The sequence below is a fragment of the Bidens hawaiensis genome, unplaced genomic scaffold (genome assembly GCF_021521415.1).
Source record: "Bidens hawaiensis isolate Kalapana, Puna unplaced genomic scaffold, B.hawaiensis_p1.1 tig00007372_1, whole genome shotgun sequence".
NCBI lineage: Eukaryota > Viridiplantae > Streptophyta > Magnoliopsida > Asterales > Asteraceae > Bidens > Bidens hawaiensis.
Window position 1 is genome coordinate 1,043,475 of NW_027491509.1, and position 144,179 is coordinate 1,187,653.

The 144,179-nt window shown below is 36.1% G+C and overlaps 7 protein-coding genes and 4 pseudogenes across 12 annotated transcripts; 4 read left to right on the top strand and 7 right to left on the bottom strand.

The window, feature by feature from the left end:
* The first annotated feature begins 12,389 nt into the window (after positions 1-12,389).
* Positions 12,390-23,570, top strand: LOC143634991 (RNA polymerase II C-terminal domain phosphatase-like 1; annotated as a pseudogene). Its single transcript, XR_013153973.1, has 15 exons — positions 12,390-12,809; positions 18,768-19,241; positions 19,328-19,538; positions 19,618-19,775; positions 19,890-19,960; positions 20,050-20,236; positions 20,987-21,485; positions 21,846-21,961; positions 22,046-22,099; positions 22,191-22,287; positions 22,776-22,870; positions 22,935-23,021; positions 23,112-23,177; positions 23,287-23,361; positions 23,462-23,570. The product of XR_013153973.1 is annotated as an RNA polymerase II C-terminal domain phosphatase-like 1 (transcript).
* Positions 23,571-29,785: 6,215 nt separating this feature from the next.
* LOC143635004 (cold-responsive protein kinase 1-like) lies at positions 29,786-33,908 on the bottom strand. Of its 2 annotated transcripts, XM_077102929.1 has the most exons (7): positions 33,852-33,908; positions 33,156-33,255; positions 32,921-33,033; positions 32,505-32,715; positions 31,129-31,366; positions 30,769-30,919; positions 29,786-30,374 (listed from the first exon to the last, which is right to left on the bottom strand). In XM_077102929.1, exons 2-7 carry the CDS (start codon positions 33,223-33,225, stop codon positions 30,066-30,068), a joined length of 1,092 nt encoding a protein of 363 aa, XP_076959044.1. In that variant the 5' UTR covers positions 33,226-33,255; positions 33,852-33,908; the 3' UTR covers positions 29,786-30,065. The 2 variants fall into 2 exon arrangements, with proteins under 2 accessions (XP_076959044.1, XP_076959043.1); XM_077102928.1 differs by lacking the exon at positions 33,852-33,908 and having other exon boundaries at positions 33,156-33,517.
* Positions 33,909-47,954: 14,046 nt separating this feature from the next.
* Positions 47,955-57,373, bottom strand: LOC143635014 (choline transporter protein 1-like). The gene is made up of 11 exons (XM_077102936.1): positions 57,029-57,373; positions 54,946-55,307; positions 53,642-53,787; positions 53,363-53,546; positions 52,661-52,734; positions 52,182-52,295; positions 51,589-51,945; positions 50,592-50,852; positions 50,027-50,254; positions 48,539-48,744; positions 47,955-48,165 (listed from the first exon to the last, which is right to left on the bottom strand). The coding sequence occupies exons 1-10, from the start codon at positions 57,238-57,240 to the stop codon at positions 48,553-48,555; spliced, it is 2,130 nt and encodes a 709-aa protein (XP_076959051.1). The 5' UTR covers positions 57,241-57,373; the 3' UTR covers positions 47,955-48,165; positions 48,539-48,552.
* A 1,259-nt stretch (positions 57,374-58,632) lies between these two features.
* On the bottom strand, positions 58,633-62,347 carry LOC143635015 (pentatricopeptide repeat-containing protein At4g21705, mitochondrial-like). Its single transcript, XM_077102937.1, has 2 exons — positions 62,084-62,347; positions 58,633-60,143 (listed from the first exon to the last, which is right to left on the bottom strand). Exons 1-2 carry the CDS (start codon positions 62,345-62,347, stop codon positions 58,944-58,946), a joined length of 1,464 nt encoding a protein of 487 aa, XP_076959052.1. The 3' UTR covers positions 58,633-58,943.
* Positions 62,348-63,849: 1,502 nt separating this feature from the next.
* On the top strand, positions 63,850-67,023 carry LOC143635005 (pentatricopeptide repeat-containing protein At2g20710, mitochondrial-like; annotated as a pseudogene). Its single transcript, XR_013153979.1, has 3 exons — positions 63,850-64,178; positions 65,216-66,075; positions 66,643-67,023. The product of XR_013153979.1 is annotated as a pentatricopeptide repeat-containing protein At2g20710, mitochondrial-like (transcript).
* A 64-nt stretch (positions 67,024-67,087) lies between these two features.
* Positions 67,088-70,362, bottom strand: LOC143635017 (lysine-specific demethylase JMJ26-like). The gene is made up of 8 exons (XM_077102938.1): positions 70,039-70,362; positions 69,065-69,949; positions 68,373-68,702; positions 68,024-68,299; positions 67,855-67,927; positions 67,704-67,789; positions 67,503-67,622; positions 67,088-67,403 (listed from the first exon to the last, which is right to left on the bottom strand). The coding sequence occupies exons 2-8, from the start codon at positions 69,899-69,901 to the stop codon at positions 67,332-67,334; spliced, it is 1,794 nt and encodes a 597-aa protein (XP_076959053.1). The 5' UTR covers positions 69,902-69,949; positions 70,039-70,362; the 3' UTR covers positions 67,088-67,331.
* Positions 70,363-74,110: 3,748 nt separating this feature from the next.
* On the bottom strand, positions 74,111-78,269 carry LOC143635016 (lysine-specific demethylase JMJ25-like; annotated as a pseudogene). The gene is made up of 11 exons (XR_013153981.1): positions 78,142-78,269; positions 77,955-78,051; positions 77,720-77,861; positions 77,162-77,225; positions 75,939-77,070; positions 75,461-75,865; positions 74,823-74,895; positions 74,662-74,747; positions 74,450-74,569; positions 74,298-74,365; positions 74,111-74,199 (listed from the first exon to the last, which is right to left on the bottom strand). The product of XR_013153981.1 is annotated as a lysine-specific demethylase JMJ25-like (transcript).
* A 6,999-nt stretch (positions 78,270-85,268) lies between these two features.
* Positions 85,269-90,412, bottom strand: LOC143635018 (protein TRANSPORT INHIBITOR RESPONSE 1-like). The gene is made up of 3 exons (XM_077102939.1): positions 89,940-90,412; positions 86,738-87,230; positions 85,269-86,144 (listed from the first exon to the last, which is right to left on the bottom strand). Exons 1-3 carry the CDS (start codon positions 90,401-90,403, stop codon positions 85,395-85,397), a joined length of 1,707 nt encoding a protein of 568 aa, XP_076959054.1. The 5' UTR covers positions 90,404-90,412; the 3' UTR covers positions 85,269-85,394.
* A 12,018-nt stretch (positions 90,413-102,430) lies between these two features.
* LOC143635006 (bifunctional riboflavin kinase/FMN phosphatase-like) lies at positions 102,431-104,601 on the bottom strand (annotated as a pseudogene). The gene is made up of 9 exons (XR_013153980.1): positions 104,341-104,601; positions 104,095-104,225; positions 103,940-104,009; positions 103,792-103,857; positions 103,545-103,699; positions 103,353-103,459; positions 103,030-103,181; positions 102,854-102,937; positions 102,431-102,590 (listed from the first exon to the last, which is right to left on the bottom strand). The product of XR_013153980.1 is annotated as a bifunctional riboflavin kinase/FMN phosphatase-like (transcript).
* A 2,887-nt stretch (positions 104,602-107,488) lies between these two features.
* LOC143634992 (uncharacterized) lies at positions 107,489-109,294 on the top strand. Its single transcript, XM_077102922.1, has one exon. It carries the CDS (start codon positions 107,489-107,491, stop codon positions 109,292-109,294), a length of 1,806 nt encoding a protein of 601 aa, XP_076959037.1.
* Positions 109,295-113,187: 3,893 nt separating this feature from the next.
* LOC143634993 (uncharacterized) lies at positions 113,188-113,799 on the top strand. Its single transcript, XM_077102923.1, has one exon. It carries the CDS (start codon positions 113,188-113,190, stop codon positions 113,797-113,799), a length of 612 nt encoding a protein of 203 aa, XP_076959038.1.
* The last annotated feature ends 30,380 nt before the right edge of the window (positions 113,800-144,179 follow it).

A 144,179-nucleotide genomic window follows, 5' to 3' on the forward strand; every position in this document is an offset into this window, starting at 1 on the left:
CTAATAGCAAAGCTATTAGTAGGGTCTGTGAGAGTGAGATGTAGGCAAACCATACATCTATCCAAAAGGATAAAGAGGTTGCTTCCAATGACACCTCAGCTCTAATCAAGACTTGTATAAAAAAGAATAGCATACAAATATATAATGGTCGTCTGTTGGCAGTGATGGTTTTAAAAAGCACATGATTGAAAGAATACCATAAACCCAAGATTCAAACTTTTGCATGGAACTCCCGTTTATTTCCTGCTTTGAAATTATCTGTACTTGTCCTACTTTTAATGTTTTCAGTTTATTTTTTGAATAAGCCATAACGACATCTGAGTTTGTTACTTTCTGTTGAGTTCATCAAGGTTCTATTCTAGTATTTAAAGAGATGTCATTTGTCATTGTAATTCATTAGTTTTCATCAATAAAAATCACGAGAGTTTCCTTGTCATTATCACTTGTGCTTTAGTTTCAGTGCTTAAATACCAACAAAATTGGTATCAGAGCACAGGTTTACTACTTCACTCATGGCTGTAAGTCTCTCTACCTCAAACATTACTGCCCTCGTTGTACCCGTGTTTAAAGGCAAAGAGTACGGGCATTGGATTCTCAAAATGAAGACTCAACTGTGCTCTTGCGAGTTATGGGAAGTTGTTTATCTTGGTACAACTGATACCGGTGATATATCTGATCAACTTCGAGAAGCAAAAAGGAAAGATGCTATGGCAATGGCTATCATTCAACGCGGGGTTCATGATCAATTATTCTCACGTATCCCTGTTGCAGACTCTGCAAAAGACACCTAGGATACTCTATGTATGGAGTTCCAAGGTGGCACGCAAGTTCAAGCCGTCAAACTTCAAAGTCTCAGACGTGACTATGAAAACTTTGCTATGAAAGAAGATGAGGCTATTGGGGACTACTTCTCTCGGATGAGTTCTAATGTCAGCCAGCAACGGTCATATGGAGAGGAAATATCATAACAAAAGGTGGTTGAAAAGGTACTTCGTAGTCTCGAATCTCTCGTTTGTGTACCAACATGGAGCGGCGACTGCCACGTGGCAGGCCTATATGTGTGACTCGACAGACCTATATCGCGGTACGCGATAGGTCTGTCCAGTGACCCATCGCGTACCGCGATGGGGTCCAAAATATTGCCTATAAATAGCGGCCATGGGATCTCACTCCAGGCATCCCAAACACAGCTCACACATCTCTCTAACATCTCTCTTGAATACCTCATAATTCGTGCCTCGTTTCCTCGATAAGCGTGTCTCGAATCTCTCGTTTGTGTACCAACGTTTCCTTAGAAGTTATGCCACCCTCCACCCACATATACCAAGAAGGTGTTGTTGAAATGGCAATGAATCTCGATAAACGTGTCGACGGGTACGGAAGTTTGGCGTAATCGTTTGACGATCGAGAAGTAAAGCGGCGTCGGAGTGCTGCTCAAGTCCCTAGGATTTCGGTACGCCATTAAGGTTAGGCGTAATATCGAATTCAATATAATTTAATATTATATTCAAGGCTTAAGCCTTAAGTCGAGGTTATACTCGATGCCTCGATAAAAGAAAATAAAACATAACAAAGAAATGAATAAAAGTATGATTGAAGAATATAGTGATAACATATATATGTGTGTAAGTATATATGATTATATTCTTTATTATGAAAATATTATTTAAAGAATAAAGAGTATTCTTAAATAATAAAAAGATTACGTTTCTTGGAGAAGAAGAAACGTCGTGTTTTCATATAAACTAAAGGTTTATAATTTACTTTTAAACAAGAGGTTTTCAAGTAAATAAGAATTGAACTAAAGGTTCAATCGAGGATTGAGATATTAGACTAAAGGTCTTAAGCCGGATCGTGTATCCGACTAACAAATATTTATACTCGTAACTATAGGTTCGAGATAAAGAAAGGGAAGGACCCTTGGACGGTGAGTGAAGCCGATCCTAAAGAGATAAGGTGAATACGCCCCCAAACTTTTAAAATTGTTTTCAAATGAGTCAAACTTGTTATATGAAATTGTTTACAAGGAACTTTGTGTTTCTAAAACCGTTATAACTATGAGTATGAACCTAGCCCTCAGGCTGTGGTATGCATATGTCTGGATCCTTACATAGGTGGTACTATGCGATGTATGGGCATGATCGCACCACCCTTGGTCGTAGGACGCTCTCCTGCAGGGAGTACGACCGTTGTGTATATTTACGGGTACTTAACTAAGTCAAACGCTGCGGTGTTTGTGAGGTGACCTAGTGTAGAGGCTCTAGTTGATAATGTGTTATTTGACTTTGTTATTCCTAAGCCATGTTGGGCCGAGGCAGGCGTAGTCTCGAGGGGTAATAAAGTAAAAGAAATTATTTTGCGTCAGCGTGTTCACCAGCATTCGTTGCTGACGTATTTTATTACATTTTGCAGGTGAACAAGATTAGCACTTGGAGTATCGAAGTGCTATTGATATATCCGATGGCTCGGATTTCTTTTGTAACTTAATATATAAACATGGTGGTTTGTAATTATTAAACACATAAATATTTTGTAACTTAAGCGGGTGTTATAATCCCGTCTTTTGAATATATATAAATATTACACTTTTAAATCCTTAAAGTTTTTAAGTCTTCCGCAAACTAACGCAACTCTGATTTAATTACAATCACGATACCAATTTATGGGTCATACTCCTAGGCCTTAGATGGGGGTGTGACATAAAATGAAACATAAATTAAAGATGTTAGGAAATATTTTTGTTGATTTGAACAGTGACTAGCTCGTTAAAACGAGAAGTTTGACGTTTACTCGGTTTTTACACGAAACTTGGTCTAAAATGAAAAATATTTAAAAGTACTTTTTTAAAGGTTACTAATACAAAATCATAAACAAACAAAAGAAAAGAAACAAATAAAAGAAAAAACAACAAAACAATAAAATAATGAAAAAAGACAACAAAAAGACAAAAAAAACACATTTTTTTAAAAGACTCCACTAATATGCGGCGAATCGCCCGATGTGTGGTGGATTGGGTGGGTGTTTTTAATTCTAATATGATATTTAATAGATTGGAAGAAAATTCTTTTTAGTTGGGATGTAATTAATGATGAATGATGTGATTCAGTAGTTTAATGTTAGATGATTACTAAAAAGTAAAAAGTAAGTGAAAACAATTTGACAAATGATGAAACCACACATGTTTTATGTAAGTGGAGTTATGATAAGAACTTTTACCGTGTAGTCATTTCATATTATCACGTACCTTAAAATAAAATATAGAACATTGGTGTTTGGATAGTACAACAGAGGAAAACATAACTACATGGCACATGAGAGTTGTGTGGGGAGAACTATAGTGGAGTAACTGAATCAATGTCTTCATCTTTCCATTACTAGGCATCTCATGATTCTCATCTATCCAACTAAGAGAGAATAAACAGGCAAGAGGTATAAATATACCACATACAAAAATAATGATTTACAGTTCACGTAAATGTTAATAGATATATTCTATACCCACTCAACACAAAAAAAAAAGTTAATATCTACAACTATAGAGATCGATCAACTATAGTTATAATGCCGGAGGTAATATGTGCTAATTTAATTGTAAAGTAGCCGCTAATGTCACATTGACTTGGGGCATGGCCGCATGGGCACATGCAATACCAGTGTTGGTAGTTAGTTTGTTATTAGTTAGTTTGTGATGCCTGTAACTTTTTGTATAAATACTTTGTATGTTCTCTCAAATTTTAATAATAAGAAATATCTTTCCTTCTTCTTTCTTTCTCTGATTTCATGGTATCAGAGTAGATTCCGGTCATCTGTTCGTTTCCATTTCATTAATTCCGTTCAAAATCAGTCAATCTCAATCGATTTCTCAAATTTCTTCAATCGATGTTCAATCCTTTCCATTTTTTCGTTTAAATTGATCAATTCTTCTCGATTAGTTCAATTCTTTGTTACAAATCGTTCAATTCAGTTTGTTTTTGACCTAATTTTTGTTTTTCCCTAATTTTGACCTAAAAAGCATGGCTTCTTCTGCAAGTACAGGACATATGCATGACGTGTGATATCCGCTTACATGATGCTAATTTGACTGTAAAGTTGGTGCCACATAAATTGTCAAGTAACAGGTCAATCCACTATAAATTAGATTTTGTGAATGATTTTTTGTTATTAAACTTGTATTCTTGAACTGAATCAAGAGGATTACATGATAACTGAACGTGTGTCTTTCTTCGGTTTATAATGTTTTAGCTTAGTGGTTAAAGTGTAATTGCCAATGCATGCTCATTTCAATTGAATAAGTGTATCGTGATTTTAGTCAAAATTTGAGTTTATATAACAAAACAACATTTGGAAAAATATGATTTACATATGAAATGTGCAAAAGGGTATGCTTGCTTTTTAGTTGGATATGAGTTTATGATCTTCGTCGACATAGTTACGTTATTTCCTATGGTTTTGTGAAGTTAAAAAGGTGATGTTATTCAGAAAAAAAATATAATACAAAGAAACACGTAAATATAAACTAAGAACTAGCTAATGGGTATGATGGTCAAGGGGGTGTTTGAAGATTGCTTATTTTCATCAACTTATAACTTATTAACTTTTTAAAAAGTTAATAAGTTGTTTGAAATTGTTTATGTTATGAGAAGATAAGTTAATAAGTTAAGATATCCTGACTTATTAACTTAAGCTATAGCATATTATCAAATGCTCCAAGCTTAGTACATATAATCATCAACATGAGGACCTTTAATAAATACTGTAAACATATCTTCTACTTGATCATTAGACTTGACAGACTCCATCACAGTGATCTCCTATAGGACGAAGTGTCAATCAATTTCAACGTGCTTTGTCATCTTATGGAGTATTTGGTTAGATGCAATATGCATGGCAACCTCATTATATACGAACTTTGCTGAAGAAATCTTACGAAATGTTATTTCTTTGAGAAGTTGTTTGATCCAAACACATTCACATGTTGCATTTGCTTTAGCAATTCCTCAATATTCTGCCTTTGTGCTTAACTGTGTTATCACATTTTGTTTCTTACTCTTCCAATAAACCAAATTTCCATCAAAGAAGACACCAAATCCTTTTATTGATCATCAACTAAAAAGACATTTATCATAATCTGCATCCGAATAAGATCGAACTTCTATGCGATCATGATTTTCGTATGATTAGTTAATCAGTTTTATCAAATGAACCAACTTACAAAAAATAATATACATGGCCGTCTCTGAGATTTGCAAAAAAATTTTGTTAACATTTAATTTGTTAAATGGACTTACTTAATTATGATTTGAGTTGTTCAAAAAAAAATTATGTTTCAATTAAAACTAAAATCCACAACCTTTTGGTTGATAATGATACACATTTTCTACTAAACCAAGCTGACGGTTGTGTAATTGAGTTTAAATAATAAAATTACATATATGTCTATATAAAAATATACTAGGCGGGTGCCCGCGCGATGCAGCGGGTGTTTGAACCTGTTAATCACGTACAAATATAAGTGTTTATGGTTCGGTTAAAAACTTGAAATCGTTCAAATCGGTCATTGGTTTGACTTCTTTTTTCTTTTTCTTTTTCTTTTTCTTTTTCTTTTTTTACTTTCGGTTTGTTGGTCGGTTTCAAAATTTTCAAAACGTAGTGAACGGTTGGTTCGCGGTTTATATCGGCAACCGGCCATATGAAACCAGAAAAGACTGTAAATTAACCTAATTGTAATATGATTCCTTTTGTAATCTTTATTGTTATTATTTCACGTCCTAGATTTTCAATTAATATTTACCATTTATGTAGTTAAAATTATCATTTTTTTATTTATAATCATCTCAAGTATCATATTATGTTGGTTTTTAGTTAAAATTGATGGTACATTTAAATTATTAATTATTTTAAACCAAATTTATTATTAAAGTTTAAACAGTGAAACTAAACTGGAACCAGGACGTTAGTAACGATTCGGTTTCAACTTTCAATGGTTGAGTTTGATTTTGGACGACAAAAAATCAGTATTAACGGCTGGACTCACAAATTTAACTTAAGAACCATCAAAACCGACACTGAACACCCCTACGTAACATATTAATTTATTTAAAATGAAAAAAAGTTACAACAATATCATATCCAAACTAAAGAGAATAAAATGCTCGTTTTTATGGTGCAATTTGTTTATAAAAATAATAACGTATGAAAAGACTATAGTCGTTTAAAAATCATGGGTGGGAAGTTAATTTACAAGTTAAATTAAAAACATAATATGGTTAAAGATGAGGGACCAAACTTGTAAGTTGAATAGATTGTGTTTAAAAGATATGTTTACCCTTACTAACACATGTACCTCATGTTTTAAGTGTTGTAAATTACTTAAAAATGGATGTATTAATTTGCCCTTATTTGATGCATTATATATAATATATAGATATAATTTTGTTTGAAAATATTAAGTCTAACAGGGTGTCGGGCCGAGAAGCGGTCGACAACTCTCCCCCTGATAATGTATAAAAGCATAATATAATACTACAAGGGTTAACAAATTAAACAAAATACAATAATATTTATCTATTTTACCTATATTATATATTTTCTCTTTCACTCATAACTACCCAAAAAGAGGACAATAATTAATTGTAAGGGGTGAATAAAAACAAAGATAGAAATTGATGGGGAAGGTTCATATACATTTTAATCTTAACATGAGAACGTAGAAAAAAAACCAATTTTTTAAAAAAATGAGAACATAAGAAACAATACCAATATACGTAAACAATGATTTATAATAACAAAGAAAAAACCTAAAAATTACAACAAAATAATCAAAATCAATAACAAAATAATAACAGCAAATACCAACAAATACTTATAACAGCAAAAGAGAAAATCTAATAATAACAACAAAATATAAATCAACAAATACTTATAACGTCTCATAATCGAAAATTAGCAAATACGAACAAAAAATAACAACAAACACCTATAAAAGTAAACCTAATAATAACAATAAATTGGTTCTCATTATTTTCATGTTAAGAATAAAATGTATTTGATCTTGTTTCAGAAATTGAGTACACATCCAAAAGAATACGGGTTTTCCTTTTAGAAAGACAAAAAAGAATATGGTATTACAATATATCTAGACTTTAGAGACAAGGTTTTAATGTAAAAAGAAAAAAAAAAGAAAACTTTCATATTTAGAAAAGAAGAAAATGTCATTCCAAATTTGACTACTCTTCCTTTTTTACATGGTTGGTTGTTTATTATAATAATAATATTAAATAATAATAATAATATTATTATTAATATTATTGTTATTATTATTGTTTAGGAGGCGTTTGGGATTGCTTATTTTCATCAACATTTTATCATTCAAAAGTGCAGGACAGTCAATTGGACACATGTCTAAAATACAATAAAACTTGTTAATAAAAAATACGCTACGTGATTTATTGTTTATTTTTTTATATAATTGAAATTAGCATGTTAAGCTGTATCATTTTTCTTTATTGGTACATGAAACTTAAAATCGTTTTATAATCATAGCATATAAAGTATTTGAACGAGTCATATTCATGTTTGATATTTTTGTTAAACACGTTTATAACCTGTTAAACATGATTAAACCCAAATTGACAGGCCTAAAATTTTGTTTGTATATGTTTTGTCTTCTTGTAACTTATATCTATATTTATTTAAAATTTGAAAAGGACAGCTAAGGCTAAGGCTGAGGGGTGTGGGGGGTGCGAGAGGGGGCGCGAGTGGGGGCGCCAGCCAATAATATTGTGACGTGTGGCAGAGAGAGAAACTTGATAAGATGGGTGTTGGTTGTGGTGCTCGCGCCCCGGGCCCTGGTGTGGAGGGGCGCGAGAGGGGGCGCGAGCGGTTTTTTTTTTATTTTTTTATAAATGTATTAAAAAAACGTATTATTAAAAAAACTCATAAATTATTTAAAAAAACACACATTAATTAAAAAACACATTAATATCTAAAAAAAAATTAAAGTACTAAAAAAAACATTATTCTTATTCTTCGGCTTGGTCTTCTTCGATCAACCTCTTCCGGATACGTTCCTTTTGTTTTTCCATCAGCATTTGGTCGACCGGATTTAGGTTACTGAAGTCTCTTGTAAGGAAGTCCAAATCTCTCATTCTTTTTTTTTTTCCTTTTTGTCATTAGAGACCACCTCCATGGTTTTGTTGAATTTATTGAGGGATTCAACAAGATCGGTGATGTTTACGGCTTCCCCCTCAGCCGGTTTTTTCCCCCTGGCGTCCCTTCCCAATGGCCGCCTCCTCGGCGGTGAAGACATTTCCTCCCCCGCAACGTTTAGGTCGAATCCAACCCGGCAATCCGACCCGGCGGAAGTGCTATACGCTCCAGACGAACTAGTTTTAGTCTGTTTCGGCCCTACTTCCGCATCAAGGTCCGGCGCCACCAGCTCAACCCACTTAGAACACCTTCTCAACCTCTCCCACACCTTTACATCGTCCCACGTCTTCACCGTCCCATACCTCCGCAGGCACTCCTGCTTCCACTCTTCGACAGTGAAATTATAAACCGCCAAATCGTCACTGCCACTTGGTCTCATACGACCGGCGTTCCTGCTGAACAGATTAGTAAACAAGCCGACAAATTTTCTGATTTCGGTCCACCGACCCGAAATCATATCGGCGTTCCGCTCTGTACTCCCAACGACCGAATAGAACGTCTCCCTAACCTTTGTCCAAAAGACCTTGCTCTTTTGGTAGTCCGCTGCAAAATGCATAAATAAATTTGTAAGTCATTTAACTTTTTTATTTAACTTTTTTATTAAAAATCATTTTTAAAAACGTTAAAACAATTACCGCAACGCCGATCCTCAGAAATGACTATCCAAGCCCGACACAGGGCTTCCTTCTCATCCGATGACCACGGAGTGGTTTTCCGTTTCGTCCTTCCAGTCGAAGCCGAACCCGACCCGTCCGTTGCAACTTGTTTTTTCCGGTGGACGCGTCTTCTTTGTCCCGCAGCTTCACCTTCTGGTTCTTGTGTCTCCGGAACAACAAAGTTAGGAGACGGTTGTATGTTGGATGGTTGAAAGCCGGATGATTGTTGCGACCCCGAATAAAACATCGGTTGGTCCGGTGCCGACCATAAATCGTCGTAACTGTAATCTGAATCTAGGTTTGGGTACCAATTTCCAGCCATGTTTTTAAAAAAAGGTTTCGAAGATGGGGTGATTTTGGGTTTTTTTTGAGGTTGTGGTAAGTATTTTATGTGATTTTGGGTGTGGTATGTGATATTGGGTTGATATTGGTTTATATAGAGAAAAAAAAAAAATTTTAATAAACTTAAAGAGCCAACGGCTCTATTTATTAAAGCCCCAACGGCTATGCACGCATTCCCAAGCCACTTTACGCCCATTTTCAGCTGTGATCCCCCTTGCGCCTGCCTTGGTCTGCGTGCTCGCGCCCCTCTCGCGCCCCTCTCGCGCCTCGGTGGTGTGGTGCTCGCGCCCCGGGGCGCGAGCGGAAGGGCTCACGCGCCCCCTCTCGCGCTCCACACCCCTCAGCCTAATCCCAAAACTAACGGCGTGTGTCACATCTTCTTATTCTTATATATTATATATATTATTATATATCTATTATTTATCTACATATTTAATAAACAGGTGGATTCTAATAATTTTTCACCAGAAGTCTTTGTTTGTACACGTGGAGTTTTCTCATTAATTCATTTTATTATTTAAAAAACCCAGATTTGACTCATCACTCTTCTACCACAATACAATAGTTTCAATCAAAATGTGAACACATCCTAAAAAAAAAATTTACAGTATCCGTTCAACAAGAGTCAACAATATCCATCATCATCTTCTGGTTTAAAGTGTCGTTATTTCCAACTATACTGCATCAGTAAGTACCTTTTAATTATTGCCAACAAATTTGTTTTGAAGCATTTATACTAATTCATTCTTTGCTTTTTAAGTAATATATTCTTAAAGATTTGTTTTTCTTCTGTATTGGAGTTTAAAACCTATGCGTATGCGTGAAGCTTAACAATGAAAGTGTTTGCAAGGTGATTTTTTTTATGTTATAGTGTTAAAAATATAAATCTGGTTTAACGCAGTTTGAGAACATATATAAATCACTTTTTTGCAACCAATATGACTAATATTTATTTTGCATTAGAGTATGTATAGCTTGAGGTATGATTTTTAATAAATTTTGATATTCTATTTTTTATTTAGGTATTATGTTAAAAAATTTATAGCTTAATTGTCAAAGTTTTCATTTATTATGAACTATGAAGACTACTAAATATGTCGCTAGAGCTACTGAGGTCACTGATCTGTTTCACGAACTATTTATTGTTGTGTTATTTTTTGTTAACTAAATATGAATTGTCAAAAGTTTTCATTTTTCTGTAATTTGGGTTATAATATAAGACCATTAAAAAAAACTTATTGTATACTCCGTATGTAATATTTTTATTCATAATATTAAAAGCATGTTACCTTTGCTGCTTTTTAATTGTTTATTGAATTAGATGATTTTTTATAACTGCTTTTTAACTGTCATTTTTTAAGGAATTAGTACTTTATGTTCTTTTTATGATATATAAGGTTTTGTGCATTAGAAATACACATCAGAAAACTTTCAATGCTTGGTTGCTCCACTATTGATGCCTTAACGCAAGTTTCGATTAGAGGCTGCTTTGGGCTGGGTTTTTCGGTTATAAATTAAGTTTAGGGAATGAGTACCTAAATATATCTATAACTTTGTTCTATAACTTTCAAAATATTGCCATGATAAAATATAATGCTTTATATTTCTATTTATATTACAGGTGAACGAACACGTTTAAACATTCTGCATCAGATTCAAAAAGGCGTGCTTCTTTTGATAAAGTAAATATCAACTTACAAGTTCACTGAGTAACAATACCAATGGTAATATTCTATACATTTCTCATAATATTTTACATAATACACAAATTTATGAGATTCATATCCTTTACTATTTTTATAGGTTTCTAATTCAGCTTGTATGATTTGTAGTTATTTACAATAAGGACAATGTACAAGCAACCACAACACCTATGGGGACTTTCGTGGTAAACTTTCTGTTTCATGAAATCACTCTTTTATAATGTCAACAGTCTCATTGTTTTCTAATGATATATTATATCTAGTCAAGTTTCATTTTTGCATCTTTTGAATGCTATATTATCTGAAGTCAACTTTGACTATTTTCGAGTCAAAATTGGTGTTGGATCATATTTGAATATTGGGAAAGTCAAAATAGAAAGTATAACATTAAGTCAATTATATTCAAGCGCGTTTCTCATTAACTTCAAAATTTATACTAAAAGAGGTGATTGGATGTGCGATTAATCAAAAAAGAGGGTGTTTGATAAAATTGTATTGTGATAAATGATTATCTGTCATTCATGGCAGCTTCTTTTTCAACATGGCCCCTGTCGACAGGCGAGCATGTTGTTTCAGTTAGCTAGCTTATGCCAATCTACAAGGTATACTCACCACTTTAACTCTTTAATGTTGTTTGTTTTTACATATATGCGCAATTATGAAAAAGGGTTATGCATGATATGTAGAAGGCGATATTTGACATTATTTATATTAAAGTTAAAGATTCTTATTATATGTGATGATTTGCAGGTGCTAGATGCATACTGGTTCATGCCTACTGAAAAGAGAAAATTATGATCTCTGATTTAAGTTTTAACATATCATGTTTTTATACTTATTATATCTAATTATTTTCACCCTTCCTTTTTTACCTTTTTGTTTCAACAGTTTGCCTATATTTATGGTTGTGCTGTTTTCTTTGATGTTTTATCCATCACTTTGCTGCAATTTGAACAACTTATCTTGAATAAGGGTTGGTTAGACAACAATGTTGCTAAGGAAAGTCACTAAAGGAAAAGAAACTTAAATGATGTATCTAAGAATCATATGAAAACAAAAAGAAGTGAGACTGGATTGATCATCATGTATGATGCTTTTTTGGAAATAATCTGTGTGGAAGATATATTTGCAAAACATAAAAGTTAGCCTAAAGGAACGAAGTGGTAACGGGAGACATCAATACCCATACGGATTTCAAAATGCCATTTTAGAAACTTTTAGAGATTTATGATAACTTTATCATGTAATTTTTTTTCCTGCAATTTGTAATTTATTTGACTTTATAATACATCTTTAGATTAATTCGTTAGAATCAAATTTTTAATTTTTAGCCCGTGTGTCAAACGGGTTACTAACCTAGTATATTATATAACCTGCCTTCAAAAGTACAATACCCATTAATCTAATCTAGGGTTTCTTGTTCATCCAATCGAGAATATTATCACTTCCCCCAAATTGATCTAAAATTACAGATCTTGAAAAACCCATCAAAATCAGTATAAATTTTGTATTTTTATACGTATATGACTTAATCCAAGAAGACCCAGGAGTCCGATTTCTGATCATAAATTTTGTATTATTATTATTATTGTTTTTAATCGAATTGAATTTCAAGAAAATGAATAAATCGGTGGTGATGGCTTTGTATGACGGAGAGAAAATGGTGGGTGAAGTAGAGGTTAATATAATTAGCCCTAATTTGAAACTCAAGGATAATAATAAAGTGAGGATATGTTATTATTCCACACCCAGTGAAAGATGCTCACCATTGGCAGTTGTATGCACAATTGCTGCTAAAGTTTGCTTGAAAATGGAGGAGTCAAACAACCACAAAGTCAAAGTCAAATCCAACAACTTGCAGTTGAGTCTTTTGCACCAGACATTACTTGGAGAAAACAAGGTACAAAAAAGAAAGAAAGACAATAAAATTGGAGAAATTAGTCTTAGCGCTGGTGCAGGCTTCACGCAGGCTAAGACGATATTTCCAAGGTCACCCAATTACTATTCTCACCAACTATAAACTTGCAAACGTTTTGGGCAAACCCGAACTGTCGGGACGCCTAGCCAAGTGGGCAATAGAATTGGGGGAATATGCAATAAAATACAAGCCACGACCAGCCATAAAAGGCCAGGTCTTGGCAGACTTTATTGCCGAGGTCCCCGCATCGCGAGAGAAGGAGTGCCAGGACGAGGCTCAGCCCTCTCCAGCACAAGACATCGACGAGGTCTGGCGACTTTACACTGATGGAGCGTCCAGCAGCGAGGGCTCAGGCGCAGGGTTAAAGCTGACCAACTCAACAGGCCAAGAGTACACTTATGCTATTCGGCTAGACTTCCCAAGCACGAATAATGAAGCTGAATATGAAGCATTTTTGGCCGGGTTAAGGATTGCGCGTAAGATGGGAGTGAAAAACTTGGAAGCCCATGTAGATTCCATGCTAGTCGCCAATCAGATTAACGGGACGTACACGGCAGTGAACGACACAATGGCCCTGTACCTCGCTCAAGCAAAAACCCTCATGCGCGATTTTAACAGTTGTAAAGTCATACACGTCAAGCGTAGCGAAAACAAGTCTGCGGACGCGTTAAGTAAGCTCGCATCACTGACTTTCACCCATCTGGGAAAAGATATCCTCATCGAACTCCTTGGCGCACCATCAGTCCCGCACAAAGAGGTATGTGTCATCCAAACCGGCACAGAAACATGGATGACACCAATAATAAATTACCTTGCGGCGGGTATACTGCCAGAGTCAAAAGCACAGGCGAGAAAACTACGCTGTAAAGCACTGAATTATCAACTCATCGATGACATACTTTACAGACGTAACTTTCTTGGCCCCCTCCTAAGATGCGTTGACGACCAAGATGCTAACTACCTCCTAAGGGAGGTACACGAAGGCATCTGCGGGATACATGCAGGTCCACGCGCAGTTGTAGCCAAACTGAACAACGCGGGATACTTTTGGCCGGGGATGCATACGGATGCGCTGGCATACATCAGAAGGTGCAGATCTTGTCAGCTCTACGCACCTAACACGCATCGCCCGAAGAATGATCTTGTTCCAGTCACCTCTTCATGGCCATTTCAGAAGTGGGCCATCGATGTGACAGGCCCATTCCCTACAGCAGCAGGAAACGTTCAATTCCTAGTGGTGGCCATCGATTACTTCACCAAGTGGATAGAGGCAAAACCCTTAGACCAAACGACGGCGAAACATATCAAAAAATTTATTTGGGAGTTTATCATTTGTCGTTTCGGGCTTCCACAAAACTTGGTGAGCGATAACGGCACCAACTTTGCTGACAAGAACCTACAACGGTGGCTTAAAGAACTTCAAATCACCCATACCTTTACCTCAGTGGCACACCCGCAGGGTAATGGTGAGGTGGAAAGAGCAAATAGGAGCATCGTTGATGGCATAAAGAGAAGGTTGCTGGAACACAGATTTGGCTGGGTGGACGAAGTTCCACATGTACTGTGGGCTCATAGAACAATGAAAAAGACAAGTACAGGAGAAACACCGTTCAGCCTCAATTATGGCACCGAAGCCATGGTTCCGGTCGAAATTGGTCTACCTTCACCAAGGGTCATGATGAAACCAGAGGACAACGATGCGGAGAGACGGTTAGACCTTATGCTGACCGAGGAGCGCAGAGACTTAGCTGCAGCGCGTGAAGAGAACTACAAACGACAAATGCAAAAGTACTACAACACGCGGGTGAAGCTATGCAACTTCAATGTAGGAGACTACATATTGCGTAACAACGAGGCTTCAAACCAAGAACGCCCAGGAAAACTGGCACCGGTCTGGGAAGGGCCGTACATTATCAAAGAAGTTCTGGGAAAGGGCGCATACCGGCTTGAAAGGCTCGATGGCACTCCCGTCCCACGAACATGGAACGGAGCTCAATTACGCAAATGTTACATGTAGATCAATTCCAAGTTTGTACCGGCCAAGAGCCGCTTTTAATGGAAATGATTCTCCTTAAAACATCGACGTTAATGGTTTTGCATTCATATATAAACTGTTCACACGGATATGTCGGTCTTCACCGCATACATAAGTGCAAAAGTCGTTGCATGGGGAAAGCGGTAAAACCCGCATAAACCCAACAATTGGTAAACCTTCACGCAGACTCGCTGCATGGGGAAAGCGGCAAAACCCGCATTAACCCAAAGAATAGAAAACCTTCACGCAGGTCAGTCATAGTTATATGTCGGTCACCCTACTGAATGAAAATGCAGGTTTTAACCGCATAAATCATGAAAGGTACCTAGATCTATTGACAACCACGTGATGAACGGTTAACCTATCTAGAATATGAGGAAAAGCGCTAGAATAAATTTAAATATGCATGCGCAAATCCCAAAGATTCGAAAAATAAGCGGGAAAAACCCCTTACCCTGGCTATCCAGTTGACCGTAAGACGGCTGCGGGTACAGTGTTAAGGCAAAACCCTTCACATACCTAGCACCCGCAGGGAACAGAGGCCAAGAAAACCCAATTATGAAGCCGGGTGCGGGTACAGTGTTAAGGCAAAACCCTTCACATACCTAGCACCCGCAGGGAACGGAAACCGGAAAAACCCAATTATGAAGCCGGGTGCGGGTACAGTGTTAAGGCAAAACCCTTCACATACCTAGCACCAGCAGGGAACGGAAACCGGAAAAAACCCGACTATAAAGCCGGGTGCGGGTACAGTGTTAAGGCAAAACCCTTCACATACCTAGCACCCACAGGGAAGTGAAGCCGAGAAAATCTTGGCATTCCACCCAACTACAAAACGGGCACAGGTACAGTGTTAAGGCAAAACCCTCCACATACCTAACACCCGTAAAAAGTCATACCTCGGCACCCAATTGTAAGTCGGGCGCGGGTACAGTGTTAAGGCAAAACCCTTCACATACCTAGCGCCCGCAGGGGATTAAACGCCAGGAACACCTCGGCAACCATAAGTCAGGTGCGGGTACAGTGTTAAGGCAAAACCCTTCACGCACCTAGCCCTGCAGGGATTTAACGCCAGGGATACCTTGGGAGTAAAGTAACTAATAAGACGAAGTGCGGGTACAGCGTCAAGGCAAAACCCTTCGCATACCGAGCACTCCATGGGAATTGAAACCAAGAAGGATCTTCTGGGCCATGCTTGCAGAAACGGGATTAACATCCCCGCATAGCGGGAACGTCAAGAACTAGATTGTTTGAAACTTCAGGATTGAATTGGTGGTTATAACATGATTGATCACTATGTTCAAAACCACCAAGACCTCATGGAGAATCTACACAAAAGGTTCTAAACGCTCCTGACTTGCGGGGAGGTTACAGACCTATCCGCATCATCCCAGAGATCAAGCAGAACATTGGGAAATTCTGCGTGACATTGGGAAACCCGTGGGTAAGACTTCCCGCGGAAAACCCATAAAACTAAACCCTTTTCAAAAACCCCTTGCTTGAGTCCAAAAGTTCACCTCACTTGATTAAACATTCATGAGCAGAACATTGGACTGGGGGGACTTGAAGAGGTAGGTCCCAGCAGAGGTGGTTAGGACCCGCAAGACTTCCTTAAAAGGAGACGTCTGCGCAGTTGAACACGCAAGACTCCTTAAACGGACGTCTGCGCAGTTGAACCCGCAGACTTCACCATAGGGACGTCTGCGCCGCGACCTACCAAACCCGCAGGACCCACCACGCTCAGAGTTGTGACGACCTCACATGCGGTACGCAAGCTGGTCCCGCAGGAAATGCCTCCCTATGGTTTCCAAGTATCCGCCTGTTCCCGCAGGTGCGGATACCCGCCATTAGGGACTGGCCACCCGCGCAGCATGGCTACACGCATAAGGCTCAGACTCGTAATAATTCAGTAGTCACCTGAAGAAGGAATGAGCAAAGCCGGGAACATTCCCGCATAAAGGCGGGAGGGGGAAAACTCCCGCCTAAATGAGCCAGTCCGTATAATAATGGAGGGTCTTTTGTGTGATACCTGACGAGGTATGGACAAAAGATCTGACCAACGATACGACAGCTCACTGACAGCAGCATGGCAGACAACACGCCACAGCACTGTGACCAATAGCCGCCGCCTACTCACCAACTCCTGCCATACCACGTGCCTAGCCTGTAGTTGGTGGAAAAGGAAAAGTGAACAGCACGCCTGGTCACTGTCAGCCGCTGCCTATCCACCAATTACCAGCAGAGCACGTGTGTAGGCCACAGTTGGCAGAGTAGTAGGCCGGCTAAACCTCCTTGGAAACCCACCTTCGGCTATAAAAGACATCAAATGGTATTATCATTTCATCATCTAATATCTTGTATAATTTACCTGATAACTGCTCTAGTATTAATAATATACTTTTATATTCAAAGAATAATATAGACTGATTCTCACGCCGGAGGGTGGTCACAAGGAGGAACCCCCCCCCCCTTTCTTAGTGACGAGCTCACGGTGTCTGTTTTGCAGGTTATCGGAAGAACCATCTTGCCGGAATTAACCCCTCGTGGGAAACGTCTATCTAACCCTCAGGTTACTCGTAATCTGTCGGGGTTCGACTGGTGTTTCTTCAGAACCCTAATAATAAGTTTTTAATTAATTTTGAGGACTTTGGTGATGGACAAAGATGAGACCTTTAATTGATTTTGAGGACTTTGTGTTTTAAAAAGTTTAATCAATCAAAGACTATGGTTCTTGAAATTGGATAAATGAAAGACTGGTTAGATCTAATAAATACAAACAAAAAACTGATTTTTTTTTATAAAACTTTTAGGGTTCTTGGAATTTAATTTTGGAATGTACAAATGAAGACCAGTTAGTTACATCTGGGAATTTGATTGATTGGATCTAAAAGATACAAACAAAAAACCTTTTTTTTTTTGGTTTTTGAGCGACGGATTCGGGTTGTAATTTGTGGTTCTTGAAATTTGATTTTGAGATATACAAATGAAGATCTGTTACATGCAGATCTGGGAATTTTCTTGATTTGATCTAAAAATTACAAACAAAAAAGTAGTTTTTTTTAAGTTTTGTGCGACGGATCCGAGTTATTTTGTGGTTCTTGAATTTTGATTTTGAAATATACAAATGAAGACCATTTACATGTGTAGATCTGGGAATTTTCTTGATTAGATCTACAAGATACAAACAAAAAACTATATTTTTTGGTGTTTGAGCACGGATTCGAGTTATAATTGTGGTTCTTGAAATTCAGTTTTGGAATATTCAAAATGAAAGCGAGTTACATGTGCAGATCTGGGAATTTTACTTAAATTAGATCTAAAAAGTACAGGGAAAAAAACACCATTTTTTAATGTTTTGGGGACCGATTCGACTTATAATTTGTGGTTCTTGAAATTCAGTTTTGAAATATACAAATGAAAACCAGTTACATGTGCAGATCTTTGAGTTTTACTTAATTAGATCTAAGAAATACAAAACAAAAAATCATTTTTTTTAGTTTCTAGCGACCGATTCGACTTGTAATTTGCAGATTTGCCTGAAATCTGGATGACTCTTCATGGACATGGAGTAATCTTGACACAAACAATTAAACAATAAATCATATAGAAAACCCTTAACTGTTTTACTGGAAACATTAATTGGTCTGTTTTGATTAACCGTTGAGATGTTAAAGCGAGCTGAACAAATGCATTCCAAAACAAGATAAATTATAGATATTCATATCTTAATAATGTCCGACAATATAAATACATATTCGCGTGTGATATTGATTATAGATAGTCATTTTTACTTGACGTGTGTGATCTTATTAGTTATTACTGCATAAACGTGCATCTTTTATGCGCTGTCTTGTTAATATTCAATGCAATTTCCATATTAATGTATTGTTGACTTTATGATGCAGACTGCTGTTGTTTCACTTGGCGGAGATGAGATGCACTTGGTAGCAATGTGTTCTAGAAGAAACGACACATCTCCATGTTTCTGGGGATTTATCGTTCCACCCGGGCTTTACGAATCGTGTCTAGTCATGTTAAACCTAAGGTGTCTTAGCATTGTGTTTGACCTGGATGAGACTCTCGTAGTAGCCGATACTTTGAGGTCATTTGAAGATAAACTTGAAGCCATACAGAGGAGATTAAACACTGAAAAGGACCCAGCACGTATTGCTGGTATGATTTCTGAGATAAAACGCTATCAAGACGATAGAAACATATTAAAACAATATGCGGAAAGCGATCAAGTTGTTGAAAACGGAAAGATAATCAAAGCAGAGTCCGAGGTTGTCCCCGCTTTATCAGACAAACATCAACGTCTTCTTCGTCCAATTATAAGATTGCAAGAGAAGAATATCATCCTTACCCGTATCAACCCAATGGTATACTGTTGTATAAAGTAACGATCTTGATCTTATTCTTGTATGTTTATATATTAATTTAATACATCTTTCTTGCATTTATCAAGATTCGTGACACAAGCGTGCTCGTGCGTATGAGACCCGCGTGGGAGGATCTTAGAAGCTACTTGTTTGCAAAAGGACGAAAGCGGTTTGAGGTTTATGTTTGTACAATGGCGGAACGAGAATATGCTTTGGAAATGTGGAGGCTTCTTGATCCAGATTCAAGTTTAATAACTGTAAAAGAGTTATCAAACCGTATCGTGTGTGTGAACTCTGGTTAGTTTGTGTTTCATATTTTACACTTATATTATGTAACTGTTATACACTTACACACGCATTTTATGGATATTAATAGCGTCGAAGAAATCACTCGTTAATGTTTTTCAAGATGGCAACTCTCATCCCAAAATGGCATTAGTTATTGATGACCGTTTGAAAGTGTGGGATGAAAGAGATCAACCGCGTGTTCACGCTGTTCCTGCTTTTGCACCGTATTATGCTCCCCAAGCTGAAGTACTTACTAACTAACTAACCATATTAATATTATTTTCTTAACTTAAAATGATATTATATTAATATGGGTATGGTTTTGATATTATATTAATATGGGTATGGTTTTGCTTCTAGGAAAACTGTGCTGTTCCTGTCCTTCGTGTTGCTAGAAATGTTGCTTGTAATGTCCGAGGTGGATTTTTCAGGTAAGAACATATACATTTGTTGCAAAGCGTTACATCTGTTTTTGTTAACTTAAAGATCATACTTGAACATATGATCTATCTTTGAACAGAGACTTTGATGAGGGACTTTTGCAACGAATCACTGAAGTCGCGTATGAAGATGAAATCAAAGATATATTGCCTCCCGATGTGAGCAACTATTTGGAATCCGAGGGTGATGCTTGTGGTTTAAATGGGAGTAAAGAGCCAGTCACTTTTGATGGAATTGCGGATGCTGAAGTAGAAAGAAGGTTAAAGGTAACGACTTTTATTTTCACAAGTAAAGAATTAATTGTTTGACACTTCATTTTGTAACTAAGGCTGCTAAGCGGGCCGTGTTTCACAGTTGAACCCCACATGGCACATGTATAAGCGGGCCGTGCTTCACATTTAAATGGTTTTGATTACATATAAATACTTTAAAATTATAAACTTACATCTTATTTTCTGAAGATGTTAAAGTAATATCATTGTGGCATAAAAAATACCCTCAGGGCGCGTTCGTTTCACATAATTCGTGGGAATCCAAAGGAATTGGAATTAAAATCCCATGACATGGCGTGTTCGTTTCGTTGGAATTGGAGTCTTAATTCCGTTTTGGTGTGTTCGGTTCAAAGAATTGGAATTCAATTCCTTCAAATTCCTCTAAATAAAGGAATTCCAAATCCTTCCAAAATGTGGAGGAATTCAAAGAAAATTCATTAGAACCAAGTTTGTATATTTCAAAACTGAATTTCAAGAACCACAAATTATACCGATCCTGTACAACCCTTCACCCGCACCCATGTCTATTGTACCGACAAATGGGATAACCATCAATCAGTTGCTATCCGTACTCGAACCGTTAACTCAAACATGGGCGGATCCAGCATACAAACGGGTGGTTCCCCGGAACCACCCGAGTTTCGAAATAATAGTGTACGGATATATAGAAGACGCGTAGGAACCACCTTATAAATTAAGAGGGAACCACCTAAAAAAAATTCCTGGATCCGCCACTGAACTCAAACAGCCCGTCAAGAACCAAGTTTGCACAGTTCACCTGCACGGGAAGAAGGTGAGCTGCCAGAATCTGAAGTTGACTCCGACACAAGACGCAGACTCCTCATTTTACAACACGGTATGGACATCAAACATCCAGTCACCACTGAACCACCACCACCACAGTTTCCTGTAAGACCGCCACCAATGCAAGTTCCGGCTGAGCCACGTGGTGGGTGGTTCCCGTTGGGTGAAGACACGGGCCCACAACGGTTTAACAGAATATCATCGTCTCATAATGAGTTTTCTGTACCTGCTAAACCTGTGCATGCTAACAAAAAACAAACTTTTCGTGTACCGCCGTTTGTTCCCGAGGAGGTAAGTTTTGTTTCTACTGATCTTATGTATGAAGCTAGTTTAGTAAGATATATGTGAATAATATACATATATGTATATTTTCAGGTCCATCAAAGAGATGATAGGTTGAGGTTAAGCCATTCTCCACCTGTTCACCCCTCGTTCCCATGTAAGCCCGATTAAGATCCATTTCTTGTATATCTGTTAAGTTTTTGCAATATATATACGTGAATTATATACGTACACACACACACACAAATATGGAATCCAAAAAAGTTTATGAGCTTCTAATAACCAATCATTTTTTTTATATATTTAATATTAATTAAGGGTAGTTTTGTCATTTGCTACATGTATTTTGTGATCACACGTATATGTAATCATAAAATTGCATATAATAAATGACAACTATAACATAACTGGTTGCTAAGAGTTCTTACAGATCTTAAATTATTTGTAATAAACGCATCAAGATTTGGAAATAAGTTATTACATTTCCTTTTTGTCTAATAATCGGATTATTTTGAAGGGGATGAAGCATCATTTGACTACAGGGATATGGTCAATGAAATGGGCGGAAATGATATGTTTGCTGAATCCCCTGCTGAATATCTACATTTTATTGCCTCCAAATGCGGAACCAAGGTATTATAATAATAGATCTTTATCTACCAAATGTGTCATTAAAATCTAAAGGTGGCAACTTTTATCCGTTTATGTATAATGTAGGTCGAGTTTAGGCCGTCTTTGGTCCCTAGCACCAAACTGCAGTTCTCTTTTGAGGTATTTGAATTTTTATAAAAAGTTATTTATTACTTATGTGACAATTTCCGAGTCACTAATTTTGGGCTAAACAATCGACCATCTATTACAGGTGTGGTTTGCTGGAGAGAAAATCGGCAATGCAACTGGGAGGACGCGAAGGGAAGCTCACCATCATGCTGCTGAGTCATCCCTTAAGAATTTGGCAGGTAAAAAAATATTTAACGGTGCCTGTAAACGAACTGAGCATTCGGTAAACTGTTTGGCGGGAAGTTCGCTTATTTATTAACGAACAAACATGAACACATGTCTTGTTTGCTCGTATATGTTCGTGAACGTTCATTCATTTGCATTCGTTCGTTTACCTTGTTCGTTTAATTGTTCGTATTCAATCGTTTGTTTGGTTAATGGTATACGAACAAGCACAAACATGATCTGCTCGTGAACCATTCATTTATACTATTAATGAACAAACATAAACGAATATGAGCACATTCATTTTCTTATGAACGAACACGAACAAGAAAACCCTTTCGTTTACTTGTTCGTATCCGAGTGTTTGTTCCGATAAACGAACATAAATATGCTTCGTTCGTGTTCATTCAATTTGTTTACTTTTATATTACATATATTCTATTTTTTGTGCAATTATTTTCTTTCAACCATATTCTAACCAATGTAGGCGATATTCGTGCAGATAAGTACTTATCATGCCTAAAATCAGGAGAAGTGGGAAAGTTTATAAGTGACGGGATTCCCAAACAAGGCTCAATAGCTGCACTTAGTGAGCTCGTAAGATCTCATTATAGCTTTAATAATATCAGCCACCGTGTTTTATAACATTTTACTATTTCAGTGCATGATGGAGGGTTTAGGTTTCACTTTTCAACCGCAGCCTCACGTTCCAACTAGTATGCGTGTGAACAATGAACTATATGCACAGGTACTACTGTTGTCACATATTGTGATTTATAAAACTTTTTTTTTCTATGTTATTTGCAATGTTTATCACGTGTTTTGGTTATGTTTTCAGGTTGAAATAGATGGGGAGGTGTGGGGTAAGGGAGCCGGGTTTACGTGGGATGAAGCTAAGATGCAGGTACATATATGTTTTTCTATATTATTATATATATAATATGGACGTGTTCAATGCATAACCAATTTTAAGCAACACTGATCAATTTTCATGTTTTTACTTTACACATCAGGCTGCAGAAACCGCTTTCCAAAATTTTGAAAGCAAAGATCGGGCAATACCCTAAAAAACGTCACCTTTCTTTCAGGTCCGTTACTATAGAAATATAAACGCAAATTATTTTAAATGGTTAGTTGGCATATTGAAGAGACATGTTTTAACACAATATTATTTTTAATTTTGATCAGATCATTTCAAGAAATGCCAACCAAACGCTTTCGACCAGAGGACCCGAGAGTTATGCAAAGAATGGCAGCGTCTGCAAGATACCCTTAAAACGCCTCTCTCGTTCCTTGACAATAGTCCTTCATTAAATGGATCTTTTATTACAAACTGGTTTACCATATGGTCGATTTTGTAAACACCCGCCTGTGAATGTAACCCTTCGAGGCAAAGATCGTTTGGTTGTTTTTGAACTTGGATACAAAGATGCAGAAAAGCATATTGTATATGACTTTGACTTGCACCATGGTCTCATTTTGGTCTGTGTTGGCCGCCAGGATGGTCGGAAAACCGCCAAAGCACGAAACTAGGATTGACAATCAATGCAGTTTCTTGATTTGGTGGTGATTGATGATTGGATGATTGGTGTTGTTTGAGATTGGTGATTCGTGTATCTTTGTACTTGTGTAGTTGCTGCTAGTATTCAAATTTAGATTTTTTAGTTGTTTTAAGGAATTTTGGTAATGGCAAATGTCATATTTCCATTGAATAGCCGTGCAATTTTCGGTTAGGTATTCGTGATTTCTATTAGTTTTACCGAATGTACTCTCGGATTTGACCCAACGTGTGGTTTAGATACATCGAGTCAAATTACAATATAGGGTGTAGGGATGATAAACAAAACATAAACTCGGTGGGCAAGCCGGAAGCAGCCTCTCTATCCCTATGGGATAGAGGTATCTATCCCTATGGGATAGAGGTAAGGCTGTCTACATCTTACCCTCCTCAGACCCTACCATAGCATTGCTATTGGTGGGATATACTGAGTACGATGATGATGATGGTATGAGATTAATTTAGAAATTTTTCACGGTGAGATTAAAAAACATTTTTTTGCAGGTATGAGATGCAAATGTTATTAATTGATACCCGGTTCGATTAACCGAACCCTTTACCCTTGGGTAAAAACATAATCTTCTAAATTACTAGTTTTTAGTATTGATATTTTTAATTTCTTTTGGTAAACACTTGAAAAAATAGTAAGAAATGCTTTTGAAATTTTTACGAGTAATTTTCAGCAAACAAATGCGTATACTCAATACAAAATCGATATTGGACTTTGATTACCCAATGAGTTTTGGACCTTGGACACGATTTTACAACGGGGTATGAGACTGGGAAAACGATACTCTTCTCATCTTCTCGTTAGGATTCACGTTTAATGTAAAGAACTTGAGTCCCCTTTTATCCTTTTTCAAGATTGTCTTTGTATATGGGATTGTGATCACTTTTCAGTGTCTTCTATACGTCAATTTTCTGTAATAAAATGCGTACACAACTAATTCAAAGATTGTGGGTCACAGTTATAACTATCTATGAAGCTAAACTAAATTCATAATCTGTAATGACTAAATACACACACAAAACTGTCTCGTAGATTTTGGGTTGAGTTTTATACATTTGAATTTCTCTATACTCATAATAATTAAAAAAAATAGAACTGTTGTAAAAATGAGTCAAACTGTATGTAATTTATCAAGATCAAGCTGAGCTTAAGCCTGAGTTTCATTTATTCTTACGAGTCTAAGTGAGTCTATTATATATCTAAATCAATTTTTTCATATACTAAATACATATTTACATAATATTTATTAGTTTTACAAAAACTTAAAATAAGAAAAACTAAATTATTTGTATTATTTTGTTATAGAAGTTATAAATATATAAAACATCTTATAGATATGTACGTACACATAAATTAATAAATATACAATACATGAGTTGAGTTTGATTTTAAAAATCTATTTATGGGCCAAGCTCAACCTTCAAAATTATAGTACAAAACAAGCTTAGCGCGAGCTTATACGCTCTTGGGCTCAAATCGCGTCGTCACACGTTATCTATGAGCCGTCGCTGTGAAAATGTGCTATCAAGACACCATTGACGAGTCCTACTATCTGTAAGGCTATGCGTAGTGGATGAGCTACAAATTGGGGCGTTTTGCGCCGTGTGACGCCCAGTCAGCAAGGGGTGAGAATTTGTTTTTGGGGTGTAATGGTATAGGGGCTACAACTAGTAATATATAATATAATAATATATATATATATATATATACATGTATATATAACACACACATCCATACATGCCGGCCCCACCACCCCCTTCTTCCAGGCGACGAGAAGACCTCGCCCCCGCCCATTATCGCCCAAAAATCGCCCCGAGGGCGGTGTTCTAGCCCCTTCGCGCCCAAAAATCGCCAAAACTCACGCCCACTACATATGGCCTAAGGCTGGATGGTAAGGAAAAAGTAGTCAAATGAGTCATATTGTTAGATTGAAAAAATAAAGTATAATGTGATAGCATTAACTATTTAGAGTCCTATACATTAAGCAATCAATCTCCTCAAGTAGTTAGTTAAAGGCTAATAATTGATGAAGACAACGAAAAGAAGAACGTAAATGATTTCGTCACTGATGCAATTCATTAGGTCTTATAGTTGAATCATATATATGAATATACTTATACCTATACTATATATAATACACGAGACAAGAGTAATTTAGCACACTTGATTTTAAGAGTTTTACAAATGCTAATGCCATTGAAGGGAAAAACCCGTTTGAGTCAGGTTTCAAATCGTTGATATAACAGTTACGGATAGGCCTGTAAACAAACCGAACGTTTAGTAAACCGTTCGGTGGAGGTTCATTTATCTAACAAACAAATGAACAAATTTTGTTGTTTGTTTATTTTAACGAACGAGCATTAGCTCATGTTTCGTTTGTTCATTTATGTATGTGAACATTCGTTTGTTGAGGTTTGCTCATTTATGTTGTCTTTTGTTCACGTTCGTTTATACTTGTCAGGTTGTGTCTGTGTATATATTCATTTAAACTTTTAAGGCACATTACAATTTAGTACCACCTATTACAATCTAGTCTAGTTTTATTAACTCTTTAGTTCTGACAAAGTGAAGCCCACATTTACTTCTAATTGATGTTTGCTCATTTATGTTTGTTTGTTTATTTTCATTCATCTATGTTTAGCTATGTTTGTGAACAATTAGTTTATGCTATTAACATACAAACATAAACAAACACGAACATGTTCATTTTCTAAATGAATGAACACAAACAAGAAAGCCATGATCGTTTAATTGTTTGTGCTCAAACGTTTGTTTAGTGAAAGTTAAACGAACGTGAACATTCCTCATTCAATTCGTTTACAGGCCTAGTTAAGAATCCTATGTTTGTACTTTTTCAAATGTATGCAACGAAATAAGAAACATTCCACAAAGAAGCCGAAAAACTCTATTGGAAAGCGATAGCTGAGCTGATTCTCGTGAGGTTCCAAATATTGAAAAATGAGGCAAGAAAAAGACAAAAAACCGCCTATTTCTCCTTTTTATAAGAACTTTCGGTTGTTATAGTTAAGTATCTTCTTTAAAGTATTATTTTTTTTTATTTATGACCAAATTACACGGTTATTATTAATAACTTTAAAAAAAATTTGTTCATTTGTTTGTTAGATAAATGAACCTCCACCGAACGGTTTACTAAACGTTCGGTTTGTTTACAGGCCTATCCGTAACTGTTATATCAACGATTTGAAACCTAACTCAAACGGGTTTTCCCCTTCAATGGCATTAGCATTTGTAAAACTCTTAAAATCAAGTGTGCTAAATTACTCTTGTCTCGTGTATTATATATAGTATAGGTATAAGTATATTCATATATATGATTCAACTATATGACCTAACGAATTGCATCACTGACGAAATCATTTACGTTCTTCTTTTCGTCGTCTTCATCGAGTAATCCATGAGCTATTAAAGATTGACTTGGTTAAGTTACAAATGGTGACAGGCTTAATCTCAAGCTTCAATTACCGAGTTTAAGTAAACACTGATTCTAAATGAAACTATTCTTTTATTTAATATAGTAATTGTTACTATGATAAAACAATTAATTGTATAAAAGTAATAAATTTTATGTTATTATAACTACATAGGTAATAATTATACATAAATATAAATAATCAAAGCTTTAAAGTTACTCACAAGTTGAGCTCGAGTTTTAACTACACATTGTAAAACAAACTCAAAATAAAATTCAGCTTGTTTAAACCCTTCTTAATAAAATTTTACTTGCAATATTAAGAATGTTATTATAATTTTGAAGAAATTACTATAGACTAAAACTTCACATAAATAGGCATCTTTTTACATAGACATGCACAAAAATACCCTCCTATATCTTCTTAATTTAGAACCAACAAAACTGTAAGGCCCCGTTACCGGTAGCCCTACTTTCATGTTGGATTTACTCATAAACGCAGTTCTAAATATCAGAGTTAATTAAAACATTCGCGGAATATAAAAGCTTTCATAAAACATTTCATAACAAAACACGTCTTGTCTTAAAACATCATTTTGTCTTTCAAAATAAACGAAGCATTAAACTTAAACGTCTTGAGTCTTCCGATGCCAACCTCTTTTTCAGTGCCACGTGTCTCCTCAAGCGAGTTGCCTCATCCTACTCACCTGCGTGCATACTAAAAGTCAGCTACGCTGAGTGAGTTCTAGTTAATCATACACTATACAATACACATAAACTTATATTCTTACATTCATACTTTCATACTTTCTTTTGTATTAACTTACTTTCATATCTTACGTTATAAAGAGCATTACGCCATACCTTCCTCGAGTATTATTAGGGCTCGGTACCCTTCTTCCTCGAGTATTATTAGGGCTCGGTACCCTCTTACCTCGAGTATTATTAGGGCTCGGTCCCTCTTTCCTGGAATATTAGTAGGGTTCGGTTCCCTAGTTCTCGAATATTAGTAGGGTTCGATTCCCTCTTCGTTACCATACAACCATCCTTTTCTTCTTTTATTAACTTTATCACATTCATACACATAAGCATACATATCATACCTACCTTATACTTAGCGTTACAACCTGACAGTACGTGCAATATCCGAAGATCGTTCACGTACCGTCAAGCCATCATTCATACATATCACATCATTCACATAAGGCATACACTTATCTCTTAGGATAAGCGTATTAACAAACATATCGAGTATGCACACAGCCCCGAAAACATAACACATAATTGGGGCTAGAAACTCACCTGAACACGGTTACGTTCACCGTTAATCGTAATCTCTTTCTTCAGTTGTGCACGGCTGACTGTATAACAAGTATACATATCAATTAACTATCACTACTCATATCATCTTTCTAGTCTTAATTACTACCCACAACGAATGGGGGTCCGGTGGCAGCGCCCCTGGCAGCGGGGTCTAGGGGCGGCAGCCCCTAGCAGGGTCCAAGGGGCAGAGCCCCTGGCTGGGGTCGAGCTGCCAGGTCAGCTTGGAAAAATTTTATTTACATTAACTGTCTTAACACATTTTCCATTAGGTTTTTAATTTATTTTCTAAGCGAACTTAACTTTAGGCGAAGTTAAACCTTAGGCGAACTTAGCTTTAGGCGAAGTTAAACCTTAGGCGAACTTAGCTTTAGGCGAAGTTGTCATCAGGCGAACTTAGCTTTAGGCGAAGTTGTCATCAGGCGAACTTAGCTTTAGGCGAAGTTGTCATCAGGCGAACTTAGCTTTGCAGGCGAAGTTCATCAGGCGAACTTAGCTTGCAGGCGAAGTTCATCAGCTGCAGGTACTGTTCGCTCTTAAATCCTTCGTTTCTTAACCAAATAACTCGATTTAGGTATCCACGGAATCGTCTGACCAGCGCCTACAAACCCCAACCATCAAATCGACCTAACATCGATGTTTAAAGGGTGCGATTTAGGCATATAGGTTACGGGTTCTTTTTATCAATCGATTAACCCATCAAATCATAACCATTTTCAGTAAGTTTAGCTTTGTTGGATTCGTTTTTACCATACAAACACAGATCTATCATTTCTATACTAATCCAAACCTAAACGAACAAGTTCTCGATATACACGTACCGTAAATGAGTCGAACTACGAACACGAGCTGGTCTTGTTGCTTTGGTTCGTCACGACGATCTAGCACCAACAAGCTCGGGTCCTCGCCTTTGGATCTTGGTTCGGGTCGTGCGTGTTTTGGGTGTGTGTAGAGATTAGGATGGATAAATGGATGGAAGATTGGGGTTTAAGGGGGTATTTATACTCCTTCAAGCCCATAGACCGAAGGCCCATATTTCCTTTTGGTCCATATCCAATCCCATCTAATTATCCTACTGAGTCTTCATATTATGCTGTTCCACTAACTCGTTTATTTCACCCGACAAAATAATATATTAAATATTACTTTAGAAATTTCGGGATGTTACAAAAACTAATCACAAATTTTGCCCATAATCAACTTAAATCTTCTCAAAATAATTCAATTTCCCGAACTTTAATCTCTATGACAACCACCAAAACCACCATCTCTGATTGACGATAGGCTGTAGACAGCGAAACCCATCTTGTCACATTAGCTGTCGGTCACAACGGATCGTTATCCCATCTTAATAAACTTTTAACATTCTATATGAATCTCCTTATAAATGGTACCAACCTGTATCTTTCTACCGTTCAGTATACAAAATTACGAAATATAATAAAATCCTATAAAAAATATCGTAACGTTGAATTCATCTAGGCTTTACTTGCGTGATTGTAGTAGGGAAAGAGGTTATGTGTCCACTCGTGGAAGCACCCGATACCTTTTTGTTGTCATTAGAATCTTGGAAAAACCCCGGAGGTGTAAGTTCTTTCTCGTTAAGTTTAACGTTTTTCGACAGCATGTCAACAACTTGGCTCATATTGGGCCTCCGGGTTGCGGTTGCTTGAGTACAAAAAAAGGCTACTTTTATGTACTTGATCACATCATCCTTAGGATATGTGTTAAGCTGTTCGTCCACGAGTTCTAGAAGTCTTCCCTCTTCGTATAGCCCCCATGCCTTTGTAACATAACATAAACGTGTTAAAAATGGTAGTAATATTAATAATAACATCAATGATAATAATAAAACACAAGATATAAATGTATGCAAATCACGTTGATATGTGCAAAAAATGTTCTTTTTATCTCAGTATTTGATATGCGAATCAGATACATGTATCTATATTTTGTAGTGACGTATCGTGGTTTATATACTATTTTAGGAGTAGATATGATAAGAGAACACACCTAAAAATGCTTTTTGCCTCCAAAATAAATGATACGCGAATCAGATATGCGTATCCATTTTTTGTATTCACGTAACTCATGGTTTATATACTATTATACACGACTAAAGAGTAAAGATAAATACGTGACAATAAACTTCTAATTTTCTCTTATATAATACTTACCCATTCCAATAAAACTTTCTGATCTGTACCCCAACTTGATAATGAACTACTTCTTCCACTTATTATCTCAAGAACCAGGACCCCAAAGCTATAAACATCGGCTTTCAATGTCAGTTGACCCCCCAATACATATTCCGGTGCCAAATAACCACTGAAGAGTAAAATAGAATTATATCAAGCAAAATTCTAGTAAGAAGCTTAATTCATGCCTAATGATCAGAAACCATTGAGGATAACATTCTAAACAGGTTATACATAGATTAGAACTATTCTATTAGAACTATTCTAGAATGATCATTTGGGTATATGAATTGTATCTTTGTAATGAATATACACAAGAGATTTGTAATATTAACTTACGTTGTTCCGGCTAGTTTTGTGCTTATGTGAGTGATGCTATCAGGGAAAAGTTTAGCCAATCCAAAATCTCCAATTTTTGGTGTGAAATCTTTGTCTAGAAGTATATTACTAGCCTTAATGTCTCTGTGCACAATATGTGGCTTGAGTTCTTCATGAAGATATGCAAGTCCTCGTGCTGTACCGATGCAAATATTAGATCTTTTTTCCCAGTCAAGCTCTGTAACATGATTTCTTTTACCTGTAATAAGGTTAAATATTAACTTGGCACTTAACTAAAAAGGGCAAATTGCATAAAAGGATCAAATAAGGTTGCGACTAAAAGAACAATACTGACACACGACACCACTGAAGCGTCATACGGGTCGTATGATAGGGGAAACGAGTTCAAATGGGCCGTATGGCGGGCAAACAATGGTCATATGGTTGTATGAAGAGCAAATCGTACAATATGTATGATGTGTTTGACCGATGTGGCCCTTGTCAAAATCATACGGAGAGTATAACCATTTCTCGCCCTATCATACGCTGGTTATAAATAGCATAATGCGCTCTGATGCGTTTGGTCAAAAAATCTGATGCGTGATGCAAGCAATTCACGTCTTTATTAGAAAAACACTAATATAGGGCATTAAGTTAAAATTCAAAAGGAAACATACTAATTTAAAGAAGTTTGCTAATATGACCTAACTATATAAAGCATACTAATATGCATAAGCAAATCAGTAATATATAAAATCAAAAGCAAGGACATTATTGAATTTTGAAAAGACTGAATTTTAAAAAATCAATAACTTGCTGATTTTTGGAAACTAACTGGAACACTACTTTTTTTGGAAACCAACTGCACCACGATTTAACACCGATTATAATTCTTTGAAGCACCCAAAGACGCTAATCCGGATTTTGAAAACCAATTGAAGTGGATTTTGATTCAGTTGAAGTGTATTCTGATTAAAACATGATGCTCGCAATCAGCGCGATATGCGTTACAGCGTAAGAGGCGCGCATTTTAAAACCAAGATCATACGGTTCATATGACGTGACAGACTCTGGTGTTCAGACTTGATTTGACATCAATCATGTGATATGTGTGACATCACACAGTCCGTATGATATGGTGTGACATGCACACTAGTGTACACTTCTAAAGGCGGTGTTTTCATAAGAGGGCCCTTAATTTATAGCCTACTTTGACTCAATTCCCATTATAGGCAATTTACATTTTCAATGAAAATAGCTACACACTTGTCATTAATTCCATTTTAGGAAATAAATCTAAAAGTCAGTTGCTACTTTGCAGGTAAAAACAGAATTGAACAAAGTAGGCTGTTATCTTATTCAGTATGTGCTAATTAATAATAAGCAATAAAGCTTACCTAATACCGCTTGGTCAAGGCTGCCATTTTCTTCAAATTCATATACTAAAATACGATTACTTCCTTCAACACAACATCCAACTAACTCAACGAGGTTTCGGTGTCTGACATTCGCTATCGTATTGATTTCTGATAAAAATTCACGAACGCCCTGCTTTGATTCAGCAGAAAGTGTCTTCACTGCAACGTGTGTTCCATCTTTAAGGGTTCCCTGATATTTTGATCAAATTTAGCATTAACTAAAAGTTTATTATCATGATAATACCATATTTTGGGCAACTTTATACCTGTTTTCGTTTAAGCTAAAATTTTACTTTATTAAAAAACATACAAGATTACAATGAAAGTAGGATGGTAACAAACTGTCAAAATATTAGGAAGAAAGACTTATAAAGAAATCGAATACAAATAAGTACCTTGTAAACGATTCCAAAACCTCCTCGCCCGATCTTGGTACTTCGATCAAAGTTATATGTTGCTAATCGTAATTCTTTATATGAAAAGTTCCTTATATTATCAAGAGAAAAACCTATGCCGCAAACAAACAACACAATATGTTCATAAATACTACTAACACTTTAAAGAGCAAATGAAAAACATATATGTTAAGTGGAGTCTTATAATTTAGAAAGAAGATATCATAAATCTTACCTTCCAATTCCCTAGGATTAGTCGACTGTTTCTTTAGTACACGTGAGGAACCAAAGCAGCTACAACTCATGTTTGTTGGATTTACAAATACAAATGAAAACTCAACCTTGTAAAATAAATACAGAACAAAATCAGATAAACCGCTCGTTATTGGGTTGCAAGTGACAAAAATCATCAATACACACACATTTTAGAAATTAGAACCTCTGATTGACATGATTTCTTCAGTTAGGTGTGTGCTATTGAATTTAAAAATTATATAATTCCCCATAAAACATGTTGGAAATCAGAAACAACAGTCTCAACTGGTTCCATGATCAAACACCACGACTCTTTGTTTTATTCAATTAACTTGCAAACCTATTATATTACAGCAAATAACTTGCTAAATAAGCATACTATATACTATGGCTCAAATTCATAATATCTAGTAATTCAAATACCTTAATAAACATTCAATTATTAAATTAAATCAAACTAATATATTAAATCAATCAAATGTTTGTTCATTCATTAATAATAATAAACTAAGTAACTAAGTAGTTTGATTTGAGGATAGTGTAATTATAGTGTAGAATTAGACAATTAGTATGATTCAACATGATATGAAATGATCAAATCTAACAGTTGATACATACATACATACATACATACATACATACGCTGTATCGTAACATGATATGATCTAGAAACTACCTTTTATGCACGAATTGGCCGGAGCATTGAAGGTGTTGAAGTTGACTGAGTTAGTTCCTTCAACGACTGATTGATACAAGAGAAGAGAATATGTGTTCTGATTTATAAATAAATAATAACGAAATAGTCAGACGGTAGGTAGCTAGGTAGGTGGACTGGACTGGGATAGTCTTTGTCTTCTCTTCTATGTTTTCTCCTCTTCTTTTCTAACTTCACTTTTGGAAATGCAAATGGAAATATATTATTATTATTATTATTATTATTTAAGTCCATAAAGATAATTCAACTTCCATCTCTCACATGTGGCCTGTAAAAAGGATTTTGGATGGATATTGGTAATAAAGAATTTTAGTTAGGGTCGTGTACAATGTTATCAGGTCGGATTTCGAGTCTACTCGGGTTTTCGTCTCACCGTGTGCTACTTCAGAGAGCTCTGTTCTTGTAGCGGTACAACGACTGTCAAGTGGCAGCCGGCGGTATGGTTTCCCGGAGAAACATCAAAGCTAAACTCTGAAGATAGCATGGGTCTGTTTATGACAACATAATCTAGCCAAAGAGAGGCAATGAGGCTCTCCAATTAGAAAGTGTGATGACCAAACATACAAGAAAGTCGTCATTTAAAAAATATATAATATTCAATTAACCACCCACCCCCTCCCCCTCTCTAAAAATACGTATTGGTGGTGATGATGGATGATAATGATGTATAAAAAGCGAGCTTAAATTACTTATAATTTTTAAGAGGTTATAATCTCTAAATATTTCTATATATAGAAAATAAATTTGTATACATATATTTATTTAGAAAAACATGGCCCCTATCAAGAACGGGCCCGAATATTTCATGTAGTGCTTTAAATCAATCTAATTTATTTCGTACATTTCAATCAACGAGAAAATGAGTCCAATGTTAAAAGATCAAATCTATGAAAATTTAGTTAATGAATAATGTAAAAAACAAGAGAAAAATATTCATATTATATATATCACAATGGCGTTTTATCCCCTCCCAACTCCCTTACGACAATGGTCACTTATCATGTGCCAAAATATGTATTTGATTAACTCGGTTATTGAGTTATATAGTTCTTTATCAATTATCATTACTTGTTTTTTTCATATCTAGATTTAAATTTCATAACTTAAGAATATTTGAGATATATCCTTTAGGCTAAAATAGTACATCAATAAATACCGATAGCAACAACATAAGCACCAATAATAATGCCAAACACAGATTACACACGCATTTTGAACTTCGGTAATAGACAAACCAGTGTTGGAGTGGACCTAAAAAAACAGGGTACATTGGCATAAAATCATGTCTTGATGCGTATAATCATGAAACTAAGGGGGTGTTTGGCTTATGCTTATAACTTTATACAAATAAGTTTCTTCAAATAAGCTTAAAAACCATCTTCAAACAAGCATATTCAAATTAGCATATACAAACTAATAAGCTTAAGCTTAAAAAGCTAAACCAAACACCAAATTAAGCTTATTTTGTAAAAAAAAAAAAGCTAAAAAATATATAAGCTTTCTTAAAAAAGCTAGGCCAAACACCCCCTAAATCTAGATCAATATCACTTTTATATTATATATGGTGCTGGGTAAACGAATTCAGGTAATCGAACAAGTATGATATGATACCTTATTCATCTCAAACCTACAAAAATTATTAAAACTAGTCTCATGCCTGAACACCTATCCCAAATATTTTAACCTTTTTCTTCAGGTTTGAATTTTATTTCATTCTTCATTCTATTCCTACTTGTTTTTTTTTATAGGAAAATTGGATTTAAATAATCCCACTTTTAATGGATTGGCCAATAATAATCCTACCTCCAGTATTTCCCGTTGGCAGTCCCACCTTTTCAATGTTTTTTGTTTTATAAACCAGCGTTAAAAAAACTTTAACGAGGTTAAGTTTTTGCTTATGTGGCGAGTGACATGGCTTTTTTAATACGTATCACATGGCGTTAAAAATTTAGACAGTGATGTGACCCATCGAGTTCAGGTAGGATGGGGTAGATGGAAAGCAACCATAGGTATTTTGTGCGACAAGAGTTTCCCAACTAAACTAAAAGGAAAATTTTATAGGGTTGCAGTTAGAACTGCAATGCTATATGGAACAGATTGTTGGGCCATCAAGAAGGCACAAGTGCGAAAGATGGAGGTAACAGAAATGAGAATGCTACGTTGGATGTGTGGGCACACAAGGTTAGACCGAATAAGAAACGTCGTATTTCGGGAGAGATTAGGGATAGCGAACATAGCAGACAAGATAAGAGAGTGGAGATTGAGATGGTTTGGACATGTGGAGAGAAGACAAACGACAAATCCTGTTAGATCCATAGAAAACATTACTATATAGGGGAGAAGGGGTAGAGGACGACCTAAATTGACTTGGGATGAGAGGATTAAGCATGATTTGATAGACCTAAACCTCTCCGAGGACATGGTTGAGGATAGGAATTCTTGAAGAAGTAGAATTAAAGTTAAGGATTTTTAGAGAAAAAGGAATACCTTCGGGCTTCTATTTACCTGATTTTAGTCACACACCATAATAATATTTTCTGTACATAAATAGTATTATAATTATTATAATTATTACTACTACTACTACTACTGTTGAACTCTGATTTCCTTTGTATTGCTTCATACATATGTACTTTAGAGCTGAGGGTCTCTCTGGAAGCCATCTCTTTTTCTATGTGGATAGAGGTACGGTGTGCCTACATCCCACTCTCCTCAGACCCTACTTATAGCTATGCTATTGATGGGATTTTACTGGGTATGATTGATTGAGTGATTGATTGATTATTCCATAGTAAAGTTGGACATATGATTTTACATTCAAACAATCAACTTTATATAATGTTTAATCTAATGCATGATTTAATGAGATAATGCAACGACCATCACCATCTTTAACTCTTTTTCTTGACCAAATTTTCTACGAATGAAACAACGACGTTTTCGTTGGTATTGAAAACGACGTAAATTAAAATAAATCTTCTCGAGAGTTTTAAAATCTAAAAGTCTACATCCGATAATTATGATCGGATAGCTCAGCTGCTAAGTGCCTAAGTACGAAGTGGGGCGAGCTATGTTATAAATATGTGAGAGTACCATTAAATTATAGTCCTATATTAACTTTGATTATTTATTTGGTCCACCACACACCATCAATGTATAATTAATGGCGGACAATTGTGGTTTTATATAGCGATTATTTAAACATGTAAGGTTCAACATGTTCGCTAAAACAAGCTTCCCTGTCAATAATTTATGAACCGTTATATAAGATGCAACATATTTTTACACTACATAAAGATAGCCATATTCTTCTGTGGGTTGACTAGTTAACCGTTTAAGGGATCAAACTTTTTCCCTCTTTACTTCTACGGTTATTTATTTACTTAAGTACAAACTACTTTTTTTTTTCTCGTGAACTCTTAACAACCAATGTTTTCAACAAGTTAACTCGTAACTTTCAATTACCATGTCTTACTTCCATATTCTGAAATCATTTTCATTAAGTTCATAAATCTCGAACTAAATATATAAATGCATGTTTGTTAAAAGAGAATGGGGATGACGAATAAAATCCATTCAACAAGAAATCATGGGTTGTTAAATTGTTACAAAACAAAAGATATTATTCATATTCATAAACAAATATGAACGGACATGAGATATCAATATAAAGAGTGTTGTATATGTGTATTTTTTGGTTTACATTTATGAACTATGTGAATCGAATAATTAGTACCTTTAAAAGTCTTAGTTATACGTGTCTAATGTAAGAACACAATTTTCGAGTTTCTATTCATACATGCTACAACAATTAGATGTTATATGTTTTCCTTTTTATGTATATGGGAACGCCACGTGATTAAATTCCATTTAGATCACTATAAATTACAATGACAGACATAAACGTTATAAGCTAAAGTTTCTAGATATAATTCTAGCGAACATTTTGAACCTTTTGACACGTTTAAATAATTGATATATAAAACCACAATCCACCATTGATTTTAGATTGATCGTTTGTGGTAGACCAAATTAATCAACAAACGTATTATAGGACTATAATTCTCTAATCTAATATTTATAGCATAGCTTGTCCCACTTTGTACTTAGCTACTCGTTCATGATTATCGGATGTAGACTTTTTAGATTTTAAATATCTCGAGAATATTTGTTATTCAAGACAGACTAAACGTCAAAAGCTAAATATAATCTATAGGTAACTAGGAGAGTCAATTTCTAACACGACACGGACAAAGCATAATGTTATGTATGGCGGGGTTAATGTATTAGACACTAATAAATATACGAGTCGTTTTGGAGTTCACCAATCCAACCAGTACCCGTCATAGACCCTTGTTTGTGTGAGAGAGAAATTCATCAATTAACCGAACTAGAAAATCAAAAGGCTGTATGTTAGTTATTTCAGTAAACCACTGAGTTTTTATATATATTCATTATCTAGTGAAACGTATTCAAATCGGTTCTATGGTGTTGTGGTTAGCACTCTGGACTTTGAATGCAGCGACCTGGGTTCGACTCCCGGTAGGACCTGCTTTTTTTTTTATTTAATTCTTGCATGTAACAGTAAAGTAATCTTTGTATGTTTTCTTATTCTTATTCACCAAGTTTACATGTGTTTAAATGAGACATAAACTTATTTACGTACTTATTGTGTTGGATTAAATATTCATTGGTTTTGTACTTATCTTTCAATAATCATATATTTTATCAAATAAATATTTAGAAGTGATACAAATATCGTTTAATTGGCTTACAGCTTGAAGTCATTAAAAATGCATTTTATACTTTGTATAGTTTAATTTTAAGGATATAATCATCATCATCATCATCATCTCATCGTACTCAGTATATCCCACCAATAGCAATGCTATGGTAGGGTCTGAGGAGGGTAAGATGTAGACAGCCTTACCTCTATCCCATAGGGATAGAGAGGCTGCTTCGGTGAGACCCCCGGCTCGATAGTAGTTTTGCATCAAGCCTTGGACTATAAAACCAGTAAATTCCGACATTATTTTACTTTCTAACCCGTTTTACGGTTTTAAAATTGATTACGTCAGAAAAAGTTTATTGTATTTTGTCATAAATTTATTTAATTATTTTAACTTGTAATTCTTTTGAGAATTCGAGAGATTCTAATTTTAATTTCACATAAGTAAATAAGAAAATACTTTTGTTCAATTAAATATTCATAAATTAAGGTTGGTATATACCACAAATGACCATTCTCATTATTACAATAATAATACTTTGAATAACCACAAAGAAGCAATCATTGTACAAAACTTCAAAGCAATTAGTTTGACTATCCTTGATGCCACGAAGCATCTTTGAATACCTACAAATAGCAATCCTCCCATCAAAACTAAACCATGTGTTTGACTATCCTTCGTTCCACGTGGCATTCATAACCGTTCGACGTATGTTGGTCCACGATAAGATAATTTAAGGATTCTTTTAAAACGGTTATTAATATGTCGACCATCATTAAAAAGTAAAACCACATGATATAATAAGTTATTTGTTATTATGTATATATAAATTGAAACAGCATATAAAATTACTTTATTATATGATATTAATGTGGCAAATTTATACATATATGTTTGGTTTAAATTGCTTTCAAACCACTGATCCTTGAAGGGTTACCAGAAAGCTTTATTGCAGCTTTAAGGGATGGTAGAAATTTAAACTGGAAACAATCCCTAGTAGGAATAATTCAATCTAGCCTGGCACATGGTCCAGTCTATTTTAACGTATATCCTAATCTACAATTATCACTATCTGATGTTAATATTACAGATGCTCTCACTTTAAATGTCAAAATCCATGGATATAATTATGCTCCAGGGTCAGAAGTGATGTGTATTTGCTATAGAATATACTACAAACCGTTATTTACTTTGAATCCCCATTGTAGGATGGTTGATAAACCATTAAATGAAACAATAGTTATAGAAACTAATTTTGGAAAATATAATATTACAACCAGAAGAAAAATAAAATGGGAAGAAATAAATTTTCCAGAAAATTGGATAATTAATAATTGTACCCCTTCACAACAGTATGTAGATAATAATCCATTAGAAATAATACAAACAAATGAAGGATCTATCCAAATACAATTTGAAAAAATAAATCCTAGAATAACTAGATCTTTGTCTTCGAAAGCTTCGTCTCAACATATATCCCCTTTTGAATATACTGTTAGAAGTCCATCTAGAGCTTCTACTTCTCAAATCAGAGAAGAAATTCCTGACAGGAAAATAGAGGAATTAAGAATAAATTCTGATAATATAGTTAGAGGAATATTTAAGCCTCAAGACCCAGAATTAACTGAGTCTGAAATGAATTTCTCAATTTAATGGATTCTGGAAAGAAAATAGATTTTAGCCAAGGTTCTTTGGCAAGAAAACAAATTTGTGAAGAATTTAAATTAACCAAATGGGAATCGTTTAGAAAATGGTTCTTTAAAAATTTTGAAAGTCAAGATTTTAAATTCTTTCAAAAAGAATTTTATGATGAACGAGAAGAACAGAATAATATTATTCCGTTTGTTCCATGGTTTTTGAACAAATATACAAATAATATGATTTCAGTTATACAAAGAGAATATAATATAAATGGTCAAATCCAAAAAACAAATTTTCCTCCACAATTACCTTTTAAATTAGAAAGAGATAATGAGGTAAGATATTACCAAGCTTTTCAAAAATTACTTGAGGATGATACATTGCCCATAACAATTATGCATATTAACAATCTTTTCAGACAAAATAATTATACCAATATATGTTTGGTTGTTATAGGAGAACAATTAGGTGCTTTAAATAACACAATAAATGAACTTATAAAACATTCTTTAAATAAAGATAAAAATAAGGATGGAGAAATTATAGCTACACCATCTATTCAGCCTCCTCCAGAGGTAAAAGATTTTAAATTAAAATCTAACAAAGAGATTTCAAAATTACTTGATGATAAGTTAAAAAATCTTGGAGAAAAATTCCAATCTTTACATATTAATACATTATCAGAAGAATTTGCGGAATCTATAGATAATAATAATTATCAACAAAAGATAAATGAAGAGATTAATAAACTCCAAAAGTTTGCTGAAAAACCTACTCAAAGATTATATTATTATCCTAGACCAACTCCCCAAGACGTACTAATAGAAGAACAAGAATATGTTGTTAATAATTCCTATCATGGAAAAAATATTTACGAATGGAATATTGATGGTCATACAGAAAGACAAATTTATAATGTTGTCCATAGAATGATGATGTATAGTACAATTTGTAGAAATAATGGCAATAATGATACAAACATAGCTAGAATGATAATAGCTGGGTTTACAGGTCAATTAAAAGGTTGGTGGGATAATTATTTATCTCAACATGATAGAGAAGTCATACTAAATGCAGTTAAGGAAGAAGATAATGTCCAAAAGCCAAATGCTGTCTACACATTAGTAATTAATATAATTGAACATTTCATAGGAAGATGGTCTGATAATTCAGAAAATATCAGAACTCTTTTACAAAACCTTAGATGTAGAACTCTTACATCTTTTAGGTGGTATAAAGATACTTTTTTAAGCAGAGTTATGGAACTCCCAGAGTCCAATAGTACTCATTGGAAATCCAAATTCATAGATGGTTTACCTCCTTTATTTGCTGAGAGAATTAGAAAGGCTCTTAGAAAAGGGGAAGTTAACATAAATTATGAAAATTATACTTATGGCAAGTTAATAGGTACTTGTATCCAGGAAGGATTATCTTTATGTAATTAAATAAAATTAAATCAACAAATTAAGAAACACTCTCTTAATGAAAAGAGACAGTTAGGACAATTTTGTTCACAATTTGGAATGGAAGAAATCCATGATCCTAAGAATAAAAAGGTTTTCAAATCACAAAGAACTAATAAAGTTTACAAAAGAAAGAACAAAGAAAAGAAGATAGAAAATTTAAGAGGAAAAGAGATTTTAAACCTAATAGACCTTTTATTATATGTAAAAAATATGGTCGTCCTGGACACAACGAAAAAACTTGCTGGGTAAAAAGAAAAATTAATAATTTAACAGATGAAAAGTTGAAAGAAACTTTATCAAATATTTTGATAAATTCTGAATCTGATTCTGAATCTCAAGAATTTTCATCTATTGAAATGAATAATATTCATATTTTAGAAAATGAAAGTTTAACATCATCAGATGAGGAATGTATTCCTTGTAGAAATGGTGAACAATGTTTAAACTCTTCTGATAAAGAAGAAGAAAATCTCTATCAACTTATTGCTCAATTTCAAGATATGGAAATAAATGTTATTTCTAATAATATACTGGATCTTCTTATAATCATAAAAGATTCTGAAATAAGAGAGAGAATAATTTCTCAAATGATAAAAGAAAATCAGGGAGAAACATCTGATGAGAAAATTTCTCAAGATTTTCAACCATATACTTTAATGGAAGTTAAGAATCAACTAAATCAAAAATATAAGGTTAATAAACCAGTTAGTATTGAAGAATTAAGAATTGAAATTGATAATTTAAAATTTGAGATAAAAAATTTAAAAAAGAATAATGAATATCTTGGAGAAAGATTAACAAGAATAGAAAAAGGAAAGTCCATTGACAATAGTATTGAAGAAGAAGAAAATTTTTTGTCTGTAATTGAAAGGATAACGTCACAAAAATGGCATATAAAAATTAAACTGTTAATAAACAATGATTTCACAAAAGATTTGATTGCTCTAGTTGATAGCGGAGCAGATTTGAATTGTATCCAAGAAGGTATTATACCAACAAAATATTTTCATAAAACAACTCATAGACTTAGTTCAGCTAATGGTGAACCTTTACAAATTAATTATAAACTGCCTAAAGCTTATATTTGCAATAATAAGATGTGTATAGCTAATAGCTTTATTTTAGTCAAAAACCTTACTAATCAGATTATACTTGGAACACCTTTTTTAAATCAAATTTTTCCTCTACAAAGGGTGGATAAAAATTCAATTGTTGGAACATATGAGGGGAAACAGGTATTTTTTAATTTTGTTTCTGAACCAATCACAAGGTTCATAAATAATGTAAAAGAATCTTTGTTACAAGCAAAAGAGAATCAAATAAACTTTCTTAAACAATAAGTAAATTACATTACAATAGAAGAAAAGCTAAAAAATCCTAAATTACAGGAAAAAATAAATTTAGTCCAACATCAATTCTCTTTACAAATATGTAATGACCATCCTAATGCTTTTTGGGATAGAAAGAAACATATTGTTTCTCTTCCTTATGAAGAAGACTTCAAGGAAAGCCAAATACCTACGAAAGCGAGACCATGTCAAATGAATTCTGAATATTTACAATTATGCAAAAAAGAAATAAAAACCTTAATTGAGAAAAGTCTTATTAGACCCTCTAAATCTCCTTGGTCCTGCACAGCTTTTTATGTGGATAAACATTCTGAACAGGAAAGAGGAATTCCAAGATTAGTAATAAATTATAAACCATTGAATAAAGTTTTAAAATGGATTAGATACCCTATTCCAAATAAAAAAGATTTATTGGATAGATTACATAATGCTGTAATCTTTTCAAAATTTGATTTAAAATCAGGATACTGGCAAATCCAAATAGAAGAAAAGGACAGGTATAAAACTGCTTTCACGGTTCCAATAGGACATTATGAATGGAACGTAATGCCATTTGGATTAAAAAATGCTCCTAGTGAATTTCAAAATATTATGAATGATATATTCATTCCTTATAGTGATTTTATCATCGTATATATTGATGATATCTTAGTATTTTCAACAAATATTGAAACACATTTTAAACATTTAGAAATATTTAAGAATATAATAATTAAAAATGGTTTGGTTATAAGTAGACCCAAGATGGTTTTATTTCAAACTAATATAAGGTTTTTAGGACACAATATTGAAAAAGGAAATATAATTCCTATTAACAGAAGTATAGAATTTGCTTCAAAATTTCCAGATGAAATAATTGATAAAATCCAATTACAAAGATTTTTAGGAAGCTTGAATTATATTTCTCCTTATTATCAGGGTCTAGCAGATGATACTGCTATCTTATATGATAGATTAAAAAATAATCCTCCTCCTTGGACTAAAAATCATACTAAGGCAGTCCAAAAAATTAAACATCAAGTAAAAAACCTATCATGTTTAATGTTAGCTAACCCAGAATGGGAAAAAGTTGTTGAAACAGATGCCAGTGAAATAGGTTACGGTGGCATATTAAAACAAATATCTCCAATTGATAAGAAAGAATTTCTTGTTAGATTCCATTCAGGAAAATGGAATAAAAGTCAGAAGAATTATGCTACTATTGCTAAGAAATCTTAGCTATAGTCAAATGCGTTTTGAAATTCCAAGACGATTTATATAATCAAAAATTTATTATAAAAACTGATTGTCAAGCTGCTAAATATATGTTTAATAAAGATTTTAAACATGATGTCTCCAAACAAATGTTTGCAAGATGGCAGTCTAATTTAGCACCATTTGATTTCGACATAATATATAAAAAAGGTACTGATAATAGTTTACCTGCTTATTTAACAAGAGAATATCTTAACCCTATTCTGCAGGAATGATGGTATATAAGGGACCCCTGAGAATAATTATTTCATCAATAGATAGAAGAATCAATTTTTATAATCAAATGAGCACAATGCATGCTTTTCATATCCATAATTTAAACATGGATTTTTCATTATCATCTCACCAAAAACAATTTCTTTTAAATTACGAATGGCAGCAATATAACTGCTACAAGGATCGAATTGAGATTCTAAAGGAAAACAAGAAAATAATTTCTTGTGGATAACTTATATTTTATTTCAGGTATGTATCCTCGTGGAAGAGGAAATTATTTTCATTCCTCTAATAGAGGAAGAGGGAGAGCTAGTCAAAATAATAGCAGAGTAATTGCGCAAATTGGGCAACAAAGGCTAATAGCTGCTAATATCGCAAATATTGCAACTACTTCTAGTAATACTGGAAGTAATGAAAACCAGGATTCTTTATTAGAAGAATTCCTTTCATGGAAAAACTCCAGAAAAGAGGCTAATAAACCCTCATATGTGAATATTACTACAGAAGACCCAGATGATGGAGCATATAATCAGACTCCATACAAGGAGATAATATTGCTCCTAGAATTTAAAGATCTTAATATAAAGATCAACCATGGATTTTAATCCAAAAATATATGGATACAGGATCATATCCTGCAGGATCTTATAAACCCAGATTATATTATGAGACGATTCTACGATCCACAGAATCTTGTGAGATTACACATTATAATTCGTGTAATACCCAGATTTACAATTTCAGCAAAGTAATAATTAAACAGATAATATCCGTTGAGACATGGGGAACATCTCCTCTTAAAGAAAGAGAAGTTTATCACCCTGAATCTAGGGCACCATTAAAATTTAATTATTGGGATTATATAGAGGCATTTAATAAAGCCTTTTTATATGAAAATTAAAGAAGAAGCATTCTTGGTTCTTCAAAATATGTCCACAAGTTTATAACTTGGATATTCCAAATTGGTTTAATAAATGGTGGATGTCATATGGTCCAGCTATAAAAATTCTACCTGAACCTTATAAAGGATTTTTTCAAAAATGGTCTGAAGTTTCTCCAACTCTAATAGAAATGGAGTATAATAATATAAATATTGAAGGAATATCTTCATTGCATTATTTCACTCAGTTTGGAATCCCTTGGATCTGGAAGTGGTCTCCAGAAGTTGGTTATACCCAACAAAATATCCCATGTTTAAGAAGGACTTTTTATACAAAGTTCTGGAAGAAAATGAATAAAATGGATGATCAAGGTAATATTGAAGGCCAAGAAACGATAGACTTAATAAAGTCTACAATTGAAGAATATGAAGAACAAATACGTTTGAAACAACAGAAAGAGGCTCCTAGTCCATTCAGACAAATTGTCAAGAAGATTCAACTATCAAATGATCAATTATCAAAAGATGAAATTATTCAGAAGTACTTAGAAGAAGTCAAGAAGGACCTAATTAAAAACCTTCAACCAGAAAAAAGGTCTGATATGTCTATAACATCTTCAGAAAATAATGAAGCAGCTGAAGATGCTCAAAATGTTTATGAAGATGAAGAGCTTGATGAAGAACTTCTGGAAGCTGAATTAGCATCGTTAAAGGAATCCCTGACAACACAGAAAGACAAGAAAAAGATGGTCCAATAATACTGGATAAAGAAGAATCTACCTTAATAAAGCTGACTACTTTAATAAAGGAGAATCTGCTTTAATAAAGCAGGCTGCTTTACTCAATTATAGCAGACATAATTATGAAGACTTTTGAAAATTTTCAAAAAGCAGAATTATTGTAAATTATTGTAGTTTGTTTGTATACTGAGACTCTCATTATAAAAGGAGCTCAGATTAATTCAGGAAGGCATCACTTCCTTATCTAGTATCTATAATATCTTAGCTATTGTAAAAATTCTCTCTATTAAATAAAAAGTCTGAAGTTTGTGAAGACAACTTAATCTGCACATAATCCCTTTAAAGGTTAGTATACTTAACTTTTCTTTATTATTATTTAGCTTAATGACAAGCTAAATCCCAAAGTGTTGAATTAACCCAGATGATATAAGTCATAAACCATGACTCAAAAAAAAAAAAAAAAAAAAAAAGTCATGGATGAAAAATTTTTAGGTTGGTTCTATATTAAAACAGGCATAATATTAATATCGTGGCCGAATTATGGTAGCCCGTTTGTTGCCGTGTTGATTAAAGGCGTTTCTAGGGCGTGGCCTGTACTGACCGCATGTTAATACTATTTGCCAGTTGAAATATGGGTAAAGAAACCATAGTACCTAAAGTTTCATACACGATTCTTTACAAGTTACTTTTTACAAGTTAAATTTTTAATAAAATTATTATTAACAAGTTACTTTTTACAAGTTAAATTTTTAATAAAATTATTTATGGTAAGTTACTTTTTACAAGTTAAATTTTTAATGGTAATTATTTATGGCAAATTGTTGTCTTTTTTCATTAGGTTAATGTGTAAGTCTAATCACGTCTAAGTGATATTACTTAGCCGAGTCCAATAAATCATAAATAATAATGTTTATCACCTCAAGATCTATTTATGTAACTTTTAAAAGACCTACTTTTGTTATCCAAAAAAAGCTAGTGTCGTCGTTTATTTTGGGTCATAAACCGGTTTTGGTACAAAATTACAAAATATTCCAACCCATACAAATTGGGTTGGGTCAGGTTTAGGAGCAACCAGATTTTGTGTTATCAGGTCGGGCTATGAACCGGTTTGAGTTATTAGAAGGGGAACCGGTATCCAAATTGCCGGGTTGGGTTGAAATTGGTTTGGGTCAAACTGGTTTTTTTTTATTATTCGGTCGGGAACGTTTTTTTTTTTCACCTCTACCTATACCTTTTACATCAAAAGCCCAAAGCCCAAAAACCAAAAGCCCGTGTCTACTAAGTGCGAACTGACCCCTTAAAAGGCCCGAAAGCCTGACCTAGAGGTATAAAAAACTGATTCTGAACAGGTTCAGAACCGGTTCGTAACCGGAACTGATATTGAAACCGTTTGGCTAGAACATCAGTTTGAAACTGAAGCTGACCAGCATGTTGTAATCAGATTTAGACCCGATGCCACTAAAATCAGTTGAAACCGGTTTGAAACTCAAACTAGAACATGAACCAATGTTTCCCCCCGAACAAGTTTTGACTTTTGTTGACCCAATCCGAAACCATTCAACCCAAGGTGTTTAAAAATGTACACTTCTGCTTAAGCCTACAACTACTTTTTATATTTTATTTTGTATATTATTTATAATCTTTAATTAAAAAAAAAAAATAAAAAAGGTTTCCAAGTCAATCCAACCACATATTAATGACTAACCCGTTTCAACCAAACCCGTTTTGACACGTTACCAACATCTTAACTGTGCAAAATCTCGGACCAACTTCCTAAACCCACACCCTGTCACATAGAGATCGACTATTTTGTTCGTTTGCATAGTAATTACCGTGCCAAATAAATGCTCACAACTCATATAAATCAATGGCAAGGAGGAATCTATCCTAATTTATAACTATTAAAATACATAATATCCTAGAGATCAAAACACTTGCCCGGGCCGAATGTTGTACCATACACTTCGGCTGTTGTACATCTTGAGAATATACTGTAAAACTTGGAGCAACACCAACTTGGAGGACCCGAATGGTTAATACGAAAAGTGTAAGGGTGGTACGGAAGATCTCAAGGGGCGGTTCGGTGGAGATCCAAAGTTCAGGGACCAAGTTGAATAACTTGGTGTCATAGTTATCTTTTATTTATTATTAAATAAATTAGAAGTCTAGTATGTTTATGTTTCCTAGTTTGAGTAGGAGTATGGTTATGGTATTGGGTGTTATATAAACCCATCATAAGTTTCTTTTGTTTAGAGTAGAAAATATTTGTTCTAGTTTCTTATTAATAAAAAGAGTCGCATAAACGTTTTATGCAAAATCGTGTTTGGTGTTCTTGATTCACTTGTCTAAGGTTTAACATATACAACAATAACAGAAGATTACTTTGTCATTGTTCATGAGTATGAGTATCCATCTCATTAGGATCATCTAGGGGTTGCATGAGGAGTGGTGTTGCATATTGCGTGGTCCCTCTATGTTCCTCGGAATCTTGACAGTATGAAAGTATAATGGTGTCTATTGATACCTCAACCACCGCGAAAAAGAGTGTCGCCACCACAAAACCGAGACCCCAACATACCTGTTTAAGTTTAATAAGCACGGGTTTTGTTATTAAGACGTAACCTCACAAAAAGGTTCTATATTATAAGATAACCTAGACGCAGACGCGCTTGAATGTTTAAAGCAATGGATACATGTGTTTATGCAGTTATACAGTTCTCTACTTAAAAATAGTTCTTTAATAGGTTCTAGATTTTAATATTTACATAGTAAATTAATTTCATATATATAACCTTATAAATGTTCAAATTTGTACTTATTGCTCCTTATAGGGTTATATACGAGCCGAGCCAAGTCGAGCTAGTTTGGGCTAGGGCGCAGTTCATTTACTCGTTTATCTTAATGAGCTGAAATGTTGACATCGAGGTCATCTCGTAGAATGCTCGAGCTGGCTCGTGGCTCGTCGAGCCAGGAAGCCAGCTCGTATATTTTTTTGGAAAAAAATAATTTTATATATTTACACATTGATATATAAAAGAAAAAAAAGCTTTTACATACACATAATGCGTAACTAATATATTTCAAAATTTAAAACTTATATTATTATATACACTAAAAACTTGGGTTATACTTAAAAATTTATAATTTATACACATTAAAAATTCAGCTTTAATTTAAACAATCCAATGAGCCAGCTAAAACGAGCCAAACAAGCGAGCCAACGAGCCAAGTCAAACCAGTTTCGGCTCGGGCTCGGTTCATTTACAAACCGAGCCGAGCTGGCTTGGCTCGTTTATCTTAATGAGCTGAAATGTTGACATCGAGGTCATCTCGTAGAAAGCTCGAGCTGGCTCGTCGAGCCAGGAAGCCAGCTCGTTTGTTTTTTTGGAAAAAAAAACAATTTTATATATTTACACATATTGATATATATATAAAAGAAAAAAAAAAGCTTTTGCATACACATAATACGTAACTAATAAACTTCAAATTTTAAAATTTATATTATTATACACTATAAACATGGGTTATACTTTAGCCTTTAGGATTATAACTTATACACATTATAAATTCAGCTTTAATTTAAACGATCCAATGAGCCAGCTAAAACAAGCGAGCCAACAAGCCAAGCTGACCTTGGCTTGGGCTTGGCTCGTTTACAAACCGAGCTGGCTCGGCTCGGCTCATTGCCTCATATACAAACAAGCCAATTTTGAGCGAGTTTTTTTTATCAAACTTTAAGCAAGCCACGAGCTTTTTGAACAGTCCTAGCTCCAAACTTTATAATATTATAAACAGTAAATATTTCATTTGCCCGTTTAATCGATGAACAATTTTGACATGAAAGTGGTTAGAAAACTTACTAGCACGGGGATCAATGGCGAGGAGACCTTGTTGTGTGCAGATTTATACCGGTGAGTATCCAACATAAGGAATGCAAACAAAGCACTTGCAAGGCTAACACATAACTTCCCAAGAAAAAGAATAACATTTCCAATAACATTCACCTTCCCGATCCGCATAATATTGTTCTTAATCAACTCGGTTGCCATTGCAGAAGCTGCAAAAAAGCTTTCACCTGTGATGGCAATCTGTAAAAGCAAAACAAACATTTTTCTTGAGTTGACTTTTCTGAGTCAAACAAACAACTTCGCAGTGTATAAAATCCAACATGTTATAAACATTTGGTGCATAAATACTAAACACATTAATGCTCTTCTAGAATGTTACACATTTCAAACAAGAATGTTGAAAGTACGACACGTGATAATTTTGATTATGAAAAGTATGGTGTTTGACTTTCAAAATAGAAGGGTTCACTTGTCGAAGTTAAAGGACAAAACTGTGATTTACCATTTGTATTTTGTGTCCCAGAATAGATGGGACCCGCGAAATGAAGAAAGACAGAAAAACGGTATAAACAATTACCATTATGTATGCATTGTGGTTGACCGATTTGATGATCCACTCGATAGCTGTAAGGGCATAATGAGAAGAAACAGACAAAAATTTTCCAACCCGATTGTGAGTACTAATATCAACCACCATTAGTTTCCGGCGAAGCGGTTTTAGTATCCGGCTTGATGACTCAACAAACGAGACTATAAGTGAGCCAATAGCCACCGAGCCAATATTATACCTCGCAAGCCTCTTTACCGAAGAGAATATAGGAAGAAATGAAATCTCTTGCTGCAATAAGAATTTAGTGTCAATTACTTCATGCTTACACATTAACCATGACATGTGCAATTTCAAAGTGATAGTTAAGACACAAAAAATTAGAATGAGTTTATTGAAGTTAGGGGTAGTTACGTAATTTTACATGTTCCTTCAAGAATCTGTTTTCTTTTGGCAATTTATTACCTCTGATTAGGGGTGTAAACAATCCGAGCCGCTCATGGGCTACTTGAGATCGAGCTTAAACGCGCTCGAGCCCGAATGAGCAATTATTCATATAATTTTATATAATAAAATGAATCCTAATATATTATACCTAACAAACATAACAGAACCGAAATAACCAGACATAACACAAAACCAACAGTTTGGTTTTATCTTTTTTTCAAAAACCGAATTTGCGGTTCGGTTCGGTTTTGCATGTACCTGAAAACCAAATCGAATAGTGAAAACCAAACCGACTTTTATAACCAAACCGAACCCGAAAAAACCTCCTTTTGTTATTAAATGTATGAATTATAATTTTGATTATTAAACCCCTACCTCTAATTGTCTTAATCCTACATGATCACAAAGACGAGTAAGGTTGCCACACCAAACACGACTAACTAAATGATCAAATGAAAGTTACGAAAATACCCCTAGCTGAAAGTCATTGGTTACTTAATTTTTCCAAAAGCCGCGCTCGCCAAACGGGCTTTTTATAGTTTACACTTTGACTAACCGACATAGATGTAAGATAACTTACAAGAACTTCACCACGGGCCCAATAATGAGAAGCAACAGAACCCGCAATAACCGTTGAAGAAAAGGCTTTAACAAATTGTGTGACCCAATACCACCCGAATATGTGAAATAAAACCGCAAGCCCGATATGAGGAGTGTAGTGAATCGTATGCCCACAACACCGTTCACAATTCACATGATTTAACCGAAGATCGTAAGCACAACAATTGGCATTGCATCTATCTCTAACAACTTGACCTGAGCTAAGGAGGTAAAGTGTAGCCGAAATCCATATTATGTAAAAGATGGCGAGAAGAGCAGAGGGCATAACTGGGAAAATAATTAGAGCTCTTACTTCTCCTATAATCTTGGATGCAACCTGCAAATCAAGAAAATTTGTTGACAAGTCTTCAAATTAAGGGTAGTTTTGTAAAATAAATCAAGAAAATTTGTTCATGAATACTGAAATGAAGGGCATTTTTGTAAAATTAATCAACAAAATTTGTTCATGAATCTTGAAATTAAGGGAGGTTTTATAAAATAAATCAAGAAAATTTACTCATGAATCTTGAAATTAAGGGTGTTTTTGTAAAAGCATTCAACTTTAGCGCTTGCCTTTAGTACAGAGGTTGCCATAACGATTCGGCGGGCAATGGCAATAGATGAGAGGATGGCCACAGCCATAATGATTGTCATGAGTACTGCAACGAAATGAAGATGGCCCCGTTCCTGAAACAATATGAAAATATTAAACATCTTCGGGTTGGGTAACAATTTAAACGTGCTCGGTAGATGTGTAAATGAGCCGAGCTGAGACCGAGCTCGGTTCGTGCTCGCTTGTTTATAGTTTATGAATTAACTTATATACACTTCTAAGTATTATAACATTACATGTATATTATTTAGTTATTTTGATCATAACTTAATAAATAATATTAATTATTACATAAATACACATTAAATATAATTACATAACAGGGTCGTTAGGCTCACGAGCCAACTCGAGCTCGATAAGTAAAGTTCGGGCCCAGGCTCATATATTAAACAAGCTCATTTTTAGAAGACGATAAATACACATTAAATGAGTTACGTACCCGACCAGATATGTGATAATATGGATCATGCTTGCCAATGATTGGTGAGATAGCATCATTTCCGATCCATCCAGCTGAAGGGTATTAAAGTAATAACAAGATTCAGCTCGATATTCGAATAGCTGTTTAAAAACCAACATTTCAAATATAAGATGGAAGTTTCTTTTTTAACATTCTTTAAGTTCTTAACCCGAACAAATCTGATTTCTACAATAAAGATCCTGTTTATATTGTAGCATTTCCATGTTATCAGAAACTTATAACCATAAATGACGAATTTACCCCTTATAGTTTTTACCAAAAGTACGAAAAAAAACTTCACTTCTCTACATTTTTTAAGTTCTTTATTCACGTTCTTTAAGTTCTTGACCCGAACTAATTTGGTTTTTATAACAAAGAACCCTTTTAAATTAAAGCATTTCTGTATTTCGAAACTTACAAGCATAACAACAGAAATGGGAATTTACCCCTTTTAGTAATTATTAAGAATACGAGAAAAGTCGAAAACTTTACTTCTCTACATTCATTTTTTAATATGCACAACCATGACAACAAGCATTTTACCCCAATGCTCACTGATATGATGCAAATTCATCTAATGGTTATCATTATGTAAGGGCATTTTGGGTATTTGTCATGGTAAAACACAATCAAATGTAGCATTGTTAAGAGATGAAAAGAATTGTTAAGAGGAGTCCAAACCTTTCAAATAAAAGAACATGGTGACGGAAATAATAAGAATATCAAAAAGGGCGACCGTTACCCACGTCATCGCCGCAACAAGGCGTTGAATCATTGCAAGCCACACCAGTGATAACACTAAAGGTATGAGTCCTCCACAAACAATCAAGACGGGCCATGCTTTCCCAATATCCGCAACATAACGCTGCATAAACAAATTTTTAGCATTTTAGTTTTCTTATTAATTGACTTAACATTTAAAGAACTTAATTTAGGAGCTTGTAAAGATAAATTTCAAACCCTTAAGACGGATGATTGAGAGTTAATGGATTTGTGAACCGTTTTATCTAACATCATACCATCATCAACCGTTTGTCCACCCATTTGGTGCCATTGTTGAAGAGACACGTTTGATTTGCGCGTCATGAATTCACAACTCCACAAGACTGCAAATGTGTAAATTGTAATGATTTCATGACTAACAAGTGATTATATTGGTAAGTCTCTATAAAACCAAAAAAAAAAGGAATTCGTATAGCACTAGGGTTGTAAACGAGCCGAGCCGAGTCGAGCCAGGGTGGGCTCAGGCTCAGCTCATTTACAAACCAAGCCGGATAGTCTATCAAGCTGAAATGTTGAGCTCAAGCTCAGCTCATCAAAAGCACGAGCCAGATCGTGGCTTGTCCGAGCCTGCTCGTTCATTAAAAAAAATGTTATATATTACACGCATTAGTATTATATAAAAAAGTAAAACTAATCTTTGTAGTATACAGCCATACACATAATCCAGAACTTATAAACTAAAAATTGCATAATTAGTATATATATTAAATTCGCCTTTACTTTAAAACGAGCCAAACGAGAAATTTTAGTAACTTTTCTTATTAAAAATGTCGCTTTAAGTTATATATATATATATATACTAGGATCAGGATCATGTGAGAACTATTTTGAAATTGAGAACTTTGAGAACCATTTTAGACCACAAAAACCCAAAAATTTAAAAAAATCATAAAACAAAAAAAAACGCAAAAATAAAAAAGGTAAAAAAACCAAACTTCTTATTTATCATCCCGGTTTCATTAAAAAATAAAAATAATATAAAATAAAAACGTCTCAGTTTAGCTAAATTATACACATATGTATAATATGTACATATATGTACATACATGTTTTTTTTTCATACACATATGTGCAATTTAAGGTAAATGATAATGTACATATGTGTACATTGCGTAACTAGTGATTAAATGAAAGTATACACATGTGTATAATACGAAGTTTTTTTTTATTTTTTATGAAACCGGAATGAAATATAAGAATTTTGGTTTTTTTACTTTTTTTAAATTTTTGTTTTTTTTATAATTTTTTTAAATATTTTTAGAGGTTTTTTTAGTGTTCCAAAATGGTTCTCAAAGTTTCCAATTTGCAAAGGGTTCTCTTAGGATCCTTACCCTACATACATATATATATATATATAATATGTGTGTGTGTGTGTATATATAAATTTGAGCCTTAATATAAACAAGCGAACAAGCAAGCCACAAGCCAGCTTGTCTACAAGTGAGCCGCGAACTTTTTGAACAGTCCTATGTAGCACTTACCATTTACACTTGGAAAAAGGACAGGATAACATGGACCAAGAAGTTGTAAGGATGATTTTCTCATATCGGGCGTTAAAAACGAGAAATAATCATAATCCCGAGCCACCCATTGCTTCATTGAAAGCCGGATTTCATCCCCTTCAGGATAATTACACACCCACTTGAGAGTATCTTCAGAGGGCACAGGACAATCTTTTAAACAAATGCTTTTGAAATCTTCTAAGTCCGAATGAGTATCTTTGAACCCGCTTTCAAATACTTGATTAGGGTTTACCCAATATCTTACTCCTAGCCCATGAAGATTGGGGGTTCCATTCTTGTCACCACACACATTCCCTTTGTAATCTAAACCATGAGCAAGCCTAATGAAACATTGACAATGTCAGCATGCATATAATAAAATAAAAGTATTTTATACGTCGAACCAATGGGACCCACAATCACATCTTCATTTAACTTGCACAATGTAAACATAAAGAGAAGCCACAAAAAGGTACACTTTCATTAAGCGTGTAAACGAGCCGAGCCGCTCGTGACTCGTGAGCTACTGGAGATCGGCTCGCTAAAAACTCGAATCGAGCCGAGCTTAAACAAGCTCGAACTTTTATTGAGTCTCATTTCATAAACGAGCTCGAGCCAGCTCGTGAGCCTAAACAAGCTTTTTCATTAAATAATTTTTATTGAATATATTATATAATAACTATTATATAAATAATTAGATCATATACACTATATATGAAAATTATAATCATAAATATATATGTAAATAAATATAAATTCAAATACAAATACATATAAATAAAATAATTTAAATAATAAATAAATAAGAAACGAAGGGAGCTCAAATTTGAAAAACTGCCAACGAGCCGAGGTCGAGCTTTAAAAATAGAGCACTAAACGAGCCAAGCTCGAGCCTTTGAAAATTAAAACGAGTCGAGCTCGGATCGTTTATACCGAGCCTTACAGCTTACTATTATTAGAACTTATCTAAGTAATTAAACATTTTCATGTATGGCATTTTAAATGAATTGAAGTTTTAATTTATAATAAATGCCTTAAAAGATTAACAAGCTAGTAATAATAGTTAATTCTGGTTAAAGATCATAACGGGTAAATATGTAATTCCAATCTAGGTGTTGCAAAAGTATGAAATATTTCAACCTTCATGGGATGATGCGAGTACAATAAATAAAATGGACTTAGTTCACTACAAAAGTTGGAATCTAACGACAGTCATTAACTTGATTCATTGGCTTATTTTAAAAAGTAAACAATTTTAAAGCCGAAAAAATGTTGCTTTATGGTTGGTTTTGCTCAAATTGTTGTTATTGTATAGAGCATATGTGCTAGGAGTGTCATTGAAGTAATCTTATTCTTTTAAGAACTTTAATGACTTTCGAATCACATATGGACAAACACATACTAAAGTAAACTTAAACAAAAGGTATAATGGAGTTTTACATTTAATCATATATATACAAATATTAAAATCAAAATCAAGGGTTCTAATCTTATTAAAACCAAAAATTGACACTCTCCAAACAAATATCAAATTGTAAAGATGGGCTTCAAGAACATCAAGTTTATTGCTAAAGATACCTTAAAGGGCTTACTTTTATAAACCCCTGAATTGAATAATTGATGCAAACAAGTACACAAATTAAAAGGTAAACGGGAATTTAATAAAACATTAGTTTGATCATGTATATTGATAAATATCCTAAATTGATGCACACAAAGTCAAAATTACAAGGATTAAAATGGGATTTCGAAAAAACATAAATTTGATCAAGTTTATTGGTTAAAAAAAAAAAAAAAAAAAACTAGTGCTCACAAAGTTAAAATTACAAGGGATAAAATGGGATTTCAGGAAACAATAATTTGATCAAGTTTATTAATAAAAACCTAAAACTGATGCTCACCAAGTCAAAATTACAAGGGGTAGAATGGGATTTCAAGAAACAATAATTTGATCAAATTTATGAATAAAAACCTAAAATTTATGCACACCAAGTCAAGCTTACAAAGAGTAAAATGGGATTTCAAGAAACATGAACTTGAACAAATTAGTTAATGAAATTACCTCAAAGGGTTGCCTTTATAGAACCCAAAACTGGAGTTAACAATCAAAGCAATCCAAAATGCAATGAAGAAAACAAGAAAAGGTACATCTCTGCATCTTCTATCATGCCTGATGACGTCACCAATTTCAAGATTTTGATTCTGCTCACCACCACCATTACTTGAAGAAGAAAAGGGAAACCTTCCAATTACTGTCCCTAATGAAACCCTCATTTTGATTTTAATAAAGATCAAAACTTGCAGCAGGTTTTTAACATTTAGGGTTTGTTCAAGAACTTCAACACCTGTGTGTGTTTGCAGAGTGAAAGAAGAAAGTGTGAAATCTTGGACAAAGAATCTTGGAAAAATATAAAATGAGACATACTGAGCTACTTTATGGACCGAAATTTAAGGAAGTTAAATGTTTTGTGACAATATTAAATTGAAAGAGATATGATGGCATGATTTTTTTAATATTTGCAGTTCATGTGATTTAATAAAAAAATGAGATATGATTGTCTTGACCATCAAAAGACAAAGTTTATATGGACTGTGGAGCATTTTACTGATAAACCTAAAAGATGGAATAAATATATATCCTATCAATCATGGAATAAATATACTATTAGTCATTTTTTGAATTTTTTTTTATACTTTTATTTCATTTTTTAAATTCTTGAAAATTTGAAACGTGAACACAAGATAAAATGATCGTTACACCGTAAGTTTACAGAACCGAGTTTTCTTGGAATTACATAATCTTTAAGATACAGGTTATACCAGTAATTTTCTTGTTGGGACACTCGATTAATTTGCAATCACCCTTGATTCATTTGGTTTAACTAATTCACGAGTATAAACAATAGTTTAAACTGGTTAATTCATATAAGTGTAACTAGTTTTCAAAAATCCAACAATTAACAATTTTTATAAAACCCAAACAAAAGAAAAGTATTCATAAAAATTTTACTTAGAATAAAGTTTGTCACTTGTACAGGATTAATGAATAGCTTAAAGGTTTGAAATGCACTTCAACTTTGCCAAGGTTTACAAATATTATAGGTGTAAATTGTAAATGTTGAAGTTGACTTGAAACCTTAAACATGATTTACTTGCAACCTCTTAACTCTTAAAATTATGGCTAGTTTATCAATAACCAATATAAATAAGTTAATGAGTAAGCATCAATATAGACAATTAAATAAAGAAAGGCAAGATTAGACAAACAAACTGAAAGAAATGTGACTATTAACATTTGAAAAACAACAAACTAAAAGACAATCTTCACTGTCAATATCACAATGATGGAGATGGTGGAATGCCAATGGAGAAAGAATAATGAAAATGTCAATATAGAACCACCTAAAACATTATTTAAAAAATGTGCATTTGTGATTTGACAAATTCTGCCTGTAATTTCTCGAGAGGAAAGTACTTTAATTACATTACCATTACAACTTTAAATATTTTTTTTACCATGTATATTGATGAACAAATTTAGTGTTGTAGAATAAAATGTACAAGCAAAAAATCAAACAAAGTTTTACACAACCGAATACATAACACTGATGTGTTATTAAAAGTAATCAAACGGCATACTGACTTAATCACATAAGGTGACTTACGAGTTGTGATATGGGGATCGGGATATTATTTTGGAACTTAGGATCTACGGTTTAAGGTTTAGAAGCATGTACTTGCATCTCACTACCACAATACAACATACAAGTGAATCATAAGCAATATAACACACCTACAAATTTGGCAACAAAAGCTTAGAACATCACATTAAAAATCCAAATTGTTTTGCACCTACTAAACTAGAAGGAAAAAATAAGGTGTGTGTGGTGATGGGGTGGAGGGCAATCTTGTCATTTCACATTCTTGAATCCTTAAACCTTCTGCTTCAATCCACAAATCTTCTTTGTTTCTTCATCTTATTCAATCCCATCATCTATCATATGTTTCAAAACTTTACCTACTTCTTTACCACCATTAATGCAACCTTTCATCAAACTATGATACATCCCTCTATCAAACTTCATAAATTTCTTCAACTCCTTAACCAACGCATCGACGTCATCCACGCGCCCCTTCTCACCGACACCCTCCAACAACTTTTCAACAACATCCGAGTTAAGTTCCCAGTCTCCCTTCAACCTTAAATTAATCAAACTTTCCACACAAGTTATACACGCCCCGACATCGCCTTTTTTCATAAACTCCACAGCCACAGCCGCCCAACTATCAGGCATTGTACTCTTATCGTCCTTCACCAACCGATCAAGCAAGTCCTTCGCTTCATCACACAAACCTTTCTTCACATACCCTTCAATAACAATGCTCGGAACCCGAAAATCATAAACGTTTCCTGATGAATTCCACTCGGTTAACACCTTTTCGACTTCTTCAAACTCACCAAGTCTCACCAATGACGTCATTATCGTGATATAATCGCGATTAACCCGTCTCTTACACGCACTCTTTTGTTGACCCCACACTCTAATGACGTCATCTTTGTTACCTAAACGCGCGTGCAACGAGATTACATGGTTATACGCTAACCCGTCTTTCCCAACCAGTTTTTCAGCTTTCTTTAACGCGTCACTCGCCTTGTCTAAAAGATTACCCTTTATATAACAATTCGCAACAACCGTATACGTGTTCCAATCCATGACGATATTTGAATCGTCCTCCATTTCCTTTAATATTTTTTTGAGAGCGTAAATGTCCATTTTACCCTTTTTATCCCCGTACACATTTATAAGCGTTCTATAGCTTAAATTGTCGGGAGACACTCCGTTCTTTTTCATCTCGTTTAACAAGTCGTGAACTTTATCAGCTTCGTGGGTACGGACATAAAGACTCATGATGTCATTATATGTGACGGGTGATGAAACGAGACCGTTTTCTTTCATTTTTTGGAAAAGTGAAAGTGCTTTCTCAGTTTCTCGTTGTCTGACATAACAGTGAAGAAGGGCCCCGTATGTCTTACCGGTTTTGTCTTGCTCAGTTAGCCCGTTGAAGTATTTTTCAGCCTCGAGGAACCCGTTGACCTTACCGATCAGGTCTAACTGAACCGCGTGATCGGTCGGTGTGAATGCACATAAGCCTTTCTTGTTCATCCACTCTGAAACCTGCAGCATGGTATAATATTATAAGTTAGGGTGTACAAGCGAGCGCTGAGGCTAAATATAAGCTCGTTTAATAAATGAGTCCAAGCTTCACTTATCAAGCTAAAGTAGGCTCGTGAACCTACTGTTTATATAATTTTTTTTATTGTTTAATATATTAAATATTTGACGTTAATTTTTTTTTGACGTTATTTTACTAATCACGTGAAAATAACGTTAAAAGTGGCGGAAGGTTAATCAGGCATCATGTGGTGGCGTTGATAGCCGAAAGACAAGGGCACATGCACCAATCAGCCGGTGTCCCGATGATTGAGTGTTATGTGTCTTATGTCCAAGGCTTGATTCAAAACTACTATCGAGCCGGGGGTCTCACCGGAAGCAGCCTCTCTATCCCTATGGGATAGAGGTAAGGCTGTCTACATCTTACCCTCCTCAGACCCTACCATAGCATTGCTATTGGTGGGATATACTGAGTACGATGATGATGATGATGATGATGATGATGATGATGATGATGATGATGAATATATTAAATATTTTTTTACATAATAATAAATATTCTATATGAAATTACAATAGAAAAACTAAATGGTATATTTTGTGTTATTATATAAATATTATCATTATATATATACGTAAAATTAAATATAAGTGCATATATATATAAATTAATAAATAACAAACAAGCCTATCCTAAGCCGAGCTCGAGCTTGGCTTGTCTCATTTACAACCTGATGCGTATGACAATTACTATATGAAATTTGTAGATACTATGCGAGTATTCATAGGGGGCTAGGACTGTTAAAACAGGCCGTGCTGGTTGGTCAGACTGTCAGACCCCACACAAAACCGAAAATCATATTAGGCACATGAACCAAATAAGGGAACATGTGTTCACTGGCTGTATGGATGTACATGAAAATGAAAAGAGTGATCCAAAACCAAAAAAGAAAAACAGAATCGAAACGAAAACCGATTGTTTTGTTTTATGTTTTAGTTAACTAAGCATTTGGTTTTACATGTAATAAAAACCGAAAAAACCAAAGCGACTTTACATGTAACTCACATATTCTAACCAAAATGTATAACAATCAATTAGTTACCAATTAACAAAATAATTCACACCCAAATTTATTATTTTGAGCAACTTTTTCGACCCAAAATTTCAAGCTCATGACAAAACCAAACCAAACCGAAAACAAACGGGTTATTAACAAATTATTAGTTCGGTTTTAGCCCAAAACGACCCAAAGTTCCAAACCACCACTAACTTGGCTGACGCTAACACGACCAATTTACCCGAAATATTTTTTACCGTAACTTTTCACACTAATGCATCTAAACAATGTGCATAAAATACCCGGTTCCGGACCTGACCTGGAACCGGTTCCTACCCATACCCGATCGACCTGGTATAGGATTTCTCCCCGAAACCGATCTGGACTAGAGGTGCACAAAAAGGTCGGGTCCAAACCCGACCCGATTACTACCAGTACCCGACCCGCGGGTAGGACCAGGTATAGGATCTCCCCTGAATCGTACCCGAAACCAGAACCGACCCCGGAACCGGAAATACCCAATCAAAACCCGACCCTACCCGAAACCCGTAAAAAAACCCGGTCAAATACCCTACTATACCCGGAACCGGTTCCTACCCGACCCGGTTTTGACTGACCCGCGGGTAGGACCAGGTATAGGATCTCCCCTGAATCGTACCCGAAACCAGAACCGACCCGGAACCGGAAATACCCAATCAAAACCCGACCCTACCCGAAACCCGTAAAAAAACCCGGTCAAATACCCTACTATACCCGGAACCGGTTCCTACCCGACCCGGTTTTGACTTTTGTTGACCATACCCAAAACCGGTTCCTGAAAGTACCCGGTTTGTGCACCTCTAAAACCAACAACAATATAACACAATATGTTAACAATCAACAAACCTCTAAAGCATGATGGAAGCGTCTGCGTTTGCGAAGATCATGAATAATCTGCTTAACCTCCGATACCCTCACCTTCTTCCCTGTATCAATCCAATCATTTAGCTCCGGTGTCATCGCCAAACTCGGGTCTCCAAGAGGACTGATTCTCGAGTACAATGTCACCTTATTGTTCTTATTACTTTCATTTAGACCCATCGTACCAAATAATCTCATTTGGGTTTTTGCGTTTTGCAGGCTTCTCAAGCGACCCGCCATTGAAAGCATCATGATTTCGTTCGTTCAAGATTGGATTTGATTGATTGATTGATTGTTTCAGTAGGGTTTTAGGGTTTTGCAGATGCAGTGTGTAATTGTACTTTGTGCGTTAAAAGTTTACTGGGCTTTTCGTTAATGGGCTAATGGGAGTTTTATAAGGAAACCCCATATTGAAATTGTTGATAAAAGATTAATCTTTGAAGATTAATATGACGCACACAAGGTGTTTGTGGAAATGCCTAAAAGAGCTTCCGCATTTCGGGTTTTACAAATGCAGTATACAATTGTATTCTACGTTTTTTATGTAGTATTTTAGTATTTGGTGAAGTTTACGTTGAAAGTTTTGGGCTTTCACTAAGCCCATACTTTAATCGGGGCAACAAGACTTGTTCTAATCTCAAGAATTGAGAAGATTATTATGAGCTTAAATGTTGAGATTGAGCTTAATTTGTTATAAACTCAATCCAGATCGTTGCTAGTCGAGCTGACTCATTTTAACTTTCTTTAAATATATTTTACACGTATTTGATGTATATAAGAACGGAAAATAACATTTGTATTATGTAACACGCATGTAAGGACATAGTACAAAATTTATGAGCTACATATTCATCATTTATATGAGATTATTACTTGCGTATATTAGAACTTGGGCTTTACTTTCAAACAAGTCAAGCGAGACTTTTTAATGTTGTTTTTCATTAAAAAATGTTATATGTCTTATGGTTACAGAGATATATAAATTTGAGCGCTGAATTCAAAGAGCCAACGAGTCAATTAACAAATGAGGCATGAGACGAGTCAACCTTCGCTCGGGCTTGAGCCGAGTTCAAACAGAGTTGTCTCAACTTAGCTCGTTTGTAGATGAGCCAATTTCTGAGCGAACTAGTTTCCGAGTGAATCACTACCTTCTTGAAAAGCCTTAACCGATAATCGTAATCTCGTATCATATTATAAAATCCATGTCAATTACCCAACACAATACTTATAGGCTATGTGTCATGTATAAAGTATCGTAGTTTTATTACTCAGGAAAAATAATAGAAAATAAATACTAGAAATTCATTAGTAGATTTCAAGGTTGTAAAAATCCATCAATTAATCCCGATTAATGATTGACTAAATTGTGGCCTAGTGGTTGGAGGCTTGGGTTCTTTGATACAGACCCAAGTTCAATTCCTATTTGTGGCACTTGAGTGGATATTAATAATAAAAATTTGAGCTAGGCCTTGCGAGGTTTTCAGTTCAAATCACGAGCCCACCTGGGTTTTAGTCCAACCGTGTGTTACGCCAAAGAATTATACTCTTGTGATGACTCAACGACTATCAAGTGACAAGCGGCGGTATAGTGTCTAGAGGAACGCCAAATTGGAGAGTGCGGTGACTTAACACAAAAAAGTCACGATTCTAAAAGGTTAATTATCCCAAATTAATTTTAGTTAATTGTTGATTCTCCCCGTACTGTGTTACCGAGAACAAAAAATCAAAAAATATATATTTACCAGGACAATTCGGTTCTGATAAACCCCAAATGTTAAACCCTACACAGCTACACTAAATTTGTTGGTAAAAGATGAATCTTTTTTGTAGATTATTAACATTACGCACACCAGGTGTTTGTGGAAATGCCTTAAAGAGCTTTTGCACCTCATATTCAACAAAATTACCCTCACATGATTCATCACTTTACAGAAGAATCTCACCAGTGGGTGATCCTGATCTTTCAATTGTACCAGTTCTTGATCACTGGGTCACTGAAGGGAAGACAGTTGATAAAGATTCTCTAGATAAAATCATCAAGTCTTTGATCAAGTTCAAAAGATTCAAACATGCCCTTCAGGTTCTTAATACTAATTCTTTTCATCATAATCTTCTGTTTCAAGAAATTAGAAAAAAATTCAGAATTTCTTTGTGGTTTGCATGTTTTGCTATTTTGAGCTGGATTTTATTGATTCTAATTATGCCCATGTACCCAAAATGTAACACAGATTTTTAGGATCTTCAGGCCTCCAAAAAGGTTTGCGTTTTGCCATTTGGAGTCACCAAACAATTCTTGAAAAGGGTTAAGTTATTTGGATGTACGGTTGGGTCGACTTGGCTTGGACCGGGTGTTGGGTCAAAATGGGTTTGAGTGAAAATGAGTTTGGATAAAAACGGTTAAAAAAAAGGTTCCACTTTTGCTTTCGTCAAAACAAGTTCGGGCCAAAAAGGGTTTTGAGTGAACATAAGTTTTGGTCAAAACAGGCCGTTTTAAAAAGTGACATTTTTGTTTGTGTCAAAATAGGTTGGAATGGAAATGGGTTCGGATTAAAAGTTAAAACAAGCTTTATCGAGAATGTGACGGTTTGGTACAGGTTGACCATTTGACCTTTACAGTAAAGCCTGGAATTCCAAACTATACAGACCGGATGCTGCTGATGCATTGAGCTTTTTGTACAGGTGGCAAAAGTGGGTTGGGTAGCGGGTTAACTCATGCTTTGAGTATGCCTGGCACAACGGGCGGGCCAGGTCATGGGTTAGACCAGGTTCAGTTCAGAACGAGCCGATTTAAAACAGGTCCAGTTGGGTTTGAGTCTAAACGGGTTCCAACCAAATTAGGTTCTGGTCAAAACGGTTTATGACCAAAAAATAGCTTTGGGTCGAAACAGATTGTTTTAAAAAAATCCGAGAATGGTTGGGTTGACCCACAAAGTTTTTGTTTTCATCCTTTTAAATGTCATAAATGTATTAAATTTTGAGCTTTTAAACATTTGTTCAACTCGCCCGGCCGCTACCTATTTAGCTCTTTTCTTATATCTTAACCGTTTGAAACTTATAAAAGATTTGACCCGTTTTTCTCTGCTACAATCCTAAAATGTGTTATATTTTATCTCACAGGTATCAGAATGGATGACTGATAAGCGATACATGCCCCCGACAAAGGGCGATATTAGGGAGCGGCTGCATTTAATTTACAAAGTTCATGGTTTACAGAAAGCTGAAGAATTCTACAATAACATTTCGCAAGTATTCAAAGGATTTATTGTTGATGTATGCCTTCTTAACATCTATTCTCTTGAAAAGTTAGAAGATAAAGCAGAGGCCATGTTCCAGAAGTTACGTGAGACGGGCCGTGTAATGACACCTTTGCCCTTCAACATCTTGTTGAAACTTTATTACAATGTAGGAAATTGGGAGAAAATGGATGCTTTAATTAAAGAAATGGAAAAGGCCGGTCTGTATCCAGATAATACTCATTCACCCCTCGGTTAAGTGCTTATGCAGAGACTGGTAACATCGAAGGGTTAAACAAGATCATGGAGATCATGGAAGCTGATCCCCGTGTCGGGATGGATTGTGAGACGTATCTTATCCCTGCAAGCGCGTTTTTGAAAGCCGGGTTGGGTGAGAAAAGTTTGGAATTATTAAAAGAGGTTGAAAAAATGGCGCTGACCAAAAATGGTCGGTACAAAATACTCAATACCGTGCTTAGGACGTATGCAAAGTTAGGAAAGAAAGATGAAGTGGAAAGAATTTGGAACATTTTAAAGAAAGCTAAGGTGTATAATGTTAATTATAGGAGCATGATTAACGCGTTGTTGAAATTTGATGACGTGGAAGGGGCTGAGAGGGTTTTTAAAGAATGGGAAATGATCGGGTTGTCTTATGATTTTCGGGTAGTTGATGATTTGATTGATGTTTATGTTAAAAGTGGTGAATTAGGGAAGGCTGAAGCAGTTTTGAATTCTGTTAGATCCGTAGAAAACATTACTATAGAGGGGAGGAGGGGTAGAGGACGACCGAAATTGACTTGGGATGAGAGGATTAGGCATGATTTGATAGACCTAAACCTCTCCGAGGACATGGTTGAGGATAGGAATTCGTGGAGAAGTAGAATTAAAGTTAAGGATTTTTAGAAAGAATTGAATACCTTAGGGCTTAGACTTAACTTATTTAGGCCACATACCATAATGGTATTTCCCTTACATATATTATTATTATTATAATAATTATTATTAGCTTTTATATAGCTGTTAAACTGTGATCTTATTATTAATATTATTATAATTAGTAGTAGTTTTTATATAACTGTTAAACTTTGAGTTCCTTTATTTTGCTTTATTTTCCTTTATTTTGCTTCATACACATGTACTTAGAGCCGAGGGTCTCTCTGGAAGCCACCTCTTTATTCCTTTGGATAGAGGTACGGTGTGCCTACATCCCACCCTCCCCAGACCCTACCTATAGCTTTGCTGTCGGTGGGATTTTACTGGGCATGATTGATTGATTGATTGATTGAAGCAGTTTTGAATTCGGGTGATCAGAAAGGGGGTACTCCTACTTTTCGTACATGGTATGGTTTAATGATCGGGTATGTCGAGGATGGGCAAATCTTAAAAGGTGTCGAGGCGTTGAAGAATGCGGTGTTGAGTTGTCGGCTTTTGCCTTCTGAGGAGCCTGTTAAGGATAAGTTAGCGATAGTTTTGGAGTATTTGGAAAGAAAGGATAATGTTGCAGAAAATGAAGAAATAGAGGGGTTTATGAAGTCGTTGGTGGCGGAAGCCGGAAGGTGTGTTTTCTCCAAATGTATTCGCGAGACTCGTTGATTTCATCACGAACAAGCGTTTGTAACCGAGAAAACTGTTTTTAGATTTGCATGCTTGTTTGTTTGAACAAATGTTTCTGATTTGAATGTTTTCATTATTAGTAGACTGTGGATAGTTAATTTCATTATTGCTAGTATATCTAGAGGTTAAGATATTGAAATTAACCAAGTGAGTGTGAAATATACAAATGTGCACAACATGCACACTAATGAGTGATGACAATATTAACTTTTAGAGGTCCAAACAGATATCAACTCTTAGTCTTCCTACGCTTCTTCAACGGTTTTTTCTTCATTCGTTTAGCTAAAATGGGTTCAGACTCTCACTGAAATCAAATATAAGCAAAACCATATGTTATCTTGCATTAAAAACATATTCGTTTATAAACAAAAGTAAATATTTCAAACTTACTCGGTTTCATTCGGGTGCTTCAAGTCATTTACAGCCGCATCCACTGCATAAAGTGCCATTTTCTTCACCTGCCAGAAACCAATTATTATGTAACAAATTAATCAAATTCAATATTAAAAATAGCATCAAAATATGTAATATGTTTTGTTTTGTTTTGTTTTGTTTACCTCCAATTTATCTTCTTTTGCCCTATGACTTTTGGGTAGAACACGAAAGTCTTCTGTTAACCGAATACATCCGCCAACATTTTCAGGAGAAACAAAGTTCAACGCCACTTTTATACACGACTGCAAGTCAATACAAAACATGTTTAGGCACAGAAAAAGTCAAAGTCAATGTAATCTGAAAACTAGTAGAAAGCTATTAACCTTCAAATTTCTAACTTGATGCGCACAGCCAGCAGGTATAAAGACAGCATCTCCAAGCTTTTGAACAAAAGTCCACGGTTCAATTCCTGATAAAAACAGAAAAAATAAGCAAATATTAAATCATAAAAAGCTTTTGCAAATTTACACTGACCAAACTCTTCTTTTAGCTTCCTTTTATGCTCCATGGTTAAGTAAAATGTTTGGTCATAAATTGGATGAATAAGCTGAGTCACGAAACACATTCGAATGTTTTTATTTTATGTCCGTTTTGCATTATCAACAAAAAAGGGAACTAACAAATTAAATTTACTAAATATTACTTGTTGCAGTGGACGACAGAAGATATGTCTGAACCTTCTGAAATGTTTTTTGAGATATTCCTCCAATTTACAAGTATCTTCCCTCCTAAATATGTCCCACAACGCACCTCCGTCTTCCAGATCAAATCCATCCACACAAGTAGTCGGTGGGTCATCAACATCAATTCCAAAAAGCTCCTTTAGATCTTGAGCCTTGTGCTTCGCTTTCAATTCATTTATCTTTTCAGTGTGTTCAGAATCATTGGTCACAGTTGCAGTATGAGTCAACACGTTGACCTACAGGTCAACAGAAAAGGTCGATAAAGCTTATAACTTTATAGTGTAAAATAATTCAATAACAAGCACATACCACATCAGACATCTCGTAGTGAAGTTTTGTCACAGAGTCTCCACGACCTAATTCTTGAGCAAAGCCGTAGGCTATACACGTTTTCGGACCCATGTCTGGCTTCAAAGAACTTTCTGGAAGCTTCACAGAAAGATTAAGATAGCAGTCACGAGGATGTGTGTATTCTTTAAAGGGTAAAGAAGCAATAAACTCAACACCATGACGTGGAAAACGCTCTTCAAATAAACTTGATGGAGGCCAATCTTTCAATATAAGGATTTCAGGCCAACCTTTGTCATCATATTTACCCTCCGTATACCACTTAAAAAACTGACGAACATTTACATCAATCTGTGTTTCATAAAAACAAATAAAAAATTTGATCATCCATGTTTTGTGTTTCAAATATTCTTCAAATAATATACACCCTACGTCCCTTTGACAGTGTCCACATTTCCTTTTTAGTTTGTCCCATTACAAATGTCCACTTTCAAAATTTATTAACTAATTTCCAAGTTTACCCTTACACAAATACAATCATTCAAACTTTCTTAAATTTTGTCTTCTATATATGTCAAGGGCATTATAGTCATTTGTTAAGCAAAAACTGCAATCATTCAAATTTTCTTAAATTTTGTATTTTCAAACAATGACACTTGTAGAGGGACGGAGGGAGTATATAACAAAGAAGACATAGTTAAGCGTTAACAAACCTCACACCAATCTAAACAGTTAAGAGCAGGAACTTTCAAGAGCTGGCCATGGCTAGCACTTGTAATCTGGCGAAACGCACGCCACATAACCATGGGCTCCCAGCTCAACCCGAGAGTGGTTTCTAGAACATTACCGACTATGACAGGTTGACCTTTTGACCAATGCCACTGAAAATGTTTTAGATCTCCCGGTTTAATATCTACAGAACGTGGACAATACAAGTAGTTGTCATTAGAATCTTCACGAGAAGCAGCTTTGCGTAGCGGACTTCCATTAACCAAATCGGAGCAAGTGCACCATTCTTTAGGCATCTTTCGCATATCATCCATCTTATGATCCTTTAAAAGATTCTGTGTGTCCTCCAACAAAGTTGGTATCTTGTCAAGTGGCTTTATGAGCATTAACTGTAAGATTCCACAGCCACAACCGCCCATACTTTCTGGAGGACAAGGAATTCTACCATCTGTTAAAGACTTCCAATCGAGACTTGTATTCTCTTTTGGTGATATACTCTTGTGAAAATTAATAAACTTTTTGCGGTATATATCTTCTTTCAACCCATGTAAGTAACCAGCACCTGGATCTTCAAACTGAATGCTATCGATAACTACTTCTTTGTTTCCCTGAAGATTCCCATCACGCAATTCCCGACAGCATTGAAGGCAAAGATCATAATCACATTTAGGACAACTTCTATGCAAGTCAAAAATCGATGTTTTACAGCAGTCACTGCATACATCATGTAACAGAAAATTAAAAAAATATATGACATTACAAAACAAAACCCTAAAACTCTTGTCCAATGATTGAAATAGCATATCAGAACACGCGCTCATCGCAGCTGCAGTTTGCCTTCTTCAACTGTACATCTGATAAAGCACACCCTTCACATAATAATACATTTAGAAAAATGATATAAAGTATAGATTAACTGTTACAAATATGTGATGAAATAAAGCTAAAAGCCGAAAACCTTGTATTTCAGACTCTATCCGCTTCTCATTTTCCTGTTCCTCATTGAGACGCCTCAAGAACGGAAGAAGAACGTGCAGGATATAAACAGAGTATCGAACTTTCTGATCAGCACTAGGTTTGAAATCAATCTTGTTTTTCACCTAAATAATCAACAACAGATTCATCATTGCAAATCTTATCTAACAACAGCAACATGTTACATAACAAAAGACATGTTTGAAGAACAAACTTTAGGATGCACGTCACGCAAGCACGATTTGCAGTTGCAGTTGTCAAGGCAAACAGGGCAGCAGTCAGCAAACATCTGTTCTGTCATGTTAGGATACCTACATTAAAGCAATACTAATAATAATGTTTTAACCTAAACAATGTATTGACATACATAAAAGAATTACACAGTGTAAGAATTAGCTTACCATGTAGTCATACAAGGCACACAGTAACGCTTTGTCTTGCATTTCAGGCACCGAACAACATGGCCCTTGCCGTTCCTTTGACACTGATGGCACATAACCGATTCAACATACTTCAAAACTCACTACAATTTAACAATAACAACAATAATAATACATATATTAATAACAACAAAAGTAATAATAATAATAATAATAATAATAATAATAATAATAATAATAATAATCACAACAATCACAATCACAATCAATCAATCAATCAAGCCCTGTATATCCCACCGCATAGCACGCTATCGGTAGGGTCAGGGGAGGGTAGGATGTAGGCAAGTCTTTCTTCTATCCAAGAGAATAGAGAGGCTGCTTCCAGAGAGACCCCCGGCTCATAAAGCTACATACAGGTAATCATAGTAAACATACATCCTACAAGCAAAAGACACTTAGCAATACATAGATAACAAACTACCAAAAAAGCAAGGAAACTGTAACCTACTAAGAAAAGGGCATAAGAATCAAAAAGCAACATCAAACAAAAATATATTCATAAACAAGGAGCAAGGCTTGCCAACTAGACCCTAGACAGAAAGCTAAGCTAACTAGGTACCTTCCCCTAGAAGTCGCTAACCTTAATGCTACGTCTCCACGAATATCTATCCTGGACCATGTCCTCAGAGAAGTGCAACTCTGTCAAGTCATGTCTAATTCTCTCATCCCAAGTCAATTTAGGTCTGCCTCTACTCCTCTTTCCTTCATTGTCCTCTTTCCTTCCACAATGAAGGCTTCCACTACTCTAACTGGCGCTGTTGTCGGTCTCCTCTTCACATGCCCAAACCATCTCAATCTCCCTTCCTTTATTTTCTCTGATATGCTAACTATTCCTAATAGAATAGAGTAATTAATGTGTATTGAAAAAAAAGGGTGAAATATGAAAGATTACATACATTAGCATCCTGAAGCATATGTTTGGCAGCACACTTGGGCCTCTTTTTGTTAGCTTGAGCCATTTTATACACTCTCTACTGCTGCTGCTGCTTCTTCTTCTTCTTCTTGATTTGGATTGTTGTTGTTGTTCAGCTTTAAAACTAAAACCCTATTCATTTGATTTCATACCAACTGAAGTGACCTCTTCATGGTGTTTCAGTACAATTCAAACTATCGTCACTTATTTATTCATATTTGACTGACTTCTTGTGCATTATTATACACTTAGCTTGTACATGGCAATTCACTAAACAGGTAGAGCCGAATCGACGTGTTAATTTTCGTGTTTACCTGTTAACTATTCGTTAGTATCTAATTAGATTTTTTATAAATAAAACCGGTGCATATGATTTCAATCCAACATCAAGTAGAGTAGCAGACAGCGATTTCAGGTAGTCTAGCGGTTTCCCTCCACATATTTTGTAGTCGCAGACCTTTGATTATCCGGTCTACCTCTCCACATCTCTGATTCTCTGACAGTTCGACATCCTCACAGTTGCTGCGGCGCCACCGGTAATATCAAGTCCGTGTCTTATCGTGTATAGCTGGTATTAACAGGTTCGTATTCGGGTTTGGGATATCGGTTAAACGATAAGTTTACGTGTTGTGTACAGATATACATGTTTCGTGTTGTGTTTATCGTGTATAGGAAATTAGGAATACACGATATGCCAGCCTAGTTCACGGTTTTTAGATCAAACCATGAACAAAACCATTACTGATACTTTTTTAGTTATCAAAATCAAACCATTTAAGATTAAAACCAAACCATACCGTCATTAATAGTTTAGTTCCGATTTGATTTCAAGGTTTGGGCTTTGTTAGGCCTCTTTTAAAAGTGCTTCATATATCAAGTGGGTGTTTGGGATTCCTTATTTTACCTCTTTATAACTTTTAAATAAGTTAATAACTATGAAACTTATTAATTTTTTTCTCTTACATAAAAAACAATCCTAAACATCAAATTCCTTTTCAAAAAGTTAATAAATTGTTGAAAATAAACCCAAACACCCCTAAAAAATGTTGTCTAAAATTTATAAATCAAACTACCAGAACACGATCAGCTTAAAAAGTTCATAAAACACGATGTGCCAAAATGAAAACAAAAGCAAAAGAGAGTAAAAAAAAATGAAAACATAAGTCGGAATTAATCGAATTCAAACACACAATCTATTTTATATGAAGATCCACCCACCTGCTTCAAAATTATACCCGAATGTTTCAAAATTGACAAAGTATTAATACTTAATAGGACATATTCAAAAGAATAAATATACACAAATTCATGGTTAGTCCGGTTTTTGACAAAAACCATAAACTAAACCGTTTATTACGATTTAAAAATTTTGAAACCGACCGACCAAAAGTAAAAAGAAAAAAACCCGACCATGAGACCAAACCGATGACCGGTTTAGGTGGCTTCATGATTTAAAACCAAACCATAAACACCCCTAATTGACAAACATCTAAAAAATTGTTTAAATATCTTTCTCTTTTCTTTTAAATGGCTAATTTAGATCACTGGACCACTGACCCAACCGATCAGCTTCATTCCACCATGAGGAGGAGGAAAGCTACCTATTGGGGCTATTGATGAGAAAACCCCATTGACCAACTTGAGCCCTCTATTTTTTTTTGTCTCAAGTAGGACTTGAACCCAAAATCTTCCACTAATTAAATTGAAGTATTTTGGTGCCTCGTCCTAACCTATTATAAAACTAGAAACTATACTAGGATATTGAAGCTATATAATGCTTGGTTTTAAGTTTCCAAAATAGTCTAAACTAATCCAACTCGAACCATAAACTATGTAGTCAAGTTGATAATTTTCTAGTACCAGCACATAACCTAGCGACCCATGCAAAATAGATTTTCGGACCCAAACTGTTTATGTTCGTGTTAGGATGTTCACTATCCACTCAAACCGACCGTACCTTCCAAATTGAAACAAATAATTCATTTCAACATTTTTACGGTTTGGTTTACGGTTTAGCTTTGATAAGTTGACCAACAGTTTAGAACTTGGAACCTAGACCCTAACGTGTAAACTCTTTTTCATTTTTGGAATGTACATTTATATATTACAGACAAATAATTTTGAAAAAGGGGGAAACCAATTTAAACCGTTAGAACACTAAAACGGGACAACCTACTAGTTCACAAGGTTTATTTGGTGCCACCAAGAGCTTGCTCAAGTGGTCGTCATGGGTTGTCCTTAAAGCTTCCTTAGAAAGGTCTGGGGTTCGATTCTCATAAGTGTATACCACTTATTGTGTAAAAAGCAGTTGATGTAGGAGTTTTCCTTTAAAGACCCTTCAGAGTTCAGTCAGACTAACGTCATTGAAAAGGTTTATTTGGTATTTCTTGAAACAGTAGTCAACAATGAGAGAAAAAAACTATATACAAGACAAAAGACAAAAACATTATTTGTTTCATACATGATAAAAACATAACATAGATAACGACCGAACCTAAACGACAAATGGAACTAGCTAACCACATTCTTCGGTTCGTCAACCCGAGCCTAGAGGGTCACAACAAAAGGTGGTGCATCCCTTAATTCGTGGTCCAGCCACGGTTCGATACACATAAACCTTACTAGCCACCCGATCACATCACCTTCGTCTTTGATCACTTCAACGTTTAAACACCAACTCATATCTTCAGCCAACTTCTTACATTAAGTTTGAGGGGTCCAAACAGATATCAACTGTTAAATCTTTCTACGCTTCTTTAACGGTTTAGTCTTGGCGTGTATAGCTTCTTTACTGAAATCAGATATTAACAAAACCATATGTTATAATAATGCAAATACATAGAAATTATATTAATTTATCTACACAACTAAATACTTCTTCAAACTCACTTGGTTTCATTCAGGTACTTCAAGTCCCTAACAGCTTCCTCCACTGCACAAACTGCCATTTTCTTCACCTGTCATAAACCAATTATGTTGTAACTAATCAATCAAACTCAATATTAATAATAGCATCAAAAGAAGAATATTGTTTTGTTTACTTCCAGTTTATCTTCTTTTGCCCCATGACTTTCGGGTAGTACACGAAAATCTTCTGTTAACCGAATACATTCACCAACATTTTCAGGAGAAACAAAGTTCAATGCCACTTTTATACACGACTGCAAGTCAGCACAAAACATGTTTATGCACAGAAAAAGTCAAAGTCAATGTAATGATAGTATTCTGAAAACTAGTAGAAAGCTATATTAACCTTCAAATTTCTAACATGATGTGCACAGCCAGCAGGTATAAAGACAGCATCTCCAAGTTTTTGAATAAAAGTCCACGGTTCGATTCCTGATACAAACCGAAAACATAATGATAAAAACCAGAAATATTAAATCAGTAAAGCTTTTGCAAATGCACACGTACCGAGCTCTTCTTTTAGCTTCCTTTTATTCTCCGTTGTTAAGTAAAACGTTTGGTCATGAATTGGATGAATAACCTGAACCAAAAAATACAATGAACAGAGTGATTTAACTGCATTTTAAGTATTTTACAAACTAAAGAATCTTCCGACATATTATGCCCTGAAGTTTAAATTCTATAACTCCTTTAGTCCTTAAATTTGATCATGCCCATCCATTTTTTCTGTTAAATACTTAAATTTGAACATGCCCCCCCTCACATGAGGGCATTTTAGTCTTTTTCCACACCCTTGAATATAGACAAATTTCCTAATAAAGTAAATAAACAAAAAAGGAAAAAAAATAGATCTTATTATTAGTGTTATTAGTATAACTAATAAATTTTAATGATTATTGTTATTGTATTACTATTCTTATTAATATACTATCAGTGGTAATAACAAAATTGTAACTTCAATTTTACAGTTATAACTACAACCGGTGTTACATATAATCGAGCAAGCTTTCATCTGCTCGTGCCCGGGACACAGAGAAACTGAACTGAGCCGCTCGCTCATTATTTTAGAATAGACTTTCTATTATTACAAGTCGTTACATAAAAATAATTGAGCGAGCAGCTTGGTTCCTAAATTAAATAATTACTTGTTGCAGTGGACGACCGTAGATATGCCTGAACTCTCTGAAATGTTTTTTGAGATATTCCTCCAATTTAGAAGTATCTTCCCTCCTAAATACGTCCCACAACGCACCTCCGTCTTCCAGATCAAATCCATCCACACAAGTACCATTAATATGATCACAGATCTCGGTTCCTTCATTAGCTTCTGTTTGCTCAATATTGTTAATATGTGGGCTATCACCTATTTCTAGTTTCATGTACTTCAACTTTCTTTTTGAATTACCATTTTGTTTCCGACCATCACATCCTTCTTCGTTTAATGGGAGTTCATTTTGATCTTGAGCCTTGTGCTTCTCTTTCAATGCATTTATCTTTACAGTGTGCATATAATCAGGTATCACAGTTGCAGTATGAGTCAACACGTTCACCTTAACGTCAACAGAAAAGATTGATAAAGCTTACAACTTTATAAAGAAAAACGATTTAATAAAAACCACATACCACATCAGACATCTCGCAGTGAAGTTTTGTTACAGAGTCTCCACGGCCCAATTCTTGAGAAAAACCGTAGGCAATACACGTTTTCGGACCCATATCTGGCTTCAAAGAATGATCTGGAAGCTTAACAGCAAGATTAAGGTAGCCGTCATGAGGATGCGTGTATTCTTTAAAGGGTAAAGAAGTAATAAACTCAACACCATGACGTGGCAAACGTTCTTCAAATAAACTCGTTGGAGGCCAGTCTTTCAATGTAAGGATTTTAGGCCAATCTTTGTCATCATATTTACCCTTCGTATACCACTTAAAAAACGTATGAACACTTACATCAATCTGTGTTTCATAAAAAAGCTGATCATCAAATAATGTAAATGACAAAGAAGACATAGTTAAGTGTAAACGAACCTCACGCCAATCTAAACAGTCAAGAACAGGAACTTCCAAGAACTGGCCATGGTTAACACTTGAAATCTGGCGAAGCGCACGCCACATAACCATGGGTTCCCAGCTCAACCCGAGAGTGGTTTCTAGAACATTACTGACTATGACAGGCTGACCTTTTGACCAATGCCACTGAAAATGTTTAGATCTCCCGGTTTAATATCCACAGTGCGTGGACAATACAAATAATTGTCATTAGAATCTTCACGGCAAGCAGCTTTTAGTAGCTGATTTTCATTGACCAAATCGGAACACGTGCACCATTCTTTAGTCATCTTTCGCAAATCATCCTCCAACGTATGATCCTTCAAAAGATTCTCTGTGTCCTCCAATAAAGTTGGAATCTTGTCAAGTGGCTTTATGTGCATTAACCGTAAGATTCCACGCCCACAACCGCGCATACTTTCCGGAGGACAAGGAATTCTACCATCGGTTAAAATCTTCCAGTCGGGACTTGTATTCTCTTTTGGTGATATACACTTGAGCATTACATAACTTCTTACGCAATTGATCATCTTCTAACCCGTGCAAGTAACCAGCACCTGGATCTTTAAACTGAATCTTATTAATTACTACTTCTTTGTTTCCTTTAAGATTTCCATCACGCAATTCCCGACAACATTGAAAGCAAAGATCATAGTTACATTTAGGGCAGCTTCTATGCAAGTCAAAAATCGATGTTTTACAGCAGTCACTGCATACATCATGCAACAAAAAGTCAAAGCAAATGTCATTACAAAACAAAATGTTAAAACTCTTGTCCGATGATTGAAATAGCATAATACCAGAACATGCGCTCATCCGGACTACAGTTTGCCTTCTTCAACTTTACATCTGATAAAGCACACCCTGCACATATAATAAATTTGGAAAAATAACATAAAGTATACTTCATAATTACACGCCCTGCTTGCGGTGCGCGCATATAAAGTATATATGTGTGAACCCTCGGGTGGGCAAAAGTAAAATTGCACTAATTTTGACGTTATTTTACCAATCTCGTGAAAATAACGTTAAAGGTGGCGGAAGGTTAATCAGGCATCATGTGGTGGCGTTGATAGCCGAAAGACAAGGGCACATGCACCAATCAGCCGGTGTCCCTGATGATTGAGTGCTATGTGCCTTATGTCCAAGGCTTGATGCAAAACTACTATCGAGCCGGGGGTCTCACCGGAAGCAGCCTCTCTATCCCTATGGGATAGAGGTAAGGCTGTCTACATCTTACCCTCCTCAGACCTTACCATAGCATTGCTATTGGTGGGATATACTGAGTACGATGATGATGATGATGATGATACTTCATAATTACAATTATGTGATGAAATAAAGTTAAACACGTAAACCTTGGATTTCAGACTCTATCCTCTTCTCGTTTTCCTGTTCCTTATTGAGACACTTCAAGAACGGAAGAAGAACGTGCAGGATATAAATAGAGTATTAAATTTTCTGATCAGCACTAGGTTTGAAATCAATCTTGTTTTTCACCTAAACAATCAACAACATATTCATCATTGCAATTTATATATAATAACAGCAACATGTTACATAACAAAAGACAGGGTGCGAGCAAGCACAAACTTTACGGCGCACGTTGCGCAAGCACTTTTTACAGTTGCAGTTGTCAAGGCAAACAGGGCAGCAGTCAGCAAACATTTCTTCTGTCATGTGAGGATACCTACAAAACAATTAATATAAGGTTGACTAATTTTTAACTGGTCAAATCAAATTATGTATCATAACAGCATACATGAAAGAATTTGATTACCATGTTGTCATACAAGTCACACAGTAACGCCTTATGTTGCATGTCTTGCACCGAACAACTCGGCTCCTGTCGTTCCTTTGGCACTGATGGCACATATTGGATTCAACATGCTGCTAAACTCCCTGCAAGTAGAATAACATTTGATAGTAATAATAATAATAATAATAATAATAATAATAGAATGTGGTATGAAATAAAGAGAAATATTAGATTTTGATGGTATAGTATACCTTCTTGTGTTTGGCAGCACACTTGTTGGGTGTCTTGTTAGGGTTGTTAATATTAACCATTTTATACACTGCCTTCGTATTCTTAAGCCAGTTTGAGCTTTAAACCCTTTTCCATCTTCACTTTAATCTAATATTATTATATTAGATTAATAATAATAATAATAATAATAATATTGACACAATCATATTACTATTGGACTACTTTTATTGATAACCTATCATAGGTTTGATTGCAATATAAAAGACCTAGGTTCCAAAAATCTTCACATTTGTCCAACTCTCATACCACTTATTCAAATTTGGTTAGTATACTGGTTCAAATTTACTTATCTTTTTTCTTAGCTACTCCTTCCCTTATTAATTTAATTACTAAATAACGTGTAATATTTATTAAAACTAAAATTATATATATTAGTAATTAGTAACTTTAGGTTGTGAGGGGGTTTAACTATTCCTTTTAGTACAACTTCTATTGCATATCATATAATCACTTGGTGCATTCATTGAAACAAAGAGAGAATAAGATTGAAATTAGCACTTTATTTATCCTATTTTAGTTTGACACAAGTCTGTTTGTTATTTAGCTTTCAAGTTTACCTACTTCAATTTCTCTATTAACCTTCACCATTCAACTTTATTAAAATTCACTTCACTTTTAAAAGCATTACATCGTCTTCATTGTGAGGGACATAACTTCATTAATGTTGTTATGCCAAGTTTTGGTGCTCATTTAAAGTCCCAAGTACAAAATTCAATTACCGACTAAAATCGGCCCCTGTAAACCCGAATACCGATTAGCCGATTTTTATCTACAGCAACAAAAAAAACCCGAGAACCTTAAGTTTAATTACCCACGTAACTCGGATGACACCCCTAAATTGTAGTGTGACTTAAAAGTCAAGTAGTCTCTACAAGTTCCCATGTTGATTTTGGTTCACACAAAATTTTGAGGGTTGAATTTCCAACTAAATTTCCACGTACATTAAATGTTTAAATATTCAACGATAGCTTTTTTTTTTCTTTTTTTAACGGCGACTATCTTATGTGTTAGGTCATCGCACTCTCCAATTTTAAGAGTCCTGCTGCTCCATTATGGCCATATTATTTTGTCTTAAGCGAGCTCACGCTGGCTTTCGAATTTGACGTGAACGTTCCCCTGAATACCACCGACTGTCACTAACAGTCGATGTGGTTAGCTACTTTTTTCATGATTGGAATTGTGAGAACCTTTTATATATGTTTGTGTGTGCATGTTTGCTTGTCAATTCTTGACATACATTATACAAAAAAAAAAATGGTTTTGGATCAGTTGATACGAAACATTTTATAAAACATGGCATTTTATAAAACATGTAGACCACATTAATAAATAGGTTAACACGAATACAATATGTTTAATAAATGGGTTAACTTGAAACCTGTTAAGAGTTTTTATGAAGTTCATTCAGATTCCAAAAGAGATTATCTAAGAACTTTTAATATATAATTCTCTTTAACAAGAAGTTTAGAGAAGTAAAATTAATTTCTCATGTTGAAATAATTTCTCAAAGAGTGAGACTAGAGAGAGTAGTCAAAGATTGACCGATGAATATAAAAATGGAAAAGTGAGAAATAATAAGGGTTCGTTTGTTCAGATATTGAGTGTATTTTAGGAGGTTAATAATTGAGTGTGTTTGAATTCATACCGACCTACCTAACTGTTAGGTAAGGTATTAAGGGGTGTTTGGGATTGCTTATTTTCATTAACTTATAATCTATAAATTTTTTGAAAAATAATAATGTTTTTGGGATTATTTATATTGTAAGAGAAAAAGTTTAATAAGTTACACTTTTATAACTTATTAACTTAATAAAAAGTTACAAGACAAAATAAGAATCCCAAACACCCCCACACTTTTCATCGACACTTTTGTTTTCCTTTTTTTTTTATCTTGATTTTCTTTCAATTATTGGCTAGAACTTATATATCCAATTAGCCCAGCCCTACTGGCCAATTATCCACTCACAAAGCTAGATCTGGATAGTCTCTTGCGGTTCTAACCTTTGGATCCATGAAGCTGTGTTGCTGTGGAAGGCTCTTTTCATATAAGATACCGTGGCCTAATATTTTCTATCATACTCGTTCGCTGGAATAGGTGGTCTCAGAATTAGGTATAAAATTCTGATTCCTCTGTTACATCGTATGTATAAAATTTGGCCAAAACATACCGGATCAGTAACAAGGCTTCGGTGCCGTATGGTTGGTGCCAAATATTTTCCAATTTTCGGGATCAGTACGGACCGGTTCCAAGCTCATGGTTTACATACTTACAAAAAGTGTGAAAAATGTAAATTTATTATTATAAAAACTAAAAATACATAGATAATATACCTTTGAAACATCTACGGTGTTAACGGTCTGGTTTGTACAGGTTTTAGGTCAAACCATGAGTCAGATCGTTATTAACGGTTTTCGGATAACGAAAACCGAAACCAAATTTTTGGAAATTGAAACCGAACCACTACTAATGGTTTAGTTTCGGCTTGGTTTTATGGTTTGGGTCAAAGACAAGTAAAACGAATATCTAGTTTTTAACTTGAAGATTATAAAACTATATATTTATTAATTATTTGATAAAACTAAAAAAGTTATTTACAACTTTACATATTACCATTTTATACATTGACTTTTTAGCTATGATTTTTTTTCTTTAAAAAATGAAAAGTACTATCTTTTATTGAAAAAAAAATCTAATAACAGTTCACATCCTATATATATTATAGGAATATTGGATTTTAATAATCCCTATTAAATGGTATTTGCCGATAATAATCCCTATTCGTTTTATCGCCACTGGCGGTCCCAAATTCAAAAAAGTTGGCCCCCAATGGTCTCCCGTTAAAAATGACTTAACGACGTTATAGTTTTTTCAGAATTTCAAACCATTTTTTAGGGCTTTTGATCGTTAGGAGGATACGAGTCGATTGGTGTAAAATTTAGTTTGAAATAGTGCTTTAAAATGACAAAACAATGCTTCAATTCGGGTGTTTGAACTTACAATTAACCAAAATCAAGTCGTTTGGATCATTGTTTCGAGCTAAGTTTTACATCAATCGACTCGTATCGTCCTAACGATCAAAAGCCCTAAAACATTGGTTCGAAATTCTGAAAAAACTATAACGCTGTTAAGTCATTTTTAACGGGGAACCATTGGGGGCAACGTTTTTGAATTTGGGACCGCCAGTGGCGATAAAATGAATAGGGATTATTATCGGCCAATACCATTTAATAGGGATTATTAAAATCCAATATTCCTATATTATATGAAATTTGTTCTATCATATATAATGACCGTATGCTTAACGCTATTCACGTCTATTGCGTACGTTTTTCGACGCAGGCTGTGGAACTTTCTGAGGTAAGATAAGCAAATGATTATGTAGAGCCGTAAGCATGTAAGCGAACCGAAACAAACAAGATTTGGTTGTTCATTTTGGTTTGAAATTTTAAACCGCACTAAACCGAACCGTTACTAACGGTTTGGTTTTATGGTTTATGCTTTATTGGGCTCATGTGTTATATAAAATGCATAAAGTAAAAAAATTAAGAGAGCTGTTAGATTTTTATTTTAGATGTACACTTATAATAACTATATTTATTAACAAATGCTAGCCTTCAAGCTGAGCTTCAACCAATTATATGGTGAAGATAACAGTTGGTGTTTTTATTTTATTCTTGTATTTTGCATCTACAGAACAGAAGTGTTCAGTGTTCAGGGTTCTTCACTTGATTCTGATAAAAGCAATCTGATGCTAGCCTGTATGTCTCTTTTGAAATGCTCCAAATTCAAATTCCTCATAAAATATTTTAACCTTAATTTTCATTCAAGTATTAATTAAAACAATTAAATATCATTATTTTTAACCTTTATTTAAATTTCACTTTCTATATGGAAATATATAGAAAGAGGGTTTGGAAAGTATTAGTCAGGGGTTAGAAACTTAGATTGTTACATGAGCTAAATTGTATGTTAAAATTTCGAATATGGCATATAATACGAAAATGAATTCGAATTGAATAATTCTACTTTTAATCGAATACGAACACTAACATGTTTCAATGGTTGCAGCATTTGTATGCTCCTCATTTCTAGACGAGGATTAGGAATGGCAACGGGGCGGGTTTGGGGCGGGTTTTGCTTAACCCGAACCCGAACCCGAAACCAAAAACCATCCCCGTACCCGCCCCATTACCCGTCGGGTTTAATTCGGGGATTCCCCGTTTGGTTTTTTGTACCCCCCCGACCCGCCCCGTCCCCGAACCCGAAAACCCGAAACCGATCCGACCCGACCCGAAATTGGGAAATCAGGTCCGGTGGTGCAGTGCAGACGGCGATTGACTGATTGAGTGGATGGTGATGGTGGTGCAGACGGCGATTGAGTGAATCGGGGGCGGACTGGCGGTGGCGGAGTCTGGATGTAGGTAACCTAATCAGTCACTTTCCTTCCTTCAGTTCCTTGTTAGGCTTTCCTCGGTGGCGGAGTCTGGATGTGGCGGAGTCTGCAGACGGCGAATCGGCGATTGAGTATTTGAGTGGATGGTGTGGCTGCGGTGGTAGTCTGGATGAAAGATTGAGATTGAGTAGGTTTAGGTTTTTAATATATATATATATATATATTATTTATATTTATATTTATATATTATATCGGGGCGGGTCGGGGCGGGGGTACCTGAACCCGAACCCGAACCCGAACCCGAAACAATCCCCGAAACAATCTCCGAAACCCGACCCGAAACCGAAAAAACAAAACCCGACCCGACCCGAAATAAGCCGGTTTTCGGGTTTCCCCGTCGGATTCGGGGATTTTTGCCATCCCTAACGAGGATGGCTGTAAACTTCCAAGCTGCTTTCAGATAATCTAGTTTGGATTTAAATATTAAGGATGCCTTCATTCTAGCGGTATTTGGTATTTATAACACCCTGCATGGGAGGACTTGTTGGACTATACGCACACTCAAAATTTCACATGTCGGCTAGCGCCATTCGAGGATTAATACTCCTGGTAGGTATAGGACGATAATCAAGATCCGAAATGTAACAGTTGGCATTTGAAACTCAACCAAACCAAACTAAACCGCCTAACGGTTTGGTTTCGGTTGGATTTCGGCCTGTGTAGGCCTTGTAGCTGCACAAGGCCCAATAAACCTGAGGGGCCCATAGTTTTTATATTACAATTCAGTTAAGTCCAAAAGCTAATAAAAGATAAGGTGCAAGCAAGCACAAACTTTACGGCGCAAGCACTTTTTACAGTTGCAGTTGTGAAGGCAAACAGGGCAGCAGTCAACAAACATCTCTTATGTCATGTTACGATACCTACAAAACAATTAATGTAAGGTTGACTTATCTTTTAACTGGTCAAATCAAATTATGTATTAGAATATATAGCATACATGAAAGAATTTGATTACCATGTTGTCATACAAGTCACACAGTAACGCCTTATGTTGCATTTCTTGCACCGAACAACTCGGCCCTTGTTCCTTTTGACACTGATGGCACATATTGGATTCAACATGCTGCAAAACTCCCTGCAAGTAGATCAACATTTGATGATAATAGTAGTAGTAGTAATAATAAAAATCATAAAAATAATAATAATAGAATGTGGTATGAAATAAAGAGAAATATTAGATTTTGATCGTATAGTATAGCTTGTTATGTTTGGCAGCACACTTGTTAGGGTTGTTAATATTAACCATTTTATACACTGTCTTCGTATTCTTGTTCCTTGTAGAGTGTTTTCTTAAGCCAATTTGAGCTTTAATATTGTTCTTCTTCTTCACCTTTAAGTTAAACCCTATTCCATATTCACTTTAATCTAAACGTACCTTTAAAAGTGAGATTATAGGGGTGTTTGGATTCCATATTTTACCTCCTTTTATTTGAAAAAGTTTAGGTTTTGTAACTCTACAAGACGTGGAAAATATTTTTGTTTTTTTTATTTATATTTTGAGTTATGATATTTTATTTCTTTCTAAAATTTTTAAGGGTTTCTTTTGATGACCAAAAATCCTTTTTACGCTTTTTATTTTTGTCTTCTTTTGTATTTGATGGAGGCCCAAGTATCGAAGAACGTTGTTGTGCTATATTTAGAGGCCCATGATCGTGTTTTTAAAGGTGACCCACGAAAATGAGCATAACTTGGCCCACAAAGCTTTGTTTCAAGCCCATTACCAATCAAATCGAAGCTTGAGACGATGAGCACATTGTGGCAAACGCCCACGGAGGTTTGACATCTGTCCGAAGCCCAAAAACGTCTTCTAAATAAAGTTATTGGCCTTTTTATGTTTTTTCGTCAGTTTTTTCGTTTTTCTTTTTGGGTTTGTGTTTGGCCCATGACCTTTTTTGGGCCCATTTTGTATTAGAATCTCTATTTATATATTGCTTATGTAATTTGAAAAGACATACTTGAATTTTGATAATAATTATTTTTCTCTTTACTTTCCTTGGCCTTTGGGTGGGATTTGGGGGGTTTTGGAAGTCATCACGGGAATTCATTAAATCAACGTGATCCGATCTCCGTTATCGTTTTACCGCTGCATCAGTATTTTAATATTTTCTTTATTTAAAATACAATAATAGATCCCTTCGTATTTTAATTTTTTCTTAATTTTAAATACAATAATAAATAACCATACTACATTTATTTTATAAAAACTTAGGCTAGGTTAGACGGTAAATGTGTAAAAAATTTAGTTGAGTTGGGTGAGATATTATAATAAGAAGTAGCCTTTAATTCACATATGATACTTCAGTTTTCATAATTACCAACCTCAAGTTTCAAACATAAGTCTCAAAAACTACTTAGACTCAACCTCTAATTAATTCTCGAAACACTTTTCAAACATAAGTCTCAAATTGGCTTAAATGATTAAACACATTGTCTTGTCTAGTCCTTTACCTAGAAAAACAAGATAACAACATAAATATATAGAAGGAACCGGCTAAACGAGCTAATGGCATTCGGTTCATCAACCCGAGCCTAGAGGGTCACAACAAAAGGCGGTGCATCCTTTCGTGGTCCAGCCACAGTTCGATACACATAAACCTTACTAGCCACCCGATCATCATCACCTTCGTCTTTGATCACCTCCACGTTTAACCGACTCATCTCTTCAGCCAACTTCTTACACCCGTCCATAGTCACATTACAATCCGACATCCATAACGACCGCATTGACTCGTATTGGGTCAAACCCGACAACAATGCAGAATCCCCAAACGGGCAGTCACGTATCTCTACCCTCTTTAGCTTTGGGCAGCCTCTCATCACATACTCCATGCCCAAATCACTGCTGCCCGCAAAAGCAACAGATAACATCTCCAAATTTTTCGCATATTTCCCTATGTACTCGAAAGCTAAATCCGTTAACAGGCCAGAAACCGAGAGCCGTTGTAGCTTGGTGCACGTCTTCACAATGGCACCAAAGGCCTCGTCCATGGGCTCGTTGGTTAGGTAATCGGGTTCCCTCGGGTTCATGATGCAAAGACGAAAGTGAGTGAAATTTGGGCAGTTTTGGGCAACTGTGATCACAGCTGCGTTGGTCATTCTTTGGCAGAAGTAGAGTATGTAATGGAGCTTTGGGCAGCCCTTGGATACTGCCACGAGACCCGACTCGGTCACACCGAGTTGTTGGTCAAACAGGTCAACCGGGAAGACTCTGAGTTCTTCTAGCAATGGGCAGTGGGATCCGACTGCTTCTAAACCCTTGTCCCCTACTGTATCTACAACCTGAGAAAAAGATTAATTTTTCAATTTTGTCTGAATACTTTAATCATAAATCTTTTAAATCATTTTACTTACTGGACTTTTGTTCATATAATTTAATTTCCATATGCATATCTGACAAACTAATTATTTATATATTTTGGCCCGTTATCCAATTTACCTGTTTTGACCCGTTACCCAATCTGCCCATATTTACCGGTTACCTAATCTGCCCGTTTTTAGCCGTTACTAACCTGTCACTCAATTACCCCCTTTGACCTGTTATTCAATTTACCTGTTTTGACTCGTTACCCAATCTACCTGTCTTGACCCGTTATCCAGTTTGAGTCGTTTTTGACCCGTTACCCAATCTGCCCATTTTTTACCCGTTACCCGTTACCCAAATACCCAACCAGCTAGTTTTGACCCGTTACCCAATCTACCTATTTTTTACCCATTCCCAATCTGCCCGCTTTGACCCGTTACATAACCTACCTGTTTTGACCCATTACACAATCTACTCACTTTGACCCGTTATCCACTATCCAGTTTACCCATTTTGGAAAATTTAAAAATAACCAAAAAAAATCCCAAAGACTCGTAGTTAAACAACTTACCCAAAGGCGAACAAACCGTTTGGATTGAACAAGAATCTGTTCAAGTTCATCAGGCCCGATATTTGCATAACTCAGATTCAAAAACGTCAAATTACCACACACGGGATACACAGCCGGTAGATGAAGCAAAGTAGCATCCCCAAAACCCGAAAGTGTAACCAAATTTCCACATTTACTGAAAGCGTCTTCAAGCCCGTTAACTGAACTAGACACGAGTTCTTCCATAAACGAACCCGTACCGAGCTCAGTCAACTGCGGGGCCAAGACAAGAAGCCTTTTCAATTGTTCCAAATTTACTTTCCGATTAACTTTCAAAACACGTAACGACTTGCATCTGGATACGAGACTCTCCAAAGCGTCAAAACTGACTTCACTAGTCAAAGTTGAGAAATTGAGAACTTCTAATGAGGTTAAGTTTTCCGGAAAGTAACTTAACCAGTCTCCACCAAGATCATCAATCCCATTCTCTTGTATGTCTAATTCTGTCAAGTTCCTGCAAACTCAATGTTTCAAAGCTCATCAAGAAACATATTAAATGATCTGATATGTTAAAGCAAGAACATGATTCCAAGTAATTTTGATGACATCTTTGTTATCCAAATAAAGATCAAATTACCATCAATAGAAGATATGATATGATAATTGGTCAATATTTTACAACAATAACAAATACAAAGTTGTTGAATTTGAGACCAAACATAATGACCGAAATTTATGCGTTTTAGTAAAAGGGCGAAGTTTGTGTTGTGGCCCGGAGCCACACCCATTTTTTTTTCTAAGCAATATAAATTTATGCGTTTTAGTTAGAGGTGGCAATGAGAGTGGGTTGGGTTGGGTTGGATTTGGGTGATGGGTCAGGATGGGTATGGGTCAGGATGGATTTTTAAAATAGAGGGTTAGGATGGATATGGGTCAAGATGGGTAAAACTAACCCATCTTGACCCAAGTGAAAGTTGACATACCAAGGGTTTTAAAAACCCCTCAAAAAAATATTCAAAAAAACTATTAAAAAAATAATAACTCAAAATATAAATAAAAAACGCAAAATGTAAAATAACTAAAATGTTTCCCCCATCATCCTCGTTCATAAAAAAAAAAGACTTTTTGTACCGGTTCAGGTTCGAGTTTTTCGGGTTTTTTTTCGGTTCGGTTTTGTTTTGTTTTTTTTTCATTTCGGTTGGTTTCGATATTTGTTCGGTTTCAATGATTTCGGTTTCGATTTCTCGGTTTTTTTAGTTTCGGTGTGGTTTTGTTTTAGTCAGTTTTTTTGGTTTCATTTCGTTTTTTTGTTTCGTATCGTAACATTTGTTTTATTTTGGTCGGCTACGTTTCAGTTTTTTTATTTCGTTTTGGTCAGTTTTTCGATTTCATATCGGTTTTTTGTATCGTTTTGGTCGTTTTTCTATTTCGGTTTAGTTTCGTTTCAGTTTTTTTGTTTCGTTTGGTCAGTTCGGTGTTTTTGATTCATTTTGGTACGGTTTTTAAATTGCATTTAGTTTTTTTTATGTTTCCTTTTGGTCAGTTTTTCAGTTTCAATTCAGTTTTTTGTTTCGTTTCGGTCGTTTTTCTATTTCGGTTCAGTTTCGTTTCGGTTTTTTTGTTTCGCTTTGGTCGGTTCAGTGTTTTTGTTTTGTTTTGGTCAGGTTTCAGTTGCATTTCACTTTTTTTTGTTTCGTTTTGGTCGTTTTTCTATTTCGTTTCAGTTTCGTTTTGATTTTTTTGTTTTGTTTCGGTCGATTCGGTGTTTTTGTTTCGTTTTGGTCGGTTCGGTGTTTTTGTTTTGTTTTGGTCCGCTTTTCAGTTGCATTTCGCTTTTTTTGGTTTCGTTTTGGTCAACTTTTCGGTTTTTTTGTTTCGTTTTGGTTGTTTTTCTATTTCGATTTAGTTTTGTTTCGGTTTGGTCGATTCGGTGTTTTTGGTTAGCTTTTCAGGTGCATATCACTTTTTTTGTTTCGTTTTGGTCAGTTTTTCGGTTTCATTCCCGTTTTTTTTGTTTTGTTTCGGTTTAGTCGATTCGGTGTTTTTGTTTAGTTTTGGTTAGCTTTTAGGTTGCATTTCACTTTTTTTGTTTCGTTTTGGTCAGTTTTTCGGTTTCATTCCCGTTTTTTTGTTTCGTTTTTGTCGTTTTTCTATTTCGTTTTTGTTTCGATTTAGTCAGTTCGGGGTTTTTGTATCGTTTTGATCGTTTTTTGGGTTTCGGATGAGTTTTGTTTCACACGTGATAGTTTTGGTATTTTGAGTTAGATAAATTTTGGATAACTTGGATATTTTGTTTTGACCCATTTTAACCTATAAATGAAATTCACTTGTATATTTCCAACCCATCCTGACCCACTTGAAGAATTTTTATGATCCATCCTAACCCATTTTACTTTTAAAGTTTATCCATCTTAACCCAAAACAATCCATTTGGGTTGGGTTTGCCACCCTTAGTTTTAGTACAAAAAATCTTTTCTCACCCAAAAATTTTGAGCCTTGCCACCCCAATTCATTAAAATTACTATACGAATGGAGTCTATCACCCTAGCGTTTCCGTCCAAGCTTTGCAGTTAGATTATAGGGGTGCAAACTAGCCAAGCCCAAGCTCATATAGGCTCGAGCTCGGCTCAACTTATGAGAACTCGGCCCGGCTCGTTTTGGGCTCCTTTTCTAAAGCACTAGCTCGGCTCGTTTATTATTATAAATAATTTATACGCAATTTATATATTGTTATATATTTTTTTAATTGTAATTTTAATATATATATATATAACATAACATATAGGGGCAAGTTAACCTACAAATTAAATAAACATGCTAACTGTGAAAATCAATCAGTGAAATTATATATACAAGTTGTGTAATTATGTAATTACATCATAGTGTAATTATATTATGTTGTAATTACACTACACTATAATTACACAATGATATAATTACACTACTTGATTATCACAGTTAGTACATTAATTTAATTTATATTTGATCCAAACCCTAATAACATATATAATTTATTTACTTTATCATAATTTTATTTATAGTGAACATTATCATATAAAATATATTTCATACATAATATAAAAAATTATATAAATAATCTCGTTAGTCAGCTCAAGCTCGATAATTGAAGCTTTGAGTTTGGACTTGTTTATTAAGCTCAATTCATTCAGTTCAAGCTTTAGACGAGCTGATCTCAAGCTTAAAATACACATCTAAAACTTACTTGCAATAAGTAGCAATAGCTTCGAGCCCTAGAGTACTAAATCCCTCACAACTCAACAACGACAAACACTTAAACTCATCAAAATTAAGCGCCAAAAACTCCAAACTCTCATCACTAACCACCATCCGCTTCAACCTAACCTCCTCGAGGCACGGATACGCCGTGGCGAAAGCATTCAGCCACGGCTGCACATCGGCGCCCCAGTCCTCCGGCACCAGGTTGAAGTCCGAGAACCTAGGCTTGCCTTTCAACGTCACGCTCCGGATCGCCGGAAACCTAGCGGTTAAAATCTCCGGCGAGACGGAGTAGCAGTTGCGGATGGAGACGTGGCGACGGCTTAACCGTTCCGCGGTGTACCAGTGCTTGCAGACGAGTGAGACCGAGTTGTGGTCCGTGTCGGAAGTGAGTAGTGAGAAGGTTTGTTTTAGAAAGTCCTCCGGCAACGATGATGGTTTTGGATCCATGGTGAGTGAGATTTGGTGGATGGAAAGTGGAGGTATAATAATAATATTATTATTGTTATTGGAGTTGGCAATGACTATTACTACTGGAGCTGCTGAGTGGTGTCTTTTTTTATTTTATCATTCCACCATTACTTTTTCTTTTTCAAATAAAAATCCCAGTGTTTTGTCTCTGTACCGGCAAACATGAATGGGACTTTCGGAGGTATTTCATTCGTTTTTAAATTATTATTATTTCGTTTTTAGAATTTTGTTTTATAGGTCTTATCACTCAACAATTGGCTCAATGAATGAAAACAGAGGTCTTTCTGATTTCTAGTTTGATATTGCGGACGTCTAGAATTTTCCACTAGTGTGTCTTCGGGTGTGGGTTTTATCCGAAACTAGAGATAACTTTAGGTTGCTTAAAGGCTCGGTTGGACCAGCTAGCGGTAGTCTTTTGTCGTTGGGTCACCCGTTACGGAGTATCCAGGCAATTCTCTGTTTGTTACCCGTTAAAAAAAGCATCGGGTGATCCGACCCAGGCTCAACACCTCGATAGTCCTAATTTTTTTATAAAAGAAAAGAAAATATGTATTTTTAATGTTTAAACTTAGTTACTAACAAATTTAACAAATTTAAGACCCAATTTTTTTCGCTTTGGGCAAAAAAATTTTTACGATTCTCAAATACGGCCTTGTTTAACATTACCCCGTAGTGGGCTAGTGGCCTTGTTGTGAAGGTGGAAACGGGCCAAAACGTCGGGCACACTGCCCTCAGCTCGTTTTGGACAAGGTTTGTTGTGTACACAACGGTGGTTTGTGAGAGAGAAACAAGAAAATAGTAATGATTGTAGGAGAGTTTCGGGGCTTTTTACAACTACGCGACTTCTTTCAAAACTCTTCATTACTAATGAAAACGTCACTTGTCATACAACGTTCTTCTATAAAGAGTTACCATTATACATGGGCTAATGTTTAGTGTGGGTAAGATATATTTTTGAATTAAGAAAGGATGTAGTATTATTGGTATGTGTAGTGTTTGCATTTAATGTGCATGTTACAAAACAAAAGACAAATGAGTCGCGTAACGTGCGAGTGTCGGTTTGTTTATGAAAGTAGGCATATGGCATATGGAAATGGGCCTATCCAGTCATGACACTTAGCCGAAAACAACACTTGGCATGTGAGATACGCATGACCCGACTCCATTTAAAGATCATACATCCAAATACCCGTTTTATATATCTAAACCGAAATAATAATGCAACTGAACTATCATTAAAACCCAACAATGATATATTATGTTACTTCATTATCATATATAAATTTACAAACTTGTTTCATTATTTTGTTCAAAACTCAATTTGATATATCAATTAAACTTGGTTTGAATTGATCCTTACTCGTGATCGACTGTAAGGTGTGAACGCGAGAACATACGAGGGAAGATGGGTTGGCATTTTATTCATAGGGACACCCCGTCCCCAACATGCTGGATAGGGAAACGAAGGTGGAAGCATGGAGAACGACAAACATGTTGATTTATAAATGTATATATGTGTGAACCCTGCTTGCGGTGCGTGCATATAATGTATATACGTGTGAACCCTCGGGGTGGACAAAAGTGAAATTGCACTAATTTTGATGTTATTTTACTAATCTAGTGAAAATAACGTCAAAAGTGGCGGAAGTTTAATCAAGCATCATGTGGTGGCGTTGATAGCTGAAAGACAAGAGCACATGCACCAATCGGCGATGTCCCGATGGTTGAGTGTCATGTGTCTTATGTCAAAGGCTTGATGCAAAACTACTATCAAACAGGGGGTCTCACATGAAGCACCATCTCTATTCCTAAATGGTAGAGGTAAGGTTGTCTACACCTTACCCTTCTCAGACCCTATCATAGCTTTGTTATTGATGGGATATACTGAGTACGACGATGATGATGATAATGATGATGATGACGACGACGACTTATAAAAGGGTAATGTACAACTCTGCTAGCTTAATGTATAGACGTATGTATTTATTTATATTTATTTTATATAACCTTATCATAAAATAGTATGTAAAGAAATATGCATTTTAAAATATAGAAAATAAACATTATTATCTTTAAATTAAATAAATACGGGGAAAGTTAACAGACTAACTGTGAGAATTAAGTACTGTAATTATGTAATTACATTCTACTCTAATTACACTACATTATAATTACACTATGGTGTATATATAATACACTACTTGATTTTCATAGTTAGCATATTAATTTAATTTGTATTTGATTCAAACCCAAATAAACATAATGTAATTATTTTTACTTTATTTATGTTTATTTGATGTATATTCTTTTTATATAGTAGTTATAGTATTAGTTAAAATTTGTTAATAATATTTATTTATAAAAAGGTCAGGGAACTTTACCTCTGCTTTAAGTATGTGGTGTTGATTAAAAAAAAAGTCTAGATGCATGTGGTTAGGGACCACTCTACACCCTTAATAAAATTATATTTTGTTTTAGAACGAGGACTTTTTTGTATTTAGGTTATTGTACTCTTAAAATTTGAAGAGCCCTGATGTATCACTCTGGCCAGATTATGTTGTTTTAACCGGGCCCACTGTTACAGAGTTATTTCTTTGACTCGTGTGCGGCCTTAGAACTTGGTCTAAGTAAGCCTTGATGGTTAGGTTTGTAGTGTTTTGGCAACGGAAGCCTTGATGGTAAGCCTTGGTCTAAGTGTGTTGTCTTGCAGTGTTGCAAGTAATGGTGCTTGTGGTTGAACAAGTGTGTAATGCTTGTAATACTTGAACACAAGTATACAAGTAAAGAGTTTATATTACTAGAAAGATAGGTTACAAGTGATTTGATTACAAGTGCTTGGGTGATTGCCAAAATGCTCCTAATATCACCTATATATACTAGTTAGGGGCTAATCTAGAGCCTTCCTAATCTAGATCCTTCTATACATAATATCTTAGTATGTTACTAGATCCTTCTTATAAAAAATCCAGCCATTATGATCATTGTGGGCTGGTCTAGAAGCTTCATTTGGCAGCAACTTTGGGGCTGAAATGTGCAGCTCTAGAACCATCTTTTGGGCATCTTCTAGCAGCTTCCGTATGTCAGATTTGTGCAGGTCTGTTGTGGGCTGTTCTAGGCTGTCCCAAACAGTCCCATTTTGTCTTGCATGTTGTGGGTACTTCCTACAGTTCTGGAGATGCGGTGAAACGAGCTGAAAATTTGGCGATGCGTGACACCACACTGCCTTCAGAGTTTGGCTTTGGCGTTCTATAGGGAAACCATACCACCGACTGTCACTTGACAGTCATTGTGCCACCACAAGAACAGAACTCTCTGACGTAACATACGGTGTTACGTGACAGTCATTGTGCCACCACAAGAACAGAACTCTCTGACGTAACATACGGTGGGACGAAAACCCGAGTGGGCTCAGGATTCGAACTGACAACCTTTACACAGTGCGTAGCTCAAACCCTTCATTGTCAATATCCACCCAAAAGTGACACAAGTGGGATTCAAACTTGAGGCTCCACTAGAAAACTCAAGCCTCCTACCACTTGACCACATATAAAGGATCTTAATCAAATTATATTAACAACCATATTCCCCATTAAGATATAATAATAATAATAATAATAATAATAATAATAATAATAATAATAATAAAGAAAACAAAACAAATTCATCCGTAAATGAAATGATCATTTACAAAAATCTAAACACAAAAACATTGTTATAGATTCGATGCCAACCCAACTTGGTTAAAGCATCATATAGCTAATGAACCTTAATGCTCCAAAATCATTAGAAGTTTAAATCAAGAACCTTGGTGCCCCATCATTATTTTTTTAATTTCTTTTTTTCAACGGCCAACAATAAAATAATAGGCATAAGTAGAGTAGAGGTGGAAAAAAAACTCGTACCCTAAACCAGATTCAAAAAGGTACTTGGAATCGGTTTTTATACTCGGGTATTCTATACCCAAAACCGGAACTGACCCTACCCAGAGGATTTGAATAGGGTATGCATTTTGAGCTCAATACCTGTAAATACTCGGAACCGGTCATACCCTATACCCATACCCGGTACTACCCGATACCTGATACCTATATTTTAATACCCGAAATAATACATGAGTTTTTATAGTAGTTTTTTATGTTTACTTCACAACTTTTATGTTTATTTTTTTTAAATGCATACTATAAAGCAAATAATTTGTACTTGAGTGAATTTATGGTTTTTGTAATATATTTTAATTTTTTTTTTATAAACTACAAAGCAAATTTAATTTTTAAACGAATTTAAATATGTATATAAAGTTACAAATTCAAACCGGGTTGAGTTTTTCTCCTCAATACCTTACCCAATTTCTCTTAACACCCAATTTTTCAATACTCGATGATACTCAAACCCGGTTTCATATTCAAAACCGGGAATTAGGAAAAACCCGTTTTGTGCATCTGTAGGCACAAGTGCATCAACAAGAAGCTAAGAAAAACAATTTACAAAGGACCCAAGCATACCAGACAAATAAAACAGTAATCAACATCAGATAAAAACCAAAAACTTTAAAGTTTCCACCTATCCTAAGTAATAGAATTCCGTTTTGAACGGTTTTTACCCAATTGAATCTAGTCAAAATAATCTCATCCACCGTCTTATTAGTATGTTTCTTAAATTTGTTAATAGTCTTATTATTCCAAGTAATAGACTAATAGTATTCCTTTTTTAAACGATTTTTAGCCCCTTAATTTCTTGGATTCTATTTCTTTAAGTCACACTTTCCTTTCAATTTCAATAGTACAAGTGTACAACCCAATCTATATAGTCTATTCCACATCATATTGTCTTCCATAAATAAAGTGACATCTTTATAAGAAAGTTTTAAGTGGACACTTGATTTTCTTTTGAAGTATGATACCCAAGTATGGTATTACTTGATATTGGATGCTTATTATGGCCACTTAGAAAACTACTAGTTTTGTGTTGTTTTAGCAAGATAATGAAGAACCAATTGAAACATGTTTTATAGTTATACAGTTGTTGCTTATAATGCGTTTGCGCGCACGTGTGTTTTTTAACTGGATTATATATTGATGAAATATTTCAAACGAATATTGGAATATTTTCAAATAAAACACTTTTACCCAAAATTCAGGTTATACAGATCAGATCCTAATCCAACCCGAACTTTGAATTCGGTTTTAATTTTTTCTGGATTCAAATAAGCATATTCAAATCAGTTTTCCGAATCTTATTCCAATTCAAAATTAGAATTCAAAATTTCAAATTCGAATAAACCGAAACCAACCCCATGAGCATCCTATTATGTCATTCCTTACTAATTATTAGACAAACAAACATGACCACACTAATAATTGGTCGCTGTTATGATATTAGCTCTAATTATAACAAGATTATTGAAATGATAATTGAACTTTATTATATCTGAGAGACAAGAGAGTGAAGAGATATATGTGAATTGTTAGTTCTACCAGGATGATTAACTTCGTTACAAATACATTCTATTTATAAGGCAAAAACTACTGTGCAAAAAGTAAATTACCGACAATATAAACTATTGATGAACATTTCAATAGTTTGACAATTGTGAATAAAACGTGTGAATAAAGGTGTTTGACAATTGTGTCATCCACCTTTTCGTCAATAATTCATAACACTTCCCCTTGGATGACACCATTTCAAAACGTCGGGGTCTTGAAGTACTGCCTCATTAAAAAGCTTGCTAAAGAAAAAACCCAATGGGGAAAAAACTTTAGCTAAGGGAAAAAGAGTGCGGTATATAGCTCCCCCTCAAATTGCAGGTCGTTACATTGTTCGTACATGGCGCATGCCAATATCGTGAACATGTTTCCTGAATGTTGCTGTGGGAAGTGCTTTTGTGAAAAGATCAGCTGAGTTGTTGCTGGACTGGACATATCTCATTTCAACCTGATTGTCTTTAATAAGGTCTCGAGTATACTCAAAGTATCTTGGTGGTATATGCTTTGTTCTGTCACTTTTGATATACCCTTCCTTCATTTGCGAGACACAAGCTGCATTATCTTCATAGATAGGAGTTGGAATTCGATCTTTCTCTAGTCCACAAGAAATCAATATGTGTCGTGACATAGATCTTAACCATACACATTCTCTTGAAGCTTCATGCAATGCAATGACTTCAGCATGATTTGAAGATGTTGCAATGAGTGTTTGTTTCTGAGAACGCCATGAAATCGCAGTTCCTCCATTCTTAAATATGTATCCAGTTTGAGATTTTGCTTTATGGGGATCAGATAAATAACCTGCATCTGCATAACCAACTAACCCTTCTTTTGAATCATTAGGATAAAATAAACCTAAATCAGCAGTTCCTTTTAGATACCGAAAAATATGTTTAATACCATTCCAATGTTTTTTAGTAGGGGATGAACTGAATCTTGCCAATAAGTTAACTGCAAAAGAAATGTCAGGTCTTGTACAGTTAGTAAGATACATAAGTGCTCCAATTGCACTGAGGTATGGTACTTCGGGACCAAGAATCTCTTCATTATCTTCGCAAGGACGAAATGGATCATTGTCAACATTGAGTGATCTAACAACCATCGGTGTGCTTAAAGGATTTGCTTTGTCCATATTGAAACGTTTTAAGAGTTTCTCAGTATAAGTTGACTGATGCACAAGTATCCCATTATGCATATGCTCAATTTGTAAACCAAGACAATATTTGGTTTTTCCAAGATCTTTCATTTCGAATTCTTTCTTTAAAAAAGCAATTGCTTCATTAATTTCCTTTTGTGTCCCAATTAAATTTAGATCGTCAACATACACAGCTATGATCACATATCCTGATGTTGTCTTCTTGATGAAGACACATGGACAAATAAGATTATTTGTGTATCCTTTGCTTATCAAATAATCACTCAAACGATTGTACCACATCCTTCCAGATTGTTTCAGTCCATACAAGGATCTTTGTAATTTGATGGAATACATTTCCTTAGGCTTTGAGCTTATTGCATCGGGGAGTTTAAATCCTTCGGGAATTTTCATATAGATGTCACTATCTAGTGATCCATACAAGTAAGCTGTGACAACATCCATAAGGCGCATCTCTAAATTTTTAGAGATTGCTAAGCTGATTAAATATCTAAACGTAATAGCATCCATGACAGGAGAGTACGTTTCTTCATAGTCAATTCCTGGCCTCTGAGAAAAACCTTGAGCTACAAGTCTTGCTTTATATCTTGTAACTTCATTTTTCTCATTTCGTTTTCTCACAAAAACCCATTTATATCCTACAGGTTTCATTGACTTTGGTGTAATGACAATAGGTCCAAAAACCTTTCGATTGTTTAGTGAGTTTAATTCAGCTTGCATAGCATCTTTCCATTTGTTCCAATCTTGTCGATTTTTACAATCATCTACAGATTTTGGTTCAGGGTCATCATTTTCTTCCATGATATCGCTTGCCACAGAATAAGAAAATATATCATCAATATTTTCCATTTCATCTCGATCCCACATTATATGTGATTTACCATAGTTTATTGACAATTCTTTATTGGAATCATTTATTTCTTCCTGATGAAATGTTATATCATTTATTCTTTCCTGAGGGAAGGTTTTGTCAATCATTCCTTCCTTAGGGTCAATATCCTTCTCAGAACCCTTTCTTTTTCGAGGATTTTTATCCTTTGAACATATTTGGCCTTCCACGTTTTAAACGTTTTTGAGATTCATGAGGCGCATTATTATGGTTTTGCTTGCTTGGAATCTCAACTCGAGCTGGAGCATTAGCAGCTGGTATATGAGATTTAGTGACCCTGTTTATATCAGTAAATGCATCAGGTAACTGATTTGCAATTTCTTGTAGATGTATTATTTTTTGAACCTCTGTCTCACTTTGTTTTGATCTTGGGTCTAGGTGTAACAATGATGGCACACACCATGATATATCTCTTTCTTGCTTTTTCATTTCTCCCCCTAATGCTGGGAACATTGTCTCGTTAAAATGACAATCAGCAAAACGTGCTATAAATACATCACCTGTTAAAGGTTCAAGGTATCTTATGATGGAAGATGTTTCATATCCAACATATATTCCCAACCTTCTTTGGGGACCCATTTTTGTGCGTTGTGGTGGTGCAATAGGAACATACACAGCACAACCAAAAATTCTAAGATGAGAGATATTTGGTTCATTTCCAGAAACAAGTTGTGTGTGAGGGTATTTATGATTTGCACTTGGTCTCATGCGGATTAATGATCCAGCATGCATAATTGCATGACCCCAAATAGAAACAGGGAGTTTTGTCCTCATTATTAATGGTCTAGCTATTAGCTGAAGGCGTTTGATCAACGACTCGGCTAAGCCATTTTGTGTGTGTACATGAGCAACAGGGTGTTCTACAACAATTCCCACAGACATGCAATAATCATCAAAAGCATGTGATGTAAATTCTCCCGCATTATCAAGCCTTACTCTTTTAATGGTATAATCCGAAAAATGTGCACGTAATTTGATAATTTGAGCAAGAAATTTTGCAAAAGCAACATTACGAGTCGATAATAAAGAGATATTAGACCATCTGCTGGATGCGTCTATTAAGACCATGAAGTATCTAAATGGTCCACATGGTGGATGAATTGGTCCACATATGTCACCTTGAATTCTTTCAAGAAACATTGGTGTTTCTTTATTGACTTTTAATGGCGAAGGCCTTGTAATTAATTTTCCAAGAGAACAAGATGTACATTGAGGCATTTTATCTATTTTATGGATCTTTTGACCTTTCAGTGGATGCCCATGTGTATTTTCAATGATCCTTTTCATCATTGTGGATCCTGGATGGCCTAATCTGTCATGCCATAAGTTTATGATACCAGAATCGCAACAATTTTCTTTGACTGCCATATGTGCTTGAGGCACATTTATATATGTATAATGCAAACCAGAATGGAGCATTGGCAATTTTTCCAATATTTGATCTTTGCTTATGATATGCAAATATTTTTCATTACTAACAGTCCTTGACTGAGTATCATATCCATTATGATATATGTTTATGAAACTCAACAAATTTCTTGTTGATTTTGGGGAAAATAAAGCATTTTCTATTTTGAGCTTTGTACCATTTGGTAATGCTAAATTAGCTTTTCCCACTCATTCTATCAAGTTTGTAGGACCTGATATTGTATTGATGATCCATTTTGTTGGTTTCAGTTCATAAAAATATTTTTTAGATCTAAGTATAGTATGCGTGGCTCCACTATCCGCTATACATATATCTTCTTCATTTGTTTGATCTTGTGCTCCGGTGATTTTCATTTTAAATCTTGAAAAATATTAAGAGAAAAAAAATAAGTGTATAACGAAGACATATGATATTTTAATAAGAACTTTAATTGAAACACAAGTAGTACAAGGAAAAGAAACTACATAATTAAAGATAATGAGAACACACTTAATAATTGCATCTAATTATAGTAGTCAAGCAACTTTGTTTCAAAGTTCCATCCCAAAGTCTTCAACGCTCAGCTCAGCATTGATATTATTAAAGTTATCAACATGGTTCACTTCTTTCTCTTCTCCTTTTAGAGAGGCTTGGTACAGTTCACACAGATGTGGAGCTGTGCGACAAGCCTTTGCCCAGTGGTTTGTACTTCCACATCTAAACATGAAGTGCCATTGTTTTCGGACCTACCAGCTTCATTCCATTTATTTTGGTGGTTGGAATTAGTATTGTGTGGGACATGATAATTATTGGCTCTCTGGTTACGACCACGACCGTAAGAGTTATTGTTCCATTTGAATGGATGCTTACGATCATTAAAATGCCTTTTGTCAAAATGACCATGTCCACGGCCTCGTACTCGACTTTGTTCCCAATTATGATCAGAATTTTTATGAGAACTTTTGTGAGCAACATGTGCTTCTGGTATTGCTAATGAACCCGTGGGACGAGATTGATGATTTTTCATCAATAATTCATTATTTTTCTCGGCTACAAGGAGTAATGCATTTAGATCAGAGTATCTCTTAAAATTCTGCAAACGATAATGTGTTTGCAAGTTTATATTTGATGCATGAAACGTGGAGAAAGTTTTCTCTAACTTTTCTTCCTCTGTTACGGGATACCCACAAAATTCTAGCTTTGAACAAATTCGGTATAAAGCAGAGGTGTAATCATTTACCCTCTTAAAATCTTGGAACCTAAGACTGTTCCATTCATCTCTAGAAGTAGGAAGTAAAACTTCCTTTAGATGACCGAATCTGCTTTTCAAATCTTCCCATATCATATATGGGTTATCATAATTAAAATACTCATGCTGTAGCAATTCATCAATATGTTTATGGATGAAAACATCAGCTCTTGCTTTATCCTGGTCAGAGCAATCATTGTATTCTTGGATTGCGTCTAACACATCCATAGATTTTAAATGTCTTTTGACATTTGTTGTCCAAGACATATAATTTTCTCCAGAAATGTTGAGTGCTGGGAATTCGAGTTTTGCTATATTTGACATTTTGTTGCTAAACATAATAGAGCAAATAATAAGATAAATATTAGAATCCATATATATCAATCAACAATGAGATACAATACATTGGTAGAGCTATAAACATATAAAAGAAAAAGAACATGCCGAACTCTTCAGATGGGAGATTAAAAATTAGAATGAGAAGTAGTATAAGCATTATAGTGACCAACATCAAAACCGGGTGAATCATTTTGAGAATTTTATCTTGGATAAATTTAATAAGAAGAATGTTTGTTATAAATGAAATGGGGTTAATGATTGGTTATTTATAGTGGAGGTTTATAACCCATTTATAACGGTTATATTACCGTTTATAATGGTAATATTACCGTTTGTGTGTGTGTGTGTGTATATATAATATATAATATTAATTATTTTAAAGTAAGATAATAAATAAGATATTAAATACAGTTTATTTTATAAAATATATATATAATTAGTATGCACAATAATAAGAATAGAATTGTTAGTGTAAATAAATCTAACTTCTAAAATAGTTATCAAATTTTAATAACAATGTTTATACACATTATTGCTATTACTCAGTATATTAGTTAGTATATGTATATGCATAGATATATATCTAATGTACATAATTAAAGAAGTGTTTATGATGCTTATGTAGATACCTTTGTGTCTATTACCTTTCTTGGTTAGGATATAAGCCGCTCGTGCTGATAACGTGTTATGATATTAGCTCTAATTATAACAAGATTATTGAAATGATAATTGAACTTTATTATATCTGAGAGACAAGAGAGTGAAGAGATATATGTGAATTGTTAGTTCTACCAGGATGATTAACTTCGTTACAAATACATTCTATTTATAAGGCAAAAACTACTGTGCAAAAAGTAAATTACCGACAATATAAACTATTGATGAACATTTCAATATTTTGACAATTGTGAATAAAACGTGTGAATAAAGGTGTTTGACAATTGTGTCATCCACCTTTTCGTCAATAATTCATAACAGTCGCTCTTTTATTATGTTTATACTTTGTTGATTTATATATTTAAATAATTAATAATAGTAATAAAATAAAGAGAGTCGGCCCATTCAAGAGTCATGGGCCCCTCAACCCATCCCAGTCTAGAAACACAAACATGAAGTTGTAACTGGTAAAATACTAAAATGTATCACATGTTGAGACTTTTTTATACCCTTCTTATTTACATTTTTGTTTATAAAATTTATCATATGTTTTCTTTATAATTATTTGTTATTGAATTGGGTTGAGCTAAATAATCATTACTTGTTACTTGATTGAGCCAAAATTGTAAATGACAAACTTAAATAACCATTATTTGTTAACTGCTTTGAGTCGAATTCAGTTTTTGTGAAACCGAAAACCGATTAATGAACACCCTATATCAAACAGGATTGATTTTAATCATTTTCCAAATACCCCCTACATCTCATTTCCTCCATGAACTTCTACAAATATCTAGTCGTCATAATCAACAAATTCTAAACAATGACAACGTTAAAATTAAGGTCACTCGCCATCAAGCGTAATGCTTTTGATGTATGCCTCGTCTTTGTACTTGGCGTAAAAAGGAAGCTCAAGTGCCTTCTCAGCAAGCTTAGCGTCTTTGTGTATCTTTGCAATAAGGCTCTCAAGAGATGGGAAGTTAGCCTGATATCAGTCATCCAATCATAAATGAACAAAATAGTCGACAAGCAAAGAACAAACACAACATGTTAACTAGAGCCTAGCTACTGAATAGTTTTTCAAGCTCGGGCTAGGCTCATTTTACACATATTAACAAATATTTAATATATTCAAAAATATTATATAAATAATAGGCATGTTTATCATATAAGCTTATTTTTAGGCGCACATTTAAGCTCGGTTGATTCAAGTTTCTTAAAGGAATGAGAGATGCAGAGGAAGCATACCTCAGGCCGAATATAACCAACAATAACAAGATGCAATTCCTCGCCATAGAAATCTTGATCAAACTTATGAAGCAACCACGGTTCCTGAAATTATAAAATGAAGAAATCTGGATTAGAAACCGATGATTTGAAGATTTAAGTAAACTAGGATTAAAAGGTTTAAAACTTGTACTCACTATTGTCTTCTTAGTATTATCAAAGTACGGGTTCCAACCAATGCTCATAACCATCTTGTAAACACCCCGGTTAGATAACTTGGCCCAACCGAAATATACACCCGCAGGATGTTCCGAAAGGATGGCTGCATGCCCTTCAACTGATAAATTGGCTGAAATATTAAAGGGTATCAGTGAATACTAAAAGTGAAATTTAGTGTAATATAAATTATGTTGTTAAATTCATTGGTACAGATGGTTGCCAAAAACGGTCAAAACATCTTCGAGCCATTCCAATATTGACACGTTACCCGACCCGTTATAATAAGATGAGGGTAGGAAACCTGTTGGTATTCCAAGCATCTTCGAGCCACGGCCATAACCTTTGATGACAGGACCACCAATATGCCAAGGTTCTTCTAAGGGTAAAGACGTAAAGTACCATCTAACCCTGCAGATTTAAAATCACTAAATTAGTGAAACATCAGCCAATGAATTTAATGGAATATGCATATATAAATCAATGAGATGCTTACAATCTTCAAATGGAGGTAGGCCCCACATTTCAGGACGTAGGTCGAAAAGCGAACTGATCACCTCATCGGCTGCGGTGTAGAGACGAGATTGCTTTAGAAGAGATGGTACCGCAACCACTTCCATTTTTGCAGCTTTAGCAGCACAAATTCCTGGTCTGACATGTAACAAACAAATTATTGTTATTATTATAAGAATCATGTTATGTACCCAATAATAACAGCATTAATAGTTTCATAGAAAACTCACAGTGAATCTTCAATGGCAAGACATTTAGATGGATCAATGTTAAGCCTCTTGGCTGCTTCAAGGTATCTGAAAACTCAAAGTGAATATAATCATCCATCTAGTTTAAAACATTAAAATATTTATAAAAAAAAAACATGAACTAGCTTACATATCAGGGGATGGCTTTCCTGCTTTAACTTGAACACTAGCAACAATGGCTGCAAACGAATCTCTCAACGCTGCAAACAGTAACTATTAAGATCGATAACTATTTAAAACGTGTTAACTATATATGATTAAATTCTGCCATTTGTTATAACTTACTAGGATGATAGCTAAGTTTTGTTTCAATGCTAGCTCTTGGAGAGTTGGAAGCCAATGCTATTTGCACTCCATGCCCCTTCAAATGTTTAATCAAACGATACGCACCGGGCATCGCTTTAAGTTTGCACCATCTATCAATGATAAAATGTTATAACAACTAAGTTTTTCATCCATGCATAAAATATTTTGGTACCCTAAATAACAAAAACTCAAAGTAAGTAAATTAAAGAGAGGGCGGATGATTACTGATCGGATAACACTGGAGAAAACTCTGATAGCAAAACTTCTTTCGACAAAGGGAGTGCGTAATCCTCCACAATAACAGCCGCAGCTTCGATAGGTGTTTTCCCAATGATCTTTTCAACCTCTCTCCCATCCCATTTTTTCTTGTGTTTAATCAAGTAAACTTTTAAAACTTCACTAACAAGTCCATCTATCATAAAATTATTAATAGTGTTTAAATAATAAGTTTAAAGTTAACAACAGATTACAATATGCTTTGAAGAATATATATATGTAGCTAGAATAATGTGAAGTTTCGTGACCAGGATCGATAAACACAAAAACGAAAATTTAAATCATAAGCTCGATCTTTGTAATTCTCATTAGCTCGAAAATTACAATACTTAAACTCTTTTAATGATATAACCCACAAGCTCGGGTATTTATACTAGTTTAAACATGAAAACCTAATTAGACTAGAATACAAACTCCTTCTCATACTCAAACAATAATTAGTAAAAACATATTTAAACGATAATTAATAAATAAATTCCTTGTTGTCCAAGTCATTGGCTCGACTTGTTCACCAAGCAATTTATTTCGTGTAAACCAAGTCACTTGCTCAACTTGATAAACAAGATGCAAACTCATCATAGGCTCGATGAGTCGATCCAATGGAAATTACGTCCAACATAATGTACCTGGATCCACTAGGGTTCCATCCAAGTCAAAGATCACACAAGAAACCAATTTCCTTGTGGAATTTATCATCATCTACAACGTTCTCTTTACAAAATTCTGCAATGACCATGCAAACTAGTTTATTTGTAATTTAATTAAAAGTGTTTTATTTCAATATATATTCATTAATTGATCATGTAGGTATCCTATAATCCATATTAGTGTTTACATAAGAAAACATTTGCCAACGTACGTACATATAATATCGTGATTTTAAGGTTTAAGTGTTACCTTTAAATCTGAGTGGGGGATTGTTGAACGTGAATAAAGAGACAAAAGTGTTTGACGTTGGCGGTGGCTATAGAGGTAGGGTACCAAAAAGACCCAAATACCCTTAAGTAATACCCGCGGGTTAACTAGAAGTCCCTCATAAGGCACCCGCGAGACATATGAACCATCCGCACAACCATTTGAGGAAGAAACACTCTCATAGCATATGCGGAAGCACCATAGCACCCTCAAGAGTCATCCGCAAGAAGGAATACCCTTTCGCGTAAATAACCACGAGGTAATGCTTCGGGACAGCTGTCAATAACCAATTACCTTCGAGAAGATTTGCCCAGGTGCTTTCTTGGGCAATACGTGATCCTCCGGCCAATCAACCAGTGACACCTGGCAAGGCTGTTGCAACCATGCACATGGTTAATGATGACCCCAAGGAAATAATAAAATGGTTGGAACACATTAACGCTAAAAGGGTTAAAAGGTTAAAAGCTTCATTTTCCGCCCAAACTTATGTAAACAAGTACCCACGTGCTACAGTACGATGTTAAATAACTGTTCACATCCTTGTCCCCTCTGAACAAAGGACATGCTCAGATAAAGTATTATTATTTTAATTATGGACCAGCGATCCAAACCTTCCCGCCCACAAAGGTCAACTCTCTAGGCAAACTGGAGGGGAACTAGTTTAGTTACAACTGGACGAAAGGCTTAAGTCTCTTCTCCTATATAAGAAAGACTTAGTCATAAACAAGAGGAGAACAAGATCTGGGCAGATAACATACTCTCCCTTATCTTCTCTTCTTTCTTGAGAAATATGCTCCTTGCTTATTTCTTTCTTACTTCAATAACTTCATAGCTTCACCAAGAACATCATCTTAAAACCGATTCCAAACATCACGGTTCTGGATCCTTGGTGAACTATAACAACTAACAATAAACTAGTGAACCTCCTTCTACGTTTTGCAAACGTAGAGGGACACCACGACCTGCGTTAGGCTAACCTGAACCCTTGAAGCCTTTTAGCCTAACCAGTCCATTCACTATCATTGGTCTTATCTTTGTTGTAGCAACAGTTAATATTCCCACTTTAACCAATACTTGGAGGACACGTGTCTAGATTGTTATACATGCACATGCAACGTATAAACTAAACCTATCATATGAAGACACGTGTCCAGACGGTTAGAGGAGCATCTTCTGAAAAGGACAGCTGGCCCAATCACCTTCCCACACCCTTCGGCTATAAATACCCTCTCGATCATCATGAGGTATTCATTCACTTCCACTGTACTCTCTCAATTTACTTAAGTTCTTATCTTCTACATAACAGTACTTATTCTCACGCCGGAGGGTGGTTACGGGAAGACCCCCCCCTCTTGTCCTTCCCGTAACGAGCTCACGGTGTCTGTTTTGCAGGTCTTTGTCACTGGACTTTGGGCAATTTGGTTCATATCTTATTGACAAGTTAACCGTATCCTTCCCTGTTGACTCATCGGATCCAGGACCCATTAGTGGGGAGTAGATCCATGTTTCTTCATTGGCGCAATCCGTGCTTGTGTTAGAATAGCAAAATTTTTTCGTCCTCTTTACGATATGAGTCAGTTACCTAAAGGGCCGACGGAGAACCTAGCAAAATCTTCACATGGTCCCAACCTTGAGACACGTGAAGGAGCAACGTCTGTGTTTTCTCGAATTTCGACTCCTGTCACAAGAACTGACGCCGTCAACCCCGGAGGCTTTTCCTTGGGTGGTTCGACGGCTCGGGGATTGTTTTCTCAACAGGAAGGTGTTACTCCGGTAAACACTGGAAATGTTGTTACACCAACTACTTTCTTGGGGGCGTGTAACAACCCCAGGAGGTTCTGATCTCGGAGATTTGGAACGAATTATGAGAGATGATCATCGGACTCACTCGGAGCTAGGCCTGGATGAAAATTCCGGTGACTCAGCTCCAAAGAGGGTTCGACATCATAATTCTAGATCCGAAGGACTTTTGTCCCCGGATGAGTGACTTCGTATCCAACAAGATAGTCTGAAAGCCGAATACGAATGAAGGGTGCGGAACGAGCGTTTCCAAGCCCGCGTACTGACGTATGACGATTCTCGCAGGAGATCAGTGTCTCATCCAATAAGAGGAGGAAGTCACATTCAGTATAGTCAAAACTCAGGTGAAATCCGGAGGTTACGTCCTCGTCCCCGCATAGATATGCGGGTACCATCCTATGAGGACGAACTGGATGGACACGATTCAACATATCATCCGGACGGTAGTTATTATAGCGGTGATAGCCGTCTCCCTTCATACGGAGGAGCTAGTCATCCGCGACCGGTGGTCCGCCATGCGGAATACTATAGTAGTACGGAACATGATTTCCTTAAACCGTACTGTCCGGAATCTTTTGCTGAGAAATCAAAGTTCATTCCTGCTATCGCGACGGCCCCATTCCCGATAAACGCAAAAATTCCAACATCTGTTGGAGCATATAGTGAAATGACGGATCCTAGTGATCATCTGCTAAGGTTTGAAGCAGTTGGGGGAGTTAGTGGTTGGACTATTCCGTATTGGTGTCACATGTTTGCACTAACATTCACGGGGGCAGCGCGAGAATGGTTTGAGAAATTACCATGCGGAAAAATCAGAAGTTGGAAAGATTTCGTAGCGAAATTTTCCCAACACTTCAGTCAACAAAGAAAACATACCCGTGATCCATCGGAAATACTAGATGTCGAAAGGCGAAATAATGAATCCATTGAGGATTTCATTACTCGTTTTAATAACGAGAGCCTTAACATCGGTGGGATTAGTGAAGATATGCTGCGAGGAGCATTCCGCAAGAACGTCCATAGTGATGCCTTGATCCGCACACTAACCGGAAAAGACGGAATGCCCGAATCTTGGGATGAAATCATGACAGCAGCTAAATTGTTTGCACGAACTGAAAAAACACTAGGGTATAGCAGCCAAAAGCAATTACCAAGGTTAGAGTTCCACACTCCAAGACCAAATAAACAAGTTAAAGGGCCAATATGGTCAAGACTTCAGCCAAGTGCAGAAACGTCTAAACCATTTGATGCGAGATCGTTGATTGGCAACAAAAACAAGCGTAACTTTCCAGCACGATCTTTCAACAGCAGTTGGACTCAGTTGTCAAAAACTCCTTCAGAGATCCTCACTACTGAGAATCTGACCTTCCGCAAGCCTCAATCGATACCGAGAAAGTCATTCCTCGATAAAAAGAAACATTGCACATATCACAACGATATAGGGCACAACACAAACGAGTGTGTGGCCCTAAGAAATGAAATAGAGGCGGCTTTAAAGAACGGGAAGTTAGATCATTTGGTCAAAGGTGTACGACCAGGGCCTAGTAAACCTCCTGCAAAGGATAACCAGGGCCCGGCTAAAAGGCAGATAAAAGATCTAAACGTCCACATGATTCAAGGAGGTCAACACAACGGTGGTAAGAGGAAAGAGTTTGATGATGAGGAATGGAAGAATGAGCCAGTCATTTTTCCACGCATTAAAGGAGGACCATGTAACAAGAATTCTCTGATAATCACGGCTCTCTTCGGGCACAATCGATTGCAGTATGTGTTCTTCGACACTGGTAGTACATCTGATATTATGTACGAACAGTGCTTCGAACAGCTTGAGGAAGATGATAAAGAGAGATTACAACCGATCCATGCACCCGTCTCTGGGTTTGGCGGGGAAATAATGCACCCGCGGGGTGTCATCATATTTCCGGTCACACTTAGCAACGAAACCCACTCAAGAACCGAGGAAGTTGAATTTCTAATCTTACCAGCAACTTCAAAACATGATATTATTCTTGGACGAGAGGCAATTGGAGACTTCAATGCTCACCCATCCATAGCTCACGGGGCAGTAGGGGTTCCGACCCGTACTGGCGTCGCGATAATCCATGTTAACCGGCATTGCTTCACAACCGAAAGTTCGAGGCCAAATAAAGTTTTAAAGCAAAACCAGCGGACTAAACCAGAAAAATGAATCCTTAACAAGAAGTTTCCTGATCAAACCGTAATAATTGGTCCAACCATCTCCGAAATCGTCCGAACCTTCTTGAAGCAATTGTTGACAAAGTATATTGACATCTTCGCATGGCAACCCGCGGACATGACAGGTGTCCCGCGGAACATTTCGGAGCACAAGTTAAAGGTGAATCCATTAATCACCCCAATTGTGTAAAAGAAACGAAAGATGGGCCCAGAATAAACGAAAGCCATGAATGAGCAAGTGCAAGATCTTCTTGCATGCAGGGATTATACGAGAGATCAAGTACCAAACCTGGGTGACCAACCCAGTGATGGTCCCTAAAAGCAATGGAACGTGGAGGATGTGTATAGATTATAAAGATCTAAACAAAGCATGCCCGAAGGATTGCTATCCACTTCCGGAGATCGATTTGAAGGTAGACGCCGTGGCTCCATTCAAATTCAAGTGCTTTCTTAATGCCTACAAAGGCTATCACCAGATCCATATGGCAGCTGGTGACGAAGACAAGACAGCGTTCCGCACTGACCAAGGAACATTCTGTTACAGAATGATGCCCTTCGGGTTAAAAAATGCGGGCGCCACTTACCAACGACTAATGGATCAAGCGTTCAAAGGCCAAATAATTCGAACCTCGAAGTCTATATGGACGATTTGGTGATCAAAAGCACCGAAGAGGATCAAATGTTGAGAGACATAGAGGAAACCTTCGAAACATTAAGAAGTATCAACATGAAACTCAATCCAGCAAAGTGTTCCTTTGGTATGGAGGAAGGAAAGTTCCTCGGGGTAATCGTTACAGGCACGGGTTTCAAGGCTAATCCGGATAAGATACAAGCAGTAGCCCACATGCCATCCCCCGCATCCCTCAAAGAAGTTCAAACACTCAACGGAAGATTGGTAGCGTTAAACAGGTTTTTGGTAAACCACGCTGCTAAATCTTACCCGTTTTTCTCAAAATTGAGGAACTGCCTCAAAAAGGCACAACTCAGGTGGACTCCGGAAGCTGAACAAGCATTCCAGGAAGTCAAGAAGTGTTTAATGGAATTACCCACGTTAACTTCTCCTCATGCGGGTGAACCCTTGACACTGTATTTGTCGGCGTCTGATATTGCCGTGGGGGCTGTTTTACTGACAGATAGGAAGAACGTTCAAAATTGTGACAATCCTCAATTTCAGGTTAACTCCGTTAACTCCGTTAACTCAACTCCGTCAATTCAAACTTTAGATCACTGAATCTATAACGCACACCTCATTACATTTAAACTAGGGTTTAAATGACGCTTAACACTTACTACATGTGCAGTCTCTCGGGAATTGCACCGAAACGCAAACGAGTTGACGCAAACTATTGGTGAATAAACGAAAAACGTCAAAACAATAATTATGTGATAATTATGTGTTAGACTTATGTGTTAAGTGATAACATTGTTATAAACGTTAACTCAATGTGCTAGAACTAGTTATTTAAGCTAGAATAAATAACATTTGAAAGTGGAGGGACCTAGATGTAACATGATTGTTATTAAATAACATTAAGCAAAAACCCTAGCCTCTCTTTCTCTCTCAAAACCGATCGGCCAGCCCCCCTTCTCCCTTGTTCTTGGCTGCCGTCAATCACACACACACATACATACAAGAATCGTTCAAGTTTATTGGAGATTAAGGTGCTAGGAAGGTATAAACAACTATTCTATGCATCCTTTATGCTTAATCTTGATTTTGAATGGGTTAATTATAAACCCTAGGTCCGATTTTCATGTGTATATGTGTTCATAGGTTTTATTTTGATTTGATGATGTATTGATTGTGATATGATAACTAGAATTGGTGTTATTACATGTTAATTGTTGTGTCTTTGATTGTGAGTTCAAGTAAGACCCTAATCATATATGTAATGTGTAATTGATGTGCATGGATAATGATTATGGTGTCTAGAATGTCATATGAACGGATTATGGTCTATACATGGTTAATATGTTGAGTTTGGATAAAAACAGTTTCTGGACAGATTGTGTTGTTGATGTTCAATTGACTGTAACGGGGTATAAATGTGAAAATTGATTGAGATAATTGATACTACAGTAAACTAGGTTGAGTCTAGTTTCTAAAGAATATAAATTTGCAATTTTTGGACGTGTAAAGGTTAACAATTATGATTTTACAAAAACGTTGTGCAAATCTGAGTTGTGAGACCTTCTGTTAGGGTGTTTTGTAAATGTTATATCTCATGAACTACGAGACCAATTGGGTTGGTTCCACTTCTGGAAGTTGACTTGCTGAGTTAGGAACCTAACCTAAGTGGTCTTGCATTTGTTGGATTTTTAGTTTAACGGGAATTTCAAATAACATTCTGTTGCGCATGAATTTGACTGTTATGAGTTTGCTGTAATGTTTTGATCATTGTGAAAAACATATGTGGAATAAAAATAAATTAAAATATGTTCTGGAAACCTAATACATGTATGCTTTTGTGATGATTTTTGGTAAATTAATTGAGATGCTATGATCGGTGGAATAGACTAGTTTTACAAGTAGAATTCTGTCATTAAGAAACTAGTTGCTGAATTTTGTAAAAGTTACATGAAACATGGTAATTGCTAATTAATTGTCGTGTTTTGACCCAAATTGCCCTTGAGGGGGATGATTGCTAATTAATTGTCGTGTTTTGACCAAATTACCCTTGAGGGGAATGATTGCTAATTAATTGTTGTGTTTTGACCAAATTGCCCTTGCGGAGAATAATTGCTAGTTAATTGTTATGTGTTGACCAAATTGCCCTCACGGGGAGTAATTGCTAGTGATGTACATTATTAATACATGACACGTAAATAATTGCTCACACATGTAATGTATCACAAATGTACTTGTTAAAGTCACACACGATTTACAAACGAAACACGAAACATATTGTGTGCATAGGTATTATGTGCCGAGTCTAGAGACTCGATAATAGTTCCGACACTTAGAAAAATCTCTTTGTTGTTATAGAACGCTAGAGAGAGTTTTTCTGTGACGCGCATCCTTTGGTGATTTATTTTGGGAATTCTTCGCAAACAGTGAGTTTCACTTACCCCTTTAAACTGTTTTAAACGCTTTTCACTTGGGGGAGATAACATACTCCGAAAACGCATTTAAGATTTTGTTAGTAATACTTGTTGTATAGGCTAGCTACCTATCGATAAATAATTGATTTAACACTATCTGGCAACGCAAAACGCTGAACGCAAAAAGCTAAACGCTTTATTTTATATAAACTTGTGAACTCACCAACCTTGTGTTGACACTTTTAGTATGTTATTCTCAGGTAGCTGAGGCGGGCGCGCGGTATAGGATCATGCATTGCTTGAAACGCTTTTGTTATGCAAACTATTTTAAAACTGTTATCATTGGGTTTAAGTCGTCCTGCGTGACGCAACATTTATTTAATGGTTTTTACGCTTCCGCATTTAATTACTCGTAAACGTTTTCGTGGTTTGAAAACTTTGTTTTATGGTTTGATTATAACTAATGAATCCGATCCTGTTAGTTCACACCCTCTGACGGTAAAACTCCGTTAGTGGATTTTAAGGGTGTGACAAAAATCCCATCTATTACGTCAGTAGAACATTATCAGACCCGGAAACAAGATACTCGATGTTGGAAAAATTGGTCATGGCATTGGTATACGCAGCCCGTCGGCTCCGCAGATATTTCCAAGGCCACCCCATTAATGTGTTAACCGGGTACAAACTCAAGAACATGTTGAGTAAGCCTGAATTGTCTGGTCGACTGGCAAAATGGGCCATCGAATAAGGTGAACACTCGATTGAGTATAAACCAAGACCGACAATCAAAGGACAAGTACTGGCGGACTTCGTCACAGAAGTCCCGCAGCATAAAGAACAAGAATGTTTGATCGAACAACAACCCCAAGCACCTCCGGAAAAAGGAAAGTTTGGTCACTGTTCACGGACGGAGCTTCGAGCAGCGAAGGGTCAGGTGCAGGCTTGAGGCTAGTCAACCCCGAGGGGCATGAATTTACATACGCCATCAAGTTGGATTTTAAGAGTACCAACAATGAGGCGGAATATGAAGCCTTCCTGGCAGGCCTGCGGATAGCAAAAAAGCTTGGGGTAAAACAATTGGAAGTACGGGTGGATTCTATGCTGATTGCGGAACAAATAAATGGAACATACGAAGCTAAAAATAATGTCATGGCTTCTTATTTGTCGCAAGCGAGAGTCTTGATTCGCCAATTCGCCTCTTTCAATGTTATTCACATTAAGAGGAGTGAGAACAAATCGGCGGACGCTCTCAGCAAGTTAGCTTCAACGAATTTTGAGCATTTTGCCAAAGACATTCGTGTGGAAGTTCTAGATCATCCGTCCGTCCCACAAAACCAAGTCCTGGTGATCCAAACAGGCGTTGAATCTTGGATGACGCCCATTAAAGCTTACTTATCCTCCGGAGCACTTCCAGCGGGAAAAGTTGAAGCCCGGAAGATTAAGCACAAAGCCTAGAATTACCAGATGACTGATGGTATCTTGTACCGGAGATCATTCCTTGGCCCGCTGTTACGTTGTGTTGATGCGGAAGACGCAAATGACCTAATTCGAGAAATTCACGAAGGCATTTGCGGACTACACGCGGGACCAAGAATGACAGTTGCGAAGATCATGAACCCAGGATACTATTGGCCCGACATGCATTTGGACGCTGTGCAAGAAATCAGAAAGTGTGATTCTTGCCAGCGACATGCCCCCAACACCCTGCGCCCCAAGAACGAACTTATTCCGGTAACATCTGCTTGGCCGTTCCAGAAGTGGGCTATTGACATTATGGGACCTTTCCCAGAAGCACCGGGACGAGTCAAATACTTGATAGTGGCCATTGATTACTTCACCAAATGGGTAGAAGCCAAACCAGTTGCATCAATAACGGTATCCAGTGTTAAGAAATTCCTTTGGGAATTCATCATTTGCCGGTTTGGCCTCCCATAAGAGTTGGTAAGTGACAATGGGACCCAATTTGATGACAGCGGACTACAGGAATGGTTGAAAGAACTCCAAGTCGTTCAAACTTTCACATCCGTAGCTCACTCGCAAGCAAACAGTCAGGTCGAAAGGACCAACCGAACTATCAAAGAAGGGATCAAGGCAAGGTTAGGAACTAAACGAACGGGGTGGGTGGACGAATTGCCCCATGTACTCTGGGCCTTCCGCACTCAAAAGAACTCCAGTAACTTGGAGACACCCTTTAGTCTAACCTATGGCACTGCAGCCATGATACCCGCAGAAATTGGGATTCCATCCGCAAGAGTTATGTTAATTGATGATAATGATCACGAACTCAGGATGAATCTTGATTTGCTTGAAGAAAGACGAGAGTTAGCATCAATCCGTGAGCACAATTATAGGCAACAGCTTCAGAAATACTATAACTCGTGGGTTCAAAAATGCGAGTTCGATGCGGGAGACTTTGTCTTCCGCAATAATGAGGCTTCCGGCCAGGAGCCTCCGGGCAAGTTAGCCCCAACTTGGGAGGGACCTTATAAAATCAAACAAGTACTATCTAAAGGTGCCTACAAGTTAGAAAAGTTGGATGGGACGGAGATCCCTCGAACTTGGAACACAGCACAGTTAAAGAAATGCTATATGTAGCAGTTTTATTTACTCTTTTATTTCGGCCTGCGTGCCAACATAGACTAGCAAGTTATGCAATTTCCTTCATTGAAAGAAGGCTTATGCCCAAAGTATGAAGTATGTTGAATTAGTTCTATGTTATTTTGATAAGTTGTAATCTTTTATTGACAAAGACGAAGTTCTGGACAGACACTTATATTATAGTACATAAGACAAACTGCACCGGAAGGAAACATAGACTTCTTATTTATAGTCAAAAGAGATTACAAGCAAAATAAATATTTACAACAAAGACATATATGTTTAAGGAGTGACATCCTCGTCCTCCGCGGTATCTTCCTCTTCCTCCTCGGCAAGATCCAACAGCTCCTTTAGTTGATCCGTGGCATCCTCCTTGTCCGCAAGCTCTGATATATGATCGGAAAGAGAAAACTTCATATTGTCGAAATTCTTATTTTTCTCAATGAAGATAGAAGCAGTATCCTTTCCAGCCAACACATATTCATCTGGCAGCTTGCCTTCGGAAGCAAAGTTGTAGCCTTCCTCAAAGCCCATTTGTCGGCCTGCTTGCTTGGAAGCGCGGAGGAGTACTGCGACACAGTTCCCAAGATCATAACTATTCCGAACATCAGTGATAACCTGTTAAGTCAAAGATTCATGTGTAAGCGTACATATATCCGAACTAATTATGTTAACTAAAGACTTGGTACCTTGGGGATCGCCGCCGATAGAAGCCACTTCTTATCCGCCTGAGCCCGGATAAGATCCATCTTATGGCCAGCACACTCCAAGGCTTGGTCCCGGCTCTTGGCATTCAGATCAGATAAGCGCTTGTCCTTGGCCGCTGAGTCAGCCTGAAGGGTCCTTATCAGCTCAGCTTGTTCATCCAGCCGTTTCTGGAGAACAGTCTTAGCTTCCTCAGCGGCAAGGCATTTGGCTTTCTCCGCCTCCATGGCCCGATGGCTATCCCGGTCATCTGTTAACGCTTTAAGAGCTTCTTTCTTAGCGTCTAACAGGTTGCGCTCGGTTTCCTCTAGCTCATCGTTCATGGCTAACCAATCACGACGTATTTCCTGATTGGTGGAAACAGTGTTCGCCATGTGATAAGAGTTGGAGTCTAGAAGCTCTTGGCGGATGCGACGACGTTGTCGCTCTCTCTCTGCGGAAGGGAGAATTTCATGAAGATATTCTTGGCAAACGTCCGCATCCTTGAACACCGAGTTTCGGCGCAGTGACCAGTGGGGATTATGTGGAGCAGTATCTTCCTCCGCTTGAGATGAGGAAGCCTGCCCTCCATATTTGAACGCACTAACTCCCCTTGATTCTGGAAGTGGTACTCGTGGCGAGGGGGAGATGTGGGAAGTTTCTCGAACTCACCAACCTCTTTCTCCTTGATCGGAGAATTATCCGATAAGTTGATTGGATCTTCTGCAGTGTTCGGGGGCGAGGTTGGTGGAGTCGGAAGCTGGGCAGCAGTCGAACTCTTGAAACCTGAAATTCCCCAAAGCAAACTTATTAAGTTCCCAGGAAGTAACGAGTTCAATTTTAATCATAAAATTTCAAGGCTTACTCTTGGAAACGTCCTGGGCGGAAAGTTCTCGAAGGCGAGCACCCAGGTCCAGAACCTTGGTTTTCTTTTCCTTCTTCTTCTTCTTTTTTAGAGGCGCGGCATCGGAAGGTTGTGCTTTTCGCTTGCCAGCAGCCTTAGAAGCACCCACCTCCGTAACCTGAGGTTCGCCCTCGACGGATTGAGGACCACCTTCCTCACCTATTGTTGGTTCGGTGGTGGTCTTCGAATCTGGCTTGCGGGTCAAACCTGCAGTGGAACGTAGAGGGTCAGTAACACTACTTGATAACCCTCCTTCACAGAGTGACCACTCTTCGCTAGACGAAAAAGTACGATCACCCCGCTCACAGTAGCGGCAGTTATAGGTCAAGGTTGAAGAATACCTTCGCATTTTTTGACAAACTCCTCACCTTGCGCGTACATCGCCTCGGAGACGAGAGGTTCTGGAGTGAGAGTAGTGGAGAAGAGGAAATTATTCCGCGGCGTACCATCATGCCCCCACCTTGTCCAACATAGTAGACAAAACTATACCTTCACCTGCAATCAGTGAAAAGTTAAAATAACATAATGAAAGAGCTCGGGTTGGTACAAGTAACAATTTACCTCCATCAGTGTTCTCATAGTAAGGTTCCAAAGCAGGAAATGGCCACAACCGACTCATCCTTGCATAAACCATCGCCCCTTCGTGAATAGGGCGCATGGGCGTCGGCGTTTTGATCAAAGTGTCAAACCACTTATGACCCTCATACTCAATAGCCGGAATCTCAGGGACCGCATCTTCCGGTTTCCGCCGAGTCATGGTAAAGGGAATGGTGTCCTCGTGAATCCAAAAGAACCTGGATTTCCACGTGGAGGCTCCGGAGCCATTCGAAGCCAATAGATCCTTTGCCGGTGGTGGTGTAACTGTACCAGCCTTCAAGATAAGTCATCTTGTAGAAAATGGCAAACATATTGACGGATGGGTCATAGTTATGGGATTGACAACAGAATTCGAAGTGACGAATCCTCAGCATCCCAAATGGGTGAATCTGGGACAAATGAAGCCCATAGGCCCTCATTACGGATCGGACAAACTTTGTCACATGCAGTCGGAAGTTAGTCGTAGTAAAATGTTCCACATAAACGGCAATCTTCTTTGCCGGAGGCATCGTTGTAATTGCCCCTCTAGATGGACGTTCGGCCTCCCACTCCGGTGGAAAGCCGTATACGTTCTTAACGCCCTGGAAATCCTTATCTTTTATGTCACATTCGACTTCGTGGATTGCGGGTGGATTTTTCTTCTGGGCAGCCATTGAAGTCAAATATGGAAACGGAAAACAAAAGTTCTTTGATAAGAGAAAGATAGAAAGTTTGTAAGTGATAAGAATGGATTGAAGACATCAAGGCCTATTTATACTCATCGCAATTAATGCGACCGCCTGACTGACAGAGGAAAGAGAAAACGCGGGCCACAGGATGACTGACACGTCAGGCGGGAGATTCGAAAAAGTGCTTACAGGCTGTCAAACAGGCATTTAACACGTCTTGTCAGCCATCGCCTAAAATTCTCTCTCTGCCACGTCACCAGTACTATCCATCCAACTTACACAAGTTCAAAATTTCAAGAAGGATATTTTGCAAAGATATTATCAACACAGGAAATTCTTTTCATTAATATTCAAAAAGGGATAATTACAAGAACATGGAAAGAAATTACAAGTTCAGTTCCTGCACCTATCCTACGGATTAGGAGCTGAAGTGCCTTCCGGAGATTTGCGGGCAACGTCCTCAGACTTGTCATCTTCGGACTCATCATCCTTAGACTCATCGTCGATATAGACCCGCAACTGCTTCACGCCATCTTCGGTCAAAGCAAACTCCGGAAGCATGTGTTGTAGCGGGAAGGTCAGATCGTCATACTCTTTCACCCGCATATCCAACTCCTGCTTCGCGTCGAGGCCATGAAGCGGGTGACTCTCAATAGGTTGTCCGGACTGGGCAAACGTCAGTCCTTCATTAAAGCCCTTCACCCGGCCAACGCCTTCCGAAGCAGTGGTCAAGTTCACGAAGCAATCAGTAAGCTCTGTGCTCCTCTTGATATGGCAGATGACCTGTGAACGAGACTCGTCAACATCATAAGATCAAACACACAAAAAATAAACAGTATGCGAAGAAAACTTACAGAGTCAAGGCCACGATTGAGGAAATATTACCTTTCCCGCTCAGCACGCTCTGCTCTAGCGCGAAGTCCTTGTAACTCGGCGGAGGCACTGTTGCTTGCTTCAGTGTGAGATTGCAAGATGGAGTCGTATGCAGACTGCATTTACACAACAGTCTTATCTTTAAGTTTGACCTGATCCCCCTGCAATCTTAACGCTTCCTCGAGCTCTAGAATACGGGCGTTCTGACGAGACACCTCGTCCTGTGCCCTTGCCAACTCTTCCTTCTTCTTTTGAGTTTCAGCTCGGGAAGCTTCAAGGGTGGAATTAAACCTCTCACAGGCCTCTTTCCAACTCTTGGCGGCAGCGGCACTTCGGTCTTGTTCCAGCTTAAGTGCAGCTTCAGCATCGACTTGCTTCCACTTTGCCGCGACCGCCCCCTTTCGGTGCTCTTCAGCTCCCCTTTCCGCAACCTTCACGGCCTCGGAGGCCGCACCAAGCTTTCCGCCCATAGTTCGCCACTCCCGCAAGATTTCCTGACTACAGGCTAAGCTGTTAGTCAAGGAAATAGCTAGACCAGTATGAATTTCTTAGCGGGAGCGAGTTTGTTGATGTGCCATTTCAACGGGTGGCATACAGTGTTCAACAAAACTCAAACAGGTCTTGGGGTTAGAAACCCGAGACCCGTTGACGATATCCCAAGGCGGGACAAACAAGTCGAAGTCCCCTCCCAACTGTACTTTTGCGAAGTATTCGGAACTTGAAGGTCCAAGACGAACGGGAGTAGAGGAGGACTGTTGAGGACCACTTTGTGATGAATCTCCCCCAACTTCATGGGCAGACGTTCCAAACAAGAAATCACCCTCCCCGCCCGATATGAATGGCGAAGAGGTAAATTCATGAACCCTGAAGCCTTTAGGAGTAGCTTCAGGGTTATCTTGTTGGGAACCAGTGACATCCTCACCCTGGAAAAGATAATCCAGGGATCCGGTAGTCACCGGCTGAACGTTTGACCCCTCCGCATACAGGAGGGGTAAAAGGCTTATCCGCCTCCTTCTCCAGAGGAGGCGACGGTTGCTTCTCAACATGCGGCGTCGGCGTTGGTAGCCTATCAGCCGCGTGACCTTCAATAATAGAAGGATCTGCATAAGGAAATTATAGTCATATCACATTATCAGAAAACATAAATTGACAAGTAAGAACTTACCAGCTACCGTCCCTAGACGTTCCACAAGGCTGGGTGGTGGTGGTTTCCTCGGACGATGTGTCTGGCGTTTCTTCGTTTTTGGTCCCTTCCCGGCGTCCGCAGTACTAGTACTTGCGTCACTCGCCTGTGACACGTGGAAGGGCCTCTTCCGGTGAAGTTCTGCCAACAGATGAGAGACAAATGAAATTTCAGAAGCATCATCTGAGCTTTCCTCCTCAAGAATGGCAGAATCGTCACTTGGAATGACGACTGCTCCGTTGGAGGTCAGCACATTAAGAGGCGGAGGGTTTAGAATGTACGCACCTGTTTCAAAGATAGCCTCCGAGATGACTGGTTCGGCACGCACTTTGACAGGAAAAAGGAAATATTTAGCAGTCCTTTCAAGGATAGGCGTATCCTTTGCGTCACGAACAGTCTTACCCACACAACCCTTATCATCATCCAGGGCATTCAACATTGATCCAAAACCTGAAAACAAATGCAAACGTCAATAAGAATAACTCAAAAATGGAGGGGCAGAGGAACAAAGTAGTAAAACTCACGGCCGTCTAGCTCGATAAAAACAGGCTCCATGAAAGGAGAAGGCCACAGGCGGCTCATGCCTGCCCATACAAGGGCTTCCTCAGGGAGCAACCGCATCGGTGTGGGTGAAGAAGTTAGTTGGCGGAACCAGTCACGCTTCTCGTGAGTGGCCAGAGTAATATCAATAAGAGTGTCGTTAGGAGAACGACGGGTCATGGTCTCGGGCACCACGTACTCAGAGATCCAGAAGAACTTTCTCTTCCAGTCTTTGGAAGTTTCTTCAGTAACATTGCCGATAACTCTATCAAGCAAGCTGTGACAAGTGAACCACCCATTTCGGTTGGCCATCTTGTAAAATACAACAAACCGGTCTAACTGGGGTACTATCTCATGTGCCATACACACGAACTCGAAATGTCGAATTCGCATGACGGAACGAGGGTGTAATTGAGATAGATGAATCCCAAACGCCTTGACCACACGTTGAAAAAACTTTGTGACGGGAAGGCGAAAGTTCCCACGGTCAAAATAATCAGCGTATAAAGCCATCTTCCAGGGAGGAGTAAAACTGGCAATAGAACCGGCAGATGGGAATTCCGGTTCCCACTCCGGTGGAATACCATAAGTGATAATAAGTTTTTGGTATTCCTCTTGATCCCATTGGACCTCTATCTCGTCAACCTCAGATTGCATAGATGCCATTATGAAAAAAAAAACACTCAGTTAAAGTATTTGGATTAGTTCAAAGGAAAGATCGAAAGATTCAGAGAAAGAAATCAAGTTAATATGCAAAATTCAAAGGCGATAAAACTTCAAAAAGAAGTTAACTCCCTCTATTTATACCCACCGCAATAAATGCGATGGGATGCAAACAGTGGAGAGAGAGAAAACCGACCGGTAAATGATCGCCACGTCAAGCGGGAAATTCGAAAAAGAGAAAACGTTGTACAGTCGGGTACAGTAACAGCCGTCATAAACGTCATGTCATCTGCACACGCGCCTGCGAGTGGTCAACTTGTCCTTTTTCGTGATTATCCACAACAACAAAAGATATTTCTCACCAAGTTGCAAAGTCAAAAACCCCCAAATACGCATTAAGTCCAGAATTTCACCCGCACAAAGTACTTCATACGGAAAAAACACTGGACTGGGGGGACTTATAGAGGTGGGGTACCAAAAAGACCCAAATACCCTTAAGTAATACTCGCGGGTTAACTAGAAGTCCCTCATAAGGCACCCGCGGGACATATGAACCATCCGCACAACCATTTGAGGAAGAAACACTCTCATAGCATATGCGAAAGCACCATAGCACCCTCAAGAGTCATCCGCAAGAAGGAATACCCTTCCGCGTAAATAACCACGAGGTAATGCTTCGGGACAGCTGTCAATAACCAATTACCTTCGAGAAGATTTGCCCAGGTGCTTTCTTGGGCAATACGTGATCCTCCGGCCAATCAACCAGTGACACCTGGCAAGGCCGTTGCAACCATGCACATGGTTAATATCCCCCATTTAACCAATACTTGGAGGACACGTGTCTAGATTGTTATACATGCACATGCAACGTATAAACTAAACCTATCATATGAAGACACGTGTCCGGACGGTTAGAGGAGCATCTTCTGAAAAGGACAGCTGGCCCAATCACCTTCCCACACCCTTCGGCTATAAATACCCTCTCGATCATCATGATGTATTCATTCACTTCCACTGTACTCTCTCAATTTACTTAAGTGTTTATCTTCTACAGAACAGTACTTATTCTCACGCCGGAGGGTGGTTACGGGAAGACCCCCCCTCTTGTCCTTCCCGTAACGAGCTCACGGTGTCTGTTTTGCAGGTCTTTGTCACTGGACTTTGGGCAATTTGGTTCATATCGTATTGGCAAGTTAACCGTATCCTTCCCTGTTGACTCATCGGATCTAGGACCCATTAGTGGGGAGTAGATCCGTGTTTCCTCAGTGGCAAAGGTTTGGTTTGGTCGGCGTTCGGGAAGTTTTGTGATCAAATAATCCATCTATAATTCCGTTTTTAAAGTTCAAATTAGTAATAACAAAATGTTTTATTCTATTATTAAAATATTAAAAAGGTAATAGTAACCAACTTTTAAAACTATCAAAATTAGGTCACTTACTCACTTGTGTAATTATTTTTGGTTTGACCGCACTAAAACATGAAGAACGTTAATGGGTAAAATTATAACTTAAATTTATGAATAAAAGTTAAAACAACACACCTCTCTACTACGGTTTTAGATTGGTATTGAAATGAGGTCGACATTCTCCTCAACAGTTGTTGCTAAATCAACATCTGATTCTTGGGTCGACATCAATGTTGATGTGTTCTTGATTGGACGATTGAAGAGGGCTGATCGGATCGACGACAAGTTTAACAATCGAGTGCAGGAATTGGATGCCGATAGTTTGAGGATCGATGGTGGGAAGTGTAACCACAACATGAATCGACGCTTTGTTTTATTTATGTTTCTTTTTTATTAATTTGAATAAAAACTTAAATTACCTCTTATCCAGGTAAAATAACTATGATTGAAATATATAATAAATTTAGTGACCTAATTATAACAAGTAATTACCCCATTGACCTAATTGAGACAGTTTTAAAAGTTGTTTACTATTCTATGAGGTAATCTACGTAATGTTAATAAATTCCAATTTTGTTGTTAAGCTTCGGTGTTGAATTTGACTAACATTGTCACGTTTGTCACGAAAAGCAGCTGAAATCAAACATATGTTTACAAAAAGTATTTTGTTTGAATTAAAACATCTGTCTATACCTCCCAAGAAAGAAATTTAGCCGAAATATCTTGTCGACTCAAGATTATTAACTCGATTAAGTTGTTATATATAAAATTTAGTATATTTATTTGATATGCTACACTGTGATTTATGGAAGGATAAGAGAGAAGATTAGGTTTGAGAGTTGTAAAAGTAGACGATGGAACGGGTGGGATATTAACATTTTTACATTTTAATTTCATTTACACTTTATAAAAGTACATGCCCCCCTTCTTCTTCTTCTTCTTCTTCTTCTTCTTATAATTACAAATTTTGGTGTCGCTAAGTGTCGATTGGGCCACTTAGCGGCACCGTATTGGTCATTGGATTTTGTTTTTCTTTTCTTTTTTTTAAGTTCCGGTAACGTGACAAATATAACGAAAACCGAACGAATTCGCATAGACTTATTGCATTTTGTTATAATTTCGGTATCATAACCAATGTGACGAAAATCAGCCGAATTTGCGTAGACCCACCGCATCAACTTCTGGGACCGGCAATGCTCGGATCATCCCAACGCCCGAATGCTACCGACTGATGACACTCAATTGATCAACCTCAAATTTTATATGTTTTTGTTTTATTTTTGGTTTTTAGTTCCGGTATTATAACGCACTTAACCAAACCGACCGAATATGCGTCGACTTGCCTCAACGCCCGGAACCGACAACATTTAGGTTTTCATCGCCTGAGTTTTACCAACCTGCCCGGCGCAACGCGCCGGGTATAACACTAGTTTCAACTAATTTCAATACGAAAGTGCGTATGTGACAAAAAAATTGTGAATCTCACGGAGGTTCTCGTTTGATTCCAACAATTGTATATCATAAATAGGGTGAACGTCACTGTTTTAGGATTCAAATTCGGGTAAGATGAGTTGTATACGAGTGGTAAGCCTTTCAGAGTCTCCCGAAAACCAATTCCACTAAAACCATCCAAAAAACTAGTTCCAAGGCCTTAGAAACATTTTCTCTCTCTAAATAGATTCTAAGAACCAAATGAAACCTTAGGTCATGTGTAGTGGAGGGGTTACAATTGGGGACGAATTGTGACACGTGGCGCCCAATGGTGTAGGGGCTACAAGTTGGGCGCACAGTTTTTTTATTATTATTTTCTTTTTATAATTAAACTAATCAAATAAAAACTAATTTATTTAAATAAATTAAATAAAAATGCATTAACATTAAAAAGAAATACCAAAAAAATAGATAACTAAAAATATAAAAAAACATAACTAAAGAAAAAAATTAAAAAAAACATAACTAAAAAAAAACTAATATCCGTAATATTCGCGCATTTTTTCACGTCGTTGTTGAAACAATAATGCGGCATCCTCGTGAAACCCCTCCGCTTTGAGGGACTCATAGTTGTCTTTCATTTGACGTAATTCTAACGTCTGGTTCAGCTTTTCTTGTTGTTTGTTGGATGTCGAAGGTCGTTTCCAATTACGATGGCATTTGTTTCCAAATGACCGACCAACTCGTTTATTTCAACGGGCTCCGTATTGATCGTGTTGACGACGAACCTTCCCCCTTATTTTTCCTCGATCTCCCGCGTGGTCGAGGCAACTCCTTTACCTCATCGTCGTCGTCGGGTATATTAAAATCGTCGGCTAAATTAACCGTGTTGTCGAGGAAGAAACTACGAGCATCGGAGGGTGTGTTTGGTGTGCTCGGATTTGTCGACGACGATGTCTTCGACCTTTTTGATTGTCGGGATGAGCCGGCTCGTCGGGCGACGGGAACAGTTGGTGCCCCGCTTCATTTCGCGCAACCGCATAGTTTTTTCCAACAATTCAAATACTTGAACGGTTTCCCGAGCTGCTCAAAAGTTTGGCCCTGAGCTCGAAAGTCGCTCAAGGCTTGAGTTATAATGTCGCTGTCGTTATGCCCGCTACGCCAGTAGGGCCCCTGCAACCGATTAATTATGCCGGCAAATTTTTGACAATCGGCGTTAAGCCCCTTCCAGTGGGCTTGAACCGCTTCTTTTCCCGGTAGTCTTCGGGTTTATTGGTTATCGCGAGCCAAGATTCAAAGACTTTATTCCAAAACACCCCAGTGGCTTGAAAGTTAGCTACAAATTAAAATTATTTGTCACAATTAGTATACATTTTAATAAACACTAACTACATTTTTAATAAATACTTAATATTAAAAAACTTACCGACGTCGGGATCCTCCGAAATGACGATCCAAGCCCTTGCGAGGGCCACCTCCTCCTCCTCGCTCCAATCCTTGTATGGATCACGTTGCGCCATCGGCTCCCCTGGTTGTTGTTTTTTTGTGTTTACGGGTCGGCTTTTGGCTTGAACCAGAGGTCCGTGACGTTTGCGTCTCCGGCACCGTCACCGGCTCTGACTCCGGTGGTGTAGACCCGAACGCCGCCATTGTGTTTTAGGGGCTGAGATAGTTGGCGTACATGTTTAGGTTCGGGTCGGAAAATTGATACGGATAGCTCGGTTGGCTCGATTGCGAACCATACGTTTGATCAAAACCAGGGAATTAGTAGTTCGGTTGGTTCAGTTGGCTCGATTACGAACCATACGTTTGACCGAAACCAGGGAATTGGTAGTTCGGTTGGTTCGGGTTGTTTTTAGGATTCATTTTGTTATTTTTTTGTAAGAATTTAGGTATAAATGGATATAAAATGGAGAAGAATGTTTGATGTTTTATATATATATATATATATATTGTTTAAATTAAACAATTTTTTTTATATTTGACCGTTGTCAAACGGTCATAATAATATAATGTTATTATTTTTCACACTCGCCGGCGACAAACTATGCCCGACCCCGCCCCTAATCGCCCAAATATCGCCCCAGGGGGTGGTGTTTGCGCCCTTTGTCGCCCTTTCTCGCCCCTGACCGGCGCCCACTACATATGGCCTTAGAGCATCTCCAGCCATGTGTTTAGTTTCTCATCCAGTCTAGTTGGCAAATGACATGGATGGAAGGCGAGAGAGAAATAGATGAGAGAGAATGTATGATGTTTATAAAACTGGATGAGTGTGGATAAGTTTGTGAGTGAAGAGTTAGTGAAAAGGTAGAGAGAGGAAAGAGAAAAGTAGAGATAGGAGAGAGAAATTGATGACTGGGTCATCCATTTTGTTTTAGCATTGTGGATGCTCTTAGTAAAAGTTAGTTATATTTTGTTAATTAAATAATAACAGTAATAAAGTGAGTTTGCCTATTTTAACAGCCTATGCTGGTTATTGTGGGGCTACAAAAGGAACGTTCAAACTAAACCGACGCACCCATCTTAATTTAAATAGGAAGATAATCTAAATAGGAAGATAATCCTGCATCATACTTTCCTTCTTCAAACGGAACCCTGGGTAGTGATTTGTTCGAATTCAATTTGACAGGCCGAGAATGAGCGCACACCTCATTTGTTTTTGCAATTTCTATATTGTTGGGCTTCATTTTGAACTTCGACATTTGTATTAATCTTTGGGTCCCCGCTAACTAAAGTATCCTTATCATTCGGTCCAACAAATCTAGTCCCATCATCGTAAGAAAACTATGATCCAAATGTAGTTGATTTTAATTTCCTTTGAAAACCATGGCTCATTTGAAGCATGGTGGAAAAATTAAACCCATGAGTTCCACATGCATGTCCACCACCCTTATCCTCAAAACTGGATTCTTCTTTCCAATGATACGGAACTATCGAGGGGTGGGTGACGGCCAACCGGATCATCACCACCTTCGTCCAAGACGGACAGTGTTTGAATCGGTTTCCGTCTTACGCAGCTCCCATTGTAACTTGAGATCACTTACTAGTTTTTGGAGCCGTTCAATCTCTTCAAGATCGGGGACTCGTTGTCAGAGTCGTTTGATCTTAAGATCCCATGGGTCAGGATAGACTACATCGTTGCCTCAGTCGTTAGATCTATGAGTAGGGCATCGATCTTCTCCACGAGCACTCGTGTCATTGCCTCTGTCGGCAAATCTACGAGTATTCACCTTTACGTCAAGCCATTTAAGAATCAAAAGTTCTTATACCAACTGATGGCCTGATGCAATTTTGGAATCGGTCAATGGTTCAAGAAACTCATGATAATTAAAGACGATAACTGAATAAAAGATTCCAAGAACGAAACTCTTATTAATTCATATTCAATAAAAAATATAAAAGAACAAAACAACCATGTAAATTATATTATCCTTTTATTATCCAACTACTAAACTACCTTTTAAGTTTTAATTTACTCCATGGTGCGTTTGTTTAAAAGGAAACGATTAAGCTTAAAAGGAAACGTATCAAATAGGTTGGACATTTCGAATGTTATCTAAAGTGTAATAATATAATTAATTACTATGGTATAGCCCGAGTTACACACTGGTGGAAAAACATGTCAACAAACATAATAAATTTAAACAACAAATTCAAGCAACACAATACTCTTTAAACTTTCGGACTAAAACGTTAACCATTTACATTGTCTAGATACAAAAAGTTAAAAGTTACAATAAGTTAATGTGCATCAAACAACCAAAAAACATCAACAAAAGACATAAACATGTTCTTTCATATTAAACCACCATCAACTTCTTCAAACATTATACCAAAATAAACTCATTTTGTTTCACCACCTGAAAATATAACAAAACAATAGCATCCAAATTAAATATTTCATAATAACACATTTAATGAGTAACATTTTTTTGAACAGTAACATTTAATGAGTAACATTTGAACATTAATAAAGTTGTTTTTATTAATTTTTTGTTTTTATTAAAACAAAATAACATAAAATAACAAAAAAAGTAAAATGACAACATAAAACATCTTTCTAACTACCATTAACCCAAAAAGATATATCAATAAAAACCTTTTTGGCCGTCATTTTATACCTAACAAATTTGATACTCTTTTAAAACAACCTTTTTTGAAATATTTTTAAAATAGTTACAAAATATAAAAAAGAAAAAATTACAAATTTTGTCCTTTTGAATTACATAGATTATGGAATGGGTCCTTTATCAAAAATAGTTTCACTCTTTGTCCTTGATTTGGATGTTTGCTATGGTTTTTGGCCTTTACACTAACGAATGTTAAGTTTCTCAGTTAAGTCATCTCATGTGCCCTGTACATGAGGGCATTTTAGTCCTTTAACAATTTAAAGGACTATTTGTGTAATATGTAAAAAGATTTATCTAACTCAAACACCTGTATTTCATCTCCTTCACTAACAAACCCTAAAATCCACCCACCTCCGTTACCACACCACGACCCCTTCCTTCGTTTTCCTACAGCAGCCCCAAACCTCCACCATCACACCGCCGTCACTGAAACCCTAACCCTAGCTCCATCCTTAACTTGTCTTCACTGATAATGTGACGGTTCAATTGGGGTCAGATCAGTGGAGGAACATAACGGCGGGTACGGAGTTGATTCCATTATTATTATTGATTTATTTCCCTTTTAATATCAGATTCTAGTGATCTATCTGTATATATCTTTGAGATTCAATCAATAGCCCTAAAGATTTGGGGCTAATGTCAGAAACCCTTGTCTTTGTACTCTTTTGAAACCCTAGGCATGACGACTGAATTCGACAACTCGTCGACTGTTAACGAGTCCACAATTTCCGGCGAAGCTACTATATCTTCTCCGGCCAATCAGACGCCGGCGCCGACAAAACAACCGGCTAAACGGAAACGGAATTTAGCCGGCACACCAGGTAGTATATATAGTATTGTGGTTTAGTTAAGTTTTAATCTTAAATTTGGTTTATTCATCTGGATATTATTGATATTATTATTATTAAAGCGGTTGCCTTTATTGGTGGTTGGATGTTAGATTAGTGATTAATGATTAAATCAATAAACACTGCTTAAAGTGTCTGACGGCGTGATGGTGGAGGTTTGGGGCTGCTGTTGGGAAACGAAGGAAGGGGTTGTGGTGTGATAATGGAGGTGGGTGGATTTTAGGGTTTGTTAGTGAAGGAGATGAAATACAGATGTGAGGTGTTTGAGTTAGATAAATCTTTTTACATATTACACAAATAGTCCTTTATATTGTTAAAAGACTAAAATGCCCTCATGTACAGGGCACATGAGATGACTTAACTGAGAAACTTAACATTCGTTAGTGTAAAGGACAAAAACCATAGCAAACATCCAAATCAAGGACAAAGAGTGAAACTATTTTTGATAAAGGACCCATTCCATAATTTATGTAATTCAAAAGGACAAAATTTGTAATTTTTTCTATAAAAAACCCCAACTTGGATTACATGGTTTTAGCGAAAATAATTAAATTTGGATGTAGTTATGATGGAATATCAATGAAGAATACGATATCGAATGGTAACTTATAAGGGACTAAAATTTAAGTTTAAATTTGGTGTTCCATGTAAATATAGAAATAATTTGAAATATCTTGATTCATGGGAATAATAATATTAATAAATTATGAAAAGTTGTCATGTTTAATATTATTCACTAAATCATATGTACCGAATAATATTTAAAAATGATGATAAATTTATGATAAATTAAGTATTGATTATTATAAATTATGTCAATTTGAGTTTTCTTTTCTAAAATAATGCGGTTATTATTTTAGTATTAATTAATATATAATATTCACGTCAATTAAGGTAAGATTGCACTACAATTATGGTAAGTATTTTTAGTTTGACATCAGTTTTTTGAATATTAAAATGATAACTTATTCTAGTTAATGCCAAATCACAAAAATTAAAATCAAATCGATTTTGATTTTACTAATACGACTAATTAAATTAGAAATAATTACAAAAATGAAAAATCAAATCGGTTAATTTGAAAGCTTCAAAAAATTATAGAAAGATTTTGAAATGAGTTTAAAATTATGGAGAGTATTAAAACATTTAAAACTTTGTTGAAAGATTGGTCAATTTCCGAATTTAAAAGGAGTTTAAATATGTTAATTAAATTTTGTAGTTTTAAGTTTAAATTTGGTCTTCCATGTAAAAATAGAAATAATTTGAAATATCTTGATTCATGAGAATAATAATATTAATAAATTATGAAAAGTTGTCATGTTTAATAATATTCACTAAATCATATGTGACGAATAATATTTATAAATGATGATAAAACAGTTATTTAATTTATGATATATTAAGTATTGATTATTAAAAATTATGTCAATTTGAATATTGTGTTCTAAAATAACGCGGTTATTATTTTAGTATTAATTAATAAATAATATTTATGTAAATTAAAGTAAGATTACATTATAATTATGAAAAATATTTTTAGTTTGACAATCAGTTTTTTGAATATTAAAATGATAATTTATTCTAATTAATGCCAAATCACAAAAATTAAAATCAAATATGTTCTAATTTTACTAATATGACTAATTAATTTAGAAATAATTACAAAAATAAAAATCAAATCGGTTAATTTGAAAACTTCAAAAAATTATGGAAAGATTTTGAAATGAGTTTAAAATTATGTAGAGTATTAAAACCTTTAAAACTTTGTTGAAAGATTGGTCAAATTCCGAATTTATAAGCAATTTAAATATGTTAATTATATTGTTTTAAAACCATTAATACAATTTATTAAGTTTGACTATCCTTATTAGTTATTTAAACAAATAAGGATAGTCAAACACAATAAATTGTATTAATTGAATACTTAAATGTGTAATTTATCTATACTAAGGCACGTCGGAAAAGAATATACATCAAGGTATCTCCGATATATATCAATATATTATTTTATCTATAAATAATGAATATAATTGAATAATTTAAAAAAAGAAATATACATCAATATAAAATAAATACATCTTATAAAGTTGTAACACCCCGGCTAAAGCGGAATACGCCTGAGTGTGACGTACAGATTGCTCAAAACACATGTGACACTATTAAGTGACAATAATATCATTAATTAATTTAAACAACATGTACACAAGTTTATAACAAGAAATACAAGGAAAAATGTGTTAATTAATTTAACAAATTGTCCATTTATTATTATAACCTAAGTTCTAGTCTCCTCGTCACGAAAACATTCTCTAAATAAGGTACCTGTAGCATATATATAAAATAATGTCAACTAAATGAATAGTTGGTGAGTTCACACAAGTTTGATACAAGTACATAAAAACCATACTATTCCATGAAACTTGGTGTAGTAATAGTGCAAGCAATGTCTTTTTCATTCGGTAACAACCAAATGTACTCGGATCGGGGGTCCCTATTCCACTCATAACATCGAGGTCCTGAGTGCATAGGGGGGCGTATGATCATACTTATTGAGGAAACCATGAGCAATTAGTCTTTGAGCAAGTAAGCAAATAAGCACACAAGTCCATGTAACGAATTGTATTTTGTAATAAAAATAAACGAAATTGAATTGTTGATAGGATATATATGCTACCCTCAAAATAGTAAAAAGGGTAAAAAGGGGTTGTGAGAAACTCACCTTGAAGTTGAAGACAAAGTTGAAATAAAATCGAAATCACGTAAATGATACCGAAGCAGTTGAACATCACTAACTAGAATTAAAAGTACAAAATCAAATATTAATTAAAGACTTATAAAAGTAAATAAATATATTTGCCAGAAATTAGAAGTGTTTAATGTATATTTTATCATATTATGGAGTTTTGATAATATAATATTATTGTTAAGCTTTAACGAATTATTAATTTAATATTACTTATTAATATTAGGTTTGAATATTATAGCGTTTTCGGAATTTAGGTGTTAACGGTATATTTTATTTTGACAAACGAATATGTTAACAAATTTTAAGGTTTAACAAACAAAAATATGTATACAAACATATATCTATATATATAAGTTAAACTAGTTTAAACGAGCTTGACGGGTTTGAGATTTATAATGTTTATGAGTTATGCATTTTTTACGGAAATTTAGTTTGAGAGTAATTATGTTGGCATTTGGAATTTATAAAGTTCACGACGAGATTGTATATATATTTATCTATTTATTTTACGAGTTTTAACAACGTTTCGGGTTGGAAAAAGCTTGGTTTCCGGATGAAAATGTTATAAAATAAACTAAAACAATTTTTATTTACTTATAAATGATTTTATTTGATTTATAGTAATATTTATAAAATTTATTTGGTTAATAAATATTAAAAGAAAGGTTTTAAAAAAATAAAAGAAAACAAAACAAAACAAACAATAAAATCTACTACGACCCGGGTTCGAACCCAGGTCCATTGGTTGAAATGCTTATGGACTAACCAGTTGGACCAGATTATTTGTTTGTTATAAGATAGAAACAAAAATTTATAAAACCCATTGACCACTTCATCTTTTTCACTGTAAACCCTAGGTTTCAATTCGTTCATTTGGTTCCAAGTTTGATCAAATTAGATTAGGGGTTTCGATTTACGGATAAAAACGATCATAATGAATATAAATATTACCTGTAACAACGTTTAATTGGTGGTGAACGGCGAGACGACCGGAATCGGGTTTTTGGCGAATGATTATGAGGTTTAGAGAGTATATTAGATGTATTTGATGTTTGGGACGAGTTAATATGATGATTAGCATCCTATTTATACTACTAATTGGAGCGTAGGGACTTGATTGCTCGTTAATAGGTTTTAATTATTTTTCGGCCGTTTACGGGCTTTAAATGCATAATTGAATGTTTTAACGAGTCATCATTATTGATTATTGTTTGTCGTTATGGTCTACGCGTATTATGGATTTTAATTGGATTAAACATGAGTTTTTATAAGACTTTGGGGATCGCCAGAGTTCGTTGCGGTCGCCGGAATCCGGCTGGCCGGAAATACGTACAGGGGGAAAGGGAGGGTGAGGGCTGGGTTTTTTTTATAATATTATATTTTAAATATATTACACATTTAGCCCCTGGTCTTTCAAGTTCTATTAAAACAGAAAATAAAGTTTAATTTATAAAATGAACCTTGGACTTTGGAATGCTATATATACTTAATAAAAGTTAATATACTTTGGTTTATTTTCATATTATACCCGGATAGTTTGGGACTCGTTTAAGTAAAATTTTAATTACCGGAGTTTAGTTATTTAAACGAAACGAATAGAAAGCGCTTGAACTATAACTTAAATTATCTTGAATATTGTATAGATAATAAACAAAAACTACGAATACATCGAGACATCAAAACTTGTCGGTTGACAAACATTATAGAAATACATAAGATGAAACTTGAAGGATATATTTATGTTTATACATATATTCATAAATAAAACCAAAAATTTAAAACGGGTAGGATTTTCGGATTTGAAAAGTAACGAATGTTACAAAATTAATGCTCAATCCATGAAAATTAGCTTTTATCAGTCAGGACATTAACCTGAAATTATAAAGTAGAATATTAATGTTGATATTATGGAAAATTTGATATTTAATTTAGAACCGGAAAATTGAATGTCTTACTAGAAAAAACAATATAATGATAATAACCATGGTATCTCAGATTTAGATTTAGAAGGTAAACTGAAACATTCCGTAAATCAATCGGGTAAATAATCTGAAATAAGAAAGTTTTGTTATAACATTGATATTATGGAAGATTATATTTATAATTTATAACCGGATAATTTAAATGTATTTTACTAGAAAAACAAAATAATGATATTGTCCATGGATGAAGGTGATTTTTATTTAGAACCTAGAAGAACAACATGTAAACAAAAAAACAGGAAAGAAAAATATAAAACTTCAAATAAATATAAAACAACCATTGTTATAAGTATAACAAATAACCGGAAAAAACTTAATGGAAAAACATACCGGAAAAACGTAAATACATCCACATATTATCTTCATCTCCGTTTTTGATTTACAACCTAAACTGATTTTAATAAAATCAGTTATGATTTTAGTAAAATCAGTTAACAATGAAAATAACGACAAAAAGGTTAGAGGAAACAATAACTGGAATAAAATATAATGTTGTCGGAAATACATATATCAACAATCGGAAGTTTATTATACACTATAAACTTACCGGAAAATGATTAATACAAATCTAGATCTAGAGTAGCCGGAATAATGAGAGGGTGAAAGGAAATTCGACTAACAGAGAAAGAGAGAAAAATATGTTTAAGGTGAAAAATTATGAATTGTTAAGGTTTAAATATAGGGTGATTGGGTGAACAGGACACGTGGCAGCATAATAGAGAATATGAGAATGAAAAGTTGTTGACTGGATTGCACATGTGGACAGCCTAGAAGAAGGCCATGTGTACAAATTGCATTGCTTTAATAGTATATAAAGATATCTAACACGTCTATTTTTCTTGTATTTTCCTTATGTCTTTCTTTGAGGGCTGCTTGTGTCTTGTAAAGTTGTATTTTCTTGGTTTTTAAAAATATTTGGCCTTTTTAAAAATATAAAAAAAAATCTAAGACATTTAGTTGTTTTATACACAATTGATATACCAGACAATAAGTTTTTCAGCTTTCAAGTTAATGCAACTTGACATAATAAGTCATTACCCAACCCTTATACCATGTGTAGTCATAAAGCCTGTGCCACAGGCATTATACGCCACATGGCACCCAATGTGACATTTGTTATTTTCGGTTCGATTTGTATTCGTAATTGTATTGTAAACCCGACCCATTTTGCTTTACGGATCCTTTGATATTAATAAAATATGTATTTTAAGTTATAATCATGTTCCAAACTATTTCGTTTTCTTTTAAGGCCCTTTACGGTGTTCAAAACGCTTATTCCATGCTCAAAACGACCTAAAACGAACTTCAAGGACCAAAGTTGTCAAAAATTAATCCTATAAATATTTTTACCAAATAATCCAGATTTCTTTTAAGCATTTTAATTATTTTATTTTAATTAATGGTTTTACTTTAATTCAAAAACAACCAATGGACATTTTTGCATGAGATTCTATTGGTGGAGCCTTGTCACCCTCTCAAGCCTTTCTCTACACTCTTGGCCTATAAATACAAGTGTATTTTACTCATTTTAATCTTTCTCATTCACTTCTTTTTTCTCCTAAAAAAAGATTATATCTCCATCTCTTCAAGGTTTCATAATAACAAGAACCATTCTTTAATGTTTGTTTTGTTACTTAAGCTTGTGGTACAACATATATATAATAATTATATAACTTGTTTATGGATACTAACCATGTTTAACTTCTGCACATTTTAAGTTTGTTTATCATTTTTATATGTTCCATGGTTATTGGTTTGAAGAGACTAACATTGGTTTAACCGTAAATAGTTCTAAACTGTAAATCGAACTTTGTTTACTAGTTTTTGTTAACTAATTGTTAGTACATGCTTTATGTTAGAGTTAAGTTTCTAAAATTAGTTTTATGAGTTCTATGGTTATGGGTTTGTAGAATCTAACATCGGTCTTAACCCGAAACTAGATCCGAACCGAAAGCTGAACTTTCGTTTAAAGACTTTATTGTTAACTTTTTATATGTAAAACTTTATGTATCACCATTTATACATTATTATGCAAGTTCTTTGATGTTTGGGCATGTGGTAACCATAGTTGAACCTATTCCAAGTTGGAATGTAACATCCCAAAATTTCCAAGAATAATATTTTATATATTATTTATTTATGAAAGAAAAGTTTACTTGAGTTAGTAGAGAAGTAATAAAATAATAAAGATGGTTCAAGTAGGCTAATTAGATGGAATTAATAAATACCCCTTAAACCCTAATCATTTCCACTATTATCCATCTTTACACCATAGCCTACACCTTAAAAAACACACACAAACACTATCCTATAACCCGAGACAAGATCCGAAGGCGAAAACCCGAGATTATTGGTGCTAGAACGTCGAGATGAACCAAAACAACATCAAGACTAGCTCGAGTTCGTAAACCGACTCGTTTAAGGTACGTTTATACCTAGAACTTGTTCCTTAGGTTCGGTTTCTTTTAAGTAAATCCTAGATCTATACGAATATGAGGAAAACGAATCAGACGAACTAATCCACAGAGAATCTCATTAACATTTGATAAGATAATCAATTATTGTGATGAGCCGTATGTATCAATCAAAACACCCTTTAAACATGAATGTTTGGCCAATATGACACTTAGGGTTTGTAGGCGTTGTTATTACGAGCCCATTGATACCCTATTTGTGTTATTTCATCAAGAAATGAGGATAAACTGCAAATCTGAGGTCTGTTGGCTGTTATTGTTCTTGACGATTTTACTTTTAACCTAGAGTCAAAGATTTGGATAAGTTTGATGCCCAATTCGTTATACCAAACGAATCGCTGGTCATTCGTTAGAAAACCATAACGAATTGGACACCTTCGTGTGTCTTGATAACGAATGAACCCGTAATTCGTCCAGATGAGTAACGAATGGCACTTGCCATTCGTTATCTACCCATTCGTTAAGAGAGATAGCGAACTAGGCCATGTTCTGATAACAAATCAAGTGATTTGTTACTCTCTCATTCGCTATGCTAAGGTAACGAATTAGAATAACGAATCAAGTCATGTTCAGATGACGAACTAGGATAACGAACCAGACCATGTTGAGATAACGAATTAAGATAACGAATTAGGCTTAATTCGTTATAGCTAATGAGTGAGAGAATAAAATAATAATTTAAGATTTCTAATGAAAAATGTGTTAAGATGGTTAATGGAAAATGTGTTAAGATTTCTTGAGCTCTGCCCCTTGGACCCTGCTAGGGGATGCCGCCCCTAGAACCCCGCTACCAGAGGCGCTGCCCCCGGAACCCCGTTCGTTGATGGTTCTAATTAAACTAGAAACGCGATATGGGTAGTGATAGTTAAATTGATACGTATAATTGTTATACAGTTAGCCGTGCACAGCTCAAGAAAGGAACAACCATTTACGGTGAACGTAACCGAGTTCAGGTGAGTTTCTAGCCCCATTCCTTGTTATGTTTTCAGGGTTGTGTGCATACTCGATGTGATAGTTAATACACTTACCTTAAATGATAAGTGTATGCCATGTATGATTTGTATGTATCTATATATGTCTTGAATGAGAATGAAAACTTGTCAGTACATGAACGATCTTCGGATATTGCACGTATTTCCAAGAATAGTGATTAGCTCCTTGTATGGATATTAAATAATCACTTATGTATAGAGTTCCTTCTACGGGTAATATATAGAGTTCCCTCTACGGATAATATATAGAGTGTTCCTTTAATGGAAAGCATAGTGTTCCTTTAATGGAAAACATAGTGTTACTTTAATGGATAGCATAGATATAATAATAGTTCTTTTGTTAGATATTATGTGGCGTTCCTCTTATGGATATTTATACAAGGTTACAACGTTAATACGCGTCTTCGGATACGTGTAGAGATGTATGAGAATGAATTGTATGTTGTCTGATTAACTATAACTCACTCAACGTAGCTAACTTTTAGTATTCACGCATGTATATATGTTTATTGAGATGGCATGAGGATGACACATGACATGAATTGGACAGCTGACATTTAAAGATGGAAGTATTGATGTTTTAAATATTTAGTTGTGTTTTATGTTTTTTTAAAGAAAAGATCAAATGTTTTGTAATAAATTATTAAAGTTTTAATATTCACCGAAATTTTATTAAACTCTGATATGTAGAACTGTGTTTATGAGTAATCCGACGTTAAAGTGAGGCACTGTTAACGGGGCCTTACAATTTGGAAACCGAATCGAACCGAACTAAACCGATTTTCACTCGCTTAAGACATACAAGTGTGTTTCTAGCTATCAAGACTTGCATAATTCTTTAAAATTACTTTATAAACTGATTTTAAATATTTTATTAAAGTACTTGGAATGTTGAATCCAACTTGATCTTATAACAAAGTTGGACCGACAAAACCGAACACTCGTTTAATGTACGTTGTTAGTTCTAAAACAATAGAACTACATACTTGGTTAAGTATTATTAGATTTTATTGAGTTATCTCATAACATTTATTATTTTGGAAAGTTGACTTTGGGTTTGACCAATTATCAAGACCCGAACAACCAACCCGAACACTCATTAAAACCCGTTTTAGTATCTATATTATAAATGGACTTGCATTCTTGCATCTTTACCCACCTTATTACTTAACATAGGTTGAGTAAATATTAAGGTTAGATACTTTAACCCAGTTTCGAGCAAACTTATATTTTAAAAGGACTATTGTTATAATTTCTTAAATAGTTACATTTTAAACCTTGAACATTAATTGTTTACATTTCCCAACATTTATTTTATTTAAAGACTTTCAAGACAACCTTTCTAATTCAAAGTCTTTCTTTTATCTAGGCTTTGCTCGTTAAACTTGTCGTTCCGGTTAACCTTCAAATTACCAACCTTTCAAGTTTATTACTTGAACGTGAGTACTTTCATACCCCGTTTTTCATCTTTCGTTTTGGGGTGACATTGCATACTTATTCAAATTAAATGCTTTATACTTGAGTCTTAAACCATAAACGTCATTGTATACTTTACTTAAATAAATGCTCGATTTGGTGGTCTATGCTTATATGCTAATGTGTTTACCGCTTTTTGGAGGGTTGATTCATAAATCCGTGAACTATCTGGTATTATCTTATAGCATAGTGTCGTTAATGTATTCTTAATAACGATCTCATTGGAAATCTGAATTTATTTGGTATTCTCTTATTGACGGTGTCCTAATGTATTCTTATTAGCGATCTCATATTTATCCAAATTATTGCTATTTTTTATTATTTCGTATACAAGTTGTGGAAATTTCATATTATATACATATTGTTCAAAACTATGAATTTCTCACCAACCTTTGTGTTGATAAACTATATTTTATGCAATGTTACGGGTTTGCATTTAGGATGATTCGAGATCGTGAAGAAAACGTTGTCAAGACCTTTAGGATATTAGTAAAATGAACAATATCTGATTTGCTATATTTTGTTATGATTATCTTATGAACAAGTATGTTTTGTGACATTTTGATGTTGTGAAATTAAATGAGTTTGTTAAATATTGTCACTTTAAATAGTGTTATGCGCTTATGGGCAATCCGTCGCATCCCGGCATGTTCGGCCGCCTTTGGTCGGGGTGTGACACCCGGCCAGAGTTATGAATTTATACAAAAACAGGGTATAGTCATAAAGGTCGTGTCTCATGCATTATGCGCCACGTGGCGCCCAGTCACTATTAATTTTATTTGTTTTTTTTAAATAATAATTCATTTAAATAATTAAATATAAAATTAAAAAACTACATTAAAATTAAAAAAATACATTAAACTCACAAATAAAAACTAAATTAAAATTAAAAATACATTAAATTAAAAAAATACATAAATAATAATAATAATAATAAGACTACATGTTGTATTTTTCAAAAAATTTCGCTTGCCGAACTGCTTTTAGAGATTGGACTCTCGGGTCGTCTTCGGATAGCTCCTTTGATAAAATCTCAATGTTGTTGTCCAATTTATACCTTTTAAGTACTTCGACGGCGTCCAAATTTACTTGAAGACGTTGGGCTCCAAGGTCTTGTATACCTTTGAGTCGAATGTTCTGACTTTCCATTTCGGCAATCGAACCCGTTGCCGACAACGACGCGGCCCCTTCCCCTTTCCCTTTCCCTTTCCCTTTCCCTTGCTTCTTCTACCCCCGGTCGAGGCATCTCGGTAATATCCGCATAAGGATTCGCGGCTTCATTATCGCTTAGGTTGAAGTTTCGAGCGTCGGAACGGGGCGTGTCTGGATCAACCGAACACGATGTTTTAGACTTTTTTTTACGCGGACCACCTTCGGCGTTGGCCTCCATAACCGGGCCCCATTTTGGGTGAAATCTCAAGTATTCTTTCCAAATGCCAAAGTAATTGAAGCTCCCCTTGACCTTATGTTGATACTCTGTCAACGTTTTTTCCATGATTTCCGCGTCCGAGACACCGCTACTCCACGTTCGAACCATCCAAGAGTAAACCGTATGGAAACCGGTGCATTTGGTGTTTATGTCGTTCCATTTCGACTGCAAGGAATCTTTTTCTCGACGCGAGTCCCTGCCAAATTCGTGGAACAACTCTTTAATTTTGTGCAAAAATACGCCCGTTTTTTGATAGTCGCTAAAAAAATAAAAACATTACAAGTTCAATGTTTGTTCTAAGAAATTTAATGAAATATATATATTTTTTAAAAACTTACCGCACTCGGAATCTTCCGATATCGCGCACCAAGCACGAGTACATAGTACGCACTCGTCGATACTCCACGGTATGGTGTTCTTTTTAGCCCGAGCTTCGCCGGCGGATTTTCTCGGACGTCCGCGTTGGCTCGAACCGTCGACGGTCTCCGGGACGGGTTATGGCTCCGGGTTTACTTGTGTCTCCGGCACAAACTCGTCGTCAGGTTGGGAACCCGAACCGGCAAAAATGTTTGTGGTTGGGTTTTGAAAACCGGGCGCCGTATTTGGTAAAGGGACTCCGAAACCTAGATATGACATGTACGCAGCCATTTGCGCTTCGAACGGATACGGGGATTGAGGGACGGGGACGGTTGGCATCGGGGCGGTAGATGGGTTCGGTTGTGGATTTTGGTTGCTTGCGTTGCCTTGACGGGCAAATTAACCGAAACCGATAACATTTTGGTTGTTGTTAAACGAAAACATTTTGGTAGTATTGTAGTAAAAATAATTGTGTAAAAAATATTGGTAGAGAAGTGGTAGAAAGGAATGTATAAAAAAATGAGGTTTATGTTTGTTTTTATAGTATAGATTTAGTTAATAAAACGTTTTTTTTTCTTAAAACCCAACGGCTCCCCCCCAACGGTAACCCAACGTCAATGGATAGTTTTTTGAATTTCGAGCACATTTTCAGCGTTTTGTGTAAAACGCCCAAAATAAAAAACAAGCCAAAACGCTGGGGGGGGGGGATGCGCCCCCGACGTTATCCACCAAAACGCCGTGGATAAAGCTCCACTACGCTTGGTCTTACTGGCCATGGAGTTTATGTTCATTAGGAAATTGAAATTGCAAAAGCAAAGTCATTTGACTAAATGCAAAGGGAGCATATATCAGACCAAATATAACAATCAATAACAAGATGAAGCTAACATTAAAATAGCTTGAGTTGTTGAGTCTTCATAAAATAACTATTAAGTTTGACTCGATTATTGTATAGAAAGCAAATTAAAAAATAGGCAAGTATACGTGTTCTGTTAAATGTAAACTATTGCATATGTTTATATGCCCGTAATGAATCGAACCTTTTATGAATCGTTCAAGAAAGGTTGTGTAAATTCCTCTTGCAAATATAAAACTATAATATGTGTTGGTTGGTACTTGGTGGTGATTAGTTGGGGAACATGTTTATATTATGAATGTCTAGTTGTAAATCAGGTGGAAACTAAAATGTCATGACTTATGTTATACCTACAAGCTTTATATTATTATATATAATATATCATCACTACTACGTACCATAGCCATGCTAGGCAAGAATTTCAAATTCATCATTTAAACACTATTTCTATGACAGATGGCCTAGTGATGAAGTTTTGAAAGTTTATTTTGGTTAACCACCATGAAGAGGTAGGTCCCAGCAGGGCTCAGTTGGTCCCGCATGACTCACCTTGAACAGGGATGCCTGCGCAAAGACCATCTACTCCCGCAGGACCCACCATGCTCAGAGAAGCCTACGCGCAGTATGCAAGCTGCATACGCAGGGAAAAGCCTCCCAATGGTAAAGTAACCCGCCTGTTCCCGCAGTTGCGGATACAAGCCATCAGGGAAGGCTACCCGCACAGCATAGCTACACGCATAAGGCTTAACACTTAATATTCAGTGTCACCTGAAAGAATGAGCAAAGGCGGGAGGGGGAAAACTCCCGCCAAAATGGGCCAGTCCGTATGATGGAGGATCTTTTGCGTGATACCTGACGAGGTAAAGACAAAAGATCTGACCAAGAATGCGACAGCTCACTGACAGCAGCGTGGCAGACAGCACGCCACAGCACTGTGACCAATAGCCGCCGCCTGCCCACCAACTCCTGCCAGACCACGTGCCTAGCCTGCAGTTGGTAGAAGACGAAGAGTGCACGGCACGCCTGCTCTGTGTCAGCCGCTACCTATCCACCACTCACAGGTAGGGCACGTGCATAGGTTACAGTTGGTAGCGTGTTGGGCCGGCTAAACCCCTTGGAAACCCACCTTCGGCTATAAAAGACAGCAAATGGTATTATCATTTCATCATCTACTATCTCGTATAACTTACTTGATAACTGCTCTAATAGTATTCACATACTTTTATATTCAAAGAGCAATATAGACTGATTCTCACGCCGGAGGGTGGTCACAAGGAGGAACCCCCCCCTTCTCAGTGACGAGCTTACGGTGTCTGTTTTGCAGGTTCCCTGAAGTACAACTTACTCTGCTGGACCTAACCTTCGTGGGAAACATTACTTAGCCCCCAGATTACCTATAATCTGCCCGGGGTCACTTAGTGTTTCTTCATTGGCGCCATCCGTGCATAAAGCTAGAACTACATCTTTCTCCAGTTTTTCAAAAACTTCCAAGATGACTAGAGAAATTCCGGTAACCACAACCCCAGCCACTGGGGTAAACACCGGCAACACAATGTTTACAAACACTACCCCAGCCACCCAAGCTGGGGCAAGTGAAGTACATTTTACGAACACTACCCCAGTCACTCATGTAGGGGCAAGTGGAGTAAATATTCCACTGGGATTCACTGATACCCAGCTGGAAAAACGAACTCGAGCCCCTCGCCAAACACTTGATCAAGTGAAGGCATGGGCCGAGGCACGTCAACGAGAATTTCAGGCTGAGTTGGACGAACGCTTGCGTTCAGTCCAACAAGCTGAGGAATTCGGTAGTACTCGCCAGCACCTCAACATGAGTAGTGAGTACGAGCACTCGGACGACGAGAGGGAAGACTCCGACACCGACGCGAACCCTCGCCATAAGGCGAAAGGGAAGCGTAAGGAAACGGATCCCCAGCCAAAAAGGAATTTCGGGGAAGCATTCCAACCAGTCACGGAAAAAAGCTCGCGTGACTTCTCCAAGGCCTTTAGACCTACTGCTACAAACGCAGGAAGGTCAAAATTTGCAAGGGACATTGCAGAAGCAATCGCCCCGAGGAGTGCCAAACAAATGTCCAACATTGGCACATACGATGGTCTATCCGACCCAGATGACCATCTGAACAGGTTCATTGCGGGGGCAACCGTCAGTAACTGGACGGAACCCACGTGGTGCTACATGTTCCAGATGACTCTGGTAGGAGCAGCCAGAGCATGGTTCGACCGTTTACCGGTCCACCACATTTATGACTGGGCAGACTTCCAGAACAAGTTCAGTCAACAGTTTAGTCAACAGAGGAAGCACACTGAGGAGCAGTGGACGATCCTCAACTGTGTGAGAGAAGAGGATGAATCCTTACTGGACTTCATCACCCGCTTCAACTCCAAGAAGCTGAGTCTGGGCAACATCAGCGAAGACCTCGTTCGCGCCGCTTTCATTCAGGGCGCTGAGTACCCAGAACTTATCCGCACTCTGACGGGTAAAGACGGCATGCCATCCACATGGGATGCCATAATGACGGCAGCCAAGCGCTTCGCCGAAACGGAGAAACAGCTGGGAAGAGATCTCCCCCAGAATACAAACCTCTACACACAGAGGACAAGGGAGAACAATGTGAGAACCGCCCGGCTAAACAAAAAGAGGCGGCAAGGTATTTGGCAGTCAAGGATAAACTTTGACACCCCCTCAAGCTCTCGCCCTCTGGTTGGCGGAAGGGACAACACGCACCCTTCGAACCGGAAAAACCGTTGGACGCCACTCACCAAGAGCGTCACGGAGATATTTGCCACGGAAAAACTGCCATGGCCAAAAGCCCCAGCGATCCGACAGAAACCCAATGCGGATCAGAGCAAGTCTTGTGACTTCCATGGACAAAGGGCCATAGCACTGAGGAGTGCACATCCTTGAGGGACATCGTCGAGACATTCGTCAAGGATGGGAGGCTCGCACACCTCGTGGCATCTATCAAGAAGGGAGGAAG

Bases quoted from the DNA above. Each gene is read 5' to 3' on its own strand.
- LOC143634992 (XM_077102922.1), top strand. From the start codon at position 107,489: ATGCGGGTACCATCCTATGAGGACGAACTGGATGGACACGATTCAACA.
- LOC143634993 (XM_077102923.1), top strand. From the start codon at position 113,188: ATGTTTGATCGAACAACAACCCCAAGCACCTCCGGAAAAAGGAAAGTT.
- LOC143635015 (XM_077102937.1), bottom strand. From the start codon at position 62,347: ATGCTTTCAATGGCGGGTCGCTTGAGAAGCCTGCAAAACGCAAAAACC. The intron at 60,144-62,083 runs GTTTGTTGATTG...ACCATGCTGCAG, and splicing joins GCTTCCATCATGCTTTAGAG to GTTTCAGAGTGGATGAACAA.
- LOC143635018 (XM_077102939.1), bottom strand. From the start codon at position 90,403: ATGGATCCAAAACCATCATCGTTGCCGGAGGACTTTCTAAAACAAACC. The intron at 87,231-89,939 runs GTAAGTTTTAGA...TTGAGTTTGCAG, and splicing joins GCTATTGCTACTTATTGCAA to GAACTTGACAGAATTAGACA. The intron at 86,145-86,737 runs GTAAGTTGTTTA...TCTTTTTCTCAG, and splicing joins AACGGTTTGTTCGCCTTTGG to GTTGTAGATACAGTAGGGGA.
- LOC143635014 (XM_077102936.1), bottom strand. From the start codon at position 57,240: ATGAGGGTTTCATTAGGGACAGTAATTGGAAGGTTTCCCTTTTCTTCT. The intron at 50,853-51,588 runs GTAAGTTATCTT...TTCTTATTGCAG, and splicing joins GGGCCCGTGGTGAAGTTCTT to CAAGAGATTTCATTTCTTCC. The intron at 48,745-50,026 runs GTAAGTTTTCTA...AAACTTAAACAG, and splicing joins CGCCATTGATCCCCGTGCTA to GTATGTTGGGGTCTCGGTTT.
- LOC143635017 (XM_077102938.1), bottom strand. From the start codon at position 69,901: ATGAGCGCGTGTTCTGATATGCTATTTCAATCATTGGACAAGAGTTTT. The intron at 68,300-68,372 runs GTATGTGCTTGT...GTTGACCTGTAG, and splicing joins ACTACGAGATGTCTGATGTG to GTCAACGTGTTGACTCATAC. The intron at 67,790-67,854 runs GTCAGTGTAAAT...TGTTTTTATCAG, and splicing joins GAAGCTAAAAGAAGAGTTTG to GAATTGAACCGTGGACTTTT.
- LOC143635004 (XM_077102928.1), bottom strand. From the start codon at position 33,330: ATGATTTTTGTCACTTGCAACCCAATAACGAGCGGTTTATCTGATTTT. The intron at 32,716-32,920 runs GTACTTATTTGT...TCAAAATATCAG, and splicing joins GTTTTGGAATCGTTTACAAG to GGAACCCTTAAAGATGGAAC. The intron at 31,367-32,504 runs GTAAGCTTTATT...ACCTTATTACAG, and splicing joins CCTTGACCAAGCGGTATTAG to GTAAAAGAAATCATGTTACA.